The 121,896-nt window shown below is 40.5% G+C and overlaps 1 protein-coding gene and 2 long non-coding RNA genes across 10 annotated transcripts; 1 reads left to right on the plus strand and 2 right to left on the minus strand.

The window, feature by feature from the left end:
- Positions 1 to 2,101: 2,101 nt before the first annotated feature.
- Positions 2,102 to 98,393, minus strand: meis2a (Meis homeobox 2a). Of its 8 annotated transcripts, none has more exons than XM_055038816.1 (14): positions 98,217 to 98,393; positions 93,551 to 94,466; positions 92,787 to 93,013; positions 91,192 to 91,333; positions 90,900 to 90,950; positions 90,544 to 90,594; positions 89,881 to 90,030; positions 80,954 to 81,068; positions 57,142 to 57,287; positions 33,279 to 33,355; positions 11,953 to 12,011; positions 10,266 to 10,355; positions 8,948 to 9,039; positions 3,876 to 3,990 (listed from the first exon to the last, which is right to left on the minus strand). In XM_055038816.1, the coding sequence occupies exons 2-13, from the start codon at positions 93,560 to 93,562 to the stop codon at positions 8,981 to 8,983; spliced, it is 1,179 nt and encodes a 392-aa protein (XP_054894791.1). In that variant the 5' UTR covers positions 93,563 to 94,466; positions 98,217 to 98,393; the 3' UTR covers positions 3,876 to 3,990; positions 8,948 to 8,980. The 8 variants fall into 8 exon arrangements, with proteins under 8 accessions (XP_054894785.1, XP_054894787.1, XP_054894784.1 ...); XM_055038814.1 differs by having other exon boundaries at positions 10,266 to 10,376; XM_055038810.1 differs by lacking the exon at positions 8,948 to 9,039 and having other exon boundaries at positions 2,102 to 3,990; positions 10,266 to 10,376; positions 57,142 to 57,284; positions 98,217 to 98,391.
- On the plus strand, positions 95,961 to 100,844 carry LOC129365551 (uncharacterized). The gene is made up of 2 exons (XR_008606531.1): positions 95,961 to 96,645; positions 100,519 to 100,844. It is a non-coding gene; the product is annotated as an uncharacterized LOC129365551 (long non-coding RNA).
- An 11,659-nt stretch (positions 100,845 to 112,503) lies between these two features.
- On the minus strand, positions 112,504 to 115,082 carry LOC129365550 (uncharacterized). The gene is made up of 4 exons (XR_008606530.1): positions 114,925 to 115,082; positions 113,883 to 113,974; positions 113,219 to 113,309; positions 112,504 to 113,056 (listed from the first exon to the last, which is right to left on the minus strand). It is a non-coding gene; the product is annotated as an uncharacterized LOC129365550 (long non-coding RNA).
- Between the last annotated feature and the right edge of the window lie 6,814 nt (positions 115,083 to 121,896).

The raw sequence follows: 121,896 nt of genomic DNA on the forward strand, positions 1-121,896 counted from the left end.
TTAGCTCGGCTGGATCATCCATCATCCCTGTCACACCGAATCGGCAAAAGGAAAGCAGCAGAGGCAATCTACCTTCTGTCTCTTCGGGGAGGAGGCGGCGGGGATGGAGGGGAGGAAGAGAGGGAAGAGAAAGGAGAGGGAAGAAACTATTAATATTAAAATCCTCTCCATCTATAGAAACACTCACGTTAAAAAAAGAAAGAAAAAAAACACACACACACAAAAAAACCCTGATAATCTCCGCACAAATCAGTGGCATTTCCTTTCCTTTCCGCTTAAACCTCCAGAATAAAGAGAAACACAAATACTGAATAGGTTATAAATTATTGAAAGAAGAAGAAGAAGAAAAAAAACACATGTCTGTTAACTCAACTACTGCGTAAACCCTATATATATATATATATAATTTAATTGCATGGCGGAGGCCCAATATGTTCGCACAGGAATTAAAATAAAAAGTAAAGGCCAGATTTATAGGTGTAGTTGCAGAAACGTGCAGTTTTTTGTTTGTTTGTTTGTTTGTTTGTTTGTTTGTGGAACTGAAGTTCTGTAACCTATGGGAAGCATATAAAACAAATTACGTTATAACAGCGCAAAGGGCCACACGATAAATTTGCAAATAATTATAAATCATCCTGTTAAACATGTCCTTTTCCGTCTTTCTTCTTTTTTTTCTTTTTGTTTTTGAAATTGTTTTTGTAATAAGATTTCTAGCGAAAGTGCACGTTTTTATAAGACTAGACATTTTAAGATTCAAAATTGAAATATATTAAAATGTTTAATTAAAAACGCATCGAACTTAACCTAGAAAAAGCATTTTAATGAAAGTGCATATTTGTACATTATATTTACATTTTTGAAGAAGATCTAAATAAAATTAAACAACATGTAAATAAAATATTGAATGACTATTATTATTATTATTATTATTATTATTATTATTATTATTATTATTATTATTATTATTATTATTATTTGTACCAAAACTGCTTGTGCCAGTAGCATTGTGTGCTTTATAAATAAAAACATAGTTGGTAGAAAATAAAATTACCGCAAAAGTTAAAACAAAAATCCTCCTTTGTGTGTTTGAAGCCTTGAACCCCACATTGCAGAAGCTTAAACTTTTTCGTAGAGGACAAAAAAAAAAAGAAAGAAAGAAAACGTGGAAAAAAAATCTGACAGAGAAATGCCGTCATTTGTGGTTTTAGGCTATGACTTGGATGGCCGCAGGCAAACACAGGCAGCGAGACGGGGGGAAAAGGGAGAAGAGATAGCCTATCACAGCCCTGGGTTGTACTTGTAGACGACAATGACAGATTCGGCCGACAGGCGGCGCTGCAAAACGGTAGAATCTCTGTATAGCACGCACGGTGCGGGCCAGCCATGCTTCTGGCTGCATGGAGGCAATTATTCTCGAAGCAAAGTCTTACTGTGTTTTTTTTTTTTCTTTTCTATATTAATAATTCTGGAAAACAAAAAAATATTCGACATCTATAGCAGGGAGGAGTAGCCACAAAATAATTTAATCCTCATTCCCTCCCCCCTCTTTTTTTAATTTAGAAATTATAAAACAAATATGAACCTCCTGAAAATATGAATCTATTTCTCTCTCTTTTCCTTCAAGTTCACCATCACCTGGAAGTGGCAGTCAATCACTTTTATTTACCTTCATGTCACAATTTATTTATTTATTTATTTTTAATCATTTGATTTCCAACTAAAGTGGCTTGGTGGCAAGTTTGCTGTGCAATTTGCTCCCTTCATTTGCATTTGAAAGTTATTTATCATTTGAAGGGAACATTTGTGTGCCTGAATAAATTGCCTTGGCAAGATGGGCCTCCGCCACAATTTGTTTTTGTCATTTTAAGAGGGGCCATTCAGCAGTGGAGGAATCTATTGCAAGAAGAGCGCAGGAACAAAGTGAGAAAGTGATGTATTTTTATAACCATGTGCAAAAATAAATTTAACATGCAACAGTATACCCCAACAATAATTAACCAACCAAGTTGAGCTCTGTTAAAATGTAGGAGTGTGAGAGGGGGACGGTCAATTACGACTTTGTATGCAACACAGTTAATAACACAAGAAAATCTAACAAAAATCCAAAAAATGAAATATTTATTACAGCATTTGTGACTGAACACCTTTTAAACATTACGTCACAGTCCTCATACAAGTATTTAATGTATTTCTGACAAAGCTTAAGGGAGACGGCATCTTATCATCTAGTGAGGAACACGTGCTGAAAAAGGAAGGAATTCATGGACATACAATATCAATGCCACAGCAGATCTGAAACTAGCAAAAACATTCTTTTTCAATTGAGGTAAACACATAGAATATCTAACATGAAACAATTAATAGACTGAACTCTGTACGAAGTTTGTTACAATATTCTCTCCGCTTTTTTTTTCCTCCCAAAAGCATTGAGTTCATAATTTAAGTGTTGTTGTTTTTTTTTTTTTTTTTTTTTTTTTTTTTCTCTTTTTCCGCTTATGTTTTTTTGGTGCATCAACCATCAAATGCTTCTCCAGTGCCACAGAATCAACATCTGTGTCAGTTATTGTCCTTATGGCAAAATTGTGTCAATCCGGCACGTGAAGAAACGATGCTGAGTGTTGCTCTCAAGCTTCCTTCCAAAGGCTCTTAACCGATGAGAGTCCACGGTACAAAAAAAAAAAATGTTGAAATAATAATAAAAAAAAAATGTACAAAACCAACACAATCCAGTGCTTGGGCAAGTCAAACAACAAACCTTTTTCTCCTTTAAAACCTACAGGGCAAACATTCATCCATGAACCAAAAAGAAAAAAAAAAAAAGACAGAGAGAGGGGCATGACAAATGTTCAAACTGAATCCTTTAGCAGCCTTTTCCCATCATGCCCTGTTCTGAGGGGAAGAGGGGCAGGAACTGATTGCCCCTCTGTGGTTTGAAGCTTTGTTGAGATGTTCCATCTTCTTATTGTTTTTTTTTCCTCTTTTTTCCATGTTTAGTGTTGTGCTGCGAGAGAGTTTCTTCTCTAGGAAGGAGCACACACAGTGTGAGAGAGAGAAAAAGGTTAACCTTTAATTCTAAAACTAGCGCAACATAAAACATGTGATCAACAAAACGAAACAAAAAAAAATGCACAAGTTTTAACTTATTTATCTATACTTTTTATACTACAGTAGTTATAACTCTTGGAGTCTTTCTGCTTCTTTCTCTTTTTTGTTTTTATTCAACTTCTGTGGGGTGATATTCTCATTTTGAAAGAGCGTGTCACATGAAAATATGTGTCATGGCATGTGCCAAAAAGAGTGTGTGTGTGTGTGTTTTCCATCACGCGCGTCTGTCCGTTCATAGCACGTTTTTTTTTTTTTCTTTTTTCTTTTTTATATGTCAAAACATTTCGCGTTGATCTTTACCAAAAGCCCAAGACTTTACAAAGTGTTCTTGTCAGCTTGGTCCTCCATATTTTTTTAATTTTTTTTTTGGATGAAAGTAACAAAATTGACAATATTTTTTTTAAAAAAGAATCACAGCTCGTCTGGAATTCTGCTTCTTTAGTGTCAAATTCTGGTCAAAAGGGTTCGCTTTTATTCTTAAAAATAGTCTCAAAATAGGATTTATAGTGGGCTGCTTTCTTCTTTTTCTCTCCTTTTTTACTTATTTTTGGAAGTGTTTCTTGTCGTAGCTGCTGTTTTCGTCCCTTTACTATTGGGCGTGGATGTCCAGGCCATATCCTCCAGTACTGGGGTCAATGGGTGAGAGCAAAGGGGGTCTCTGTGCAGACATGGTCATTCCTGGGTGCAACGAGGGTCCTCCGTGCATCAGCATGGTGTGTGGAGCGTGGGGATGATCGGTAAGGTACGCATGGCGAGGTGGTGGTCCGGGTCTGAGTTGCGACGGGTGAGAAGGCATCTGATGAGAGTTGGAGTAGGTGGGTGGGCCCATGCTCATGCCCATAGGACTGCTCTGAGGTACGTACTCCCCTGGCATGACTGGCAGACCTGAGGGAAACACAGAGGGAGAGAAATGTATTCATGGAGTCAATAAAACTGCAGCTTTGACACGCTCCTTCTCCATTAACAGGCCTTAATTCAATTTAACCTCAACTTTGCCAACAGAGAGCTTAGCAGACTTTATGACATTGCGTGTGTGACTACAGAGCTTTTAGCCTCTGCATGTAAAGAGAGACATTATTGCGCCGGGCTATTTTAGTCCATGGTGAGTGGTTTACAATGCCCAATAGCGTTGTGGTCTGGTCTCAGGTTGGAAAGCGATCCACAGACAGCGGCGGTCCTGGAGGATGTGAGGAAAGCCGAGCAGGGGTATTGATGTGGAGAAGTGCTAATACTTTTTACTAGTGGAACAGTCAATTCCCCGGCTGAATTTAGTAGCAATTTCCCCCAGGGACATGTCTCTGCGAGTACATATTTACTCTAAAATCCCTTAAAGAAGACGCTAAATAATTCAGGGCTCAGAAAGTTGTATCAGCGAAACCGTGAACATCAGGCCTCATTTTGTCTGTGGAAACAGAGAATTTTTAGGCTCACAATCCCTTTGGAGAAGAAAAGCTTTACCGCTTAAACCTTTTTTTTTAAATTGATATATTTATTCTGATTGTTTGCCTGAGGCCCATGGTGGTGGATGTGGAATTAAAATGACAGTTTGCACTTTCCCTATGATGTAAAATTGCAGTGGCAGCATCATGGTGTGGGGAAGCTGTCAATAGAAAAAGAGTTAGAGAAAAACCTGTTAGAGACTGTAAAAGACTCAAGATTTTTTGTGTTCTTTCAACACCTCCCCTCTATCTTGGGAAGTTTTTTGGTTTGAGAGATTTTTGGATCCTCTTAACAGACGTCTGTTAAGACGCAGCTTCTTCACAGCAGCTTGTTTTGGTCATTTTTAATCGCACTTCAGTTTTTGTCATGTAATCCTCTAATGTTATCAAACAAACCTCTAAATATGTTTACAGAAAAGTTGTATTTATCTCGACATTAAATGATGGATTTTATTTAAGAGTATCCAAATAAATGAGCTTTAACACAAATGTGATGCCACAATTTTCATGATGAAAAAAAAATGAAGAAAATCATATGCTCCTCCGTCGCTTCACAGCTGTGCGCCGCTTTGAGTTGGCATAAGTTCAAGAAGACTAAAAAAACATATGGAAGTGTGTGGGTGTAATACAAAAAGAGATTTAATGGGAGTGAATACTTTTGCAACGTGCTGTAGAGGTGTGGAGTGCGGGCTTGGAAGAACAGCAAGAGCAGGAAGCCGCAGCGAGACAAAGTAACAAAGATAAAAGGAAGCAGGCTGAGAATGAAAGGGAAAAGGAGGTGGATATGGTGATGTCCCTTAAGATGGTCTCCACTTCATATGTGTGGAGACCTCAGCATGCTGGCATCTCTCTCACTGTGACAGCACCCAGGACACAGAGCTGGCTCAGCAGTGCCGCTGTTTGGCTTTTCATCTGACTGTTTGTTGTAATCAGAAAGAAAAGAGGAAGATGTGCTGGAGGGGGGAAGGTTGCACCTCCTGGAGTCTGGGACTAGAGTGTGAGAGCGCTGATGGTCTGGGGGACCAGAACCTGCGGGGAGAGGCGGGCGAGCGGGAGGCCTCTGTGAAGCCAGGGGGCCTTTTTGGGGTGGGACTGGGTCTGGGCTGGCCCTGCTTTGTAATGTGAACCCCAGGGGGAATGAAGCCGTAACAGGAGAGGAGAGGTCACTGTAAGGTCACCGGGCATGCTCGCTCTCTGCATTCCTCCACCTTAGTACACCACAATTAAGAAGTGACACTGGAAGGCCCCAGAGGAGGCAAGAAGAGGAGAGGGCCCCGGCTGATAACCGGTCTCATTGGTTGAAACCTGTGCCATCTACCGTTTTAAAATCTCACTACTTGGGTCATAAAATAAATAAAATATTCAGGATGGGAGGGCATGATGGGGGCCCCCGGCCTCCACATAACCCAGAGCAGCTCCTGTTAAAAGGCCCAGCAGATGTTTTTTGACACTGTAAACTGGTAATCTCTTCTCTTGTAAGCTGCTGTCATTCCATTAAGTAGATCCGAAACCCCCTCCACTCCCCTGGTTTATTAACAAGAGTGGTAAAACCATCTGAAGACAACAACTGAGGAACAGCCTGGGCCCCTGTCCTGCCATCTCTGCATGCCTGCCTCCTGAATAGGTTTTGCATTTCTGTTATGGCACAGTAGTCCTGCTCAATGGCTGGCCATAATTAAGTACCAAATATACCATATTGTGAGGCTGTGTAATCAAATCAAGAGAGGGTAATATTCCTCTGTATTAAGCTATTAATGTAATTGTTCATGAAGCATAAAATATGTTACGCAATTAAATCGTCTCAAAATTATATAGATGTATATTAAGAATTAGTCAACCTGAGCAAATGTTGTCTCTGTGTGACTGTTTTAGGGAACATTGCTTCCTGATTTTTTTTTTTTTTTCAGGCACCATTAGCGGAGACAGGAGAGGATGAGACCAAACGTCGTTCTGAAGACAGAAAGAAAGGCAGCACTGGAGGGGTGAAATGATCTCTGTCGGAAGAATTGCTGCCGTGACCCTTTGGAAAATCCAGTCTGCATTTACATATAAAGGATTCTTTTAATCAAGGTAAGTGTTATTATATTGTGCCCCATTGAGCAAGGGAGTTTGGGTGTTAAATAAAATCTGCTCCGCCGTGCTTCCTTTAGGATGTGATAAGTCTTGATTTTTCAAATGCCAGCACTGCAGCAGTATGGCATTTATGGTTGGGGGGGAAAAAGTATTAAATACGTTAAGGTTATCTGTAATGGGGATGGGTAAACGCAAGTTATCCCAAGGCAATTTAAAATCAAAACAAAAGCTGTATGTATTAAAATGTAAAGACAAAAAAATTTGAACAAATGAAGGGAAAAAAATAGCAAAACTTTAACAAAAGCCAAGAAGTCATCTGAAATTGTCAATATTTAGAAATCAGTTATTCCTATTGATGCTATTTGATACAAAATTCATTACTGCTACCATAAGAGGGTCTCTTATTACTGAAATATCATATAAGAAGTATATCCTGATGAGTAAAAACAAAGAACTCTTTCAAGACCTTTCAAGCTTTATTGCTTTTATTTACATAGTTAACAAAATGTTTTCTAAACTTTGTAATGTTCCAGTGAACATTATTTTAGCCAGAATCGATAAAAGGAAAGAATATTTTTAAATAAACAAGTCTTGGCCAGATTCTCTCCGTAAGATTTCCATCAGAAAACCATCATAGCCTCAATACATGCTCACAGCGTCTGACTCCACTGGTGAAGAAAAAGCGTGTTTGAAACTCAGTAGAAGTTTGTTGTAGAAAATTTGGACAAACTAGTGAAGTACTGGGAAGATACAGTCTGGTCAGATGATGTCGACATAGATCTCTTATGATGTCATTGTCAGTCCCAAGTTTGGAGGAATTGTATTGTATATTATCTCAAAAATATGGTGTAAGATTGTCTTTTGGCAGATCGGCCTGACAGATAGGAATCTGAAGATGAAATAAAAGTGGATCTTTCAACAAGACTATAATCCCAAACATGCAGCCAAGAAAACTCTCAAGTGGTTTTAGAGAAAGAAAAAGAAGCTCCTAAAATCACCCAGCAGTTTGTTTGATTTGAATCTGATTGGAAGAACTATAGAACCAGAGCGCACGGCAGAATCTCCAAGACTGAGCGAAAGAATGGGTCAGCATCACATCTGAGTAACGCATGCAGCTAGTTCCTGCATACAGAAAACTTGCTGTTGCGAATTTGACATGCCCAACAAAGGCCTTTCTTTCTGTACTTAATGAATTTTAGTAAGCATGTTCTATACTTTCCCTTGTGCCATTCCGCTTTATAACACACCCTTTATAGACTGTTTTGTTTTGTTTCCTTTTATGTGTGGATTAATTGGGTTGTAACTGACATCTGGTTTGAATTAAAGCTCTATAGACTCACTAGAAAAAAAAAACATTTACTGAGAAAAACATTGGCATGTTCAATACTAATTTTCCCTACTGTAGCTGTGTCGGATGTGTGCAGCCACTCACACAGACAGCCTGTGTCTGTATATGTGCGCTAGAGATCTCCTTTCTTTTGGATACAGAATGGATTCTTCTATGAATAACCATTTAAATTTATCTCTGTGTCTTCTGTCTTAGAGTCCCAGGTCAGGCTTGTCACTGCTGGCCCCTACAGTGCCCCCTGAAATTGTCTCCCTCCAGTAAAAAATAATCAAAACACACAGCTCCCCCCCTCCCACTCACCCACTTTCACTCCCCTCACATGCTCATTCCTACCAATACGCATCTCAAAGCAAATCCCCATTGAAGGATCGACCGTGTCACCCACAGCCCGTATATCTAGCTCAGGGACCATAATGTACTGCCGTGTTCCCGTCTTTGCATATAAGATAATTTGGGCATCAATCCTTCCCCAGACAGATTTATGTCACTCGGAGGACAGTTTCACTTCTCCTTCTTTATCGCTTCACTGGAGCCTGCTTAATTTCCCCCTGTCAGCCCCTTCCCCAGGAGATGTTATTTTTTCCCTAAATGTCCAACATTTGCATTGGCTGTCCACGACGAGGAGAGCGATGGCGCTATTGTGATAAATAAATTTGTGGATGCCATGCAAGGTTGTTTTCCCCCCGCCTCTCTTTTCTTTGTCCTGTTGTCGTCCCATGTTGTCTGGCGTCTACAAGTCGGGTTCCTCGCCATCCCGGCACAACTCCCACTTTTTTCACAAGTTCATCTTCAGCCCTCCCACTTCGACACTTAAAGCATGTTGCTAAAACATTTAGCCGAGTACTGTTGCTGGGGATGAAAACTTGCCGTAAAAAAGACAACATGCTGGTCAGCTGGAAAGGAATTCTGAGGAAAATCTGAGCCTGACTCGCCCCCCAGACACAACAGTAAAACACGTAACAAAGGAATTCCCAGTACTTACTTCCCCCTTTTTCTTTGCGTTACAAGATGGAGGTTACATGTAGTGCCATTGCCCATCCATGCCCATATTCATCCCCATTCCACTCATAGGCCCTAGAGAGAGGAGATAAATGCCAGAAACAAAAGGATCAGCAGGAGTTTGAATCACAGAAAGACTGAAGAAGACCCATTGATAGACAGGATGAAGTTGGTTAGCTTAAGATGGAAATGATGTAGCAGAGGTGGAAGAGTGCGAGAGCATAGACAGTGCCTTGAAAAAGAATTCATTCTACATTTATTTTCACATTGCTATTATAAACCTGGATGTATTTTCGGGGTATTTTAAACCATAGACCAACACAAAGTAGTGTGTAATAAAAACTTGAAGGAACGCTGTTTTTAAATTCCTTTACAAATAAATATCTAACATGTGCTTTAAACTATTGTATTTGTTCATCTTTTGACACAATTACAGCTTCAAGCCTTATAGGAAATGTCTTTGAATACTTTGTATATCTAAAGACTGAAATGTCTGCTTGTCTTTGACAAATAGTCCCATCCATCTTCAAATCAACACATTTTCCTGTTTCTACTAAAGAAAAACATTTTCTTCATAACAGTTTTACCACTTGAGTCGTGGATCTTTATAACTCCTAAAAGCAACTCCATCATGCTAACTGTTAATTAATACCGTATGATTTATTTGATTTATTTGATTTGATTTATTTATTTATCCACCACCATCTTTACAATGGTAGTGGTGTGTTTATGGTGATGTACAGTGTTCATTTCTATTCAAAAGGTTAAGGAAATTCTGAAGGTAACGGTGTCAATAGGTTTTAGTTAGTGGAATCAGAGTGACTGCGAGACACACCGCACCTTTCAGATTTAATTTGTATAAAATGTCGAAAATTACATATTGGTTTCCCACCGCATCACACTTATGCACTATTCTGTGTTGATCACATAAAACTTGAATGAAATACGTAAAAAATGTGACATATCAATGTAAAAACCCATTTATTCTTTGGATGATGATACTTTTTAAAGGCACAGTGCATATTGCTTTGCATCATAGATTTAACTGTGGTTACTTTCAAGGATTTTTTTTTTTTTCTTATGCAGGGAAGTTGACTTGTAAGAAGAATAAACATTGTCATTGTGGTTCATGTGGTTAGTTGTGAGGACTTTTCCTAGACTGGATTCATTACATCTCGGTGAGTCACATCAGTGAGGCTCAGCTTCGCAAAACAGCCAAGAGTGAAACTAATGGACGGTAAAGCAAGGGTGCTGGAAGGAGAGATAAAAAAAAAAAGAAAGATATATGATGATGCATTTACCAGCTGGTCGGATCCCCATGTGTTGCTGACCATCCAGCACGAAGCTGCCCATTGGCTGGCCCTCTGGACTGTACGCTGCTCCTTGACTCACTGAAGGATCAAGAAGAAAACCTGATTGTAGTCAAAACGTGGACATGAAAAAGGGAGTGGGGGGGTGGGAGAAGAAAAGAGAACACACCAGACAATCAGCAATTGTCTCAGCTCCAGCCCAAACATACTGTAAGACATTGTGCTCGTGTTTGTGGACTGCAATGACTGACGCGTGGCATGCAAACACGCATACAGTGGGTCCTTATGCATGCAAGCACTCACACACTTGTGCGTACATGCTGTCGGTGTCATTGAAAACCATGCTCAAGGAAGATACATTGTTCTCAAAGCAAGAGAAGAGGACGTGCAGTTTGACAGGATGAGAGGAGTTGTTGCTGTGAGGGACAAAATAAGCCATGTGCTTTTTATAGCATGTGCTTCTTTTCAAACACACAAGAGATGCAATTCCACTGAACTTGTTTGACCTATAGGATGTGTCATCATCCACTGGTGTGACTGATTTATCCGATCACACAGAGCTCAGCAGTAATCATCAGTCAGCTCAGTTGTATCTGGTTTTGGTTATGATTTTGCTGAAACTTCTAAGTCCCTTGGTGAAAGTATTCAGACCTCTTCAACTTGTTTCCTATTCTGTCTCATTACAACAACAAACATCCATTTATTTTATTGGAAATTTTAAGTGATAGACCAACACAAAGCAGCACATAATTTTTGAAGTCAAAGAAAAATAATACATTGTTTTCAAAACATCTAGATTTTATTTCATCCCCCAAAGGCAGTATTTTGTTTAGCCACCATTCATTGCTGTCAATTCAAGACGCAAGTTTTTAAAGATGCATCACGACCAGATTTGCTAGTTTACTGAGTGAATTTTTTCAACCAACTTCTCTTTCCAAAATAGCTCAAACTGAGTCAAATTGGCCTTTGACTGGGCCATTCTTACACAACTAGCTCTTGCTGCTTGTTTTCCAGTCTTAAATATTTGTTGAATTTTCAGGTATTGTATATGGTTTTGTGGCATTAAGATGTAAAGAAATGTAACAACGCATCTGTGTAGATGTCACATTTTAACTCAAGCTCTTCTTTCTCCTAGCAAAATTTTACGCTATCCCAGTTAAGAGGATTTCTTAATACTTAAATATATAATTCAGAAGAGTGATTGCAGAGGAAGTGGTACATAAAACTAGTGCAGAAAGTGAGAGTATGTAAACCTGCTTAACCTCAGGCAAAATAAATAAAAAAAACAAACCTAAATCAAATCAAAACAGACTAAAGAAGGAGATAACTCATAAGCTGCTGCTAGCGTCTCTGGCACTCCTCTTGTGTCCAATTAGTAATGCACAGAGAATGCTAACACAAAACCTCTCTACACTAAGTCTGGGAAATGTCCAATTAGAGTAGATCAGCAAATGACTTGCAACATTTTAGAGCATCACATTGAAAAGAGGGGAAAAGAGAATGAACAGAGTGAACAGAAATGTTTTATTTTTAAGAGTTAATAGGTGAAGGGGTGTAATGTTGAAAAATCTGGGTTCAATGCAAGATTTTTTTTATGTGTTCATGTTGGTGAAACGAGGGTTAAGGACACTTTCGTGCACGTTGGCTGGATCGTTCTGCTTTTTTATTTTTTCTTTACCTGCTCGATTTGACTGGTCGATCATGGGTTGTACTATTCTTCTTCTGGCGTTAATAAACCTGACAGAAAGAGAGAGAAGGGGGGGGGGAAACAAAGAGAAGACATAAACATTAAATCAACCCCTCTTTCACACTCAGGAAGATTCATCACAGGCCTCCACAATGACAAACAGTTTTGCATGACTTAATGGCAACATTAGCCACAAAGTCCTTGAGAGAGAGGCACACACAACAAAACAGAAACAAACAAAAGGGCAATTGTGTGCTGACTTGGGAACCCAGTGAGGGATACTTTTAATGTTCCATATGATCTATTCCCCACTCTTTTAATAAAGCTTTTGATTACGTTTGGTTGCTATGGGCACTGGGGAGACATTCCTTAAGTATTAAGTGCAGCTTGGGCACAGAGGCTTGGGCACATCCCTTTCTCCCTCTTCCTGTCTCAATCACACCTTCAGCCAGCTCTATGCAGCAAATACCAACTTTACACATGCAGAGCATACAGAATTGTATATTCTGGTCTCTCCAAATGCTAGTTTGCTGTGCATTGGCTTCTTTGTGAGCAAATTGCAGGACACAAATGGTTCCTTTCATTGCATCCCACCATTTTACCCCCACCGCAACAGTTCCCCTTGGTGGGACCCCCTCTCTGACTGCATTGTAGGGGGTTCTGCTCCCCTTCCAGCTGTCTAGAAATAAGGACCAGGCATGGGCCACTTCGTGCTTTCACGAGGTATTGTTATGTCAGTGAGCCCATCAATTAGGCTGTCTGAAGTTTTATCACCACCACAGCAGCGAATAAGTGCAGCTCCACAAAGCCTTCCCGGCCGGCCTTGCTCCTGTGGCTTTGCCAGCGTGGAGCCAGAGGTCATCGGGAGGTAAGTGCCAGCCAGGGGCAACCTTTTTAACTTCGAACGACGTGCCTTGGGCTCTGTCAAGACCAGGTTGCATGGTCACAAAAACCAAGCCCCAGCTCTCGACATTCCCTGAAACGTTGACCCCTTTCCGATGCCGTTTTTCTTTTCACGTATGCTTTCAAAAAACCTAAAAGAAAAAAGAAAAAAAACTTGGCTATAGCCTCGCAGATAACGCCATGTGTTTGACAAACAACAGTTTTAGATCACGTTGGAGCTGTCCAGCATGCTGGTTCAAAAAAACACGCAGGAGAGTGGGAGAATGAGGGGGGCGGGGGGGATTCAAGTCCGTCCTCTCACATACAGGCCCACGGCACCATCAATATGGCTAAAGAACTGGTCATTAGAAGGAAGGGAGAGCTGGAACCAATTTGGGCTCCTAATCCCCCATGAAGCCCTGATACCTGCCCTTACCTTCTCCAATGAACTTAAACGGCTGTAATCTGCCCGGCTCAAAGTGACATGGTTAAATGTACAAAATGCACGGCTGGGAAAAGAGAGACGCGGCACTCATTTGCCAGGGGGCATCCAGAGTGCAGCTACACAGGGGTGCTGTGGGCCCCCAAGAGAAAAAAGATGAAACACATCCATATGAGGATCAGGAGAAAAAAACATGAAGGAGGTGAATCGTAGTTAGACTGGGAATCATTTGATTCCTTTGCATTATTGGGGACTTAAATTAGGCTGGAGGAGGTTTTTCAACAGAACAACAGATAAATCATAAGTAAGCTCTGCTGTCAGAAACATTTGAAGAAATTAAAACCAGACAGTGTTCATATAGTAGGAGGCATCTTTCTTAATTTAAAGTCTTCTCCAGAAACTTATGTTTGGAAGCTAAAAGTTATTTTCTGTTCCCAGAAAATATACTTACAGAAGCAGGAAGGAGACGATTGGAAGTAGATGATTACAAAAATTTCGGTTTGCAAAAAAAATTCCCAACATACTTTTTTTTAACAAAGGTTGGGAAGAGAATTACGTTCAGTTTGATGAGTTTCAAATACATAAGAAATTATTTAAATACTGTGGCTTCGCAGACGTACATAAATGCCATGTCCCAAAAATAAAACTGTATGAAAAACTACAATGCAAAAAAAAAATATTTGAGAAATGAGCTTTAGAAAATTAAATTAAAAAGCCAGATGCATATTTTAAAGAGGCATTTTTACTCATCCAGAGCAGCTCATTCTTTACCATCAATAGTATAAATGAATAGTATTCACTCATTTAGCCATACTTTTTTCCAACACAAATCATGTGACTCAATGTTTTAACCTTGTTTTGCACCACCAGCCAGACAGAAACTACAAATGGTAATAAGCCTAAATGGTGAACTCTGGCACATTTACACGGACTGTTAAATAATTTGCATTGTCCCCTTTACACAAATAAAGTAAAACTAAGAAGAAAAACTAGCTTTGAAAAGCAAGCAATAATTCTTAACCTCACCGTTCCTGCTTTAAGCGCTGAGCACGGTGCGTGCCAAAATATATGCCCTGCCTTCTCCTTTTCTACGTTCACCAAGGGGCTGAAAATCACAACCATGTGCATTCATACCCACTCTGGGTCATAACCATAAACACGTAATATTAGGAACGTTCTACCCAGGTGCTGAATTTGACCGTATGATTTCCAGTGAGGACTTTCTCCGGAGAGAGTGGAGCTGTAGGATCAAAGTGCTGTTTTCAATTTTCCTTATATATTCTGAAGAGGGGGAGGGGGGGAGTGTTGTTCATGTTGTGTTTATCCAACTTCATACAGGAAATGTTGTACCTAAAGAACACAGGAAATAAGGTTTCAATGTTTGCTCTCATTGAAATGGCCATTTTTAATATGAAAACACTTCACCGCTGTGAAGACAAACAGATATCCAAATACTTCCCACAAAGTCAGCTTCTCATATGGGTCTCATTTTTGTCAGTATTCCCAGCTCTAACTAATACCATATCACGCCACGAAGACTTGAATTTAGGGTTGCCACAGTAACCAGCAGGCAATGAGGTACACTAAAGGCAGTGATGGGACGGGGGGTGACCGTGGCCCCCCTCTCGTGGCCTTAAAGCACCTTTTATCAGTCTGAGTAAAGCCAATTGAGATTATCAGACTCCGGCTTGATAACAATGTTTTCCCTCAACCCGTGAGCCGCTAATGGAGTGTGCTTAGAACAACACAGAATCCTCTGGAGATGATGGCAAGTCAGCTTGGATGGACACTCAGATGGATGAGCCTGGAGCCCCGAGAGACTCACAGAGGTTGACCACAGGGAGCGAGAATTCCTAAACCGCTCGCTAAAACATACGTACGCGCTGGAAATCGACACATAGCCACCACGGACACGACCGCAGCCACCGCCGGCGTGTCCGAAGGCTAACCAGAACACAGGAGACTCTCAGGGGGGAAACACTGGCTTTCAAACCTCCAGCCTGAAGCTCGTGTTTTATTATCTACATCTGGTGGTCCGGCTTATTATGGCCTGCCTCTGCTCAGTGTTAGTGCGCAGGAGCGGCAGCGCACACATGCACACAGAGGGTACACAGAGCACCTCTCAGCATGGGAACTCCATGCTGTCTTCAAACAAATAATTAAAGCCAGGGTTAGGGGGTCATAAGGAGGTCATTCATCGGGATACAGCTCAGAATGTGTACAACACCGCAGGAGGGGCCAGCAGCAGCTCCACTGCTGTTTAATGTAAGGAGCTAATGTCGTCCAGCCAATAAGCCTTGAACACATTTTCATGTTGCACATCAAAAAAAACCTGGAGAAGCGTGCACGTGAACGCGCATGCACGTGAACCCGAGCTGGCGTGTGTATTGCACATGTCAGCACATTCTTTGCAGCATATTGCCAACTGGCTCACAGTAGCTCTTCCAGCTGACGTGCCCCCGAAACAGTGCAAGACATGCGTGCGCACAAACACACACACGCACGCATCTCCACTTGACGACGGAGGACCGAGTTCCTCCATTATAAGAAGTGGTAGGCTCGCTTTGGGCCCTGACTGTTGTGTCTTTGTGAGTCACAGAGGAAAATAACAGACAGATATGAATGATGGAGCCAGGGCAGCGGGAGTCCACTTGGCACAGGGTCTCCACAAGGCTGGATCAACACTGCATGCTTGGTTAATAATATCTGTTCTCACACGAGGAGGTGGAGGGCTTCACAGAAAGCTCTTTATCTGCTAACTACCTTGTCCAGCTTTGTATGTTGTGCGTATTTTGACATGGGAGAATTAAAGACTTCCAGTTTTACAATGTCTTGCAAAAAGTATTTGTACCCTTTGACCTTTCTCACATTTCGTCGTGTTATAACGACAAACTTCTGCTTCTATTCGGACAGGACCAACACAAAGTTGTAGATGGCCACTAAGTAGAAGGGATATATAGTTTTCAAATATTTTAGCTTTTTTTTTTAAAAAAAAAAAAAGAAAGAACTGAAAAGTGTGTAATGTATTTGTGCTTGTGCCTTTGGTTCAATACTTTGTGGCTTGCCTGACAGGTTTGCTCATATAGAAACTAAAACTTGTAATCTATATTTCTTATAATTCAAAACAGCCGAAGTTCAATCAAACATGACAGAGAACATGGGCAAACACAAATTTTCAAGTCACACAAGATAATCTTGATTATTTATGATTTATAGTGATGTACATTGCTAGTTTCCTGCCTGCTACCTGGCGACTTCTACTGGTTGCACTGGATTTTTCTAAGGGACATGAGAGTAAACCAAACTGAATAGAAATGCACATTTTTCAAGTCAACAATCATTTTTCACATTGGGAAATGTGAAGCATGACATTGTCCTGGTTTGTCACATAAACTTTTAATTAAAAACAATTATGTTTGTTGTCTTACCTGGACAAAATGTGTAAAAGTTAGGGAGCTGAGTACTTTTTTTGCATGGTACTGATTTAGATTTTTATTCTATGCAGAAAGAAACTCCAGAAGATGACAAAGACTGACACATTCTGTGGAAGGTTACTGGAAGTTTAAAGATGTAATCAGTGCAAACCTGTCTGTCTGACTCGGGGCTTGCCCTTTTCTTTCTTATTTCCTCATCTCAGTCAGTCAGAGAGGGCTTGTTTCTGCTTAACTGACTTGCAGCCACACCTGGTAACTCTGTCGTCTTGTCAGCATTCCTGCGCTGTAAAATTGTCATGCCAAACCACCTTAGCCTGGAGCACAGCCAAGAGATCGAGAGCACGAGGGAGGGAGACGAAACCCCACCAATCAAGAGCGGGGTCACTCGTTTGACGAGTTTGTGATGAAAGAAGGAAAGCGAGCCACAGCTAGTGCTGGATGAGGCAGAGAAACACTGAACGCGCCTACGCGGAACTTCCAAAAGATTGTGGCTTGGAAATTTCAACACAAAGATGTTGACAGTTTATTGCCTGTATGGCTGACCAGAACATGCCCATTTTTCTAAACTCAAAAACCAAGGAAGAGAGTTGAAGTTTCCATTCGTCAGTCAGTCTCCAAGGCCCCTTTCTGTCTCCCTTGTAGGAAGATTACATGCAACACAATCTGTACAAGAATGTGCTGAGCTCAATCCATGATCACTGCTCGCAAACACGACTGTCCTCTGGTTCCTATTAAGCCTCATTGCTTCCATACTTCCGCTTCAGCCCAAAACAAAGATCCCGAACTGCCTGCAACTGAGTTACAGCTCACTGGAAACAGAAGAGGGAAGGATTCAGTTTGATCTCCTCTTTTATTAAAACGGCCAATCACTCTGTGTCCTTTGACCAGGAAGCGCATGCAAATTAACCCCATGAAGAGGGTGTGTTTGGTGTAAGCAAACACTAATTATGGTCTGGTCAGATACTGGGGCTACTGCATCTTCTACGCTGATCTACCGTAGTGTCAACACCAGTGATACAATCAGCTCTTAAGGTCCAGCAAAATCTCCATAACAGCTTACATATACAGTAAGATTTCCACCACAGTGGAATGGCAGGATCTCCAAATTTATCATAACAATCAAAAGGAAGCTTTTTGCAGGCTTCACTTCTACAATTTGGACCAGATTCATGGTTCGCAAGCTGAGGTATATGTACCCCTAGAGGCTCTTGGCCTGCCTGTAGTGAGAGTCAGAGGTAATGTTGTCCTCAATGGAATCCATTGTTTGAGGTGGAAAAGAGGAGTGAATTAACTGGGATGTTGAGCAACAGTAGTGGGAAAATATCAAGGTTTCATTCACATTTATCTTTGTTTCACTTTATCTCAAAGAGAAAGGCGATGGAAAAGATTTCTTGAAAAACCAGTATGAAGTAAAGTAATGTCATCCAGGAACTATGTACTGCCAGTGTGTGTGAAAGATTTAATGAGCTGGTGTGCTCATTTAATCAAGCTGAAGTTATTTGCATGTCTGAAAAAAACAACAACAAAAAAATATTTTATAAAAAACACAAAACTTTTTTCTAATTTTTTTGTTTACCTGATCAAAAATAACTTAATGGTGCAATGGTAGAAAACAAAAGAAAAAACAAAAATAATTTTCTCACTTTTTTGGGGTATAGCAAATTTTTTTGTTTGCTCTCAGCAACAAGTACAGGATGTGAGTCATTATTGCTTTCACAACTTTATGAAGGGGTGCGAAAAAAGTCTGCTTTCGAGTAAATGTTACAGGTTGTTTGTGCTCTGATTTACTTTGAAATTTTGATGGAAGCAACATAAAATGCGGTTAATAAAATATTAATGCTTTAACATTTTCCACTTTAAGGAGGCTTAAATTTGTCAGTTAAAATCTACATCAACTGCCTGGACCGATGGGCCAAATATGTAAAAACTTTGAATAGCAGAGCCACAAAATCTTTCTGGGGCCATAAATGGTCTGTGGGCCACACTTTGAACACAGTTTAATGAGATGAACAGTGCAGACAAAACGTTTTTTTTTTCTTCCTTTTTTTAATGTTCTACAAGTTTCATAATCATGGCAGTCATACAGCAATGACTGCCATGCTTGGAGGGAAAAAAGAGACGCCTCTGCTGTCCCCCCTTTTGAATTCTAACTTAAATGGATCTTTGTGGACTGAAGAGATCCAGGTCCAATTGTATGACTGCATTAAAATCTTTGAGCACGGTGGCATTTAAAAAATGAAAAAAAGTCAGACTTTTCCGAGGTGGTACCGGTCATAAAAAGATCGAGAAGTGCTGGAACAGAAAAAGGAAGCTTCTTCAAACTCATCGTATCCTCTTTTTTTTAATTTTTTTTTCTTTCTGACTCTCTGCTTTAGCTACAGCAGGAGTCATTGTTGGATGTATGTCGGGTGAACATTACCTCACTCCCATGTTTGATTTAGTGCAGATGTGAAGCAGAATGAGGCAGGGGCAGTTTTTTTTTTTTTTGTGGAAACGTCAGAGAGGGCTTAATTTTGGGGCAACCGCTGTGTTTACATAGTTTTACCTCCGTCTATCTTTCCCTCTTTCTCCCATCCACAGCGCCCCAGCGCAACCCCACACACAATCTTTTGTCTCCGTCTGAAAGGGGGACTGTTTCACCTCTGTTCCATGGACTTTCACTGACCTGTTTTTCTTTTCCTTTTTATTACTCCATTCATCGCCCATTTGCGGCATCCCTCCTCCCCCAACGCCACCCTCAGCCCTATATGACTAACATTTGCATTGCTCCGTCAGTCGAGCTGCACAAGTCATTTCTCTCAGAAACCCGGGGAGTACGAGTCATTAAGACTCCAGTGGAAAATCAGACAAAGAATTATATATTTGTGTTGGAAACTGACAAGATTTAACGAGGAGCTAATTAAAATAAATCAATAGCACTGCGGCACGCTTGTGCTCCTTCTCCCTTTTCCAGCTCTGATCCTCTGCATCACAGAGCTGGAGCGCTGCAGTGTGAATTGAGCTGCTTGGCTACTGATGGTTTAAATCTAAAACGAGGCTAGCACCGACGAATGAGTTAAAGAGAAATCCCTAAACTGTCTCTGTCTTTTAAAGCAGAAGGAAAGACAACAAAACGAGATAAACATAGACATCCCTGCTCCTGTTTGCCCTCCCCATCTCGCACCGTCTCCCCTCTTCCCCTTGTCCAATGAGGGCATGTCAGCTCTGGGCCCTGCAGTCCAGCGGCCTGACCCCTACAGGGCGGGCTGTGCGGCCCCAGCTGCTGACTGCCCGTCAAACACCTCCAGAGAAGTGTCGGGCCAGGAAGACCATGCTTGTTGCCCCTTTGATCCGGCAAGCAGCAGCTGCTGCTCCACACAGCAACACTTTGTTCCTCTGTCTCCTCACCACATTCTGTCCAACGGCACAAAAACTCTCAATCTAGTACAGGAGTGGAGGGTGAGAAAGCAGAGGAGGAAAAAAAAAACGTGGGGGTTACGATGGAGAGGGGGTTTAGAAAAAAAAAGAGAAAAAAAACATTTTTTTTTCCTCACCACAGCACCAACAAGCTCTGACAATGTCAGCGGGGGTTTTTCTTGGCCTCGACACAGCTCTTAGGCGTCTCCTGCTTGACGCTATACCCTCCTTTTTCCTTTAAGAGATATGATAGTTATTGTTTAAATCAGCCGAGGTGAATAGAATGGACTGGGGCCAAGTCTGCCCCAGGCGTCAACACACCTGTATGAAAGAGGTCTTATTGTAGCAACCCAGCGTGGCTAACCTGCCCTAGCTCTCCCAGTTTTTCTGATGTAAGAAAGAAGTATAGCCTCACATCTTTTTTTCTCTTTCTACCAGTCCGACCTTTGGTTTGTTTCTCATATTAACCTCCTTTTCTTCAGAGGTTGTTACCTCTGGCAGAGAGTATTTCTGCACGTTAATACTGTGGCTCCCAAAAGTATTCAAACCCTCTCATGTTTTTTTTTTCTTTTTTTTTTTAAATCATTACACCACAAACCCCAGTGTATTTATTTTGTTAATCTGGAGTTTATTTGGAACTGAAAGTTACAGTAGCTCCTCTTATCTTGTCATCAACCTCTGTATGAATGGTTTCTCATTCCTTCACCTGAAACATTAACTGATCCATGTTGCTTTTCTATCATTGCATATAGGCCAAAACAAGTAACAGTGATGTCATCAGACCACAGCGCTTCATAATTGGTGTCATCCTCATACAACATACCAAGCAGCAAGTGGGACTGGTTATGACATGATAAAATGGAAAAAGGACAAATGGGAGTGGAGTGTTGACAAGTCACTGTAGATAAGAAAGTTACAATAAAAGTTGACCTCCATCTTACTTGTTGGGAGAGTACGTTCATAGAACACCCACTCTGTTAAAGCAACATCCCAATAATATTTTCCGCCTGACTTGAATCTACGATACAAACAGTGTAGTATTTTGTTGTTGTTTTCTGAGCGTGGCTAAGTCAATATTAGCCCCTGTAATAGGCTGCAGCACATGGAGTATGACAGAGGCTGTCAGCGCTGGGAGGTAAGGTTCACTCCTCAGGAGCCAGTTTCTCACCTCATGAGTGGATGAGGGCTTCCTGCCTTCATGCAGCTCCAGAAAAGGCTTACTCACAAACCGTCTCTCTCTCTCACACACACACACACACACCCCCACACACACACACACACACACACACACACACTGGAGTAGAGAGACTATCATTACACCAGCCTATCCATCAGCGTTCTTCAGATAAGTGGGTGTTTTTACAAGAACACCTCACTTTCTCAGTTGTGAAGTGTGCCACTCCACTTGCCCACATTTTCCACCCTTCCGTCCCCGTACCCCACACAATGCCACCTCTGTACGTCTGTGTGAGGAGGGCAGTTACAATCTCCATTTTCAGGCACTTTCCCCCCTGCTATCATACAAATACTTGGCTTTTTTAAGCCTCTCCATCTCTCTTGCATTATCTTTCCATCTCTTATTTCATTCACTCCATTCTTTGTCTCATACTCTGTCATCTTATGCTCCCTTTTCTTCTCAACCTCTTTTTCCTCCCTGTGCCTGGTAATCGAGTGAGAGATTCAGTGACTCTGTGACTCCCCCTTATTGTCAGATATCAAACAGGGGGGCTTTGTGGATTACCAGGGGAGGCTGATAATGACATGATAGAGGTGTGATATTTCAAACAAAATTGAGTGTCAATTGCCTGCATCATCTAGGCAACACAAGTGTCTGCATTTCAGCAGCCAGGCAGGAAATAAGGCCAATCTATTTCTTTTGGTACACATCAAACATCTCTATCTTTCTCTCTCTTTCTCCATTATGACTACAATGGATTCAGTTTAAAGAGAAGAAAGGTCCCGCCAACAGCAACGCTGCCGGATGGGTCGCTAGGTCTTTTGCTCGTTTTGTGTTTGCTACATTAGCTTGAGGAGCAAAGCAGCTTGATGAATATGAATATGAACATCATCAGCACCACAAATCCTTTTGCAGAATTAAATGCGCTGTTTGAATTTGTAACTGTGTGTATTCCTGAATTTAAAAGTGAATTAGCTAGTAGTAGAGAACCAAACTGGCTACAGATAAAGATGCTCCTTATTTTTTATATATATTTTTTTAGTTTGAATGCAGACTCTGATCATACACACATGCACATGTTTCCAAAAAGAATCTCCACCGTTTTACTTTCCTCCCAGGACGCAAGGGGTTTCCATAATGCACATTTCAAAGATGTCTGAGTTTCCAAATTCACCTATTTGTGACCACGAGAGTCATCAGTTAAATGCAGGCAGCTTGCCTCTGACTTCCCATACTGAATAATTAATCGGCGTTTCGGTTGCACATAACTGCTTTGACATACATACGCCTCAGCACACACACAGACACGTGCGCGCACACACACAGAAGAGATGAGACGATCAGAAGCAGAGTTTAGGGCTAAAAAGCCAAGCAGCAGGCTAGAGATATAAATAGCTGTTGTTTATGGAGGGGACTGCTGGCAGATTCGCCGATGACACTGTGGAGCAGACCACAGGGACTGTGATGTGCCTGGTGGCCTGAAGCGAGCCCTCTGCCTCTCAGATCAGCTCCACCACAGGCTGTGTGCAGCTTTGACCGGCCCGCTTCACAAGTGACAGCCTTAAACAAATACAACAAAGGCTCAGTCAGTTCAGCCTTCACTGCGGTGTATGGCTCTTGAATTTGAGTCTCTGAACTGTCATGTGCGATTCTCCAGTAACAACCTCAAAATACATAAGACTTCAAGCTGAAACAAGCGGTGAAAGAAATAAGAAATAAAAATCAGCATTTCACATTGTTTTTGACAACTTTTTTTTTTCTTAAATCTCTTTTTATTCCACCCATGAGTATACTGAGGGGAGCCTTGTAGTCTCTCTTTTGGGAGCAGGAGCTAAAAGCTGAGAACCTCTGAGCGCACAAGAGCACAAAAGGCATTCCCAGCACCAGATACATTGAAGCTTCATCACTTATGATGGGGGGAAATAAATATTCATCCAGACTGGGAGGAGATACAGAATCAGGTAATTTGAATCCCTTATTCTGTGACTCTCTACATTTTGTAACCCATGTTCTAATTTTGGCTAATGCTCGCAGCCACTGCCAGCAACACACCACAAGCATGAACTGAAAACATGCATGTGTTCCAGGCTCAGAGTCCAGAGAGATGTGCAGAAATTTAGGCCCCCTTTCTGTTGACAGTGCCTTGTAATAATCTTTGTCAAATTTTGTAAAATTTCAGTCTCAAGGTTTTCTCCCAGGGTTAATCTGTGTTTAATTCTGTTGATCTTCACATTGACTCTCACCAAATCCCCAGTCCACACTAAAACAAAGACACACCACAGCATGACGCGATCACCACCATTTTGCACTGTGTGCATGGTGTATTCAGGGTGGTAGGTCACATATAACCCAATAAGATGCATTTTTCTTTCTATTATGCAGAAGCAAACCCCCAAAAATGTAACTCTATTTAAACAACTTCCAAATGCAACTGGTCTCACTGGCGTTTATTTAGGGGTGTCAGTGTAGTGTTCCCACAACTATTTATTGTTATTTGTTTCCTCCTCAGCTTTTTAATGTTGTTCTAAAAGGCTTAAGCTTTTGCCATTGTTCCCCATTAGCAGACAATAGTCATTCCCAGAATAACTGATACCTCATCTATAACAGGCCTGAACTGAGATAGAGCAGCTTGAACTGACAAAGGACTATATTGATTTATAGAGTCTTCTATGATAGTCTTATTGGACTACACTTCAAAGCCACAGAGGGCACTGGAGCCATGAATCACAGCTTTGGAAAACATTCTCACACACACAAACACATTATACACACACTCACACACACCAGGTAATAATGATACACCGTTGTGTTGTTAAGGATGTGATTACAACTCTCTCCCATTTTATATCCCAAAACACTCACTTTTACTGAAAGGAGTAGGAGCAAGGTCGCTGGAGGTTCTTTGAATGTGACAGCTCGTAAACAAAGCAAAGATAAAACATGGTGCTGCTGAATCAACTAGAGTGAAAAAGGAAGGTGACGTGCTCTAGGAGAAGGTAAAGAAAAACGGAAGAGTGAAAGAATGAGCATGCCTGGACAGAGAGAAAATACCTCATCAAGGTTCACAGAGTTTAAGGAGCTCAGTCAGAAGAAGAGCTCCTGTCCTTTTCTGTTCCAACACACATAAACATCCACACAGAACCCTGAGGCTGTTCTGTTATACCTGGTCAACTTTGTCCTTCTTAGTGTCTCTGACCCCGCCCTCCTCCCAAACACATACCCAGCATCCTGGCATCACATCGCTGCAGAGGCGCGGCAGCCTGGGGATAACACGCAGATCCTCCGGCTATCTCTCCCGGCAGATAAAACTAATTATTCCAAATCTACTCTGTCAGGTTGTCTGATCCTCTGGGGCCTCGGTTTAATTCTCTATCACTCTCCGTCGCAGGTCCTCCCTCGGTCGTAAAACACAAAATGACCAGGAGCCCATTCAGACTCACCTCAAGAGTAAAACGGAGTGAGGAGCCATAAAGGGACATTCACAGCAGCTAAAATGCATGGATTTCTTTGTAAAAGCAGACCCTTACTAATAAGTGCCCTGATCATTGCCTAAAATTAGAGATGATGATATTTTTCTGATCTGTGAAAGAAACATAAACGAGATCTATCAGATTGCATTCTTCAGTGTAGAAGCTGTCACTGTGGGGAAAGGACTCAACACTAGCTGTTTCAAGTATCAGTGAAATTTAAAAAAAAAGAGTTGGAAGAGAACCTGTTGGAGTCATTGTCATTTGAGTCCTTTGCCATTTCTTAGCTCTGCAGTTTGATTATTTCATACCCGATTTTATTAGGTACAGAAAGAAAAGTGATCTGGGAATCCCCACCACTCACACATCCCCTCTGCTCCTGATCAAAATAATGGCAGTAGATCCATCACTGATGCAGATGAGGTGCTCAATTTATTTAATAAAGTAACTTAAAACAATTTAATTGTTTAAGTATTTCCTCTGCCCATTAGTAATCAGAGCCAGTCCAGAAAAAAAATATATCTGATTTTGATCTCTGACCAACCGATCGGTGTAGCGCTAAAATTCTAAAAAGAAACATTGTTGACAGCTGGTAATAGTAGTTTAAAGACTAAAACTAGTCAATGAAAAACTGATTGATTCATCTCTACTCAAAATGACATATTACTTCACCAACTTCACCTAAAAAAAAAAGCCCTCGTCAAACCTTTACAGTAAATAACTGTGAAGAATAACAAAAAGTCCCTGATCGACATTTGCTTTGTATTTTTGGGTGTCTCATTAAGACTCATGTAAAGTTTAAGGCCTAAATAATAAGTAATTCTAAGGGGTTTTCAAACCAAACCATCCATACGAATGAGCTCTAAAGACAAATGGAAGCTCATAAACAAGGATTCAACTGTGTAGACTTTGCATTTTATCTTTTGGCAGTGTCCCCCTTTATGAGGCAAGGACCTCTACAGTGGAGAGTATATGGAGAGGAAGGGGTGGACGGGAGAGAGCTGGTGAGGATGACAGAAAGGATGTTAAGGAGGAAGAATAAGAATGAGGCACAGGTTGAGGGAATGAGATAGAGCAGTGCCTGGGTCACAAATCTTGCTGCTATTCCAGTACGTGACATCTTCGCTCGTTTGCGGCTGCTCATTAACAAACAATACTGCTGTGAAATTGGTTTAATGACAAAGTAATAAAATTGCTATTCTGCTCACAGATGGCCTGAGGCACAGGGAGATTCTAGCAGGCTTACTGTGGCTGCCCGTGCACATTAAGCTTCTTGTTCATGAAAATAGAATCCCAACACTTGACTTCTCAGAACCACTAACTTTTTTTTTTTTTTCGTTTTAAGTTTTTTTTTTTCACGCGTTACAAATGAAATAAATTAACCTACTTTCCTTCCTTGTATTCTCTTTGAATCCTCCCTCTCTCACACTCTCACCCTCTCGCTCCCTTCGCTCTCTCTAGTGTATTCTCTCTATCTTTCTCCGGTTCTCACCCCTGGTTCGAAAAAAAAAATTTACCGTCCTAAAATGAAAAATAAATAAATAAATAATTTTTAAAAAATCAAAAAGAGGAGGCCTGCCCACGCAAACGCAGCCCGACTTCTTTTCAAATGTGGAGCCCTTGTTATTAAACGACCCACCAATAAAACCAAGCCATTGAGGAATAAAAGAGCCAAAAGGAGCAGAGAAGTACAAAGACCTCCCTCCTCCCATCTCTCTCCATCTCCCTCTCTCTCTAATGCTTTCTCTGTAATGTCTCTTATAGCGCTCTGCCTCTCTGTCTTGCCTCGTCTGGCTTCGTTCTGCTTGCATGCCGTCTTAGCTGGGAGAATTCCACAGCCTTGGAGAGTCTATGTAATGGGAAAACAAGTAAAAAGGCATTCATTTTTTCTTTCACTTCTTTGTGCATGATCGCCCGACATTGCCAGCGTTATTAAATCCACCACCTGTTTTTCATAATCATACACACACAGAGAGGTGGGCACCGGGCTCACCGTGCAACCTCGGTGGGTGTCCAAGCCACGCTCTGACCCAATGTGCCCCCGGTGCCCGATAAAGGGGAGTGGGCCCTGTTAATTACACTGAAAATTTTCAACAGGGCTCCCGCACTCACACGCAACACATGCTGTACACACTCGGAGCAGACATAAACACGGTGGCACACATTAGCATCAGCTGTTTAATGCTCCCATGGCTTACCCTGTGAGTAAAGCATGTGTCTGGATTCTGCTGCGAGCAGCTATTTGGACCTGTGACAACCCCAGAACAGAGTGGAAATCAAAATGAAACCCACTACGACGGGGAGTCTGTGCCGTACCGCCGGTGCCAATAATGAGAATATGTTTTTCCAAACGAGTTTCTTCATCCAAAACTGATAAAATGGGATTATTATTATGGCATCAAGGAGGCAGCCAGATCAAATGAACTTAGTGAGCTGAGGGTGTTAGTAGGGGGGCTTGCACTTGGGATCTGACAACAGAGTCAATTCTGCTAATTAAGTGCCAATTAGTGGTCCCTAAATGAGAGGGATCATGATGCCTATGTTGGCAGCGTCCTGATAGTCTCTCCTTTGAGTTAGATGCACATATACACTCACTGTAGCACCACAGTGCAGTGCACACACACGCACACACACGCAGAGCTGCAACCTCTCCACACTCCGACTGTATATTTAGAAAGTCTGGGGTATGAGATGGCTGCTTTTGAGAGCCCCTGATTGCTGCCAAAAAAAGGCATGACATTTTCATCTGGGTCAAAGTTAGATAGATAACCAGCAACTTCCTCCAACTGGCCACTGCCACTGTGGCAGAAAAAAAAAAGAAATGATGGAAATCTAAGACAGACATGAAGAGAGCGAAGAGGGGGTGGAGGACCTCAAAAGCCTGTGAGTGTGTGATTCATAAGACTTAAATACTTATAAAGAATGTGGAAAAAGGCAGCCAGGCCAGTTTCACAACTCTGTTACATTTGGAAAATATTAGTTATTGTTATTTTGCATTTCATAGTGCATTTTTCTGCCAAACCAGAGAATCATAAAAAAACATAAAAAAATCATAAAAGCAAGTGTTTTTAAGTGTCTCGTTGGGCATTAAATGGGAGTGGAAAATACTTTTCCCTTGGAGGAACGTGCTTTCTTTTTCTATGTTGTTCTCACATACTCCTAACAAATGTGTTTTATCATTAAAAGTTTTGCTCGTGAACCTTAACAAAGCTATGAACTCCTGGAAATATAAATCAAAAACTCTTAGAAGGTCCTCGGTTGTTCAAGCGGGAAGGAAAGATCTGAATAGCGATGGAGGAAACGAAAGAGTGTAAGGAAAACGAAAGAGTTCAGATATGTTAGAGCAGTTTGTGTGTGCACAATGTGAGAAAAATGAAGATTTGACATTAATAGGTTAATGTCTGAAAGCAAAATGATTGGGCTACAATGTAATAATAAATTGTGGGGGTTTTTTTTAGGAATGTCCCAAATTCACCCAACCAGCTACTCAGCTGAATCATGCAGCCATGCTGGGCACTGATAGCTTTTAATATTCACACCCTATTTTGGTGATTTGAAAAGGTCTTTTATAGGCTAATCTAATACATCTAGATTTTGACTCACAATCTTTTTGTTTTTCACCCTTGACAGTAACATTCATCCACATTGAAAAAGAGATTGCATTGGGTGCTGCAGCTTCATACCCATGTGTTGTGCTCAGATATTCCCAGATAGCTGCTCTGCATAAATGAGCCAAGAGCAGCTGAAACACTGGTCTATAAAGTTTGCAATTTAATAAAAAAAAAAAAGAGCATAAAATATTCTCTACATATTCCCCGCAAATAATTACCTGACCAAGTGTAAATAAACTGAGACAATTGATCAAAACAGAGAAAATAGGGTAACATTACCCCAGCATATCACTTTAGCAAACTGCTCCACAGAAAAGAATTGTATGTTTTAAATGTATTCACAACATTACAGCTTTCCAAACCAAGTTAACCCTTTGTTGGAGAAGTATACTGAGGCGCCCTGCAGGTACTTAAAACTACCAAGTTTTCAAGCAACTCAATGACAGAATTGACAGTGTAAATAGTATGCACAATGTATTGCTTTTCTATATTTGCAAGTAAGTTTTTATATATATATATATTTTTTTTTTTACATTCACAGCAATAAAGGCTTTACCATTTTCATTTTTGCTCTAAATAAAAGAATCTCAAGCGCCTACACTTGTTGATATCCACTAAAGTATTTGAGGACATCCCTCTTGATTTCCACTCCATATTTATGTCATGGTTTTCGTATTTTCTCTTATCACCTTGCTGACTGTAGTTTTCTTTCTTTCATTGAAGAAAACAATCAGTGCACCCTGCCTTGCCCTGAATGGCTGCAAAGATTTAGCCTATTTCATCTTCTCAATGGGCACAGGCTGCTTGGCGCCGTCGTCTGGCGGATATCCTTCCCTTATCATGTGACCTGTGCTCTGACAAGGGCCAAAGGTTGGCTGCGATCCGCCCCTATGTCTTAATAACTCACTCATTGTATTGCTTTCTGCCGCTAATTAGAGCCTCTCCCCAGTGCACGTACGGACCAGTGTGTGTGTTTCTGTCTGTGCATGTAGCCTGCCCCTTGGCTGTGGAGAGGAGGCAGAGAAGTAAAAATAGTGTGTGGCTTACTGCCCTCTTTATTGTTATTAGTGCTCCAGTGGCACAGCAGTCAGTCATCACAGATGCCAAGAAGTGACATATTCGTTCTCTGCCTTGCTCTGCCTCTCCCTTTGCCACAGAAATGACTGCATGTGAGATGAGGGAATAAGGAAAGGATGATTTCCTTCCCTTTTTTTAAGATGTTGTTTCTCTCAGTCATCTGTCATCACCGTCATTTCCCACACTCATGAAACACCCCCCCTTTTACTCTCCCTACATTGTGTGTGCTGCCGCGCATTGGCATCGCTGCAGAGGTAAATAATGGCAGGATAGTCAGCCGTGTGGGTTTATGGAAGTGAGTGAGGGCCCATCTTCCTCGGTCTGACACTGTGACATGAAAGGATTCAGTCAGGCTCCATTTAGCACAGACTGATAGCGGGACACCAGGAGCTGCTGAGACAGGCAATACACGGCTAGATACTGTAAGCGGTAAATGTTTCAGCAACCAGACGCCAATGCAGTGGGAGACATGGCTCTCACCTTTTCCAGACCACGCCCCCAATCTGTCTTGGGTGCAAACGGCAAGAAAAAAAAAACATACAAAAAAAAAAACTACTTTATGGTTAACTAATGGGGTACAGACAAATGTGCATGTGCATGTGAAAATGCTTCCTGTTGTAACGTGCATGGCCTGCACAAACACAAACACACTTTTGGAACTATTAGCAGAACAACTGAGCCCTCCTCCTCATCTGCTCAGCACCAGCGAGGCACAATTGTGGACTTTAACCTCTTCCTTTGCTCTTTATTAATGTTGAACAGCTAATGGGGTGTGGGCTACAAGCAGGTGAGGCTGTTAGCTAATGATATGCACTAGATACTGAAGCAGGTGGAGCGTGTCGGCGGCGCCAACACAAAAGACTTCAAACCATCTGGGTTTTGTTTTCCGTGTGTACAGGTGAGCGGCAGGTTAACGCACGGGGAGGGAGGGTACGGGTGCGGGGAGGTTTGACGAGGCAAAAGTGGGGAAAAGAGTGAGATGCACTGTCCATTGACTATCATACAGAGCGCCGTTGTGCCCTCACCGGGCTGCGATTGTGCCGGAGGACAAAGCCCTGATTCAGCACATCCTTTCCCCAAGGGAAAGCTCTGGTAACCGAAGACGGCGGCCGTCCCCTCCCATCCACCGCCCCCACTCATCCTCTCCTTCTATCTCTCCCTTCGTCTGTCTCTGTCTCCCTCGGCCCCTCTTTGGCCGGGTAACGTCGCAGCAGCCATGCATCAAAGGGAACTACAGAACAATGTGAGGGCCAGCCAGGAATTTGGAAAGCTGCTCTTTTTTTTCTTTTTATCTTCTCTTTTTATAACACAGAAATGCTTCAAGTGATCCCCATATGGGCCGTATAAGGGCCGAGTAGAACCAGAAATAAATCAGCGCAGAACAATGTAAATTTCTGGCACTGGAAAGTGAGATATGGAAAATGTCATCCACTTGCCTCTTCTTCCCGCACCCCTTAATGTGGAAGCATCCTGTGCTGACAAAACTCAGAGTAAAGCGCTGATGGCCTTGCAGTACAAGATTCTTCCCGTCTTTAGTGTCGTATTTATATTAGCTAGAAAAATGTTAGTCCATGTGAATTATTATTGTGTCATTTGTCAACTCCATGACCATGTGTAGATAATTTTACATTGATACATATGCACATAAACTTACAACAAAACCTTCCATACCCTTGAAACTTTTTGTCATGTTATAACCACAAACTTCCTTCTGTTTTACCAGGATTTTATGTCATTGATCAAAAGTAATTGATCAAAAGTAAGTAGTGCATTGGAAGTGGACAGAAAAATAATAGCATGACCTTAAGTTTTTGTGGGGGTTTTATGAATAAAATTGTGACACTGAGGCGAAAAGGCTTTTGCATTTTAGCAGGGCAAAATCCCAGACATACAGTAAGAGCTACAGCAGAATGGTTAAGATCAACGCATCCTCACCTGGCAGACTGACCACGTCACAGTTCAGACTATAATCCACATTATGTGTTAACAGAAGCTCTCCACACAGTCTGACTGAGTTTCAGATATTTTGCTAAAAAGAAAATACTCTACTTGAAAGACACATACAACTGTTATTGTAACAAAAACAACACTAAATTTTGAGAGTTTTACCTACAGATCATTTTATAGGTTCCTTTCACTTGTATGTCAGAAAACCCCAATAGAATTTATATTCTTCTTCATCAGATCAACCTAACGGTCTTGTTTAAAAGCTTGTGGACAAAATATGACAAATTAGAGGAAAATATAAAAGCACAAATACTTTTGCAAGGCTTCAAAAAATTGTGCTTGGGTAAAATGAATCTGATGCTTAAATTTCACGACTAAAGATAAGTCAGGGACTCAATCTATATCTGTCTATGCCTCTATCTGTTACTCTGTCTCTCTCCTCCCAGTTTAGCTGAGCATTTCTACATTAATCACCATGACATAGGCAAGGCAACTCAATTTTCTGCTCCTGTAGGTAAGGTGCACAACCTGGCATGAGGCATGAAACAGGCAAGCGGGGTCTAATCTTTGGTTACTGGTGTAATTGAAATGCTATCCACACTGTAGGGTGCATTAAAGTCTGATAACAGCGGTTCCTGTGGCCAATTTAAGTAGCTTGACTTCCCCTGGCTACAAGGGAATAAAGCAAAAAGGGTGTGTGAAAGAGACAGAGCCATTTTAGGTTGGCGGTTTGAGGGGGGGGGGTAAGAGGAAGGGAGGCTTTGGGGGATGTGAGAGGGGGGGCTGATAGATAAGGCTGACAAACCCGGCTAATTCTGCAGGCATGTTTCTCATTGTGATCCGGTAAAAATGAGGGGAAAAAATGAATCACAGAACCAAAAAATCAATTGACCCTCGGGTGGCTTGTCAGGCTGCGAGGCTGATAAACCTAAAAGCTTCGTTAATGTCGGCCTGCCTGTATCCAACAGATAGAGCACTTTGTAAATGAACCCGCTTTGATAAATATATTAAGGAAAGCTGTGAATAAAAGGCGCAGACTTGTCATTTGTAAATAGAACCCCCACTACATGGAATTAGAATGATAAAATGGGGTTCCATATAATTAAGTTTGTGTAAGACCTGAAATCCGTGCAAATACCTTCCTGGAATTTTGAAAGGAGGCTGTCAGTTCAATTAATCTGAACATCAGCCTGAGAATGTACTGAACCAAATTAAGCCGCAGATAAAACCTGGGCTAGTATTTTGATAAGTAATTCCTGTATCATTTCTTTGCTTCTGTGATCATTTTATTTAATCCACCACCCCCAGTTATGTGCTAAGCCATCTACAAAGACCCTGCTGGCCAGGCCACCAAAACCTTAATCCACCGTATAGCTCATATAAAACTGGGAGGGGGTGGAAGGCAGTTTTTCTTGTTGTGGGGCATTTGTGGCAGTGCTTGGAATATATATATATTTTTTGTTTGTTTGTTTGTTTTGTTGTTGTTTTGTGGATAAAGGGTGCAGTAGACATGAGAACTGTAGGGACAGCTTATGATCTCTGTCTGGTTCTTTCAATATATCCAACTAAAATAATGTATATATATATATATATATATATACACACACATCAAATCCGCAATGATCACAGACTCAGCTGCAGAACACTGTACCGATAACACTGGTACATCCCAGTAGCTCAAACATAATAATGCTACAAAGGTTGTCACTGTTTGTGACTGTGTGTGTCTATGGATGACGGGGAGGGATGTACATAAATGGTTTTGACACTTTAGGAGCATTAGCCGTCATGGCTGGTGGGTAGACGTGGAAGCAAAGGATTTTGAGAATGAAAGGCAGAGCGATGCTGGTGGCGCAGATAGGGAAGGCAGAAATCTTAACTCACCAGTTGTTTACTTGTAAGATGGTGAGGCCTGTGTCTTGGGCTAGCTGCTTCTTCTGCTCTTCAGAGGGGTATGGATGCTGTAGGAGGAAACAGACAGAGACAAACACAAACAAACATGAGCCGCTTTGACATAAAGATTAACAGGACCATGGACATTTATAGGAAATTAACACATGAACATACTTGTTTTCAAAGTATTCAGCCACAAACCTGAATGTATTATCACTTTTATGTCAGAAACCAAATTGAAGAGGAGCATAAACAGTTAAGTAAAATGAAAATGGGAGGATTTGGCAGACATGTAAGACTAAGAAGTCTTCATTTTCCACCTAAATTAATCAGCCTAACGAGACACCGTATGGGTAGTGAAGCATGATGGTGCAAGCATCATGCTGCAGGGGTGAGTTCCTTGTAGATGTTTGTGTGACTTTAGTTCCATACAAACTCTAAAGCCTTTGAGGCAGCGTGGATGTTTTCCTTCCAGTAGGACAACTACCATAAACACACAGTTCAGGCTACAAAAGATTGTTAGGATCATTGCATATGCATGTGCTAGAATGGCTCAGTCAAAGTCCTGAGCTAAATTCAACAAATAATCCATGGTAAAATTTAAAGATTGATATTCAGAGACGTATCTCATCTAAAGTGAGTGAACTTAAAATGGTTTACAGAGAAGAATGGGTCAGATGGTTAAAAAAAAGGTTTGTTTTTGTACTTCCAAACCATGATGCTGTCAATACCATCTAATGCATGCAATACTTTATGTTGATTCATTGCATATAAGCCGCAATCAAAAGCATGGGGTTTGTGTTTATGACATGGCAAAATCTGGAAGAGTTAAAAGGCCTGTGTGAGTCATGTTGCATGCTGATGCACATTGTTGTATGGATGCAATATGCTCCTGCGCTTGTTGCATTGTGTAATCTAAGACTGCACCTACTTGTGACCTCCACCCGACTCTGTCACTCCCTTACACGGTATGGACATTCAGGATGCTTGCTTTCACCCCCTCTCGCACACAATCACGATCAAAATTCTGTGTCAAACCAGTCAGAGCTGCTCAAACAAGTTTGTCAAAACTGTCAGTTATGATAACCCCGTTTTAAATTTCCAGGCTGCCCACACAGACAAAAGAAAAAACAACAAAAAACTTCAGCATATGTCGTGTGCATACTAAACATATGTGTTGCGTGTAGAGCTAAAGAAGACTCTTACAGACATACGCAGGCTGACAAGACTTTGCAGCTGGCCCAACGCAGATATTGTAGTGTCTGAGAATCCTTTCATAATTCCAGGCAACAAAATGAGTGGGAGCAGATTTGCAGCAAACACATTTATCTTTCCTTGAATGTCTGACATGTATCCTGGTGGTGGCTTTTTCACAGAGAGCAGCTGAATAGAGGCTATTGCCAAAGGAACTGAATACTGTGAAATCTCCTCTACAGCTCTGCCAGGATTTTTACCTGAAAATGGAAATCTCTGACAAGGGCTGCAATGAAACTATTTGTGTCAGGTCCAATCTAAAAAACATTGGTTGATATAAATGGCAGACCTTGGGCTGCCTCGCTCCCTCTGGGCCTGCTATGAAGCATGACAAAACAACAGTGATCGCTGGTGACAGATGTCTTTAAGGGCCAGATTAAGAGTCGGGGCGCACGCAAACGAAACAAATGAGACACTATGTGTTTCATTCAGGCCGTGTGCATGCACACAGAGAGCGTGTGCAAACAGAAATACACACAGGCATATAAAAACCTTCACAGGCATGACACCTGCAAATCAAAAGAAAGAAAAATTCTTTTTGAAAAGGTGACGTTTAAATCCCTCTATTTTCAGATGGTTTCAGGCATCACTGACACACATTCCTCTTTTTTCTAGCAAAAGAAAGAAAAAAAAACACAACCTCCGATCATTAAAACTTTGGCCTCGTCGTTCCAGCTCTCAAGCTCATCAAGAGAGCAAACTCTACAGCTGGTAATGCTCGACTGGCTTGTGCTAATTGAATCCAATTTTAACACGACGTGATAACAGTTGCTCAAGAAGCATTTTCTCATTTACTGTGGAAATAATTGATGTAAGTGTGAATTCATATCGGTGTGGAGGAGGATTTCATTTTTCAGGTGGTCCTGCCTGTTTCAATGTTTTAATTAAAGGATAGATTAAAAATATGGTTCAAGGAATGTGCACAGTTAATACCAAACAAGACTCAGATTGGACAAATAATGAGTCTCCGCCGCAGAGGAGGATTAATCTGATTTGTACTTGTGTACACAGACCCTGTTAATATGCTAAAATCATTAACTAAGGGACAATGATAATGCTTGCATAGAAATGCAATTTTTGATTGCCAGGTGCTGACATTTCCTTGGCTAGCAATGACAGAGTTATTGTGCGTAAGCCTGTGTGTGTGTGTGTGTGTGTGTGTGTGTGGGGGGGGGGGGGGGGGGGGGGGGTGTATGCACAAATGAAAGTGCATATAAAGAGAAGACGCATTGGTGTAGAGAGAAAATAGACCTCTATGCATCCGCATGTTTGCCTTATTTGTGCACATCCTCTCGACAGCAACGTGATTCAGGAGTGCAGCCCGTTTTCCCACACCCCTAAAACTTCTATGCTTCCATTGTGTTCGTCTAAATTATCTTGCATATGCAACAGAGCAACCACAGACATATACACATGTGCACAGAAACCGCAGGCAGATTCTTAGGTAAAGATACCTTGGCAGGGATGGGGTTCAGGTTTAGCCTAGATTGGAAATGGGAGTGGGTCATTTACATTGTATTAAGGCTTCCTCAGCCTCTCAGGCCCAGACTTGGTCATCAATCGCCTACTGTCTGCCAAAGCGCGCTCTAGCCTGGTGATAAATACACCGGCCAGCGGCACAGCTCGTCCAGCAGCCTCCACGTAATGAATGGTTTGAACAAACAAGAAAGATGTCTCATCAAGGAGAGTGGGGACGTTAAAGCCCCCTTGCACACAAAACCCCTGAGTAAGGAGATTTACTCTGACCGCATAGACATGACAGTAAAAGAAAAAAATCCTATTTTGTCCAGCTCATGCCTCTTCCAGCTTTAGCCCATTCCTTCTGCAGCTCTCTGTGATCTTCCTTCCTGTCCTTGCAATCCTGCAAGATGTTCAGATGCACTTCCAAACTTGAGCACAAGGCACAGTGTCTTGTAAAAGCATTCACACCCCTTAAACCTTTGCAACAGGTTTACACCTTACAACCACAATCTTCTAGACAAACCCAAGAAATGCATAATTGTGAAGTGGAAGATACTTCAACTTGAGAACAATATCCCAAATGTGAAAAATTATGAACATCTCATTCCCTCAGTGAAACATGGTGGTGGCCACATTTTGATGGAGGTGGGGTGCTTTTCAACAGCAGGGATAAAATCTAATATGAGTTGATGAGGAGATGAATGGTCAAAACCCAGAGGAATCCTGTGAAAATAAAGCTGCTAGAGGCTTCTGAATAGTCAAGACTGGATTGGAGGTTCTCCTTCTGGCAGGCCAATGACCCTGAACATATCGTCAGATCTAAAGTGAAATGGTTTATATATTGAAAGCACATACATGTATACAACACGTATAACTGTTGAAACTTAAAAATTAATGAAAAATGAATCTCTAATCTTTCTGTGTGATCCTGAGTTGTTTTGCAAAGATGAATTGGCCAAATGTTTCAGGGTGTAGATGTATAAAAATGATAAAGACAATTTGTTGCTGTAATTACAGCCAAGGATAGTTTTACAAAGTTTTGATGGAGTTTAATAAATACAAGAGAATAAATGTATTTATTCATTTATTTTCAGGTCACTAAGCTAGATTGCTCAAACTAATATGTTAATGGTATTCGTAAGTAAATCTGGTAATTGGTAATCGGCCAATAAGCCCACAAAAAATCTTCTGAGACTTGAAAAAGAAAGTAGTCACCCCTAATATGTTCTATTTAATGACCGAAACACAAACACACTGGAAGAACAGGAAGAGTATTGATAACCTCCCAAACAGCTTCAGATCCATTCGATATGTTCCTTTAAAAACACCAAAGCCAATATCCTTGCAAGGTTTTACTGCAAGACGTAAAAACAGTCTGCAAATAATTTCAGTCAATTTCAATTTGTCTTGGTGCAAGTGTTAAGCTGAAACCACTCTGTTAATTATATAGAAATGCATTTCAAACAAAAAGACATGCAATGCGATCCATTTTAAGACACATAGCCTCGCTCTGACAGTCTGCACAGGCAGATCACACTCTGCCATTCATCAAAGCATCGAGTTATGTCTGCATATTTGTATGTGTGACTGACTACTGGCTAAATTGCAGGGTCTGATGTGTTCCCTGCTCTCTGATAAGCCTGGAAGTAATAGCCCCATTGGTTCCTGAACATTACAAGCAGTGGTAGCTCTATCATCTGCTGGGTACGGTCCTTAAACCCCCCCTGAGCCCAGCTTGGCATTTTAACACACACCACACATAATAACCACATGTACTGCTGGACCACTCTTACTTCACAGCACACCTTTCGCCCATGCTGACTCCTATCTACTCATTCAGCACCCAGTTTGCTATATATCACTTTTGTACTCTCCTGACACCTATTTGCAGCCGTCATCAAATCCCACAGCCCGATCATTATCCCAACTGCTCCGTGCAACCCCCACCACTTTCCCAGCTCTGATGCTTCCACTCCACCCACTGATCATGCAGCCCCCCTTCATAGGAGCCGCCGGTGGACCTCCATTGATTAATTACATCATCAGTGTGTGACATGAGTTATGGAGCCAGGTCAAAAGGTTGCAGTGGCTTGCAAACCTATTCCATGCTAATGACTCCCAGGAAATCACAGGCCATTGGCTGTTTACCCCCAGTGCCATGGCAACACAAAGGATTTGCTCAGGATGACTTCTGTGATTAGATCCCAGTTATGCTGTCTGTCTGCTTTTATCTTCTACTTAGTTGAATTGTTTGTTTATTTTGGAAAATAAACATGCAAAATAATATTTTACCAGATTATTTTCCTTGAGTTGTAATCACTGAGCAGTTCTATTATGACTTATTGTGTCAAGTTCTGGAGAAATATTGCATTCAAACTTTGATTGGAATCATATTTGTTTTTAATCAAAGTGACTTGAGGATGATAATAATATTCACTGTCAGGAACAAATGAAGGAATGACATTTTAATATGGATTCTGCATGGAGCAGGGCTAAGATTGGCATATTTTAAATATGAAGTTGTCATAGTTAATAATATTAGGTTGGGATTCTTTGACAAATGACAATGAGATTGAATGCATATCAGCATTAATGAAAGACCAAACAGATATGTCAAATAAATTTAGAGTAAGTTTTCAAATGAAAAAAAAATCATAGCACTGTGCAGATCATTTACCCTGCACTCAGCCCACTGTACACCTGTTATTATAGGAGGACACGGTGTTGTGTGGCCTATTTTCTCTGCAAAATAGTGAGGAAATTACTGGCCATTGGTTCTCCAGGACGATTGAGAAGATCTGTAGACATCAATTTTTAAGTCCTGGCAGAGGCTCTCACATAAAAATAACACTGGCTGTATGTTTTGCAAGACTTTGTATTCTCAAGTTTCTTATAGCTTGTAACAGAACGTTACTCTGTCAATGTTCCTGTCATCTCTGATTAGTTGCCCTGTCCCTGATGAAGAAAAGTATCCCACCAGCATGATGCTGCCACCACCATGTTTCACTGTGGGGATGGTGTCTTCAGATCGATACAGGTGACTTCTAAAGGCTGGTGAGGTTGTTGGATTTTGTTAAAGGGAGTCAGAGTAATAACAGGGGCATTATTTTATGATTATTAAAATGAAAAAAACTAAAAACAATGTACTATATAGCTTTCCTTCCACTTCACAATTCTCAAACATAGAAACCCCTCCTAGAAGAATCTGAGGAAATGTAAAGATGTTAAAATGGCATTGATACTTTTGCAGGTCACTGTATGACAGTATATGAAAAAAAGTATTAAAACATGTCTTTTTAGTGTCATATACATTTTGTATCATACTGTATTTGCTTTCTTCCCCTTCTGTTGCAGATTTTTGTAGGTAGAGGTGGGATGAATCACAGGGTGTTTGTTTTATTTCTCTAGGAACTACATTGCTTCCTGACAACAGTCAGAAGTGGGGCATGCCGCATGATTCAATGACTCAACCTTGCCTGCCCTCTTGATTACACAATACACACAAACAAGCACCGGCACATGTGCACACACACTCTAAGAGATCCAGACTACTTATAAACAGAACTCACATGATGCCAAACAACAAACCGCACGCACTGCATGCCAACCTCAGATAACAGCAAATGAAACTACGTTTACATCTGCACCTCATACAATCTGCATTCAGAACATACCACTATGCTTCTGTCTCTAAACTCCGAAGCGTCCACACTCAATAAGCACTCTCTGTAGACTACCTTCGACAGTAAAACAGTGATGATTGCAAATAGAATGCGAATAAGTGGGGCTTACAGCATCTAATACAGAGGGAAAAGGCCCCCAGTCTGTCTGTCTACCTCTCTGGCTGGCTGGCTGGTAGGCTACTTGGCAGTGCATCAGTACTACTCCCACTGTTGCTACCACAGCTCCCCCCACAACAATCGCTGGCTGGGCTCCTAAAGCCAGCTCCTGGATCTCAGCCAGCAGCCTGTTTGCTCTACACCATTAATTTATGTTCACTGGAGACAGTGCAAGGTTGTAGAGAGGCTCTATGCCATAACTGGCCTGCTCGCTTGCCAAGCTACAGCAAAAGTAAAGTGAGTGAAGAGGAGAGAGATGGAGGGAGGGTTGAATAGAGAGAGGGTGAGGAAGAAGCCCCGGAGGGTGTAAAGATATAGGCATCTGATTGTACCAATCTCCATGAGGCTAAATAGCAATCACTCCCACAAAATCCCAATGCACCTCCAGATATAGTAATTGAGCAACAAACAAGAAGACGTTTTAGGGGGATCTTGTCAAGCAATATCATGTATAATAGAGTAGGAAAACATCCCTTAGATCAATGAAAAAATAAGACTGTTAAAATCTGGTTCATTATATGGATTGAAGTCTGAAAATTCACAAATACAAACTGAAGTTCCCAATATATCTGTCATACTTGTATTTGTAAGCTGTGCATATCCTGTGAAGATGTTGTAGGACTTTAGACTTACAGGTCAATGTCATCTTTTCTACTTTCATGAAAAGCAACAGTTCATCAACACAATCTAGAGCAGATCCTTCAGGATCTCTTATCCATCCTCTAAGCACAACTTAGTTGGTGTCAAAACCCTCTTCTTTCGTTTCGTGCTTTCTCCACATCATATTTTTTCACCTCCGCTCAGCTCATCTCATTCACATATTTCAAAGTTTTCACTCAACCTTTAAGCCAGGTCCTAGAGGGCAGGAATTTGGCCTGCTTTTTCAGACCCGTCTGCAGTCTTTGTTGTGGTAACTGCCTGCTCAGGGGCACCCAGCTCTGTTCTGCTCTTTCCTCTCCAGCTTGTCTGATGTGAACACACAGCCCCACTCACTATTTTTAAGTTGTTGGCACTTTTCTCTAATTCTTTAAAATCACTCCCCCGTTCTTTGGTCCTCTGTGATGTTGCTTGTTGCAAGTGTGAAGTAATTGGTATCCCGCCTTTGTGAGGTACTTTTAAGAGCTATAAGCAGATCATTAGTGTCCTGGTGGGCCTGTCAGAGTGGAGGACCCACCCCCATTTTTCCCATATGGAACAATGTCCATAACACTTGTTATTGTTGCCACTCATAAACCCAAAAATTAAACTTTAATTAGTGTCTGATTCAAGATTTTTCCTTTGGACAAGAAGTAAAAAAGAGAGGAGTCTATGCAGTCAAACCAAAGTATTCAAGCAATATTGGGAAAGCACAAAGCTACCAACGAGATGATAAGCACTTGCAACCTAAAACTTTCTGATGGAGTGGGTCAGAAAAAGTGTCTATCAAACATTGTCCATTGTACCTCATTCATTCTGGGGGATCCCTCAGTGTTCCCTGGCCAGAAAAGTAATATAGTCCATCCTGTAAGCTCTGGGTATTTCTCTACTGGGACATGCCTGAAAACCCTTCATAGATCAGGTGATATCCTGATATAATGTCCAAACTACCCAAACTGTCTCCTTTCAATGCAGAGGGGAAAAACTGGTTTAATTAAAACTCCCTTACATTATGGAGCTCCTCGATCTATCACAGAATTTAATCCCAATCACTCTACAAAGTCAGCTAACGTCATATGCTTGTTTCTGTGATCTTATTCTTTTGATCAAGATCTACGTCTCATAATTAGGGTCAGGGTTTGAACATTAACAGACCGGTGTCCTTTTTTGGCTCGTCTCTTTCTTTACCCTGAGAGACCAGAACAGACAAAGCCCCAACCCGCCCATCTATCGCGCATCATTGCTCGATCATTACCACCACTAGTGAACAAGAAGCCAAGATATTTAAATTCTTCTGCTCAAAGTAAGGATTGATCCCCCGATCCAAAAAAAATCCATCTGCCTTTTATCCTGTTGAGAAGGGCCTCCAAACAAGAGGAGCTGAGAGACTCATCAAACCCACTTCTCTCTCAGTGGTGAACAGCTACAGTGCACACAGAAGATTACTACTTGACAATATCAATAGAACCACATCATATGCAAACACCAAAGATGAAACCATAAGATGAACCACTCTGCACTTCTTAGCAACCACAACCTTTCTCACTTAATCTTCTTCCCTTGCTGTGTTTTTCAGATTATGTTTAAATTCACCATTCAAAGTGAAGTGGTGCTGATCTTTGATTTGAATAGAAAAATTGGGGGGCTTCAACATCTCTTTCCACTTGATGCTTCAGCTCCTCAGTGTTATCCATCTTCATAAGGTTTTCGGTATGCAGCCAGCACCTCTTTTAGCTGTCTCCCTCTCTTTTCCTAGTCTATACCCCTGTCTCTTTAAGACTTCACATTCTCCAGAAAAAGGCCTGTACGTTCTAATCGTGCGCCTCGGGATACAACAACAAGAGCACAACCACTTACAGAAGACAAACAAGAAACCCCCGGGGGCAAGCTTGGAATGTCAAGCCAATTTGGGAGATATCATAGGACATTTGTAATGTCAATTTCTGTTTTAAGGTCAGAAATCAAAGCCAAACATGGGGGGTAACATTTGTCCATTACTTTGCAGTCAGGAACACCCCCCCTTCCTTGCCAAAAAACAGCTGCAGGGGACACTTCCTGTTTGCTAATGATGCTAAATGTGTTGAAGTCAACCATGTCAAATTTTCTCCCCGTCTGAATGGACAGCTGGGGCGGAAGGCTTTTTTTTTTCCCCTCTCCACCAATGCCTGAATTTTTCTATTTCAGATGCATATAAGAGAAGTTCCTATAGGCCTGCTATAGACAGACACTTCAAATTGTGTCCCTTACAATAAGACTGACTTATATAACTGCTGCAAATCAGAGGTGCATTCAGTGACATAAAGCCAACCGAGCCCTAATCATTCTTTACTCGGTGCCAACTTGTTGTGTCTGCTCTTTGTCATTGAACACAGTTTTTCTCCTGTTAGAAATACACGTCTTTGGTGCCGTCCTTTCATCTATGTGCGTTTGAGTCAAAGAGATTTCTTCTGTCATTGCTCGATACCCAGGGGCATCTGGCTGCATGAAACTGTGTGGACTGACAAATGCCCTCAGGATCATTCCCTTTCTTAATGTTCCTCAACATGTCAAAGGAGTTAAAATGCCTTTATGAAACACTGCAAAGACATAAGCAGAATAGAGAAGAGAAGGCTTTTGCTGCTTTTAGACTGAATCTTTAAGTGCATTCTTCCATCCTCTCTTTCCCTCGGCTTGTAGTGGTTTAAGGCTCAATCCTGCCCGGGGGCCGAGGTGACCTTTTTGACCTGGCTGGCCTGCCTGGCTACAGCCCTCTCGTTTGTTAGGCGCTTTATCCACTGACAAAGCAGGCAGGAAGTTGGCAGCAACCCAGCAGCCCCATGGGAGGATGACCATCAGCTAGCTCAGCTTACCGCTTATTACAGGATGGTGGGGAGCATGTGTATTTTGAGTGTCTGATTGTGTGATGGTGTGTGTGTGTGCACAAAGCTTGTTTTCACACATTCATGTTTATAAATAAAAATACATATTTTGCATGTGGCTGATCAAAAACAATAAAATGTGATTGACCCTGTTTTGTGCTAGGTCAATGTTTTACATTGTTAGCTAATGACACGCAGAGAACAAGCCCGGAAGACACAAACCTTCTCTCGAAGCAAACCAGATCAGCCACGCATGTTAGCAACAGTCAGGCAAGCTTCCAGCCGCTGGACTCCTGGGACTCCAGCACACTTCAGTCTTTCTCTCTTTGCTCGCTCCGCTCCGTCCTCCTCTTTTCCTCCTCTCTCCATCCTGCTCATCAGAGCGCTCAGAACAGCTCACTAAAGCATTATATCATAAGATTCTCCGGTTTCACTCGCGCCACTCTATAAAAGTCAGGTAATTCATACTTCATTTATATACCTTCCCATTAATAAAGCTGATGAACTTTTCACTCCTTAAATCTAATGGGCCATTTTAACAGGACTTTGAGTGCCTGCCGTTTTCTCTCCATCTTCCTTCTATTGCTTTTAAAAAGGATAATCCTCAGATTCCCAACTGCTACTTGCAGTATATAGACAAGAAGGCTTCTCAGAATTTTAAGACTTTTGGCTGACCCCTTATATGGAGACGAGCTGTGACTTGTAACTTATGGTTTGATTTTTTCGTTTTGTTCTGTTTTTTTCTTTCCTCCTTAAATCTTTCTGTCTAGATGCAACAGAAGGTCATTGACCTACAGGCCTAACGCAAGGCTTGATGGCTCCCTGGCTCAGAGGCTGTTGACAAGCGTCTGTGTTCTTTTCAACAACTCGTTGAACCACCACCCCTCAACCTTCCCTTCTCAGGAATGTAACACAACCGCTTACTGAGGTAACCTAAGCCCCTCCCCTCTCCCCATCCTTCATTTACAGCAAGCGAGAGAGACAGAGACCAACTGGGGGTGTTAGACAGCTGTCCTCCATCTCATCATCTAACTCTTGCTCCCGCTCTATTTCTCCTCCTCTCTTTAGATTTGCTTCTAGCCCACTGCCTGTGGAATAATTAATGATGCAATTGAGCTGAAGAGAGGACTCTGATCAGCAGGGGCCATTCGTGAATGGCTGTGTAACCATTTTATGCGGGAATGGAAAATAGAATCTGAGAAAGGTATGATGAGACAGATAGGCAAGAGAAGGAGGAGGACATAACACAGTTGGACGATGAAAGGGGTAGATTGTTAATAGTCAGTTCACCCTAAAATCTGCCATGGTTCACTCAAGTTTAATCCTCCATCCCCATCCCCCTTCTCCTCTTGTCCGTCCTCATGGCAGAATTGGGGGGCCTGACCTGTCTGGTGATTGATGGTAATGTCTCAGGAAGTCATTTTCCCCGACAGCACCCCGCCGCCTTTCACCAGGCCTGGTGCAGAGGTGAGCCCATCACACGGACGCTTTTAACTCTTTGCTCACTCCTTCTCGCAGGTTTGATGCACCCACAGATCACATGAAGCTCTTAAGCGCGCAACGCCGTCCCCCCTCAAAACAGCAATGCCAAAGACATAACTTGGCTCAGCTGCTTTTAAGTATCAACAATGAAATAATTTCCGGTTTCAATTATTGCCCGTGATGAAATTTCAAACAGTTAATATTTCCTTTTAAAGTACATTTTCCTTCAATATCATATTTGTTGATTTGAATAAAACTTATTAAACATTGAAGCAAGAATCAGTGAAAGTGTCTGGGCTGTAGAACTGTGGGATGGATTTTTAAAGACATTTTTCTATTCATTACAACAACATGCATATTAAAATGGCTCAAGCAGTCCTCTCTCTCTTCCAGCTGCTTCTAGCAGTCCAGCGACTAATCTTAAGTTAGCTAACTGTTCGCTGGATGTTTACTGTCTTCAAAATGTTTTGCTTTGATATTTTAACTTAGTAGATTGTCACATTTATTAAACTACCTAAAAATAATGATCTGTTCGTACTCAACAAAACTGTCAGTTAAGAAACTTCGTCTCAAACAGTTAAACAAATGTATATTTTGGTCAAAACTAATTAATAGAGCAGATGAATTTAGTCACAGCTTCCTGTAAACCTTCAAAATAAAAGCATTGATTAAAATAAATTGAGCTCTGAGTTTTAAGTGACTGACTTTAAAGCTAATTAAAATAGCTTACAGTATCGTAGAAACATCACAGTCTGAATGCAGGATGTGTTCAGGCTATAGATTAGGATGTATTTGACACCGTTTGGTAAAGACCGGTTATATTTTTTTTTTTTGATCGTCGCTTGTCAAAACACTACAAAAGGTCTTATTGCTGGGTGCACTATGCTTAATAAGAGATGGATTGATTCATATTTGTTCATTTAATTGCCAGGGGTTTTTGGACAAATTGCAAGGTTTTCAACTGTTAAAATATCACTTTTTTGCATAAATCTCTACAAACTATCTTGTATCACATCTACTGAGCAAAGTCCTGATTCAGGTTGCTGGAGATATATCCCTTCAGCTCTATTACTGTTTGCACTTACAACCTCCCTTATAGCAATTAGGACATGATTCGAACACTAGGAATGTTGCGCAATTGCTAACATCTGCCACATCTCCGCTCCATGTGTCAAAGCAGAGTTGTCGTTTCTTAAGCACACATCTTTTTTTACAGTCGAGCTCTTTTTTTTCCCCTTAAAGCCGCTCTTTGCATTTATTTTCTTAATTCGACTCAAACTGTGCCTTAAAGACATCCCTCTCTGTTTGAGCTCAAATAGCCTAAAATGATCCGTGAAGAGACTCGTGGTTCCCATTTTCAATAGGCTTCATTAGTTTTTAATATCTAGCCAAGGAAAAAAGGGGGAAAATGGCATGAAGATAATCAATGAAAAGGGGCCGGTAGCCTATTAATCTCCCCCAAAGGATTGTGGGTTAATACACGCTCTTGCATAGGCAAACATGGCTGTGTGGTGAACACATCTGTCTGCCTGGATGGGCTACTTAATGAAACAGCCAGCGTTTGGCAGCAGAGATGGATGTCGTTCTTCCAGTGAAAAATGATTTCCCTCTCCCTCTGTGCTGAGGATGACACACACATGATAGGGCTCCATTCAATCCGCTAGAGACCTGACTGTGCCCCCTGTGTGAGAGCGGCTTAAACAATAAAGGTGCCGAGCTGGACAGGCAACGCATGGGCACCGGAGCAAATCTTCATGGAGATCATATCAGGCAATCCTAATGTGAACAAGACTCAGACTGACCCGGGAACGGGAGAAGATACTGAAAGACGAAACTTGAAGTGGTACAGTAGTCCTCTAAAGAAGAACAAGGAAAGGGAGACGAAGAATGAGCCAGCTGCCATAGATAAGCAGGCTCAATATGCTTTGGCGCTGTGCGTATGCATGTGCCAGTCAGGCGAGACGTGTGTGCATGTTTCTGTGTATACTGACAGTGTCGCAGCTGACCTCTGGTCAAGGAGTCCTGTAACAGGAGCTCACCTCCGGTTTTGTGAGCTCTCCTCTCAGTGTGCTAAACAGCCACCTGAAGACAGGATTAGCCAGTGCGACCTTGCCCCTGAGGTAACTGAGATACACATCCGGGGGGACAGACATGAAACACACCTGTGTCACGTGTTGCCGAGACACAGCCAGACGGGGAGGGACAGACACAGGGGAAGATGGAGGCGGATGGTTTAAAACAAAAGCTGAAGAATCAAGACAGGAGATAACAGGTGGTGGCAGGGATTGTAAGAGCAAACAGGACACTTATAAGAGGATGTATCCACAGGTACAGTATAATGTGGAGCAAGCTAAGGTGAAGGTGTTAGTGGTGTTTGCTGTTGTCAGAAGAAAACAAAGCATTGGACCATAAGAGGATTGAGCCGCCTAACTTGCTCCCTTGGGGTTGCCAAGATTTGTGCCTGTATGGAAATTGATGCCTGTCAGCTTTTCTATGACTCAACTCTGACAACATGCATGCATCTGTGTTGCTGTTCACATGCTGTGCTATGACAAATGAGTAGCGCTTAATTTGTGAATGATTATGCAGGCTGCGGGTGCCCTAAACCCCTTTGAACTTGTAATTGCCCCTGGTTTCAGTAATGAACATTAAGGAAGATTCAAAAATGTGTAGCTAATTAAACACTTGCTCCCACCCACATTTTTTCTTCTTTCCTGCATTTTTCCATCTTCATGCTGCATGAGAGAGTAGAAGAGGAGGAGCAGGAGTTGGAGGAGGATGAGAAAGAAGGAGGAGGTTCTGCATTGGGAGGCATGCACTGCTGTTGTCGCTCTCTTTATCTAAATAATTGTACAAGCTGGTTTATGGGCTTTAGAGAGGTGCTTTGTGTGTCAGCTCCTGCAGCCTAGGGGACATTGGGGATCTAGCTTTCCCCACAATCAATATTCAGAGATTCACATCTGGAGCCAAGACCTGCTTTGCTCAGATTTGAATTTATATATTTATTTTCCATCTTTATTTGATTCTTGATTGGTTGTCCTCTTCCTTTATCCATCTCTGTGTTATTATCAGTGAATAGAAAACCTGTTTTTTTCTTTAGAGGCTTACTGGTCTATCAAGCTTGCTCTTTTATATGGCTTCGAATGGTGCAAGGCAGAATGTGGTTTGACAGAAACCAACAAGGCGCTAACATTTCTAATTGTAATAAGACACTAAAACACATGGTTATGGTTTTTCTTTTTCATTTTGTCACTTTACATTCAGAAACTACATTGTATATTTAATGATTACTATGTGGTGAACAGTCACAAGGCACAGTGCAATAATGAAGTGGAAAGACAATGGCTTTCCACCTCTCACTTTTTCACAGATCAAAAACAAAAAGCAAAATAAAAAATCTTTAGAAAAAAAAAGTGCATTGGGCATATAGAAAAGTATATCTCGATGGATCATTCTCTGAAAAATAAGTTAGAATTAGTCATGTTGAATTTCAAGCGTATGTAAACATCAGTTTTCAAAAATTGCCAAATTACCAAAGTTCCAGATGCATAACTGGACTTTGACTATGGCATCCTAGCACATTCCTATTCTGTTTACAAATTAGGTGGCCTATGAATGCCTTTGATTTGCATTTGATTTTATTTAAGAATATCAGAGTAAAGGCAAATTATTGTAAATATTCCCATAGTTTTAAGATTTTTATTTATAAACCATTTTGAAAATCATGAATGAGTTTCCTCCCATTTAATGACTCTGTGCTACTTTGTGTAAATATATTATATATGTATCAATACCCCCTAAAGAAGTGGTTCCAAGGTTGCAAAATGAAGCAATTTTCAAGAAATGCAGAATTAATATTTTTCCAAAGCACTGCTTGTATTTCTGACAAAAATGCTCAAGTATTCTGGATAAATGTCTGTTTTTCAGTGAGAGTCCTGGTAGAGGGCAAGAGGCAGCTAAAGGAGCAACAAATTGGCCTGCTCAGCCTCAGTGTTTGATCTGGACTGGTCTCTTACCTTAAAAAAAACAGTCCATATGTTCAAAAGGAGAAAGAGAGAAAATATATCAATGGGGAAAATTGGAAGGTGAGGAAGTGTTGGGGAGAGGGGGCGAGAACAAGAGACATGGCTCCCATTTATAAGGATCCCACTGTGCAGGAATCCCACTGCCTGCCTATGGACTGAGTGCTGAGTGAAACAAAAGCATGCATTTGAGAAAAATCAGGAAAAAAAGGGGGGGAGAGAAAATTGCACAAAATAGCAGAAGAGGGATTTGGTGGAGCTATAAGGTCCCATGACAAACCAGACAGTGAAACACATAGGCTGTTTTTGATTTTGTCTCTGCGCCTCCATCCTTCAACCTTTTGTCTCTCTTTGCCTCCCTCCCCAGTTTAGCCTGGTTTGCTGTTTCCATGTCGGCTGCTCCTTTTCCCTTTTGCATTTTCCTTCTCTTGGTGTGAGATGAATATCAAAGTGGTGCTGAGGCTGCTTGGAAGCCTGCAGCAGAATCTCATTGGCCTCCATTGTGCCCTGCAAAAAGCAGCAGCAACAGCAACAGCCACCGCTGGAACAACTCCTGCCACTGCCCCACAATCTATCATGGGAGCAATGAGACTAGTCCTTAGGGCAGAAACCTAGAATAGGTTTGAGGTAATTTAAGGGAACTGACTCTAAGATGTGAAACCCAAATCCTCTTCTATGTTTTGTTATGAGTAAGTCAACCCACAAAAGTTTAAAAGGGGAAAGCAACACAGAATCAAAAACCACCATACGATACATGCATACTATTTCATCAAAGAATAGCATGTGAGGCCCCTTACTACAGTCACATTCCATCTTTTTTCTCATCGAATCAGCTCAGATATGACAGACAGGCCTGAAATATAAATATAAACAGCCTTCGAACTTTTTCATAGATCCAAATTGAACCTTTTGGCATGCAAAAATAACATTGACAAATGAACATTGCACATAACCCTGAAAATGCAACCACCTTTATGACACATGAAACAATGCTGAATATTGACTAAGTGACATTTTTGAGATTTTTGAGATACATTTTTCAAAAATGGAAAATTGTATATGATCTTTTCTTTCACTACCAATGATCTAATCATTGGTAGTGAAATGACTCATCCCTCAACAAATACCTTTAAAAGCATTTTTGTAAGGTAAAATGTACCAAAGTTCCAGGAATATAAACACTTGTGCAAGGCGGTATAGATGTTAGGTTGTAGTGTTTTGACTAAAGGATGAACTAACAGCACTAACGGCAGGCAAATGATCCCAAAGTGGGGTTTGGAGCAGAGTACGTCTTTAAAAAAAAAAAAAAAAGACTTGTTAGCTTAACACATGTGTGTTCTTAAGAGTCTCTGTTCTGAGCAGTGAGTTTATAAATCTGACTGCCTTCAGCAGGCCATGCTCCGTTTGTTGTCTGCTGTGGTCAGGGCATGTGCAGTCACCTCTGCAGGGGTAAGTCAAACTCATGCTGTGCTCCTGCTCTTCAATGAGGTCAATCCCACTCCAACCACATCATTTAAAGGCATGCATATTGCATCACATTTCAGGAAGCACTTTGAGTAATATCCTGATTTTCTGCATTGTTGTCATACTAGACTATTGCATATGGGTATTTTATTTTCCTTTTTGCAAACACTGTGGTTTTCCACATGGGTTAATCACCTCCTTGCAGTGGGAATATGTCGTAAACAGTCCCTGAATGAAAACACTCATCTCTGCTACTTCATTAAACAACCTGCATTAAGATGCAAACAGCAGGAATGAAAATTAACAGGCAGGGGTGGAAATGAGAGGAAACATGAGAAGTAGCAGGGATGGGCATGTGCCCCTGCATTTACACACACAAAACAGTAAGGTGCTAATTTTCCATAAGCAAACCTAAGAGAATAAAAATAAACAAAAAAAAAGGAAAAAAAAATACTAAAAGGGAGCGTGTAAGCACTTTCTCACACTAATTGTGTGCAGAATGCAGTGTTAATGCGGTGTGCTTTACATGCGAGTGGATTCCATGTGGGGTGAGTTGGCTTTGAAGTGGAGCTGTGACAGATCTGGATTAGGGGGCAAAGTGTAAAGGTCTGATGTCAAAGCAAGAAACGAATTAGAGTTTATTGCGTTCAAATACAGCATTAAATCTTTGAAAAAACAGCAATAGATGCCAAAAGCACACTGTAAATGGTAAGAGAACGACAATGCACTAAAGGGCTCCAGGTGTATTTGTCTGTCTAATACAAATCCACATTTGTATTAGTACAAATGTGGATTTGTACACGTTGCTTTCTTTTCGTTTCCTGCTTTCATTTTGTGACCGTAAATAATCCAATTTGTATCTATAAATTTAAACTTTAGTGTATGACTGTCTTCCTGTGTAATTTCACTAAATTGTATTGTATCTAAAAACATTTTTATATTTTCATAAAATTCTATATTATCAAAAAACTCTGCATTAAACTCTATTTAATTAAGTCCAAGTCTAACCCCAGTTTTATAAAATATGCCAAACTAGAACTCCCAAACAAAGCATAATTACTCTTAGCATTCATTAAAGCACCACAGCAACTTTCCTTTACAACAGCTCATAAGTAAAACTTTAAAAATAAATATATTTGTTTCTTACCAAATGTGCCCTTTACAGATGTACATTGTCATTGTCGAAAAGACAGAAACAAAGTTACCAAAATTGCAATGAAGCAAAACAGCAAAGGGGCAGAATGAGTAGTCGATTTGCAGCAGCAACAAACTTGATTCAGCTCATATCATGTGTGCCTTGGAAAGACAAAACGATCAAACATCTGTAGACAGAGAAGAAGTTCTCATCTAAAATCAAGAGTTTTTCCACTGTTGTGTTTACAGTTGAGATGCTTTGTCTTTGTGGGTCTATCACTGTTATGCTAGCTTGACAGGAGACGAACAGATGGCAGATAGAGGTGGCTTGTATCTCTGTTTTCAGGATTGCTGAGCAGCCCAACATGAGAACAGTGACCAGACAATAGCTGCGCACCAAACCCGAACTTCCTCAATGGTCTCCTCCACTCTCATTAGCAGTGACTTTCAATGACTTCAGAGCTAAACATCACCAAGCAATGTCAAATTGTCTCTAACATATGTTTTGCAAACACTCACAAAGCACCCACAAAAGGCATGTGATGACTCTTTTTCCCTACATCTTCCACTGTTAGTCACACATTTGGATAGCGGCGGTGAACCAAACAGTCGCTTGGGTTGCTACGGGTGATTGGAGAACTGACTTTTGGGCTCCTGAGGCAAACAAGCACATGACAGATTAGTGTGTGGGCCTCCTCCAGGCTTCCACCTCTCTGACCCTCAGGAGCCCCCTCTTTACCCCCTCCCCATGCTTGCTCTTATCCCTAAACCCACTCCCTGCCTCTCCTTTGTCTCCAAACTCTCTTCATCCAAACTCAAAACAACCTAAGGAGGTGGAAAAGCAAACTGAATCTCAATCACAGACGTAAAAGCTAGAGTAAGTTCTTTTCTAAGCTGATGGCTTTAAAGAATAATGTCATTTCAAGAAAATATACAAATAAATACAATTACACAAGATTAGAAGAAAAAATAGAAATGTATTTACATAAAAAATTGAATGTTCCATCATGTGTATTCAAAAGAAGAACAAATATAAAACAAACAGCTTTTGGCAGTTGAAGAAAAATAGAGTTGGGTACTTCAAACTATTTGCAGATGTGTGTCTCCACCAGTTACGGACTGCTCGTACTGGAACAACCCACAAGGATTAGCAGGACTAGAGGAGCTTAAACGAAAAAAAAAAAAAAGTGGGGACACAACAGGACTGAATGTTTAGTCTGCAAAAACAACATACGCTCTCATTTTTTTAGGGGATGGACTTGCACCCTTGCTTATCATATGGAGCAAACATCCGTTGCCAGGGTTCGGCCTTGCCTGTGCCCATGTCTTGTGAATGACCCTTGCCGACTCTTTTATGTGTGCCTATAAAGGGTGGCAGTGAGAGCAGCTCCCACAGGAGGGCTCGACCTGACGATGACACCCTGTTGTCATGGAGACTAATGCTATGTTGGGCTTGGGTTGTTGGTGTGTATGTGAGAGGGAGGGGGGCACTGTCAGTAGTGTATCTAATGATGTTTGCAGCACAATGAACTCAACTCCCCAAAGGTCCTCACTTTTGTGATCAAATGTATTTGATTAAGGTAAGGGTTTGAGATTTGCATTGTTGCACTGGCATTTGGAGCTCTGCAGAGTTTGCAACTTGATCGTGGCTACTTTTATTTCATAAGCTCAGTAAAAACACAGTTCAAGAGGCAGTCCCCTTCAAATAGTCACACTTAAGACATACAAAGAAGTACACTAAATTGTACTGAATCCCACCTTAAATGTTATCATCTGTGCATTTAGTTCTACTTCGCAGCCCAAAGACACTCTGAGTTACCAAAGGATATATCACTTCCCTTTCAAGGAGCCCAAGGGACCAATACACCTGGCTTAGCAGCTTAACAGCAATTCCCCAAACACCCGGGCCAAAGGGTGGCTCGGCACAGAATCTGAGACGCTTGATGTTTGAGAAGACTGCAAACTTACTCATCTGACTGACCACTCTTCCTCTGTTGCACAGTCCTTCCCAACTTCACTACACTGCAGGGAAACTTTCAAGGGGTTTTAACTTCTCTTGTACCCCTACAGTTTCATACATCTTTGAGGGTTTCCATGAGTCAAAAAGACTGGAGTAGAGCTCAAATTGGCTTCTTTGTGTCAGAGTGCTTCCTGTTTTCATTGCGGGTCCGACCTTTGTCTTTACTGGGGTGAGTAAAGGCTAGAAGAGGGTTAGTGGGAAGGAAAGGCCAAGGGCGCCATGGGGCTAATTGTAAATTTTGGAGTTTACTTTAGACTAAGCATCACTTTCTTAAATCTCTTACTCTTTCATCCTTTTTTCCAACTTACATTCCAACTGTACACCCATCCAGTGCCCTCTTGGCCCATGCTCTTGCAGTGGAGTAAAACATTTTACCCCTAACAGTGAAGTTTACCTTACTGATAACATAATCTCCCTGTAGTATTGAAAAGCTTATTCCAACAGTCTGGGATTTCCCTTCCCCTAATGTGGCTGGAAGACATCCAGAAACTCATGGAGGGAGAAAGGGAGAAGGGGGGTGTGGCATTAGAGAGGCTGAGCAAGAGGCAGAATACAAGAAGGAAGAAGAGAGATGGTCTTACCCTCTTCTACCAGTCAAAGCCCACCGATCTGGCCAACCGTTGGCCAATTACATGTGGAGCTTTTAAGGTTGCCAGCTATCTTGCTCCCGAAAGCATGTCCATGTGGCCCCAATATAAAAGAGGTCAGGGATACCATAGCCTCTCTATAGAGTCTGTTCATGTTTTGAGAAATCAATATGGTGTGAAAACTGTATTTCCTTACAGCTGGAATGCTGGCACTGTAAGACTGATGGTAAACATGAGCTGCAATGTGTTTGTCTCTCGAATTTGACTGTCATGACCAAAACAATCTTGTGATCTCTCCCGAGAGAGAGCGAGAGTGTGAGGTCAGAGCAAAGCTTTGGATGGAGAGTAGGAGGGCAGAGGGAGAGGGCAATTTTGTTATACTGAATCTAAAAGCCAACAGTTGTTACTATTGGCCCGTGTTGTTTTTTCGTGTGTTAAGGGGGGTCCTGTCCTTTTGAGCCTTTCAGAAGATGTGACAATGGCTGGATGTTGAGAACATATGTAGGGAGACCCCTGTGGCTCATGGAAGAGGAGCTTCATGCTGGCCCCCTCAGTTTGAGAAATACAAGGCCGCTCCTTTCACTCCTCACCCCTCAGTTAATGAATGCGTGAATGGCAGAATGCCGCTATAGGCCATTCAGGGGCCAAAGTCCCCCAGAATTCACCCTTGGACAAACGCATCCAGCTATTGCAAATACATTTGCTTAACAAATTAAAAGAAAGGAGAATGGTTAATGAGTGTGTGTGCGTGTAGGTGTGTGTGAGTAAGAGTTTATGGGTGGGAGAAATGGATGGTTATGGTGAGAAGAGAAGGGGGATAATTCAATTAGTCCTCTTCCTTGGCATAGAAATGAAAGCAGGTTAAAAGGAGGGGATTATTATTTGTACAAGACTAGCTCAGGCTTTGCACAAAAGAAACAAATAAAGATTGGAGAACATCCACAAGCAAGGAGATGTTAGAATGGGGCGAGCAGCAGCAAAAGAGGGTCTTGAAAGCTTTGCTTGGTCTGAATTAAACAGGTCTCTGAAAGATGTTTCTTTCTCTGTGCTTTGCCCCAACCAATCCTAACCACCTTTTCTTATTTCAAACACAATTCACAGAAATCTGTTGGTTGTTCTTCACAAGCGTTCTTTTGTAAATGGAAACTGTAAAAGAAAATCAGAGTCTTTCAGATGTTTTCATGCATTTTGTGCATCCATAAAGCATTTGTCTCCGATCATGAAGTTAAAAATAAATACCAACAGCAGAAAGAGTCGCTCTCAAAAAAACAGCACATTTAGCCTCAGTCCTGCCTTCAGTGTGTGAATGAAGCCTGATCAGTGCAGCGCGGTGAGAAGCTCTCCCGTCAGGGAGCAACGGCGCTGTGAACAGCTGTGAAGTCATTTTGATAATGATGAGAATAATAAGCGTGCAGACTGGCGTGGTGGAGCCGCTAAGGCCTGCAAGGCTCAGGGCTTTGCTGTTGCAGCTTCACTGCTCCTGAATAGATAAAAGTGATTAAAGCACTCCTGATTATCCCTGACCAATATGTAATGGATTTACAGCCCTTTCAATTAGGCTGTATTTGCTGGCCGCTTATTACTTGGGCTTTTGGTTAGGTAATCAGGGTAGAGGGGGCTTTCAGCTGGGAGTGGGCACTTTGGTAAAGGGGTAGGGGGCTGTACACTTTGTACAGGGGGCACCTGACCCTCTTTATTGCATGGGTGATATGTGAGACCCCCAGCTTTTTACTAAGACTTCCTTACTTTTCCCATCCCCCTTTTCCTCCCCACGACTGATCTACATTGTCACTCCTACTTTCTGCAGCCAAGAGTTACAAGCTAAGGCAGCTTTTGTATCTCACCACAGCCCCCTCCCTCTGAAATCTGACCCGTGTAGCAAAATCAATACAGCCTGATGTTCTGATAATGTCCTGACATTAGCAAGGGTGAGAGGACATGTCGACCACCCCTTTTAATAAGGCACACACAGATAAGCAGAAATGTAGTCAGTGCTAGACTATCTGTTTTATCAAATTATATTTGAAGTTTGAAACTATAAATCCAGATAGAGCAAAACTGGTTTCTTTAATAAGGTGAGCACTTTTAAATTATTTAAATGGAATAAATTAATTAGAATTGGACCAATTCAATCAGATAAAAAAAATTTCCAACTCAACTGAATTTTAGTTTTCTTTAATCACTGAGACGTTGCCGTTGAAATAACTCAGTTTCTACAGAAACACCACCTACATTCTTCTGCCAAGATCTTCCAGACAAACAGCGCAAACAGTGGATTCCTGTATCCATGCTTTCATGAAAGTTCACACAGCATCTTAGCTGAAAGGAGAGCCACCAAATGCCTCTGTGACCCATTTGCTTCAATGGTTGGCGTGTGTCCATTCAAAGATGGTATTCTCAGTAAATATCTCCTCTTTTTAAAGCCATTCCCAAAAAATGTATGTGTGAAAATCTCTTCTGACCAGCCCATATCACAACAGCAACCCTGTAATGTTCAAAATCCCTAAACTCACATTTCTTCCTTTAAGCTAATGTTTAATTTGAACTTTAGTAAATTGTCTAAAGTTTCCTACAAAATGTCCAGATTCATTCTCACATAAAGCTTGCTGAGTGGCTATTTGTATTAACTAGCAACAGATGAGGAGTAGCCATTTATGTGCTTTCGCTGAGTGTACATATGAATTTAGTTTTGAAGCCAAATGTATTGTTTGCTTTTTCTTTTCTCTTTTTGGTTTATTGTTTGTAGTAGTAAACTATAACATTTATAATGTTAGGTTCAAAAATCTATAACATCAGGGCGGTATTACTGGAGCTGTGGTTCCTGATAGTAGATGGAAGTTGCCCAAATGAAACTCTGTTCAGGGCCGCATACAAACTTGGCTGGCTCTGAAATCAGGCATTGCAGAGCTGAGCTAAGTAAACAGTCCAGAGTGATGAGATTGACCTGGTCAGTGTGGCCCTCTGACAGGAAGCTGAAATCAACCTTTCACTTGCTCAAACAGAAGCTACCGATGACCAATATGTGCATGTGATATTTCCTAGGACATGTTTCTGCAGAGGTTGTTATGAGACAAATGTAGCTCTAAGAAAGGCTTACCGTAAGGTGCTGGAACAGCCACGCCCTCATGATGTTTGTGGCCACCTTGGGGAAAATGCCACGCTTTTTCTGCCTCTTCTTATCCTTGTCTGGATCATCATCGTCTCCTGTGCCAGGCGATGCAACGCTGTTGTCTAAGCCATCTCCTGGGCAGAAACCAAACCGGGGGTTAAATAACGTCTCAAACCACATCACAGGATGAAACACTGAAAAAATACAGTCAAAGCTGAGTTTAAGGTTTATGATGGATGGATAAACAGACAAATACCACAGATTGGAATTCAAAACTGATGCACTTAGGCTGAAAGATTTGGTGCAAGCAAAGCTGGTGTTGTGTTGTGAAGGTAAGGCGGTAGGGGGATTAGGATGGCCTTAGATGAAGGCCTGCGTGGAGGCTGCAGGGTTTACACAGAGCTGCTTCATACCCCAGAGCACGAGAAAGGGGAATAAGGGTTAATGGCTCAAATGTTATGGTTGGGCACTGAAACGTTGTGTTCTTCATCCCACTTCTCTACTCGGAAGGGGAAATAAAAAGAAATGAACAAGGAGCTTTCAAATACAGTGGAGACTAGGACTCATGTCATTAATTCAATTAAATTTGCATGCTTGACTTAACACAGAGCATTTTTCCCATCCTTTGAAGAGAGCCAAAGGGGACAGAATAGAGTTATGCAGATATGTACAGTAAAAAAAAAAAAAATAGAAAAGGATTCATGAATTTACAACATCCAGTTGATCTGCGTGAGCACTGATTTGTGATTTGAAGGGGTTCATTGTTGCAGTTCGATGCACATAATGGACTCGTCCTTCCCACCCCCAAAACTCCTCCTAAATCTAGCCATAAGATTAGCATGACAGGCCAGTGCCAGCTATGCCTGCATTAATGTCCATCAGCGTTTGATTTCTTGGCAAAAACATGGACACACGCCTCCTTCAAACTGAAGTTTCCATCTTTGTCCCTTGCTTTTTTCTTGTTCCTCTACCCTGGCATTAATTGTGCATTAGCAAAAATGATTTACTTTTAACAGTCATGGTTATTTTTTCTTGCCCCCGGGCACGAATGCCTTGAAAGCCTTCCTTGAGGGCATCTAAATTATGTATCTGAAAAGCTCCTCCACTAAGGAAGCGAAGGACCCTGACATTCTCAAAATTCAGATGCACATGTCCTCCTGTTTTTGGCGAGGCATCAATCACAGCCACCTATACAAGCCTTAATCTCACATAAATATTTCAGCTAATAACATTAAAAAGGGGGAAAGAGAAAGGATCCGACTGGTGGTGTAATCAAATGCAAAATAAATGAAGAACACAAGGCCAGCAGGGGCCTGCACTTCTTCAAAACTTTTTTGTCTTTCTTCATGTTTTTCCAAACTTCTTCTACTTCTCGGCCAGTGCTGTGTTTTTCTTTGCACATCATTGGCTTGGAGCCACAAGGAACAGATAAACAAAGAAGTGCCGACGACAAGCTAAAGAAGCAACCACCCTCCTGAAGGACATATGGGAATGGGACACAGACGAGGGGTGTTGTAATTGTAGAATGGGCATTCATTAGCAGCAAATGCCATAAATCCCAGGCTAAGTACGAATCCTTGTTCAGGAAAGCCTAAAACAATAAACGTTGGTCCCTACCCTGACTGTGAGGGGCTTCCTGAGAAATGCGACCCAGACGGAAGCTGAGTCCAACTCCCCCAGTTTGCTCAGAAACTTACAATAAAAACACAACCAGTGAGCTGTGAATTTTAACCACCCTGCCTTTGTTTCTTTGCTTTTGAGCTTCGCTGAATAATGTTTATGCTCCGTTGTGTGTTTGTTTGTATGGCACCAGGTTTTGTGTTGATTTTTGAGCTACTCTCCAAATCCCTCTCCTGCTGTGAGCAGTCAGGCTCATCCAATAGAGCCGCACAGTGGCCAAAAGGCTGGCAGATTAATTTTATTGACGTTTCCATTTTCACTGCAATGTGATAGCCTTCCCTCTGGTCAGGGCCGGTGCGATCCGTGCGTATTTACAGACTGACCTGTCACTTCATTACCCAGCATGCTTGCTGCCTCCTGCTCTAGTCCACGAGGATGTAACCAGACTCCCCCTGCGTTTTTGCCCCTCTCTGTCTTACACTGATACTGGCGTGTGTCTACAGATCCGACTTCTACAGCAGCAAGTCTGTGTACAACTTCAATGGCTGTCTTTGAATCTGTTTATGCCCCAACATTATACTTCTTCGCAAGAATAAAGAAGAACAAAGTGTGGACAGAAAATAAAAAAAGAGAAAGAAACAAAGGAAAAAGAAAAAAGGAGAAGCAGGAAGGATAAAGGAGGAGTAGAAATAGAATAAAGAAGATCCAACTTGCTCAACCTCATTACATCTGAAGGAGAGCTGGTGCTTTGCATCCACCCCCACTCCTTTCTTATGAGCGAGAGAAGGAACGCTGCAGGGCAAATTGTCCCAAACGCTAATGGCTTCTGACTGTTCCCTGGCAACTCTGCCATTCTAACCTGTGGATGTGCACTCTGAGAAAAAAAAAAAAATTGGGTAAGGGAAAAAAAAGTACAGGGCAGAGCAGAGGGAAGCGTCCCATCATCTGGCCATGTGACACAGATGGGGGTTGGCTATTAGGAGGCAGTCGAAAGGCCTAAGGGAGCCGAGGTGCTGGAGTGTAGCCCCAGGCACTTTTGGAAAAGCAGCGCCCTTGGAGACAAAAAAAAAAAAAAAAGATAGCAGCACACCCCCACCCACCCACGTTCCCCTCTTTTCTTTCTTCCCTTCAACCTTTTCTCCTTCCTCCTTCTCCCTCACTCCATCAAGATCTTGACTTAAAGTGTTTGCAATGAAAGTTTCTTTGCATATTTTCATACGCTCAGGGACTGCGAAAGTGTAATCAGGCAAACACGGAAGACAATGACCGGACGCAATGAGGGTAAGAGAGAATGAATAAGCACGCTGGCAAACAAACAAGCCCAAGTCCAAGAGCACATTATACGCTCACATACATTCCCTCTCTCATCACCAGTGGGCGGTTATTAAAAATGCATTCAGATATATCTCCTTGTGAGTAAATTGGTCTCAGGGCTGAGCTCATTATCAGGCTGAGAAAGGACTGTAAACACATAGCATCTCTGCTTATCTAATGTTGGTACGTTCGAGGTCCCTTTAGGAAATGTTATGCAAAAAACAAATGAGCAGAGTACAAAGTGTCCCATGGTCTCTGCTGAGACTATACGGGGAGACTTCAGGGAGGCTTTAATGACAAGAGAGCCAATGTTTCATGTTCAGGAGGTAACGTCCCACTGGGGAAGCCACCATGGTTAGGTTAACCATAGAAATATTGCACATATGACCGCAAGTAAGAAATATTCCCACCCATGAAAACCACACTTAAACTTAGCTATGGTTAGCAATGAAGAAATTGGAGGTCCATTGGGAAGCTGGCTGGTGAATTTACAATTTTCTCCCTGTCAATGAACAAGTCATCTGCTCACAAACAATTTTGGGTGCAGAAGTTGGTAATGAGGGAAGAAAACAAAAAGTTAGCCATTTCAGTATCAGTAAGGTCTTCTGAACATGAAGTCAGAGGGAGCAAAGAATCGACAATAAGTTCTGTCTTCAATAGGGAGTACATCGAACATCAAACTTTTTAGCAAAGTTGATGAACGTCATCCTTCTGGAGTCCAACTCTATCTGACATAGAACGTCTGCAGGGTTTTGCAAATCTCACTTAAAATAAAACTATTTTCTCCACAGGAACACCTGTTTAGCTGCAGAGCTGGATAATACTGGCTCCTCTCTCACACAGATTGTGAGCCCAGTGTACAGAATTACTGATTGTTATGATAGAAAAGCTTCCTAAGAGTCATTATTAATTAGAATAAATAATGAAAAATTTAACAATCTATCACAACAGTAAATAAATGTTATTTATTGTGGAGATTTTGTTAGAAAAATCTGTTGATAGCAGTGAACAACTTTATATTGCATAGTGGAAAAAAAGGCTAAATCAGTGAGGAATTGTGTGTCTCATAAGGCAGTCAATGACTTGCACTGTTTTTTTTTTTAATTTGGTTGTGTTTGTACAGATTCCTCTGTCACATAATCTGTAGGATTTTACTGTATTTATAGACTTTAGTGCTGCTTAAAGGGACAGTCCCCCTTCTTGTGAGAAATAATTGTTTTATTTAATTTTTATGAAAGCTAAATTTTTGAATTATCCAGAAAGCATACGATTGCATCTTGTTCAATCACAGATTGGAGCTTTACAAAGTTGGTAGTTTGAAGTTGCTCGATAGATATTGTTTATGTTTTTTTTTGTTATACTTAAAAAGCTCATTGCTTCAATGTAGTGAAGCAAAAGTGTAGAGCTTACTAAAGCTGCTGCTAAAGTTACTAATTACAACACCTCTTCAACCATGACTGCCGCCAGACCAGACTAGTCAGGCATGTTCAGCCAATCAAGAAGAGAAAATTCACAAAGATAGTTAGAGTAAAGCACGAGTAGATGGAGAACTACAGGCTATAAGAGCTATTTTGAATTCTCTACCTTAGCAGAGTATTCTGACCCGTCCCTCCACCCTCCTATTACACCACCTCCATCCCTGCAGGCTTGGCCATGGAGAATGAGGAGAAAAGAAGAAGGGGGATTTAGAGCCTCCCTTTTCCCTCTTTTTCTCTTCAACTTTTCAGCCAACATAAGCGGCGTTTAGCACATTCAGTCCCCCCAAATGGCAACGAATGAGGGAAGCAGTGGGGGCTCCTCTTTTGTCCGTCTGGTTACCCCTTTTATTTACTCTGGATTTACGGAGGGGTCTTTGCCGACTCTGGGACCACATGCTTTTGACACATGCACAATCTCCTTCCCCTACACACACGCACAAATGCGAAGAGGCTTTTTTCACCCTGGTGGAACAGCTAGCCCTCTGTTGCTCCATGGTCACTGAGGATTACCATCCTTCTTGCTACAACCACATGCTAGCAATATGCTTCATGCTCATCCAAAAAGACCCTAATCCCTTTACTGATAAAACATACTTGATCATCTGTTGTTTTTTTTTTTGTTTTGTTTTGTTTTGTTTTTTTGTTTTATTTAAGTAAGCCATCAGGACATTTTTGTTTCTCTGTGTGAATGCACCATATGGTGAGCAGCCCTCGCTCAGATCCATACAGTAGATGAGGGCTCTAGACGAAACAGTCTTAGTGTGCACGGCACCGCTGCAGCCTGCGTTTTACGCTGATTATTTCCTGATCTGTGCTTAAACAAGCAGCAGCCCCCTTTGCACTGGACCATAAAACAACAGCTTAGTAAACAGCAAGCATGCTGACAAATTGGTGGCGCTCAGGCCGGAGTCATTAACAGCCTTAAAACCTGTCAGAGCAATTACAACAAACTCTCTCCTTCAGCAAGTCCGCCCGCCAAACTCAGATGTTGCTGCCCGCCTCTCGTCTGCCACCCCCCTTTACCACCGGGACACATGGCTGAAGGTGAAAGAGAAACACAATCATCCTCTCTACATTTTTTTTCTATATCTCCAAAAGCATCCCTGAGAAATAAAGACAAGCGTATATGTGAAACACAGCTGTACCTGAATCCCGAGGACCGAAACTCAGAGATTCATCAAGCATGAGAGGTAATGTCGGGTTGTCTCCCCCATCCCCTCCCAAAAAAAAAGTACATCATTAAGTGTACCCTTAAATGAAGTGGAATAAGAGCTTTTAATTAGATGTTGTTTTCTGTGTGTGGGGAAGTGAGGCAGTCAAGCAGTAAGAAAGGCGTGGAGAGAAGGACAAAGTGAAATGTGTGTGTTCGCGCGTGCGTGCGTGTTTGTGTAGGGGTGCTCATCAGCTCTTGTACAGTACCTCCCTTCTCTGCCCCTTTCTCTAAGCCTTCTAAACCTGCCATCGGCCAGATATCTCTATGTCATCCCTGGAATGTCAGAGATAACTATCGCCTCTTCACCAAAACGAGGCCTCTCTCTTCTCACAGGCGCAGCGCTGACCCCACTGTGCACATCCCTGCCGTGGAGGGTGAGGTAGAAGAATTGCAGGCAAGGGAGGTGGGGGGGGACAGAGGGTAGGATGAAGGGTGTAGAGTTGGAGGGAAAACATGTTTTTAACAACCAGTTAGGCTATTTTACCTTATAACCCAAAATATGGGCTGGAGTGAAGCCACCCTCCTCTTTCAGCTTCTCCCCTGGAGCCAAAGAGGAGTATTGGGTCCAGAAGTAAGAGGGAGGCAGGGGGGAAGTTTAGGATTTTTCTTTTACCAGGGTCATTGACTGTGCCTCCCTTAATCTTTTTTATATGCTCCAACTCTGCCAAGAGCCTAAAATATCCCTCCAATTAACCTACAATAACAACATCAGAATTGTCTAGCTTTGGTTGTGTATCTGTGGATCCATATTTTCTACAACTTTCCTGCAGTTCTTTGAATATGTGAAACACATTAGATCATCTCTACCACCTTTGCACATTGTCAAATTTAAGTCTTTTGCCAAATTATCTTTGTAGAACAAAACAAGCTCAATATGTTTGGATAAAGAGCACTGATTATTGAAAAGTCTTCCCAAAGATTCCCATTTAGATTTAGGGCTAGACTTTGACACATAGTAGGTCTTCTAGATGGTATTTGCAGACTAATATTCTCTAAACCAATACAAAACAGCAGCATCAACTCTGATACTAAATTGCACAAAGTGTCGTGACTAATTAGGTGACTTTTGGTTTTTATTTTTGGGTATTAGAGTAAAGGGGTGTGACTACAAAATCAACTCCACACTTTTGCTTTTTATTTCTATAAACTTTATTGCACAAATGTGGATATGTATTATGATAACATATCTCGGAAGGGGACTTGCCACCCATTAGGAGATTTATTTGAGAAGCAAAATAGTTGGAAGGGGAAGAGCTGGAATAAAGATGTATAAAAGAAAAGAGGGAGGCTGTCGCAGATGTCAGGACCCAATTTGCATGAATGGCAAAGGGCTAAATTGCAGGGGTTGGGGGAGCTCCTATCCAACCCCTAACTCTGCTTCTTTTTTGGGAGGGGGACTAAAAGGGAGTTTTGATGCCCATGACTGCCCCTCACTCAGAAGACAAGGATCAGTGGCTAATGAAGGGCTTTGGGTCTCCACCAGACATTTCACACTTTCTGCCTCCCTGACAACTCCACCCTTCTGTCTAATCTCTAAACACAGCAGCAGAAGCTGCTGCTGCTCCATCCTTACATTTGAAATCAAATTGAGCTCTTTTTTTTTTTCTTTTTTAATTTGCAAACCTGCACGTATAGAATAGGAAACCAAGACTTTCTGTGTCTTTTTACAATAGCACAATAAAGACTTTTCACAGTGGGGTAACCAGCATTTCGGCTCGACTTACTCTATAATTTATAATTGTTACAACAGAAAAAAAATAAAAACAGAGTTTGGAATAACAAAAGAAGTATATATAAGTCAGAGGGTTGATGCTACGTTAAATATCAAAGAACAGGTATTTCCCTAAAGTAATTTGGTCTCTGTTGATTTGAAACAAGTGTGATTATTAGTAAAACAAGCTGTTTCCAAACTTGTGTTTTTTTACTAACTCGCTCTAGCTCCAAGAAAATCGACAAGCTGCTCAGCTTTGGAATGATAATGTTCTGAAAAATGAGAATCAAGAAATGAAACGGCGCATAAGAAATCAAAGAAATTTGCCGAGGCGCCATATAGATCTGTCTGTAAGTGAAGAATGCTCTGAGATGTCAACTGTAGTGATACTTATGACAAAGTATATAATAGACAAGGCACTGAGTTAAAATGAGACCAAAAATAAGTTTTATGCAAAAGTCTGGGACAGGGACAATAAATATGATCAATGGAGTAATACACAATGTCATCCTGCAAGAAAAAGCTAGTAGCTCTGATTTTGTAATCAAGAAAAGCAACTACTGTTTATGGTGTTGTATGATCTGAAAAGTCTTGATTTTCTGACTTCAGTGGCAATTAAAGGACAAGACATACACGTTTCTTTTATAAAGAGAGCAAAACCAAATTGAGTCTTCTGATAGACTTCTGATAGACTTGTGACAGACAGTACCATTAAAAACAAAATTAGCAGGTATGCGGGACGTCTACACATAAAACTTTGTGGTCGAAAGAGTAAATGAAATAAAAGGTTTATAAATCAACAAGTCAACCATCAGATTGTAGCCTCTGCTCAGCAGCCCTCTCATCAGCCAAATGCCATAGGTTTTTTTTTTTTTTTTCCTCCCTGCTCTTTTTTTTCCACACAAATGTCCTGGAGGCAGGGAACAAAGCGAGCAGAACTGATTACTGCACTGTTGCTCCGCTCCGCCAGTCTAAACTCTGTTTGGCTTCCTAATGAGCTCACTAAAAACCCAATTCATCACCCATAACCCCTTCTCAACCTGCCTTGAAATCCTCCATTATGGAAAGTCAAGGACAGTCAGTTTACAGGCTTTGGGCTGGGGTCAGGGGCTGCGAAGGGCGCATGGCAGTGGCTGTGACAACAGTTCAGCCAAGGTTACTTTGACACAAGGCATACTCATGTGCCATGTGAAGAAACGTGCTTATTCATTCAGTCTACTTTTGTCCTAAAACTTTATTGATGCTGGTAGACTCTTGCAAAGTATTCACACCCCTTTAGCATTCTATGTCATGATGTCATGCAGATACTTCATGACATTTTCCAGACTCATCCTTTGAGTCTTTGATTAGGCGTCATCCAGCTTCATTTATTAAACTTTCAGTTGCTTTAAAAAGTTTGAATTGTTGCTCTTGCTGAAAGTTTAGACAAGTTTTGGTTCTTGTAGTCATTTATTGTAAGAAAAATAGTCCCACATCATCACAGATATCCAGCCCTACTTAAGAGTGGAGTTTTCCTCATGCTCATATTTTCATTTCATGCAAATCCCACCAGGAGTGTTTGTCAGTCTGAGACTTTAAAAAATGTTAAAGTCCCAGTAAATTTTTGTGTTTGTGATGACGGCACAGAAAACCATTTTTTTCTGGCGCCGTTCTCAAACAACCCATTGTTTGAAACCCATTGTAGAAAGCAATATATATATATATATATATATATATATATATATAACCACAACATGCAAAGTATTTTGTGGGGATTTATGTAATAAAACACAAAGTCGACCATAAATGTTAAATTTATGGTCGACTTTATCGTTTGTATTAATTGTTTGGATATCTAGAGACTTAAATTATTTTATTTAAGTCTCTATTTTATTTTGAGAAATAAAATAAACATGCATGGACTTTTGCTTAGGGTTTCTGCGAGGCAAAATGTAAACCTACCTAGTCTCAAATCTTGTGCAAGCTCTTCACAATTCTCTCATTAATACCCTCTTTCCATAATCTCATCAACCATAACAAGACTTCCAGATCCTATTAAATAAAGCACCTCATAGGATGATGCCACCACTGAGTTTCACCATGGCGTCACAGCAGTGTTGGTCATTTGTCCCTGTGTTTTGCATGCAGGCTGAATAGTTAAACTCAACAGAGCACCTTACTCTTGTTTGCTGATCCCCTACCTGGCTTGTGGCAAACTGTTATGGACATTTTTTAAATTTTTTTATGGTGATATACTTTTTCAATTTTCTGCATGGCATCAATATTCTTGTGTTCTTCACTAAAGAATGCTGAGTTGATCAGAAAGAGTTAGCTTAAGTTCCCCTATCCTTCATGTCCTTGCCTCATTTTGCAAAACCAGCAGTGTCCCAGTCTGAGCGGAGGAATGTTCGGTTTGATGATTGCAGCAGCGGGAATGTCCCCGATCAAGTCAGCCTTCGCACCAGAGATTTCAGGTTTAATACCCTTTCGTCCCTTTCCTGCAAAGACAGGAATGTGGAGGGAATGTAGGAGGGTGGTGAGAAATCCTTCAGAGAAAGAAAAAAAGAGATGCGTAATGCAGGCAGAGCATCGAAGGTGTATCGTCAACAGTAAAGAAGGTGGAAAAAGAGCTCAGAATCCAAAGTCTGATGGTTGGAGGGAGGGGTCAGAAACCGAGAGAAGAAGGAGGAGGACAACATAGGGTTGGAGTAAACTCCCACTGTTCCTCATTACATGAAGCTGAAATGATCCTCCTGACACCTGGGCTGTAACCAAGAGATTACAGAATTGATGAATCCTTGGTTTAAAATGCAGCTGTTTTATTCTGCTTTAGTAATTAATTCTTTTTCCAATAATGTATTGATTAAGCGTAGCCCCTGATAAAGTTCAAACTGAGAGAGATCCCTCCAGGGGCTTTGGGTTGGCCCGCTCCAGAGAGTCAATGAAAACTTCCTCCCTTCACCTGCATCTATCTCTCTCTGTCAGTGCAGTTTACCCTCATAAATTAGTCAGATCAGTGAGGAGCTGATACTGTCTGCACTCTTGCTGATATATTTCCCTGTTATTTTGAAGCAATCATGTCCACACAAATGCAGATGTGCTTTCTGACAAGTCCATCACACACACAACTCAGGGAAAACATAAAAAGAACGAGCCAAAAGGAAGAGTTCAAATGCATTCATTTACCTAAACAGTTTTTCCTTTGCGCTCCTTCTTATTCTTATCCTGAGCCTAGGAGGGAATTACGGCATGCAGAACGAGAGCATCTCATTTCACAAAACTACTCTTTCATTCTTTTTATCACTGTATTTTTCCTAACAGTTGTGAATAACAGCCTGATCAACAGAGGGTAGAGTACATATCTCCTGGGAGCCAACTAGCAGAGAAATCAGATCCAGCTTTATATGAGAGTCTGCTGCTCACGTCTTGTCAAGACCCCTCACCTACAGGCTTCTTTACAAGTCTATAACCGGGGACCACTGTCCTCCACAGGGCCTTGACATAAATTCACTCATTCTTATAGGAAGCAGAAGCATTTGATTCAGCTCCATGATGCAACATCCGTATGGAAACAACCATGCAAGGAAATATAGTTCCATTTTCTAACAACGGTAGCAAATGGGATTTTCTCTCAATATAAAATAAAATGGACTACTCTGACACATCATTAATAGGTAGTGACAAATAACCGGTGACCCAATGAAGAGGAAGGAGTCAGTTAAAAGCCATTTTCAATATTAAAACCTAATGAAAAAGTGAATGAATTATGAAGGTAGAAGGGAAAAAATATAATTAGAAGGTGGAAGTAGAGCTTAATACGTTTACCCGGGACTATTTCCTTTCGTTAATGGGACAGCAGCAAGCAAAGAGGCAGTTTTCACCAGGCCAGTATTGACTGTCTGCCCCACTCCATAAGGTAAATCCAGCAGGTCATTTCATTAAGGCCCAATTCCATGGCACTAATTTTGATCTGAGGCGCTCGACAGCTGCTGGCATGTAGAAATTGCAATCAGTGGGATCGGAAGAGTAGGAGCCAATTGCTCCCACAAAAAGCACTAGATGTCAGATATATAACTACAGATGTGCACATTTTTTGACAACCCTGATTAAAGGTATAAAAAATATTCTTTTATATTTATTTTTATGTTGGTCAGACTTTATAATGACTTCTAATTAATAATTTAGAAGATTACCTGATCTATAGTGATATGATATAGTGTAAAGAAAATTGTTTTGCCACTTGGCTGTACAAAGATCCATGTTTATCTTTCTCAGTGTGTCACCTCAGTGTCACCAACTCTTCTTAACAATCAATTTATTGCTTTCTACAATGGGTTTCAAACAATGGGTTGTTTGAGAACGGCGCCAGAAAAAAATGGTTTTCTGTGCCGTCATCACAAACACAAAAATTTACTGGGACTTTAACATTTTGTTAAAGTCTCAGACTGACAAACACTCCTGGTGGGATTTGCATGAAATGAAAATATGAGCATGAGGAAAACTCCACTCTTAAGTAGGGCTGGATATCTGTGATGAGGTGGGACTATTTTTCTTACAATAAATGACTACAAGAACCAAAACTTGTCTAAACTTTCAGCAAGAGCAACAATTCAACTTTTAAAGCAACTGAAAGTTTAATAAATGAAGCTGGATGACGCCTAATCAAAGACTCAAAGGATGAGTCTGGAAAATGTCATGAAGTATCTGCATGACATCATGAGCTCTACCAGGAGAGCTACCAGGTAAAAATCTGTTGGAGTTTACCAGCTAACTGGAAATGACTCATCATAGGGTGGTTCAGGATAACAAGGATCCAAAACATGCAGCCAGATCAACACAGAAATTAATCTCTGGACTCAAAACCAACCATTTTCCAAGACTCAGTGTCCAGAACCAAAATTCTGCAGAAAATCTGTCAGGTAAGTTTCAGATGAGAAAGAACCAGAGAAGCAAGTACTATGGAGATGATTTGTGAAATTAGATTTTTCTTTCTTTACCTTTTTTTATGTCAGCTTTTTGAAACATGATTGTGGAAGAAAATGTGCGTTCAGTTGAAAGAATTGGTTCTACAGCATAGTAACAGCTGTGTTACCTATAAAAACCTATTGTTAGTGTGATTTTAATTGAGAGGACAAACAAAAAGATCATCATTAAATGTAGTAAACTGTAAGGATTTTCTGCATTAAAATGCATATTCTAGCAATTTAGTGCAACTTATTGTTTGCCTTTCATTGAGAACCTTCCTCCTCCTCCCAGCCACTTTTTTTCTTCATTCCTTTTATTTCAAATTTTTTTCAAAACAGCCTTTGCTATCGACTTTTCAATTTTCCCCCTCTCATTCACCCCTCCTGGACCAGTATCAGTGCCGACAATCCTGCATTGGTACCCAGCTCCACAATACCCCCAAGCCCACTCTCCGAGACGCTCGCTGGGGAGCCCTGAGAGCTGGGCCTGCCCTAGAGCTCCCCACAGCCCACCGCTTACTCCCAACGAGACCAAAATCAAAGAGAGAGGGCCTTAAACTCTAACCACGGGTATAATGAGGGTGCTCCAAAGAACAATAAGCATATACTCCAAAGGAAAATGAAGAGTAGGACTACAAAAGAAGGGGAAAGATAAGTATAGGAATTTTGGCCCGACAGTGTTTTTCAGAAGGGAACAACAACAGAGAGCAGAAAAAATAATTAATAAGCTGGCGGGTGCATTGCTATGCAAGTGAGGGCAAAGGGCCACAGCCAGTGGCGATGGTAGCCGGGGCCACGTATCTCCTCAGCCACATATCTGAATGCAGAACAACGAGGGGATCTGCCACATGCCCCCGGAGCTGAAGGGAGCCAAAAGGAGCACGACTAATTTCTGCACAACAATGGGCCTGGATGAGCGCCCACACAATGGCAGGTGCTTTGAATAGCAGCAGGGCCCTTGCAGCGGGGATCTTCTCCTCTCTTCACTCCGAGGTGCTCGGGTCTGGCTTGCGTAACCTCTCATTTTCAACCAGGCTTCCTTTTTGACTCATAAAGGATGAAAACGATCTCATGGGAGACTGGAGGAGAGCGAGGCAGCCAAGCCTGCAAGGCAAAACTCACAGCAAGTCCAGCTATGATGTTGCCTACATGTTATTTACTTCCAATTTTTCCCCATCACCCATAAAGCTGAACACCTTGCCTTAATATTACTTCACATTTTCGATCCTTTTTTACGTATTTTCCATCTACTCACTCGGTGGAGTGCTTGTGTTTGTTGTGCAGCTGCTCGGACTGTCCTGTAAGCTGCAATGTAGTGGTAAAGACTGTTTTCCCCCACCTTAAGAACATTCTTTCAGGGGTCAGGAGGTCAGGCTTCACAGATGTCTCCTGCAGACACTCGGTTGTCTAAGGACTGCATCCCTGGGAGTAAGTATTTGTACTTTAGAAAATGTAAAAAAAAAATTTCCTTTATTTTTGTCTCGGTTTTTCTTTGCTCATTGTTTTATTCCTGAATGAAGCAACAGAGTGAGTGCAGATTTTCCAAGGTGGAGATTTGTGCACAGAGATAATGAAAGAAAGCACTGGTTATCACAAGATAGTAGTGTGTTTTTCTGTCTGCTCTCATTTCTTTAAGCACTAGCTGTCTCCATAAGTTTCCTCCAATTGTTTAAATGGGGCCTTAGTCATCAGGCAGAGAGAAAGATGCTTTTAAAGGTCTTTCTCTTATTTAGTGTGCGCTGTTGCCAAGAGAGAAAAATGAACGCATGTAGTAACGGTCCCGTCAAATAAAAAAAAAAAAGAACCTTTGAGTAAGCAAGATCGAAGCCAAACAGAGTGACCCTGCATGAACGGAGGGGAAATATTTGAACTGGAGTCAAGGCTCTCAAAGGATGGTACAGCTACAGCTAGTGGTACTTGGGATGCCTTTTGTGGTACACAGAGAAAAACCTGACATCAACCAAATTTACAAGGTGAAAAGATAAAATATGGAGGTAATATGTCCAAAATCTAATTATTTGTAACACATTGATCTCTGCTTCTTCCTACCTGAAAAACATATTTATATATTTATTATTGCTGAGAGAATGAAATATCAAAAGAGTTATAACTTATCATAACAATAAACTACGATGCTTGCAAAGCCCCAAAAATACGGTATCATTGATTTTATTTTTAGATTACTGATACAGAAGACCATCTATGAATGTCAGTGTGTTTCAAAATATGGTAGATTGTAATTGTTGGATACTAAAGTGTTCTGTAATGATGATGATGTGTATGTGCTATTGTTGGGCACAACTTTGCCATGTTGTAGCTGCAACTCAGGAAGTCGGAAAGAGCTGCTGATTCTTGAACTGAATGACCAGACTACACCGCTTTCAACACAAGCTAGTAAAGATGAATATGTCTGCATTTAATGGATTCAATCAATATAGTTAGATATTTATAAATGGTGCTCACATATGCAGTCAGAAGTTTTAAAAATTTAATCAGATACAAGCTGCAAGTTAACTATTGATTATTGCAGCCATATTGAATTTTTAAGTCAGGGTTAATAAAAAATGTCAATCTTTCCCCACTTTAATTCTGATTCCAGTTTTTTAACCCCGAATTAGGAGATCTTTACTTCAAGCATGCAAATAAATATTTTACCTCCTTTCTTGCTTTATGAAAATCTTAAACTTCTATTTTACTGTTTTAAAGCATCTTGTCTGGTTATAGAAGTTTGAAAAACAGCTGGTGTAGAGCCTCAATGTCAAGAAAAAAAAATGGGGAAGAAATAAATTCCTGAGCCAAACTGTCTCAGTAAAAGCAAGTCATCATTTGCTCTGTTTAGGTTTGGAGCATAACATTGATAAAGATTGCACAATTTAATATGCAAGTTCTGCCTGAAAACATGGAAAACAGCATAATTGGACCAGCCTTTAAAAAACCCTGGCAAGGAGCTTTCCTTGAATATCTTTCTCCTTTTCATCTCGCTTTTTTCCCCCTCTTTCTTTCTTTTCGTTTGATATGGTGTTTTCTTTTCCTTCCTTCTTCCCCCTCCAAACATCTCTCTGTATTCTACAAATTGATATCGCTCTAAATGAATTATGGTAAATGCATAATGAAGGTTTTCTCAGCTTCCGCCCCGCAGCCAGCCAGGATGGAGCATCTCGTTTGGCGTGTTTGATTCGTTTTGTTGCACATTTAGCCCCAGCGTTCCTCCGGAGTGCGCTCTGCTCGAGGGATGCAAATAAGAAATTATCCTTGCTGACTAACATGGCTAATACCTCCTCTGGGGTAATCAAAAATTATTAGTCGCTTGCTTCCAATAAACATTAGAGCTTGTGGCGATAAACACTATCAAATTGCTCACTTCTGCCTGCTCCCGAATAGCCATAAAATGGGTGAACAAAAGTGATCAGGTGTGGAAAAAGAACCCTGGCTACACGGAAACGGAGAGACCGCGGGATTCCTATTATTCCTAAAAAAAAAAAAAAAAAAAAAAGCAGCCCTTTGGCTTTAAGAGTCATTAAAGCATGTACTAGAGTGGGAATCAGACTAGAAAATGAGCTTATCTTGCATAATGCCCTCATAAGCTTTGCATAAACGTAAAAGATGAGCGCGTGAAAATCAGCAGCAGAGAGAGAAGAACCAGGATTGTAACACACTTCCTTTATCATCCTCCCACTCTTTTGGACTGTGGCAGCATGTTGAAGCGGTACCTGTAGGGTACAGCGGCTCCGCTGCAGCTTCCCGTTTGCTCCGGAGTGCAAACTTTGGTTTGCACAAGAGGAAGGGAAAAAAACCACACAGCCAGTGAACAAGCTGCAGCTAGCCTCGCTAAGCCACTCTGCTAAAAACCGCGTGCTGTTTTTTTGGAGGGACCTTTGCCATGATGCAGGGTTTTAGACATTAGGGGGAGGAGAACCAGGAGGGTGGGGGTGGAGAGGAGATTAAAGAGCCAAAGGAGGCTGAAGAAAGAAAGGAGAGTAAAAGAGCACAAGGCCCATTGGTCAAACACAAAGGTGAAGATGGGGAAAGGACATTTGAAGTCAGGGCTATACTCCAACTAAGTACACCTTAAACAACCCAGTGTAAGCCGGCAGTCAGGGGTTTTTGGAGTTTCCCTGCAGGTGTGCCTTTCACAGACTTGGCTTCTATGACCTCTCTCCAATCAGCAGTGGGGCCCACATTTGGACACAGAAATCAGCGGCATCTCACAGTCTCTGCCTCTCATTCTATCTCTGTCTACATACACTCACAGAGAGGCTGCCAAACAAGAGGAAAACAAATCTGATGAGTGCTAGAGAAATTGGATTATCACCTCTCAAAGGTGACTTCTTGGCTGAACCCCCCCTTTGGGCAAAGCCCTTCGAGACGAGACTAAAAAAAATTTCCTGGGAAAACACTCCGGGCCTTTAAAATAAAAACAGAAGTCCTGTCATCCTTGTGAAAATACAACGACGGCAGCATTAATGGATGTGGAGATGCCCTCTGGGACACGTGCTGAAATCCCTTTTAGCCATATTACATCAGACCCCAGTGCACTCCACATCACCACCACATACAATGGCGTAATCAGCAGGAGAACATGGGCGTGTAAACCCACGCCATAATGAACTGATACAACATGCCCTCACTCTGTTGTTTTTGTTGATCAAAGCCTCTGAGTAAAGGAGGGGAGGGGGGAGTCACTGCTGGTAATTTCTGATTACATGCCGACAATTGTGTTTCCTCTGAGCTTTTAAACGGCGCTGAAGCCACTCTCAGATTTCTCAGTTTTCATCTACTGTGCCTTGCAAAAGTATTCACACCCCTTCTCCCACTTAGCCAGGTTGCAACCACACACTTTAATGTGTTAATGTAATTATTGGGATTCTGTGGAATAAATAAATAAAAAGAAGTGCAAATTTACAAAGTTAATGTAAATGGTTTTTAAAAAAAAAAAAAATCTGAGGAGTGTGGGCATTTGTATTCACCCCCTTTTACTCTGACACCCATAAATATAATGGCGATAAACAAATAAAAAGCATCATGAAAACAAAGGAAGATAATAGATAGGTCAGGGATAAATGTGTGAAAAAGTTTAAAACAAGGAAAGCATCTTATAGCAGTCTATGAAAGGAAAGATAACCACACATGACCCTCCAGAAAATATATAAAAGAAGCTGCTACAGGATTTCAAGTGAGTGTTGGTCTTCACTCAAATCTGAGCACACCATTCCAATGTCAAAACATAGTGTGTGCAGCGTCATGCCGTGGGGAAGCTGTGCTTCAGTTGCAAAGGAAAGCTGAAGCACTAAGTGAACAGATGTCAGTTTTGGCTCGCCATCCAGTTTGCAGCAAAGATCAGGCAAATACTTCCATCTCCACATGCACAAACTTTACAAGAGAGGGTACAAATCCACAACATACCTTTCAAAATTTGTATTTGTGGTTGTAATGCGACAAAAATCAAAAGTTAAAGAAGTGTGAATTCTTATGTGAGGCATTACACCACTCAGAGGGAAACCATATAGGCATGTTCTAGAGTAGGAATCAGGGTAGAAAATGAGCTTATGGGAGGAAGGAAAAAAAACATCTCCCCAAAGCTTTTGCCTTAATGGTGCAAAGCAGACATTCTCGTCAGCTGCTGTCAGAATAATCTGGGTAATTTTTTCCCTATGTTCTCCAAACATTAGTTTGCACATTAGGCTGACCCAGTTAATGTGCCTTTCCTGCTATGCTGAAACCCAGTTTCAGGCAGAGCTAGGCCGGGTTAGCCAGGTCGCGCCAAGGGCCTGTTCATGATTATGGACCAGAGGGACGAGGCCTCATATAGCACTCCGGCAAAGACGAAAGGCAAAAGGAGAAGATGTGAAAAGGGAAAGCTAGATTGAAGGGCAAGGGGTGATGCTGATGTGGTGGGAAGGCTGTACCGTACTGGCAGTGCTGTTACAGTCCACATTCTTTCATTGTTTTCAAGCCATAACAACAGGTCAAGAAGAAAGACAGAGACAGAAAGAAAGGAAGAGAGAGCGGAAGAGAGGAAGGAAAGAGGGATCTGAGGGAGCCGAACATTCTCTTTAATCACATTTTGGATGAGTGCCAGGTAGTCTGCAGCACTGAAGGCGAGACGGAGAGGGGCGAAAGAAGAGAGAAGTGTGAGGGAAGGGGAGAACGCGGGAAAGTGATGGAGGAACAAATGGAAAAAAAGAGTAGGAGAGAAGATGGAGAGAAGAAGAACAGAGCAGAACCCCTAGAAACAACTTGAGGAGCACTGATGTTTTAGCAAGTGTGCACATTCGCCCATATGTGAGTGTGTGTGTGTGTGTGTGTGAGAGCATGCATGGCGGCCGTTCCCGTAAATGCCCACGAATGCTGAATCTAGCAAGAATCTGGTGCTGGGGAAGAGCCAGGCAGAGATCCATTTTAAAACTATGTGCATTAAGTATAGTTTTCCCCATAGGTTAAGCACTCCACATGAATAATTTAGCCTCTTTTATGCTAATGGGATCATGAACATATCCCCTCTGTACCGTGTTTTCTGCCCCCTTCCCTTCTTCGCAGCAACTCCTCTCAGCTTTCAGTAGTTGCCCTGCCCCTTCCCAACAAACAATCAGACAGACATACTGCACCCGTCAGAGAAGCAGCAGACACCTGACCAACATTCAGGCTTGCATGCAGAGAGAGGGCTAAAATTGCACAAAATGTATGGAGAAGCACTGAAGCATTGTTATCCTCATTAGCAGAGTTTATCTTCGGCTTGTTTCCTGCTCACTCGCTGCTGCTGAGTGAGATGTGACGGTTTATAAGTTTTGATGCACATCATGGCTGCACTCTGTTAAATGTTTATGTGATCTCTGCTGCTGCTGCTGAGTTTTTACATGACTTCTTCTCTTACACTCACTGATTTCTTGTCTTAGCTTCTGCGATTTCCTCTCCTAATGGAAGCTTATATAAACCATGTGTTTACCGTACTGTGAATAAGTATTTACCCCCTCGCAGATTCCGTCTGTTTTCTCACTTAAAATGATTCAGATCATCAAATTTAATAAAGAAAACCTGATCACACATAAAGGTTATTCATTAATAAGCTTACCTCCTCCACAATAAAATCATCATTTAAAAACTGATTTTTTTTTTTTTATTTGTGTGAAAATAAATTTGCTTTATGATCTGAAACATTTAAGTGTTTTTTTTTTTTTTTGGTGTTCAGACTGTTCCACACATTCAGAGCACATACACACCCTTGACGCTTCAGCGTTGTATTGTGGGGAGATTGGGCTGTGCAAAAATTATCAGTGCTTCAACAGCTGGGAGAGAGAACCATGAAACAGCAGGCCGTGGGTCTGCTTTATTGTTTATCTGTTGTTTATGGGCTAGTGTTCAGCTTTAATTACTACACTAAATTAAACTCTAACAGGCACTTAAAGGGAGCCAACTAACACATGCACGTGTGTGCTTCTACACACAGACACACACACACACACACACACACACGGATGCAAACAGACTCAAACCCTATATTTTATATACACAGTCACGCCTCACAGATCCTTCTAGAGCCGGAGTAAATGCCACTAAAATTCAACAAGACTTCTATCTTGTGTTTTGCAGAGATTTTGAATGAATAATTGAGTCTTTTTTTTCTTCCTCTACCAGCATTGCTTGAACATTTTAAGTACCAGGCAGAGCTGCTAAAAGCAAAGTTAAAGCCAAAGGTCCTGAAAATGCAGTATTCAACAAACCGTGCTCACGCTGGGACACCAGGAGTCGTGTCCCCGCCAGCAATGACCCCTTCTAGTGAGCTAAACCACAAAGACCTCGCTGAGTGGGGCCCCTAGCCGGGGCTAAGGGGGTTCACCGCACTCCCCACATATACACACACGCAAATGTACCACAACACCATCAAGCGGAGCGCGCTCCCTTGGAGCCGAACACTCAAGCTTCTCCCTCCCATTTCTCTCCATCTCCGCCTCTCTTGGTCTCTCTGGGGAGCCTGTCTATCTGCACAGCGTGGGGATTGTTCAATTGCTGAGAAAATGTACAAAATGCTTTCTCCTCTCTTCTGTTGAGCCATTTCCATTTACAGTAGATTCTGGGAATGGTGCAGAAATCCCCTTTGCCAAGCACTCAAGATGTCATTGTGCATTTGGTATTCATGCATAACTAATAATTACAAGTGGGGACGGAAGCAGAGGCATGCAAACTCTTGGACTTAATCGTATGCACATGCAGGAACCAAGGTGGAAGCAATGCCTACCATGCTGAATTGGTGCTGTGGAGAATATATTGAGAGAGATTTGGACAAATTTCTTTGCATCCTATAATTTAAAATAAGATCAGAAAAACCTTTATTTGAATCTACTCAATCATTAGGAAAATCCCCAGAGTATTAGACAGTTGCTTTTATTGAAAGCAGAAATAACTTGTTATGGAAACATTTATTTATTTATTTTAAGAGATCATAGTTTCTCAGAACTTTTATAATCCATGACTTTGCTTCTATAGGGATGTGGGACAGACACCCATTTCTTATTGCCACTGGGGAACAGGCTTGACGAGGACCCAAGTTTGTGATCTGGATGGTAAAGAAGAGACAATGTCTTCATAACAATCAATAAATGCAATTAACATGCCAACTAGTTTTTTTTTTTTTTTTAGGCATGTTAGGAAAAAAAGCCTTTTCTGTCCAACTATTGTGAATGTAATAATTTTGAGTTGTCTCACTGGAACCGTGTATGTTACTCTGATTCACTAAAGACGTGTGAAACACAGGATGAATATGTGGGAAAGCTCCTTAAGCCTACTGTTCAGCATGATAGAGGATGTATGATCCTGTGGGCCTGCGAACAAATGGGATCAAGAACTCTTTGAAATACCCTCTCATTTAAGGCAGGAATCTGGTTGCCTTAACCAATAAACTCAATACTGCTGCTCACTAACTGATAGAAATATTAATTCATGCTTAGAAGCAAGTATTATCTTAAGGTGCTCACATTCATCAAGTTCATTCAAGTCTTTGATGCGTCCAAATAAGATTGGAAGGGCACCAAAGAGCCGTTAATTAAGGTGCATCTGGAGCCAGAGGCGTTTTGTGCGTTGCCTCCTGAAACATCTCCTCGGATTCAATTGTTCATCCAAAAAATCTGAAAGTGAAAGGTCACAATAAGTCCCTGGGATTGTTGTTCGTGGCAGGAAAACTTTACGTTTTATTTTATTTTATTTTTTTTACTCTTTCCTCTTCCTTCAGCGTAGCACATCCACTCTTTCTTCAACCAACTGATCCACACTGTCACCCCTTTTAAGAGAGGCCAAGCTGTTAAAGACCCCATTACCGAAGTGAAGCGCACATTTCGTGATTTCTTGGTTGGACTCAAAAGTGCGGAATACAAATTTAATGCTGAGATGTATTGAGATTGGTGGCGAGTTCATGCGTGGAGTGGAGCAGAGTGAGGAGCGGGAGAGGAGGGAAAGGTGGAGAGGTTGGTGTGGGAAGGCTCTGTCAGAATGGAAGGGCCAGAGTCGAGAGTCAGCGAGCGCTTCAAGCGTTAACGTAATTGCAAGAATGTGAAAAATGAGGCGGCGGGGATCCGAGCGAAGCAAAAGGTCAGAGCATGCCTCACACAAAACAACTGGCTAGAGGACGGCCTCATTAGACCATTAAATCAGTTGCCCTTGGTCCCATTCTGTTTTTCTCTGTCTTTTATTTGCTGTGCCTACTTTCTCACCTTTTTTTACTCTTTAACTTCTGTTGTGAATTTTTCTGAATCTTTCACTCAACTCTTAGCTGCATATGTAGGTTTTTATCAAGAAACATCCCAAGGTAGTGGATGCTGCATTTAGCAAGATCTAGCCTTGATCTGTGTACAGTCCCAGCACATGGGGCTGTACCGTAACTGTCTTTGGCCGGCATTGATCTGCTGTTACTGGATACGGTGGGGAAAGGAGTCGATAAGTGCTCTGTGGATTACAGGTCACTTGTACTTATGCGTGTAAGATAATCAATAGGCAGTGCATTTCTTTCTCAGAGTCCCTCCCACCCTCCTCCCCTTTTGGCTGTTCTTCCTCTAGAAAGCCACTTGCTCTTGCAAGGAGGCATCCAAAAACTTACTTTGTTTTTGTATTATGATCACCTTTTGTTCTCTGATTTTTATCTATAATTGTGCGCCCACGTTACACAGTATTCCTACCTATTTCACCAAGATGAAGCCACAAATTTAAATGGACTTATAAATGTACTGCATGATTTACAAGTAGGGACAGAATGCATTATTCAAAATATATAGAGGGAAGTAATAGAGATTTTACATATCTCTATTCTTTTATTAAGGCTTTACCCATCACAGGCTTACTCATTTCCAACTAGAGTCTGAGATAAGAATTAGATCCAACTACTATTGACACATCCAACCACAGAGGCCATCTGTCCCCCAAGTATGTGGTCAGCAATGGTTCAAAAGCTGCAACAACAACTGTTTTGGCCTGATGACATATACAGCTCATAGAACAGAATAGGTCTATCAATGTGTGTGATTGTTTATTGATGGCACTAATCCAACAGCTTTCCCTTGATGAAGGAGCTTGAAGAGATAAACTGGAAGGTTTTTGCAGGTAAAATCACGAAACATCAGTTGGTTTGATGAAAGCGTTGACTTGCAGAGAAAGAATGTGAGAGAAAGCGAGAGAGAGAGAAATCCATAATAGCTTACACACTCTAAAAAAAGAAAAAAAGAGGGCACATTCCAAGCAGCATGTCAGTGTAGTTGGTCTCGCCTCTAAACTTACCAAAAAGCCTATTGGTTTTCCAGTTTACATGTCAAAACTGGTCCACACCGTGACAAAAATACCAACAGGGGGACAGCTGTGGCACATGCTATGTAATTAATTCAAATAGTCTTGTTTTGAAATGCATTATTAGTGTTTGGCATGTCAAGTGGGAGATAACACTGAACACAAGACACTATGAGACATGATTATGAGCTTTTGTGTGGGCAAAGTTAATATGGTTCACATTCAAGCGGGAACTGGCAGAAATATACTATTAATCACCGGCTTTTATTTAGCTCTTTTAATACCAAGATTTTGAAAAGCCTGTTCTTAGGTTGGTGCATTAAAGCGACTGTTGCTCAGGTTCGTGCCTGAGCGGAACAGTGGATGAACATGTTTGCTTTCTGGTTTGACTGTGCTCAGATGAACAGAGGTGAAAAAAATGCAAAGTGTGACAGGAAGCTCTGGGGCTTTTGGAACAAAATGTCCATTTGGTGCATGAGGCTTATTTATATCCTTTGTTGATACGCAATGCCTCACAAATGTAAAAACACCCCTTGTAACTTGAAGGCAGAAGCTGGTCAAAGATGATGAGAAGGTGATTTTATTTAGTGGTATCAGAGTAAATGTAAACTGTAATTTAAAGGTGTTTAAATTCTTGCAAAGTCACCGCATGTGTGTTTATGTATAAAAAAATAAAATAAAATGTAAAAGCTGTGGTAAATATGGTCACCCTTGTCTGTGTGACTGCATTTTCATGCGCATTTCTGTGCTGGCTCACCTTGCTCACTGCTGTTGTCACCGCTCTGTGAAGCGTGTCCCCCGCTGGAGGGCCCCGGTGTGCCAGCTGAGTGTGTGGAGGTGGCGTCATCGTGGTCTCTCCAGGAAGCTGGGTTCTAAAGGGTTTAAAAAGAGAGAGAACGTAAGCGTGGGACCCGCGCATCCATTCGTGCATCCAACGGCATTCCCGATCCAAGCCACGAACCACACGGCGAGAGAGATGGATGGGAAAAGTGGGAAGGGAAAAAAAGATAGAAATGAATTTTCTGAACATATAAAAAGGGACGTCTCTAAGGCGCGGTGAGGGTTCTTAGCATATTATTATTATCTTGGCAAGGTAAAGAGTCTCTATGGTTAGTTCAAAGCCAGCAGAAAATCAAAGAAGCTGCCATAATCACAGATAAATAGAAAGAAAATGATGTTCTAATGCAGCTGGCTATAAGTCAAAGCACTGTAATCAAAGTGTTTCATTAAGGCGTGAGAGCAAAATGCAGACTGCTAATGTGGCAGCTGACATTGAGAGCTGCAAGTAGAGCGCTTGTGAATAATCATGTAAACACATATGGCAGAGCCCAGTGGAGTTCATTTATACCATAACCAATTGAGACTTCCGTGTCAAGAGAGAAATATAGAGGTAAAAAGTCCAAACACACCACAGCTGCCATTAATCATTACTACTGTCAGAAATGAAAATAAGATATGACAGTGATTCTCCTGCTAATCTGCCAAAAATGTGTTCACGCCCACACTGACATACACAAACGCCCACAGCGACTTGCAGAAATACACTTAAGCTCACATGATAATGACATAATAAAACCCGGAGTACGAACACGAATACGTGCACAATCACTTTTAGGTGTACAGGGACTTCAAAGACGTGTCCGTAAACAAATATTCTTCCCTAATGCCCTTCCTCCTGCCTTTTTTATTTTCTCCCCCTTCTCTTCCTCTCTCTCCCTGGTCTTTCCCACTGGCCTGTCAGTGCACACAGGGAAACAGGATTTTCTATTGTACAGGAAGGGCTTTATCAGTGCCACACGAAGGCAGGCTAGAGGTGGAATTTCCTCTGCCATTCAGGCAACCGCAGGACAGACTGTCGCGTCACACACAAGCCAGATGAAGCGCCGACCAGCTGATACAGCCTGGCTACTCATGCAACCCTCGCTTGTCGTTCCCGATTTAATATGTCACCGGAGCACAATGACAACATGTTGGCTCTGACATTATTGGTGGGGGGTGTGGAGTAGGTTGCTGGGGGCCAGGGAGGGTGAGAGAAGCGGACCCTTGAGCAAAACCCAAGCCAAACAAACACAGGCCTGCACCCAGGCTTCCCACAAACCTCAACCCACTTCTCAGATCCTGCTATGGGCTTTTTCTTCTTCAAATACACAGACATTTACACAAAACCTAAGGGAAAATGAATATGCAGAAGAGCATTCCAGGAGAGTTTTACCATTTTGTCCAACTTGGGTCTTTGAGGGTCTTTAAATTCCTTTTCTCTCTTGTCCTACCACAGAGTTGTCCCCCTGTTCGCCTGCCTGCCCGCCAAATGTGCAGGAGTCAGAGTGAGTCGTACTGGAGCAGGACAGACAGGACAGGGCCAGGAGACTAACAGAGGTTTGAAAAGCTGAGCTCCCCTGGGAACAGAGTCCTGATGTGCTGCTGCTTGTTCTGCCGCAGAGGCGAGTCCAACCGCCGTTGCCTGTGAACGGGGCCCTTTTATCTGCTAAGTTTTTAGAGGGAAGGCGGGCTGTTTTCTCAAACAGCTTGGAGCTGAAAACAGCAGACAGAAACACACAAGACCCTTCAGACTCAGGGCTCCACTCGAGGCCTACTCAGCGTCAGCTGTTTGCCGGATGGCAATCAAATGAAGAGCTTGGAGGATTACTCAGAAGAGGGGTGAGAAGACAGGGCGAACAATAAACCATGCGTCGGTTTTAACCCTGAGGAGTGAGCCCAGAGTGTCCCCGTCTTTGCTCTGATTGTGATGCGTTCGCTCCCGGGGCCACTGATCAACACATGGCAGCCGGAACGGTTGTTGGAAGTATTTTTTTGTTGTTGTTGTTGTTGTTACTCTCAACACTGTGTATGCTAAATAAAATCACTAATGTGGGAAAAGCCCATCAATCCCCTTGTCTTTGTCAAATGCAACCCGAAAGCAAGGAAGAAAGAGTGGTGAAAATCCCTGGCTCCCTGAGTGCATTATGTATTTAAGAGGAGTTCGGCTCCTTGCTCTCAGGAAGAGCTGTTGTTGTGTTAATAGGAGAAAATGACTGGGTTGTACTTCCTCACAGTGATGGTGAGACAGAGGACAGAGTTGAAAATCTACGCTGGCTTACTTATTCCATCTGAGCCTCTCCAGCCTCAGCATGGTTTTAATGCAACAGCCGAATCGATAGGACTTAATTTAGCTATCATTGCAGAGTAATGTGTCATTTTTAATGGTGCTGGCACTAAATTAAATTCAAAGACACCTCAGCTAATGGCATAAAAGGGAATGATATTTTGCTGTGATTTGCTACCCCCTGGATTTAATGTGCCTGTATGCTGAGATATAGGTGGAGATTTGTTAGCTTCCCTCTTAAAGACTAAAATGAGGACTACAGCACTTTCAGACCTAGTAATATTAATACAGAGGATACTTTGGACTAGATTACACACACCTTTTTTTTATTTCAAGGGGTAAGTTGTCATTTTAAATTGAGTTAAATTAAGCATGTAGTTTAGAGTCGTCCTGGTGGCTAAAGCTAATGGCTAACAGGTAAAGGCCAAGGCTCACAAGAATTTCAACTGCCTCAGACAACACCAATCTCAAAAACATTATAAGCAGTGTATGCAAACTCTGTTTTATGGCCCTTTAAATGTAATTTATTTATCAGCAGAAGGTTATTTATTGTTTGTTTTGATCAGGGGTCATAATCTTACAAGAGTCGACTGGTTTAAACGGGAATCACAACCACAATCAAGGTGTAACATATAATCTTCAGAAAATAACATACAATTAAACTAAATTATGAATGCCATAAAGGATTTTATTGCTCATTATTCAAATAATTAATTTAAGTACTTAATTACAAAAAAACAGGTATGCTGAAGTTTAAATGCATTACTAAGTGGTTTATTTGTGATTATGAAATTATGAAGCGATAAAATGACAATCACTACAAATGGAATGTGGGTACAAATTGCAAGGAAGTGAAATCTGCTGGACCTAGTTTCAAATCATTGTAGACTTTACATTGAGTGATTTATGTCTTTTTTACTAAGGACAGAAAGGTGGCAGGCAGTGAATTTCCAAAATGTTTCCTCTCTCAAACCCGTACAGGTAAAACAAGTTTTCCAGCTCAGAGTAATTGTTTCACATAAAAGTAGAGCAGTGTAAAAATCCAACAATTACCATTGTTAAATTAGTGATAATTAAGTGATATTTTTTATTGCTCTCCTTTCATATTGGATTGTTACTCTGCCTGAAAACACTTTCAATGCTTAATTCCCCAGACTTTGACATTTTACACCAGAGGTTAGTATCCATATATTTATTTATATCCACAATACGTACTACTGAGTATGGTTTGTTTATGGGCACCAAATGATGGTATAAAGGGATAAAATGGCAACATGTGGGCATGAATAGACTTGGAGCCTCCATCGCATGTCGGATTACTGTGCCTGCTGTGAGGAAAGCGATCTATCCCAGAGCAGTGGATGTGAAAGCCAGGTGGATTTTGGTGTGGGTTGGATATTGCCCGCTCTTTACCTTTTACCAGTACTGAACTATCCCTTCAATACCTGTAATTCAACGTCTGCCCATGATCTTGTGAGCAAAACAAGACCACAAATATCAAAACAAGCATGTTTTAACTTTCCACGTTACATGAGGAAACAAAAGCAACAGCCTCTCCTCCCCATGAATAATTTAGAGGGCCTCCGCGAGCTGCAGCGGGTGCATCATCAGACGGCACACAACACAAACACACACAACCATTTTGTCACAAGCCCCGTGGGTCTGGTAAAGTTCAAACAAGTTGCAAGGAGAAAAAAAAATAGATTGTGTCACCCAAATAATCTTCAACCTACACCAAAAAACAGAGGAAGCAGCAAATGCTTCCAGCCCATGTGACTATTCCCTGAAGCTGGGCATAATTAGGAGTCAAACATGGTTCACTCTATGCTCTTCACTAATTGTGTTAAAGAGCAGTGTTACTGGGAGGAGGAGGTGAGAGAAGGGGAAGAGGAGGAGGAGAATCCTGGCTGGCAAGTACAGATACACGCACAGGCTAGTACACACACACAAAATATACACAACAGGACTAGATAGAGAGTAAGATACAAAAGAAGCTCGGTCTCTGGAGACAAGCTTTTGCTGGTCTTTGCAACTGGCGGCTGATAATACAAGTTGTAATTAATATAAAACCGGGAGACAATATGGGAAGAGAGGCTGGCAGTGCAGCGGGGCCACAGGAGAGCAGGGAGAAGCTTGCTGCTGTCCCATGTTTCTCATTTACAAACACCTGCCTGGCACAATTTTACTGTCCCCCACTGCACTCTGCCTACATCCCTAGGAATTTCAAATAAAATTGATTTGGCAGCATCATTGAATTTCACTTAAATTCCCTGGAAACCCGGAGAGGAGAGAGCAAAATATCTTTGTGCTGTGTAGTTGGCGTGTGAATGCTGAAAATGACAGCCACTGAGTGTGCTCTGCAGCTACATGGGTGTACATGCACAGAACAGCTAGCACACAGGGATGTAAATCATACAGAGGCTTGACATCTCAAGATGCACATTATCATGAACAGAGAAAGAAACAAAATTGGCTTTCACATTTTTTATTACTTCTTTTTGTTGGGTTAGGTTCATCATTATGTGCAGCTACTTTACAAAAGTATGAAGTCCCTCTACAGGGTGCTTAACAGAACCCTGGTTGTTGAGGAATATAAGGAGCCCTTAATTTAGCAGCTAATAAATCACAATTATTTGTTATAAGCATACAGGAGGAATGAATTTATACCTGACAACTTTCTTTTAACCAGAATGCAGGAGTCACAATGTACAGGCATATTTTTCTTTAGAAAAAAAAATAGCTTTTCAAGCATGACTCATAAACTGGCATGAACATAAATGTAATTTCCAAATAAGAATAGACTTATAAATGTCAAAATGAAACTGACATTTCCATTTCATTGCTTTTTTTTTTATTAGTTCCAGCAAATAAGTCTTAAACATGGATTTTTAACACTGTCATTAGCCGCATATTAAATGGAATATCATGTCATTTGATACAAGCTGATTCCAGAAGTATGATGATATTAAAAAGCAGGCTGTAAAATGGTTTATTGCATTCATTTTCGCTGCAGAGAATAAGTGGAGTGTGGGAGATGCAACAGGTGATAATGATTAGATATGGCTTACAACAAGCATCTGCATCTGAACCGTGACTAAAAATGAAATTTAAGGCCACGAAATTAAGAAATCACTACACAAGGGGTTTTAGTAAACAACGCAGTGAGCTTCGGGGCGCCACAATGTGCGGAAATAGACCAGACCGAAGCACCTATCTCCACTGAAAGGGCTCAAAATGAACTATTGCATTTGCTTTCTAACTTTACAGGTCAGCACCCCGAACCTGCACCGGCGAATCCAAACAGAAACGATTTGTTTTCCTTTCTCCCATGCCTGCCATGCACTGCTGAGATAAGCTGCACTATAACTATGGGAACAAGTAAAACTCCCCGAGGAAAGCTCTACAAAACAAAACGCCGGGGCCGGCAAATCACGCAGAATTTTTATGAAGCAAATTTTAAACCGTGTGGAAACTCATTCATTTCAGGCTACAGTGTGCAAGAAAAAAAGGGGAAAAGAGAACTGCATGCTAATACGAAGACACAATGGCACAAGAAGACATAAAGACTAATTCATTAGAGCAGATAATACTCAGAGACTGTTAATTGTATTTGTCACCCTAATTGGATGTAGCACACAGAAAGAAAAAAAAAGATATTTTGTTCATTAATTATACAGACATGAAAGTGCACACACTGGCCATATACAGAACCTACACTGCTCTGTTTTTCTTTTTTTTCTTCTTATCAGTCTTTGTGTGTAATCCGGCATCTTTTTTTCTTTCCCTAAATGGGATGGAGTGGATATGAGGAGGGGCAATGAGTTGGGAAGCCCTGGGTGGGCTTACATATCTGAGATAGCCACAGCCGGGCGAGTAAGGGAAATCAACAGTGTCAGCAAGACCTCATCCTGTTCTCACTATACTATAATCCAATCATCTGCAAGACAGTGCTGCATTCAAGTGTAAATAAAAGTGTGCTTATTATTCTCCACCGTCAGGTATAGGGAGGGGAGGCAGAAAGCGGGGAAGGAGACACACGGCAAAGAGCTTCTCTCATCATCTAGAGAAAAACCAACTTTCTTTTCCAAATGAGACGTAGCCCGGGGCTGTATATTAAAAATGCATATCAAAGCAAAGAGAGAGGGAAAAATGGACGTGAGAGATTCTAACTAAATAAATTAGCATATCTAACTATCAAACCAGCTTCCTCTCCTCAGTGAGACAAGAACAGAAATTAATAATAAATCAGAGTGAGAGTGAATAAATAGAATGGGGGGGCGGAGGGGGAATCATGGGTTGTGGATGAGGCTTTATTTTATGAAATGGCCACTACTATGCTCATTCATACATTCAATTATGCAATATTTATCTCTAAAACAATAACTTATATAACCTAATAAAATCAACACTGTTTCAACTCAGGAAAGAGACTATTGCAAAACTATCAGTTTCTTTGAAATCACAATATGTAGGTGAATATTTGCATTTTATTATATAAACTATTGATAACTTTTTATACCAATTTTCTTATTTCTAGTTTTCCAATAGAAACATTGTCACTTGAGCATTTGCTTGCAGACAATGACAAAGTTGCAGCTTATAAAACTAAAAAAAAAAAAAGAAAATTCCTAGTTCATTTTTATTTTAAACAACACAATACTATTATTTGACTTAGGAAGAATTGGAAGTTAATATTTGATGGAATAACCATGAGTTTTAATTAAAGCATGTCTTGAAACGCTGGCAAATATATATATATATATATATATATATATATATATATATATATATATATATATATATATATATATATATATATATATATATATATATATATATATATATTGTGATCTCTGCAGCAATGGAGGCAAACAAGGGAAACACACACACACTCACCACCTCTCTTCTGCTTTGGTGAAATTCAGCCCAGCAGTTAAGGTGCAATAAAAAGTTCAGTGGTGCCACAGAAGTGAAATAAATCCCTCAAACCTTAAATGCCTAATGAGGTGGTCAGTCCAAACGACTCCCAGATAAATAGCCTGTCATGCAGCCTGCTTTGTTTATTGCTGCTCTTTATTTGCTTTATTGACACATTTCATTTTCTAATTATCAAAAATATTCATCACGCGTGGAGCCATGCAGTGCTGGTGTCTGAGGATCCATCGGAAATTGGCTTGAGTATCCAACCATCTGCCATGAAACTAAACAGGCCAGTTTATCTAATCTCTGCAATATAAACAACAGCATGCCTCATTTCTGCACTCGTGTTTGAGGATCACAGTGTTGTAGGATTTTTTTTCTTCTTCTTCCTTTTCTTTCCTTTTCAGATTTTCCTCTGGGTTCTCAGCCCTAAATAAAGCTCACCTGGTTGCATACTTGCAGCGGCGCTACATAAGCGACGGGACAATTGCTATTAGGCCTATAGCCAGACTCAACAGATGCAGCGCACAGACTTTGCATAACACTTAAATCTGCTTTAATTCCTAATAGGCTTGGCCTTGCGCAGCACAGATATTTAACCAGCCACTTTGTTACTCAAGCAGATCATTTTTACTCCCACGAAAAAAGAAAAAAAAGAAAAGAAAAGAAGAAAATAAAACATTAGGTTTTGTCACAGGCGAGCACAGATATCAGCTCAATCCTTCAGTGTCAGCCCAGTCCATACTGCGCAGGGAGAGTGGAAGCGGACAGTGTGTGTTTATTACACCGAAAATGCGCGATTTAAACTGGAGGATCGATCTTCAGATTTAAAGCTACTGTACTTCAGGTGCATATAATTGAATTCAGCCTTATGCAGCCTGCGGCCATAAAGCAGCAGCAGAAGCAGAGGAGAAAGCAACAGCAGAGCAAAAGAGAGAAGGAAAAAAAAACGCACGGCAAATCAATACGAAACAATTAAACACATTAACATCAACAGCAATAGGAGGATCCTCCAGACGGATCATCATACGCCTTGTGAACTTGACATTGATGGTAAGCCTTTAGCTCTGAGATGTCTCTCAGTAGGTTCCCACTTTCTCCACCTCTGCTCCAAAAATCCACAGATTTGCGCGCACAGCCCCCCAAATATAAAGCTCTTCTTTCTTTTTTAAATATTGACCTAAAGCTGAAGCTTACAGCGCTGATACCCTGCTTTAGCTTTAAACCTGCGCAACTAATAATTGCCCTCTTCTCCCCCTCCTTTTCTTTCTGCGTGCGTTACTCCACAAATGCGCGTTTTTCTACGCACCCACTCAAACCTTCAGCAACACAAGCGCACAGGGACGCATCATGCACACATGACTGCTCCTAATCAAAAGACTAAAACAATAACTCAGTCTATTGTATCACATGTAGCTTTTGACCTCCCAACATCGATTTCCCCCCCTCTCTCTCTTTTACTTGCAGAACAGAGCGCGCTTTATTTACAGAGAGGGGTCACACAACTGCAGCGCCAAAGAGGCTGCCTTTATGAACCATATCAATCAAGGTTTTTTTTATTTTTAGCAAAAACTAATAATTTGCCATAATCCATTCAGAGTGATACTCTCAGTCAACAGCAGAGACGTCACATAAGACGCAGAAAAAGTTGGATTACTTACGTGATCTGCGAGATTAGTTGACGATCCCGAAAGTTCTTCGTGATCTGACTTCGAGCTGCCATCCCGCTCATCAATCACTAGATCTATTGGCATTTTTCCTTTCAAACAGCTGATGTACCGGTGGCAAAAATTGTCGCACAACTCATGCACCTATAGGGTAATAAAAGCAAAATATAAGAAAGGGAGGAGGGGGAGTGCAGGGGAACCAACACAACACGATTCAGGATGGGGATGGATGGGGATGGAAAAGCAGTCAGTCCAACAATAACTCCAATTAAGGTGCATTATCGGCGGCGAGGAAACAATAGTCAAATTGTTGCCGCGGTTATTATAATTCTCCCGAGACCCGAGCAACAAGTTGAACGGACAAAAGAAAGAAATAAAATAAATAAACAGTGCGCCTGCAACGAGGAGCTGAAACTGAATCTGCGGATCAATAGCAGTGCTCAACGTGGGCAAAGAGCCACTGACATTTTTCATCAATAGTTCCTCCAGCTGCGTCAATAATTGGTTAAATAAAACATCTTATGGTGTAAAAAAAAACAATGATAATCCTAAAACTCTCGCTGTCTTTGCTTTCGGTTTCTGTTTTATCTTGAACAATTTAAACATTGCATGAGCATTTTTTGCAGATCTGATCATAAGGTCATTGATATAAGGTACCTTTTCTAGCTCCAAGAGGTGAAACCGTAATACTTGTATGGCTTGTATCATCTGGAACAGAAAGCAAAACAGGCACGATTAGAACGAGGACTGATCTCAATTATATATATTTTCTTGTCATCAGGGCATTGTGTAAAGAGAAAAATAAATAAATAGACGCATTTTCTGCAGTGGAAAAGAGAAAACAAGTTGCTTCTCAAACGTGATCACTTACTGGTCAGATGAGTTCGGTATAGGAATATAATGCGGAGCTGGTATCTGCGCGCAACTTCAAATAATGCGCACATCCTTTTCTTTTTTTATTATTTACTTATTTTTCATTGTTTTTTATTTTTAATTCAGAAAGGCACACTTACCAAATTATCCAACTCTGGATTTGATGAAAATAAAGGCTTTTCTGCTCGGACCTAAAAAAAAAAAAAAAAGCAAAGATCAAAATATAGATATATATATATATATATATATATATATATATATATATATATATATATATTAATTTCTGATTCTGACCTTTGTCAGAAATCAAACTTGTGAGCCGCAAATAATAAGCATGGGTACACCTGAAACATGGTGCGTCAGAACCCGGCCAATGTTGTGTTTTATTTTTAGTTTATTGTATTTTTTTTTTTTTCAAGATGAAGAATGGACCTGTTTGGCAAAGACTGCGATGTCCTCGTTGAAGGAGTCTGAGGAGCAGACGTCGCCTCCCGCAACGCCGGGCTCCCTCGGAGTACACGTCGCCAACTCGCACTTCTCGAAAACCAGTGCGAGCAGTGGGAATAAAGGGTGACTGCAGAGAGGAGGGGGGAGAAAATACAAGCAGCCTGAGTGTATACGAGCAGCACTGCAGCGGCTGCACGGAGCCCCGCTGCAAAAAATGTCCCAAAAATGAACCTGCGTGATTCTACAATCCTCACATTTCAAAACGCAGCTAAAGTAGAAAGAAAGAAAAAAAACAGCTCACCCAACATACGCGAAAACCTCTCTTGTTTTTTTTCTTTTTTTCATTATTATTATTATTATTATTATTATTATTATTATTATTATTATTATTATTATTATTATTATTTTAATCATTTAATTTCTAACATTGTTAAATGTACTCCTCATTAACCAAGCGGCTGTGTGTTCAGGACAAGTCAGCTTACCCGTGGCGTCTGCTTTAATATCATTTTCTGCGTTTAGAAATGAAAGGAACTGTACCGAATTTGATTTTCTTCTTCTTCTTCTTCTGAATTCAATGTAATAATCGACTGATTGACAGTAACATTTCTTGCAGCGTGAAGCCACAAAACTCCAAACTCACAGAGTGATAGATGTCTTTGGGATTAATATATATATTATACATATATGTCCACGTTGCTGATACGATTCTGCAGTTAGCCTCGCTATAAACTGAGTCTTGTAATTTCTTTCCGAGGAGGCCTGCAGCGATGATTCACACAAATAATAACAGAGTCCATAAAAATAAGCATGTTTGTAAATCTAAATTATAATTTCAGAAAAAAAGAATATTACTGTTTTAACAATTGATATGGAGGTATAAAAAAACTGACTTAGTGCCCAAGTTTTTCATTTGCAGCAAAGTAAAAGTGGGTGTAAACTGTTCCTGCGCATTGAATAACCGTGAGAATAAAAGAGATTAGGTCCGTGGATTATAACACTGGCTGTGTAAGTATCAGTGATCAGTGGCTGTAATCATATTTTTCTCTTTAATTGTTTGAAAATAATCTTAGAAAAGTAGCCTCCGGAGAGGACACACGGCGCGTTTTAACGCAGCCTGAGTGTGTGAGTGAGTGAGTGAGTGTGTGTGTGTGACAGCAAAACTGTTTCATTTTATTTTATTTTAAATGCCAGCTAAACGAAAGCGTTAAAAATGCAGATTATCATTTTGCATTTGATATACGATTGTTGGCAGTAATAATAAAGCAACAACGTAATCAGCTTAAAATAGTTTTTATGTATTCCTTGTGCCACATCTGAGAGCTTCCATATTAATTTACAAGCTCAGGGCTGATACTCTTGCTTGCTTCAGGCTTTTACAATGAGTGTAAAATTACACACCAACAAAACGCCCTTAAAACCGACAACGCAGCTCCAAATTAAGCTCCAACCTGCACAAAGCTTCACTAAAACCAAGCGATGGGAAATAAACTCTAAAACCCACCCAGAGCTGTTAACTTTTTCAAAGGGAGAAAGAGAGAGAAGTATTTAGTTGCATGTCTGAATCATGCAAAGCTTACCCGTAAATTTGATCTTTGTCCCTCTTTAAAACGTCGTTGACAGCGGAGCCCATGCTGGTGGGCATAACGTTAGGGTGGGGAGCGTGGGCTCCGTAGTGCTGGCTGGCGTGGAGCGGCGGTCCGTGGTTCAGGTGGTGGACCTGGGGAAGCGGCCGGGGCGCATGCGGGTCCCCGTACATGGACGCCGGGACTCCGTCCATCCCACCATAATGGGCCAGCTCATCGTACTGGGAATGAAATTGAAGTAAAAAAAAAAAAGAAATTAAAAGCGAGCGCATACTTGTATTCTATAATGTATTTTAAAAAGAAAGAAAGAAGCAAAGAAAGGAAGAAAGACAACATATACGAAAAGAATTTCTTTAAATGAACCATGTTTGTCTAATTCTGGTTTTAAACAATCGCAGTGAAGAGACTGAAAGCACGCTGCAGCCAGCGCAAAGCTGTCGAATATTAAGGAGCCGCAACTCAATTTTATCATTACCAGAAACATTATAAAGTTAGGTTGCTCCCTCTGCGCAAAAAAACCCCCAAAACAAAACAAAAAAGAAACAGCGAAACAGCTCGGAGTCTCCCGTGAAACTGCTTCGTGGAGCCTCGTCGGGAAAAGTGGAGGCTGTCACTTCGCGTGGAGAGTGAAAGCGCAGCAGAAAATGTCAAATAGAGCCGCTTTGATAAGAAAAACTTTGTGAAATTGCCAGCGCCCTCGACTAAGAAAAGGGGGTTGCGATCTGAGCAGGTAAAGCGGAGTGAGATTTAAAACCTACCCTTTGCGCCATCAGGCTGCGCTCCAATAAACTCCCGAATCTGTCCGTATATGTTTAATATCCCAGATCGGAAAGTGATTTAGTGGCAAGATTCCCCTCTTTCAACCAACTTTTTTGTGCGAATTCTCCTATTCGCCAGTGTGGTTCAGTTCAAACCGTCGCATCGGGAAGTTTTTTTGCAGCAATTTTTTTTTGTCTTGTTTTCCTTCTTTCCTCAAAAAAAAGAAAAAGAAAAGGAAAAAAATGCGCCAAAGTGAAGGTTACAATCGGCCCATCAACAACCTGCATGTAACTAAACTGTCGTGTCTCATGGCTTTTTGCCACTCCAGCTGTCAATCAAAGCCAGAGGTTGTCAAGGTAATGAATGAATGACGGTTGGTGATGATGTTCAAGAGCAGGACGAATCTTTTTTAGTCCGTTTTCATCCCGCAAGTCCGCGTCTCCTTTAATGCCTCCAGATCGCTATCTTGTTTTATTATCACCGCACAAAAAAAAAAAAAAAAAAAAAAAAAAAAAAAGAAGAAGAAGAAGAAGAGGGGAAAAAAAGGTGTAGAAATTAAGAGAGTGCGATTCGGATCTCTCCTTTTCTTTTCCCCCGTAGGTATTTCGTCTATCTTGGCGAGACTGAGATGAGTGAGTGTCAGCGAGTGTTGGCAGGTTGGCTGCTGGCTTGCTTATAGAAACAGAGTCAGTTCGCAGCGCTGAGCGGTGGGCGAATGAAATGACGGATCCCGGAAGTAGCGGTGGCCATAGCCAGTCCTGCAGCAGCTCCGCACAAGAGAGAGGAGAGGAGAGACCAAATCCTGTGATATGCAGAGTGTCTATGCGAGGCGCGGGGACGGCTTCAACTCCACACTGGGGGTAGAAAAAAGCTCGAAACTCCCACCCCAATCCCTGTGTCTCACCGAGGAGCGACCTGAAGAGAAAGCAGGAGAGGACTCAGTGTGAGGGCGGATATATGCTCCTCCGAGTTCCACAAAAAAAAACACACAACACTGCCTGCAACTTATCGGCATGAATATTCATTTGGAATAAGGCGACGCGAAATCGTAATTGAAAAGGCGAAATTACGCACAGTGTATCCAAATACACGCGCTGGGAATGAAACCTTATCAGTGGTAGAAAACAAACAATTGTTGATAATCTGCGGGGAGAATTAACTATTTATTGTGTTAATACCGTGTTCAGTGCGTGGCGCTCATTTGTTTCATGTTTTCGGGTTTACAAACTGATGTACGGACTTAATATCTCCGTAATTCCTTCTAATCTCCTCCTAATTATTGCTATGCAGTGGCGCCACCAAGGGGGGGGGGGGCAATGGGGGCAATGACCAGCCCTATAGATCAGTCTCATTGTAATTACCATCATGTTTCTTGTATGGATATGAATTATGTTGTGTTTTTTCTCTATACTGACGCAACTCTAGATATCCAACAACAATCCAGTTAAAAATCTACAATGGATTTCAGGTTTTGAGGAGCCAATCCTGGATTTTCAGTGCCTCCATTTTGTCACTGCTTCAGTTTTTTTTCTTAATGGTCCCCCTGTTGATAACATATCATAAAATACTTGTTACGTGGTTTTTGTCATCATGAGTATTTCTATAATATATTTTAATTTGGTTGCTAATTGTTGCTGTGCATAAATATCACATAGATATCACATAGATATTTTTTTTTGTTGTGTTTGTCTTTTATCAGTTCATATGACTATGGACTGAAGGGAAGACGGGACAAAGTTTGAACAGTACACAATATGTATTTATTTTTTTAATTTATTGTCTTTTACATTTCTTAGTTATTTTATTCATCTTGAAGTAAAAGTTAGACACCATCTCTACATTTCTCCACCGGATCACAGCTATCATTGGGTCATCTTTCCTCAGCAACATCTTCTGCGCTGAAGAGTGTTGCTGCTAGCAGGACTTGAGACTTTCTGAATTATTATTTATGGCAAACTCTCCTTGCAGGACATTTCCGGTTTTGAAGTGTCACCCAAGGTTATGAATCAACTCCCATAACCCCCAAACCCTACTCCACCACCACATTTGGTCCTTTAAAAACATTCTGAAGGCGACCAGGTCTTTCACTATTTTGGGGGAAATTAAACACCCCTATCGGTCCACAATGAACTTATCCAAGATGTAAAAAGAAAAAAAAAGGGGGTGAAAAGCTCTGGTGGGTGCGGGGGGACTAATTTTGCATGTTCCTTCCGCCCAATCCCCACTCATGATAGGAGCTTACCTCAGAATAGTCAATTATCAAAGCTCCCCCAAGATCATCAATCATGTGAGAAGATTGAAGTTTAGAGGAGGAGCAACGCTCCAGCCATCGATTCCAATGAAGACCCCCCTTCTTTTTTCTTCTTTTTTTCTCTTTTTTTCTTTCTTTCTTTTTTTTTTTTTTTTTTTTTTTTTTTTTTTTACTTTTAGCCACAAAACAGAAGCAGGCCATCTATCCCTTTTAATATTTAGCTCCATCAGTGCTACTATGCCTTCGTGGCTGTATAGATAGGTCCAACGCATAAAAGGCTCCATTTGGAGCTCGGTGACATTTTTTGATGGTGAAAATTAATTATTCACAGGTTAGGATTAAGCGCTCAGGGAGATGGGCTGTGGCTACTGTTGGAGGGTCAACAACTCTCCCAGCAAACAAAAATACCCAGCCAGTGCTGCATATGGAGGGCCGATGATACAGACAGCGGAGTTGAGCAACAAAGGAAAATCATTTAATAAATGAAACCGTGACAACAGTTATGTTTGTTGGCATAAAGTGAGGAGGGGTAAGGGAGGAAGGTGGGGTGTGCAGGACTGCAGGCTTTGACAAACGGCTGTATGTGTGGACATTTCGACGCGCAATACCCCGGGAAGGAGCTGAAGAGTTGCGCGCAGAGAGAGCCAGGGCGCTCACCGTCTCCAGGTCTCTGTGTGCGCTCTGTAAACACAGCCGGTCCGGCGCGCCGTGCCGCCTGAAGACTCCGATTCTCATAACCCAAATACTGCGGGTCTCGTTGATTTCTGTGCTAACGATTGCATCTCTTGTTTTTTTTTATTTTATTTTATTTTTGTCAACCACTGTCCCTTTGGATGACCCATGGTAAGTAGCAAACGCTTCACACTCACACACTTTTATCACGACCACGCGTTCTCTTCTCGTCCTTGGCACAGCAAAATTGGAAAGTTTTTTTCTTTTTCTTTTTTTTCTTTTTCTCCTTCTACTTCTTACCCAGAACTGGATTGTTTTACAATCCAACCGAGAAGTAGTGACCTCTTTGGTGGATTTGTAAAAAGAGAAATCTCGGCTGATGTTTTAAGTTTGCAGGCTTTTACGTCTCACGTGCGATTTCATGTGGAAAAGTGTGATTTGCCCCGAAGAAACACAGAAAGATCGCGCGTTAGTATGAACTGCTCCAAAGGCACACTGTTAAACTTCAAAGTTTTTGATAAGTTTAGTAGTTCTAAAAAATGAGCTACATCTTACAATTGTTGTAGAATTAAACGTAATTGGATTGTAAATAGATTAAATATGCTTAACCCCGTCTTTTTTTTTCAGTGTTTGTAAAACAGAGCACACGTTGCTCTTTAATCTCTTAATTTTACACAAATCATCTCTGGATACAATACGTAATTCCGTCCAATTAAACTCTCAATTTGCAATCGGAACAATTCTACATCTCCCTTTTAAAACAATAATAATTTGTGAGAAAATAAAAACAACAACAACAAAAATTCATATCAACTCTTGCGCGCAAGAAACAAATCAGAAGATGGCATTACCAGGCGGTAAAATTTCATCTGGTGGTGTCAAATTGAGGTCAGTTTAGGGTTAAAGCGCTCGGTGTCCATGTGGGGACATGGCCAGCTGCGTTTGGATTCATTAAAGGGGAGGGCGGTGGGGTGGGGAAGGATCCATTTCAAGGAAAACACTGCTGGGACAGTCGCCGGGGCTAAAGATCCCCCTGCATGTCACATCCTAAAGGTACAGCGGGACCGACGCTCCACAGCGCTGAACTTCTACTCATTTCTGATTACTCTTCTGCAGGATTCCCCCTCCCGTACACACACACACACACACACACACACACACACACACACACACACACACACACGCACAACTATGGAGAAAAAAACGCATTGTTGATTTTAATACCCCTCCGAAAAAGATCACTGATATCAAACGAGCTCCAAATCCTCTTAGTGACCTTAAACACTCCTGGAGAAACAATCGGCGCTCAGCTCGGAGGAACAAATAAATTCGCCCTAATCTTGTTTGTAACTTTGTTCTTCCTTTGGCCCTCTGCGGTGTTTGAGATTATGCAAATGAGCGAGGCTAATGTACAGGGAGGCTGAGATCAGGCGGGATCGCAGGAGGACTGCAGGAAAGACGCGGACAGTAAAGCCCTCAAACGGTTTGATCCATTTTATTGATCCTGCGACTTAAATAAATAAATAAATACAAAAAAATTAATAGATAAATTCAGAGGTTGATGCGTAAATTTGCTCAAATGCGTATTTTCGCGCAAAGTAAAACTAATGTGAACGCAACGATTTAACCAAACTAGTAATTAAAACACATGTAAGAGCTTTCTTAATTACAAAATCTCCTATATTTGTTTAACACCAAATATTAGTTTTTATTTTGTTTTCTTCTTTCTTATGAAGCATTACCTCAATCATCTGCATGTGAACTCCTTCTGACCCCCGGACTGAAATGTGACTATAAGCTCTCAAACAAAAAAAAAACAAAAAAAAGGCACCGAGCAGCTCAAATACTTGTAAAAGTTTCGCGACTAACTGTAAATTCTTCAGCTCCAAAGCCTCATTTTCCCCTCCACCGATTCTCAGACTCTGGTGTCAGAGGGTCTGCAAAAGGAGGAGGAAGAGGAGGAGGAGGAGGAGAAAGAGAGGGGAGGCCAACACGAAATGTAACTGTGGCTTTTCCTTCTCCCCTCTCCCCCACCTCTCTCTGCCTCTCTCTCTCTTTCTCTCTTTCATTCTCTCTCCGAAGAGAGGCGAGAACAGCGAAATGTACGGCGTTCTAGCGACACCTGGCGGCCGCAGCTAATGCGAAAGACGCGGGTGCAGGATTCCGTGGTGGGAAAAAAAAATACGAGGAGGCCTAAATGAAAAAAGAAAAGAAAAAAATGGGAAAAACTCTAATTACAGATTTTACACGACTGGTTGTTTTGCTCAAAGATTCGTGCTTAATTGTCTAAATAACATCACCAGGCACCGACTCATTTATCGCGAATAACAATGGCTAATAATTAAAATTCAACTATAAGATCAAAAAAAAAATCAGATCTACTAAAAACTCCCTCAAAAATGTTAGTTGTTAGTTTCTCATTTTATTATTATTTTTTTTTTTAAATTTCTGCCAGGGTTTGTCATTTTTCCCTCTTTTACGAGTTGTTAAATATAAACATTGAAATATATATACTCAGTTTTGGTGATTTATGTTCATTTCAGGCTTTGTTTTAGGTTCCACTTATGGCTGAGTCCTCAGTAAAAATCATTTTAAAAACGTACCTGAAACTGAATAACAATGCAAAATTGAATCAATTTCAGTGCTTTACTATGCCTCAAAGCCTCAGACAAGGATTTGGTATTATTATTATATTATTATTATTATTATTATTATTATTATTATTATTATTATTATATTATATAATATTATAATATTAATATTATAATAATAATAATAATAATAATAATAATAATAATAATAATAATAATAATAATAATAATAATAATGCAATCCAGTATTAAATATGAGCTATGAATTTTCACATTCTTCTTATTGGAAAGGGCTCTCGTGTTTTTGCTGCAGGTCTCGGTGTTTTTGCTCCGCTCTGCAGCCAGCCTCGCAGAGCCTTGGAGCTCGGCTGTGACACAGTTCACGCAGGTCACCGCCGAGATTAGAGCCCGTCGTTAACGCCTGCTCCGATACACCAAATGCTGATTTAATGAGCTTGCATTGGCTGTTTGTCCCAGAATACCTGGTGAGCATGTGTTAGGAACGCCACCAGCCATAATCCTTGTGTTTCCTTTTGACACACGGCTTTGAGGGGGGAGACAGCCTGCAGACTCGACTCCGATTTCTTCTTCTTCGTTTTATTATTTCGAGTGTTATTAGAGTTAAGACTGAAGACATTAATTCCTATATAGATGTGTATTTACAGGTGGCCCGTTTGCAGCCATATCACCAGCTGTAATTGAGAGAAGTTTAAGTGGAGGCCGGGAAACCGAGGAGTTAATAGCGCTGACCCTCTTGCTGTGCCACTGTCGCTCATCATTTATCAGGCTTAAGGGGCTTAAACACGCAGCGCAGGCCCACCTTTTATTACATATCAAACTCTCTCTCTCTCTCTCTGTCTCTCTCTCTCCCTCTCTCTCTCTTATCTACATTATAAGAAATGCACGCATCGTTGGCTGTTATGCGGATTTGGAAACAGAAACATGTCCAATAAAGTCGCCCTCCTCCGCTGATCAGAGGAAATATGTCTTTAGGCGCTGCGCGCTTTAAGCCCCTCATTAAATTCCCTCTCTATACCTCTGCCTCCTCTTTGAGAGGAATTTTGGAAACGCTCTGTTGTCTGGCCACCAAGTTTAGAGATCTTTAAAAGTCTTCGTGCTCTCATAGCCAAGTGATTGAAATGAGCTGTTTTAGAAATGCAAACGGGGTTAAAACTCCACCTTCAGAGCAAAAATAAAAATAAAACAAAAACAAAAAACGTGCATAAAGAAATAAAAATTAATGCTGCGTGTGAAATTTGCTAAAAGTGGGGGGAAGAGACAATTAACTTTTAATATCTTTATAACTATATGTATATGGTCTGATTTGTAGCAGTAGTAGTATTTTTAAAACGTTTGAAATTGCCATTTTTATTGAGCGATTTTTTTAATTATTATTATTTCTCTCTCTCTTTTTTTTCTTGTTTTTTGTTTTTGTATTTATGTGAAACTGCAGGTCCTTCCACGCTTGCATTGTCGGCTGGTTTCCTCCAAGGAGATCGCCGGGAAGTCAGCCTGAACGCAGCTGCATTCACGTGGAGCGACGCGTTTTGATATTCAGGTCACACAGAGGAGCAAACACTGCTCTCCTGCTCAATAAACATCATTGATAAGGCTCCACATCCGGCCATTTACAAATACTGACCAGCTAATATTTCTGAATGCTCAGATATGTCATTTTCAGATTTATTGAATTAGTTTATTTAGAGTAAAATTTCAAAATTATTTTAGCTTTGGAGGTGTCCTTTATGTTGTGTCCACATTAAAGTCACAGAAAGTTGACTTTTGAGTTGTTCCTCTGTTTATTTCTACACACTGGCTCATTAGTAACATGCGAACGACTCCCCTCTCTCTCTCACACACACACACACACACACACCCGGGGACTCTCCCACCCAACCACAAACAAACACAAACACACACACACCCACACACGCACGTGTGCGCACGCACACACACATGCACATGTAATCAAATGACCCAGCCTAAGAGACAAAACCTATTAATTTGGATTATGTGCACCATGTCCTCCCTTCCACATTCATCTGTGTAACTTTCCCTGTGTGACCTCATGTTTGCTCTGCTTCACAGCATGACACAGAAAAACCACTGAGGAATTCTCTGCTAACACACTCGACTTGCTAAGCAAAACCTCTTACTCACCATACCTGCAGAATTCAACGCATGTAAACAAATGCATATAAGTTTTGTTTGTTTTTGTACCCCTGTTTTTTTTTTTGTCCTGCTTATGTTATCCATGTTCCATCTGATATCCAGATAGCTCTTCCTTCCTCCCTCCCTCCCACACACAAGCTCCTTCATTCACTCCCTGCTTTCTGGTTCTGCAGGAGTTCACACGTCCGAGCGAGGCTTCCCAGGTAATTACCTGGCATTGTCAAATAAAGCGGCCACTGATTCAAATTAGGAGTGAAATATCAAAGAGCAGCGTTGCCTCTGCAGCCAGCACTTATCCACACAGGAGACACGAGAGGAGATCTGAGAGCTCTGGGGACCTGCAGGGAGACGGCAACAAAAACACTCAGCCTTCTCCCTCCTAGATAAATATCACCAATGAGAGCAACAGAACCCAACATGCCCAGGTTCACCAGGAACAGCGTTATTTGTTTGTGTTACGTATCCCACTTATCCATTATTAGCTTTTAAAGTGAAGAGGGATTTTGTTCTATTCCTCAACATTCCTCATGTGTGTCCCTCAAAGGTCAAAGGCTGATATATGTGGATATGATCACACTCCAGCAGGGGGGTCAGGGCACGTTCTCATTCTTCCGTTACAGCATTTCTTCCGTGTTTCTGGATCAGATTCAAAGAGAAAACTAAAGAGAAGTCAACCACCGGGATTAGAAGTGAGTAGCGCATTAAGGTTTGGCAGCAGAAATGAGCTGCACAACCACACACTCATTCATAACGTGCAATGTTTGTCTTTGATTTTCCTCCTACTTAAATCTACAATCAGCTTCCCAAACTAGCCCGAATCCTCCCTTTTTTTTCCCCCTCCTGCTGTGGCGTACGGCATAATCTAATACCGTGTGTAATTTCTTCATCTTGATTTCGGCGCGCACCGACAACAGGACCTTTGACACTTTGACACAGTAAGTGGAGGGTGATTTCAATGAACAATGTCATTGCACTTGGAAGAGGGGAAAACAAAGGAAAAGATTATTTCTGATCCCCCTTCATGTTCAAACTAGACAAGGTGCGTCCAGGGATTTCATTTCAGCACAAAATAAGGGGGACGTGTAATTTGACTTGCCACATCTCGATAGAACCTGAACGGGTTACATTCTGCAACAACAAGTAAAATGCTTTCCATGCTTTAGTACGTGTTCCTCGTGGTTGGAGGCGAAACGGGTTTGCAGACAATTTTTGAGTGTTTAATGCTGTAAACATACAGTTTTCCCTCCCTCTGGCATATAGATGGCTCCCAGGGACACTTTACATGTAAATATTCATAGAGAGATGGGATGGGCTATTAATTATTAAGCACAGAAAAAAAAAAAAGTGTGATACTTCAATATTACACACATATGAACCCTATTTTTTTATTTGCTGCATATGTTGAGCTGAGAGGAGTCATATTTTGTAAAAAGGATTTTTTTTATGGTCAAGATTTAAAAAATATGAGGAAGAACTCACAGTTGACTTCTAAGAAATAACGAGTATTAAATATGAAAGAGAGCAAGGGCAGTATTTATGAATTTATATGAATCACATATGATCTATACATTAAAAAAGTTAGTGTTTTTCCTCAAGTAAAACTCATAATCTGGTGTGTCTTCTTTGAGTCTTCCAGGAGGAAGTTTGAGCTCTCACAGTTTGACTTTTCAGGTGAAATAGACGAGCACATTCCTCCAGATTCATTTTTTCCCCCTATTTTTGCCTTGCGGCCCGTGGCTTTCGACAGATTGTCACACTGTGATGGAGTTAGAGCTGTGAAGGGGATAGAAGTCCTCGCCTGAGTTTCACACTGCAGATATCTGACAACCGAGGAAGTAGGGACAGGATATAATTCGCCCAAGAACTGAGGGGTGTGCGGGAAGAACTCTTGGACTTGAATGTTGATTATTATTTTTCTTTAGTTTTTAATTGCCTGCTGAGAAGCAGTAACCTTTTCTTCTTTTTTTTATACAGAAGTCAGGAAATGGTTCTGCAGGTTCTTGGACCAATTTTATTAAGAGTTACAAAATGTGGCACACAAGTAGCACTCTGCAAGGCAGACAACAAAACGTCTTAGAGATACCGTACACCCTAAGCCCACCAGGAAGCAGTCATTTGGGATCACAGTTGTGTTTTAATGAACTCCTCAAAAGTTTTGACTTGTTGTCATTTTATTAAATTCACTCTCATTAACTTGCACTTCAAAAAATAATCTGTGTACCAGTTCAGTTGTAAGCAAGATGCTTAAATAATACCTCACTTATGCGTGTAGGTAAATCATTGTTACAATGACAACAAAGTATTGAATACTGAACACTGATCATCGCAATGGCTGAGAAAATATAGTTTTACAAGCTGCACAGCAAAGATACGTTGATTTAGATGCATGAGGCAATATTCAGTTTATCTCAGTATGATGGCTCTCTTTCTGTTGCAGATATGACCTGAATTGCTTTTCACTAATGAGCACCAGAACGAAACAACCTCGATACAATCGGTTCAGATCCTATTGTGCAAGTGACAGAAATTAACTTGAGATTCCCATTACTTGCGGTGACATGAATAATAATCTAAAAGGACGTTCTCTGAGATCCCTGCCATTCAGTTCATGTTCCCCCCCCTTCCCCCACTCACCTCATCAACTCCCCCTAAAAAAAAAAATATATAAAAAAAAAACAACTCCTCTGACTTATCTGAGTGGAATTGAATTAACAATTTCCCTTGCTGATTTGCTCTTTAAAGCCCCTCATTACACAAAAAACATTGTATAAATTATCAAATCCCTTAGAAGAATATTGGAGGAATGCTCCGAGATGATCCCATCATCACCAAGATGTAATATTATAATCAATTAGCATGGATGAACTAATTGTCCAATCTCTCACTTGCTAATTAACTCTGGAAATAAAGTGGGACAAACTAATGCAGCATTTTCATTTTTATTTTTTTTTCGAGAGGTTGCACAAATTGAGTTTGTGCTCTGGTGAACGCGAGGCTGATGTTCCTTCTGCAGGGTTCGGTTTCTTAATATGTATGAGCCACATCAAAGAGGAAGCGACAGAAGTGGGGCCTGTGTGAAAGCGGGGCACGTTTCAGATCCCAGTGATGCAAATGCATTGGTTCTTGTTGAACGCTGGTGTTTGCATAACATCAGTTGACACAGTCTGTGAGAGCTTTTCTGTGCCACTTGTGTACAGAGTACAAAACACACTGTCCTCTGGGAGGTTTTATTTTAAAAGGCACACTCAAAGCTGAATGCAGATGAGTGCAAAAAATTGTCCATATTTTCGATTCACAGCAGTCTAAATGTGTCTGAAATGTTACCGTTTTATGGTAAGCAGGCTCAGAGTTTATTGCATAGTGATCACCACACGGATTGCCATGTTATGTGTGTTATGTGTGTTTTTCATGGTGCAGTTTTGTATTTTGCCCAGACATAAGGCTGTCACCACTGCCAGTGCTGCGTTCATTATTACGGAGCGCAGGTTCACAGCGACTACAAGCAACAATCAAATCTGGTGGAGAGAGTCCAGGGAAGCTTAAACAACTGTACCACCATGTTGCTAAGAAGCTGCCATCACCATGGCATAAAAAAATAAACCCAGGAAATTGTAGTTCTTTCCCGTATTCTAACGTTAAATGTTGGTCAATTAACGTCTCTGCATTTTTAGAATATTGTCCAAAGTTAATCTATTTTATTGATTAAATAACCAAAAATGCAAAAATTCACATTTGTGAATTTTAACCCATGTCTTCAATACATCTCTATGTGGTGGTTGTTGAACACCAGTTGCAATCCTGGTTTTGTGAATCTTCTTGAAACCAGCCAATGGACTTTATGTATCCAGTCAAGGTAACATTTATAATTTTGTACTTTTTTATATCCTATGTTCTTTCTTGCACTGAGCTTTCCATTATACTTGGATAAACCACTCCAGGAACAGAAAGTCTTTTGTCTTTGTCAGAGACTGTCTGCTGGAGAACTGTCAAGGCAAAAACTTTCAACATGATTGTGTAAGTCCTAACATAACAGTCCTGTATTAAAAATCCATTTTTATCGACCTTATGTAATACTTTAGTTTTTGTAAGTTGTACGCCTATAAAGCAACAAAAATCAACACTTTGAATGTATCACGTTTTGAACTGAATTACTGAGATAAATACATATTTCAATAAAATTCTTATTTACTAAGATGTGTCTTTATTTTGAGCCATATTTGGTGGTATTAATTATTTTTATCTTTAATGAAACACAAGTTCACTGTCAAATACAAAAAAAAATATATCCAACTCTTACATGACTGTTTTTTGTTTGTTTACTTAAAGTAAAATTGGCCCAAAAATGTCAGATAACATTTCAGTTTTCATTTTCTCGTCCTTTGTTCTGCACAGTTGTCAAATTTGAAATTTAATACTGTTTTTACCTGACTCCTTCTGCAGAAAAGATATCCCACATTCTCCTTTAATATTCACTAGTGGTTAATTATTAAAGGTATGTATTTGAATTATAAATATACTAGTTATACAGAAGTAGGCAAAGCAGGCATATAGCCTGAGGCTAAATTCTTCCATTACCCATTATTTTCCAGGCTGCCGTCTCCATATGCCTGCCTCCTATTCCGATGTCATCTCCAAAAAACACCAAGGCATTCCTTTGTACTTACCCACCCCTCCCTACTTTGGCCACCCCCAAAAAAATCCCCCCGCCCCCTTCCCCACCACACATAAGTGTGCTGCTTCCTTGAAGTAGGATGTCACACTTGTCTTAAATATAATGAATCGCTATCTTCAAGGCATCTCTGGATCCCAAACACTCCCCACCGAAAAAAACCTGCCGAGTCCTCCCCCATTTCGAGGCTTCCTGCATGTCACAAATCATCCGATGTGGAGGACTCTCTTCTAAATCATTAGCATTGTCAGAAATGACTGGGCCAGGAGTGGGAAGGGCCCAAAGATGCAGCAGAGGCATACGTGTGAGAGTGAGATGGGAATATGGAATGATAAACAAAGACGCAGCCTTACACCCTGTCTTCTCCTTTCCCTGCCATCCCCCCTTTTGCCTTATTTTTTTCTTCTTCTCTCTTCCATGGGATTTCTGAACAAAAAAAAAGGAAGTACAGTATGAGGAAAAAGTAAATAAACTGTCAAAGAAGTAGAACTCATGAGAAATCCTGACTTTCTACACTGTTATCTAAGTTTTCCCAGGAGTTATTTCTTAAAGCTCTTCCTTGTAAATATTGTAAAGAAATGCAATGAAACATATGAGTTAGCATCTCCAGATAATTTTAAGAGCAGTTATAGAGAAACAAGGATGTTAATAGAGGTGAAACCATCCTGAGGCAAGTCTTCTCAATATGATTTAAGTACACTTCCACATTTATATAAAATCTAAGAAATCGGTTTTACAAAGGCCCACCGAAAGACCCAATTGAATCTGATAGAGCATGAAGCCAGCTAAACTTTAAACTTCAAAGTCTCGGAAAGAAAAGTTGTCAAAAAAGTTGTCTCTTGGAGATTTGTTTTGACCTAGAAGGTCCTAGTAAAGGTACTAAAGGTCTCCTTGATCATAAGTGCCCCATGAGCAAATTGGATCATAGTGCAATTATGTTCTTTTCACTTTTAGATTAAGATAAAAATGGTACTCTCTGGAATATTTGGAAATTTGGTTATGCCTTTTAAACCAATGCAAATGAAATTTTGTTGGGATTGTTTTGTAAAAAGAAAGATGCTTAATTTGCTTCACAAAATGCTTCTTTTGCAATATCTTAAAAATCAGAAACACTGTTACAATCCTCCAGCAAAGGACTAAACTACATCATATTAAGTGTCACTCATAGACTTTGGGATGATTTCCAAATTCTGACAGATTTTATTTTTTTTTTTTTTTACTGCTTCTCATCCTTTTGTGTAGTTTTTACCTCTGTCACTCCACTTCATTGTTGTTTTTAGTGAGCAACACAAGTCAAAATAATGATGAATCGTGTCTTCCTGGGTACATGATCTTTTTCATGAAACAATATTCCCATTTAAAGTTGGAAAAAAACATGTTGACTAATACAGCTTTAAGGCTCGGACATTTTAAATGTTTCTTATATATTCAAACTTTTATAGGGAACTTTTAAAAATATATCAAAAGCTTGGTAATGCACTCTCCTTGTGACAAAGCATTGTGCATAATTAGTTTCTCTTGTCCTACTTCTTTATAATCTCCTCTCAAACAGATAAACTTTCTTGTTATCTCTCAGGTGGATTTTGTGACACATTGTTTAATACTTGTAACATTATTTGAAATTTCATTGGGAATTTTTACCGGGGTTTTGAAGAGTTATCCTACATGGCCTGGTCTGCAGTAAAACTGGCCTGGAAGATCCTTGGTTTGGGAGCCGATAGCTGGGAGAAATAAAAGTGAGTGATTATCCTTTACTGTTACCTAAACTGTGGCATTATTCTGTAATACAGTATCAGAGCCTGAGCCATCTAAACAGCATATCCTAAAACACAAGCTGTCTTCCATTTCATTCTATAACACTAATCTAATGTACACTCTGTCCTTTGCTGCCATCCATCAGGAAGATTGCTAATTTTTCTTCAATTTCCGTAGCTCTCTCAAGAATCTAAAGGATGATTGATAACAGCTGAAGGAAAAGCACAGTGGTACTGTTTTTAACCTTGCTCAAGTCATTAATCTGCTTTATACCCATGAAGGTAGTAAAGGAGACAATGAATTAGTCATTAAAACACAGGTCAGTTTATTAGGATTCCTGATTGAACTGTAAAATGACTTCTCTCCAGATGCCGGGGCAGGAGATGGAATCTGCAAATCCAGGGAGGGAAGAAAAGGAGCTGAGGGAAGCAAGAAGAGGAGTTACTGCATGAGTGCATTTCTTCATGAGGAGAATGACAGCGGGGTAGGCGAGCTGCCATCACTGACCTGATAAAACAAGAGCTCGTTAACGAAGAGAGTTTATCTTTCCATATATGCAGAAGAATATTTTTTTTCTGTTTTTGGCAAAGATTAATTAGTAAGGATCAATGATGTCTAATCAACTGGCTGAAATGTCTTCCTGCCTCATTTATAATGTGAAATAGTCAATGTGAATGGAATAGCATAATGAATATAACAATATGCAAAACATCACAAAATAACTATTATTCAGCAGAAACAAGTGAACAGCTAAACCAAGTCCAAAAAGAGAAGAGTATAACCTTTAAAATCAAACGCAGTCACACTGACTCATTCTTATTGGAGGATCTCAAAATAGGTAAAAACAAATAAAAATATCAGTAAAACAAAACAAAAAAATCTGTGCAAAGGGTTTGCTTTGAAGTTGCACTGTTCTCTAAGAGCGCAGTTCCAGCTGAACGGGCCAATAATGACTAAAAGCAAATTAAGACTAAAGGAAATGAGAGTAAGAGTGATACCTTTTAGTTTCAACTAGTGCTTTATGTGATACATTTGTGTATTTATAAGTGGTTCTTTTAAATGTGAGAATCTCACCAACACAGCTATTAAATACAGTTTCTTGTTAGGCAACAAATATCACTGTCTCTTTCCAACATAGATAGATTTTTTTTTCTTGTTTGACTTATTTAAACTGCTGCAGTTCTTTGTATTTTGGTTTTGATCAGCTGTCCCTTCTTTGTTTCCTTATTACAAAGAGATATTAATGGTAATAATAATAATAATAATCATTATTATCTTAATAATAAGTGAGGAGTAGTTTTAATATGTTCATATTACTATTAATAATAATCACAAAAGCAACAGAAAGCATGTTTTAGACTTGTAATTTTTAATGATTCCAATACTTTAGTGGTTATAATTAAAATAATCCTTAGTCATATTTATTGTGTAATAGAACAATTAATACCATTTCCAGAATATTTATTAAACTTCATAATATCAAACTGATTCATAGCTAATTTTTTTCTGTTTTTCCATGGAGCTGTTGTAACTTTGTGAGCTGTCACGTTTAATCGCTTCCTTCCACATAGTTATAAAAGGCCATAATGTGACAATTGAGGTATGCACTCTCAGGCATGTAAACATCTTACTCCATTAAACGGTGATTTCTGTGCCTGTGTGAACCCTGTTTCCATGGCAGCAAACATAAAATTGTTTATTTATGTAAACAAGCGTGTTTGTGAATGGGACATGAAGATCAAAATAAACAGGACTGTCCCTAATGAACAGAGCAGGGTCGTGCCGTTGTGAAATATTCTGTTATCACCATCCATCTCCTGCAGCATGTTGGGTGGGGTTTTAAATTTCATAAACAATGTTTGCTTTGTGCCCCACTTTAACTGTAAGCCCCATTCAATTGTTTTGAAACCAATCACTGCTTCTGAAGGCATTCAGGCATGCTAACCAGGACGGCCATTTATTACAGAAAAGGAGCTGGAAACACAATGGAGATCTCCACCTAATATTGTGTCGGTGACAAAACAACTGGACTGCGTTGGTTTAAGAAATGCTTGTTATAACCCCACGAGGTTTTTCAGGCATAAGGGCCCACAGTCCTGACTTTCACAGTGCTGATTTCTTGTTTACAGTCATGTCCACAGATTGTCATCCCAGTCCGTCTTACTCCCAAACTTAATGGAACTTTCATTTCCTGGTTTGTAAATGAGCTTCTCCTCCAGCTTTTGTTTGATATTTATTTATTCAGTTTATGTGACAGGAGCAATACACATTAATCAACATCTCAGCTTACACATCACTATAAAACGTGTCAGGCCCTCTCCTTCCCTCCCACTCCCTCCTCCTCTCAGTCATGCTCCTCTCTCTTTTGCTCTCAGAGTTGTAGCCTCAGAGTTACTCCAATCAGCAAGTCTGCGCTGTGACTCTAACGAGCAAAATTGCTTATGAGGGAAATCTGTTTTCAACGTTGGACTGTGTGATGAATGTGCACTGACAACATGTCTGTCCTCCAGGAACCTTGCAAGACTGTGGGAGACGGGTGACGCTACGTCCATGATGATGGCCAGCTCCTCCTCCGAAAGGCTGACATGCCAGAGTAAGAAGGATAAACAAAAGATGATGCAGCAGATTTGCTTAAGGAATCATGTAAGCTCAAAAGTTCAGGATCATCCACCAGAGAAGTCCAAATCCATAGCAAAGTGTAGAGTGCTTCATGGAAGCATTCACACCTCTTAAATCTCTTAAAGTGCTTTTCAACCACTTTTCAATATATTTTGTCTGAATTTGATGTGACAGAAATTAGGTCTGCTGGATCTTTCTTCCTGTTGAGGGGAGTTTTCGTGCTCTCTCTCTCAACATGCATGCTCAGGATGAGAGATTGCTGCAAAGTCAATCTTCAATTTTCATAGCTCTCTTAGTGACACCCCTTCACATAGTGTCGCTACGTCACACCTTTTAGCACAACAGCAAAATTATTGGGCTTGCTACATAGTACACAAACATGACAAAGTTTAATATCTGATGCATATGAAACCAATACATGGATAATAATTTGGAATGTGAAAAAAGAATGCAATCACAAGCAGGTATAAAAATAAAAATCTAGAATCTACAACATTTATCTTCTGATTTGCTTACCCCAACAGAAAAAAAACGTCCATCCTTCTTTGCCTTTTCACAACTTCACATACACTATCACCCCATCATGTATCAGTCAAGAAGTTAATATTATATATATTCTATTATATTCTGAAAGTCTACATAAATATGCATTTGCCTGTTTTTATCAAGTATTACGAATCAAATCTTTAATCTCGTTCACTTCTTAGTTGGTGTTGAGACGTACGTATGAAAATACAGCCCTGGAAAAACAGTGAAGAGTCCACTGCATTGAACCCCATTGAAATCCTCATTGTTATTCTGCCAAATGTTGATTTCAGAACTCCCCTTGAGTATTGTTGTTTCTAAATGAATATGAACTTGTTTTCTTTGCCTTATTTGAGGTCTGAAAGAACTGCATCATTTTTGTTATTTTGACCATTTCTTATTTTTTAAGAATAAATTTGTTCTTGGAATTCTGGACACATGTTGTCAGTAGTTCATAGAATAAAAGAACAATGTTCATTTTACTCAAACGTATACCTATAAACAGTCAAATCTCAGAAACTGATTTAAGTGGTCTCTTAGTTTTCCAGAGCTGTATTTTACCATGTCATATTTCTGACAGGTTTTGAAACTAAAGTTTTACAATTTATGATCATAGTATTACCAAACACATCTTGCCGCTAAGAGAGATGGATGGTTTAAGTGAATATTTCAGGGCACATATCATCTGCAGCAGGAATCTATAAATGCATATTGGTTATATAGCATGGAACAAATGTAGATTAACAAGAAACGATTCATCTCCACTTCATACCTCTGCACTGAAAAAAATAAGTCATTGGATGAACATAAAAAAATTATGGAAAGGATTTCCACCTGATTACTTTGCTTCATTTCAGCACCATGTACTTGTGTTACTCTTATTTAAAGCAAATGTGTTAGGTCAACCTAATTTATTAAGATTATTCCAATGTAAAGCAAATGTGTTGGCTCAACTTGTTACAATGGTGATTCAATGGGTGATTCTAAATCAAACATGTTGGCTCAACGTAATATATTGTGGTTATTCTTATATAAATTAAATGAGTTGGCAAAACATAATTCATTAAGGTTGTTCTAATTTAAACCAAATATGTTGGCTTAACCAGAATTATGGTAATGCAACGGATGATTGTAAATCAAATGAGTTGGCTCAACTCCATTCATTAAGGTTATTCAAATTCAAATGAAATGTGTTGGCTCAACATATTTTTTAAAGGTTCCTTTAACTCAGTTACTATAGTGTGACCCAGTGTAATGCAATACAGCCAGCCCAACTAATCTGCAATGTTTAGGACCAAATCATTGATGTAACTTCATTAAGATGAATGTAAATCTAGTTGAAACCACCTTATTTTACAGTGGTACCTTCACACTACTTGATTCAGTAGGTCCAACTCACTAAAAGTAAGTTAGCTCAACAAATATGCTTCATGCTAAAAGACAGCTAGTTAATCGTGTGGAAATCCTTTCCATTATTTCATGATGTTAGTTCAAAGACATTTTTTCAAGCGTTAATCAAGCATTTTAAGATAGCACTAGGTGAAAGTGTAGGAAGAACACTCAACAATTAGAAAAGGTACAACACAATTGTATTTGCAGAATTGTTATACATCGTTTTTACACAGCACAAAACACAGCTGAGTTGGACATTGAAAAAAAAAAACAACCACAAAAAGGTTACAGTTTCATTTCCCAGCCAATTCTTTACAACATAAAACATGTCAGTATAGTTGCTCAACTTAGAGAACTGTAACAATATAAATCTTTTCTACTGCAGTCTTTAAACACTGATTTTCCATATGAAACTTAACTCAACTTAGCGGCGAGTTTCATATTGAGAACTTGTGCTTTCTTTGATAAGTTCTTTCCATCCAATTTCATTATTATTTTCTGTATTACTTCAAAGGTATGCTTGAGTTACTGAGCAAGTTGAGTGCTGAACGCACTAAACTTGAGGGTAGCTCAAGTTTAGCTTTGTACACTACATATGGCTCTGCAGACTTTTTTCGCACAGAATGTACCTAACATGGTGCGGCGATAAATGTAAACTTGAGGGTAGCTCAAGTTTAGTGCGTAGATTAGTCCCAGCAGCATCACTATTGCAGAAGATACACTGCCCAAGCTGTTCATAACTTCCACCTCCTCCAAGACAATCCCAACATCCAGATGTGCATCGGCAGCCTCTGCACCCTCTGCTCAAATGACGATTCCGAGGACAGTCTCGGCTTTGGCCATTTCATTCATCAACGTCCTAAGGGAGTTAGGGAAGGGTATTGGGGGGGAGACAATTCACATGTAATTAAATAAATAAATTAGACTGACATTGATTGAGTCACTCATGGACCTTAGTTGGTGAAAGTATTTTAACAACTCTTAGGAGTTCTATTGTCAACACAAAGAGAATTTAACATACCATGTACTCCCTCACCAGCTTCTCTGGATCTTCATTTAGGTACACACAGACATTTGAGGATGCACTCTCGTCTGACCTCAGCAGTGTCTTCCTAAATATGCAGATCAAAAAACAATGAGAACAATCTCAAAACTCCAGCAGTATAGGTTCACACACTTGAAAGCATAGCTGCATTCAAAGGAAGTCACAACAAAAGTGATCAGTGGCTTGCAGTCTGTTTGAAAGATATTTAAAATTGTTAGTATCCCTTCATTATGCCATGACTAAAATGGAGTTTAACATCTTATTTAAACATCTAACTGAAGCTGTTAGAGGTTTAAATAAAGACATGAATATATCACCAAAGAAATATGTGAAAAGTACAGAATGGTCAACACAGTCTATATCCTTCTACTTAAATGAATATGCAAAGCATTCCATGTCTTACAAGTACATGGACAGTCTATGTGTGGGCATGGATAACGTCGCATATGCCGGTGTTTAAGTGTAAAATGTTTTAACAGGTCATATCTACGAGACAGAGAGACTACACTCCTTACATTTCCACATCCCCACGCAAATAAAGACAAATAAAACAGACTGGCCAAATAAATGTTTAGCTGAACTCTAGCTCTATAAGCTCTCTAACACTACATTCAGTCACTTTAGATCTGGCAAAACTTACTATTAGCCACTGAAATCTATAACTTGATAGCCGATGAGCCCCTTGACCAGAACTTAAGCAGGTGGATTACAGACAGGTGATCAGGTGATGTTCTGAAAGAGATCAGATATATTTTCAGCCATTAAAATATGCAATTCATACTGAACTGAGTTGTATCTTTTAGTACAAGTCCCTTGAATGCCTCATGAATATAACCACTGGACACATGCAAGCACATATGTGCAGAACAATGGTGAATTGAACATGGTAGAAAGCAATAGTAACATAGGTCAAAATGAGCACAAACAATCAACACAAAAAAACATCAACATTTAAAAATTAAACCAATGAACTTCAATATTGTTTCTGAGCTACAATTATTTGGGGACAACAAAGAAGAGTCCAAAAAAACCCCAACATCTTTACAGCAGAGAAATATGTATTTTAAAGAAAAAAAATAGAAAGCTCAAGTCTGTAATAATGGATAATCCATTGAGAGTTTTAGCCTGACAAAATATACTAGAAATCCATAACTAACAGGTATTTTAGGAACATTTAACAAAGCTCAGAAAGCAATGCTTTCTGCAGGTTTCACCGACTGAAATGTAGGACTTTTTATTACCATAATTAATTAAGAATCTCGATGATGATAGAAAGGTACCAAAGTGTGTATCTACATTTACCTCCATAGTAACATTACTGAAATAGAATTAAAATAGTTAGAAATAGACTGATGCCAGATCCGTGTGTTAAAAATCCACTAAACCTCCAGGGAGCTCAGGAGGAGCAAAACTGTGACATTTCTGGGGTCCATTTGTGTCTCTGGCAGCAGCTTTGTACACTACATATGGCTCTGCAGACTTTTTTCGCACAGAATGTACCTAACATGGTGCGGCGATAAATGTAAACAAAAAGCTATCTGCCTTAACCTAACCGACTTAATCTACAAAACATAAAATAATGTGACACAAGTATGGAACAATTAGAAAATGGTGCAAATGGTAGAGAAATTTTAAGTTACATATTTTTATATGGATTTGGATGAAAATAGTTTGACTCTTACCTTCTTCAAATTAAGTGGATGCACGCCAGGAATCTCCCCTCTGCCCTTGAAAAAACCCAACAAGGTGCAAGCCAGTTATCTCGCGTGATTTTCCGTAATCTCTTGATGTCGCTGGATCCTCTTCAGCGAGAGATGAGTCTGACACAATAGCGCTTTGGAACTGACGTCACTGTGTTTTTTTTTAATTAGATTAACTTTGACAAATATTGATATTGAATAAAATTATATATATATATATATATATATATATATATATATATATATATATATATATATATATATATATATATATATATATATATATATATATATATATATATATATATATATATATATATACCCTCAAGCTCCCAGGCCTCTGGTAGAGGACCCGAGCTCAGAGGATAAGAACCACCCGCGGTGGGTATATAAATGTTAATTAGATTTATTCAAGTTTAGATAACGTCATTCAATCACGTTAGTCCAGTTGAGAGAAAAAACCGATTGTCTCGCGTGTTCTCGCGTGATATGCCGTGATCTCACTCGTTGTCGTCAGCACAATATCAGTCTGACAATAATGAATCATGTTAGCTCAACATGATTCAATTTTATAAATGTGAAGTCGTGGAATATCTTGTTTATCCAACATGATTTTATCACGTTTTCGCTTCAAACCCAACATTATTGTGTGAAAGGTACATGATATTCTTTTGTTCATGTAATATGCCCCGACGTTCTTTTTTTTTTTGGCGGAAGATCTAGCTGACATAATTGAATCACGTTATCTCACCTTGAATACATTTTATTCCATTTGCGAGAGAAAACCAATTGTCTCGTGTATTCTCGCGTGATATCCCGTGATTTCCCGTAATATTGCGTGAACTTGCATGATATCCCGTGATCTCACTCGTGGTCTTCAGCATAGGATCGGTCTGACTATAATGAATCATGTTAGCTCAACATGATTCAATTTTATAAAAGTTGAAGTTGTGGAATATCTTGTTTATGCAACATGATTGTATCATGTTTTTGGCTCAAACATGGAATTATTTAGTTAACAGTACATGATATTCTTTTGTTAATGTGATAACCCCTGAGGTTCCTTTTTTACAGTGTGGGGAATTTCTTATCTACCGTAACCATTCTGTAAATGATATTACACAGACACTGAAACACTTATCGTTGGTTTGTAGGAGTCTAATGTAACATGCGCCATTATCAAAGAATTTCTCCCTAACGACCTAACTAACCCGAACACTCTCGCCTTCATTTCGAGCACACAGATGAGATGAGACCCCACTGAGCCAATGAGCTTCGACAAAACTGACTTGATTGCCAGGGATTTAGCGTCAATGATCCTAGAATAACAAGGAGCATATTGTACCATCAGCACAGCCGGGTCTGTTCCAGGTTAACAGGCGCTCAGATGCCTGGGCTCAATGATGAAGGTAATGATCTCATGTTATGGCAGTACAGCTGAATAGGTGGCCATATGGAAGGAGAGGAACAGAGATAGAATGAAGCAAAGTGTCTGGAATGACCTGATACGTTCTGAATTTTGGGAATATATAAACGCGTTGCTTGTTTAAAACAAACAAAAAAAAAAACATTTGGAGGAATACATCAATAAATCATCATCTTTCAGCTTTAATATTTCTTAAGGGCGACAAATGCTCTGATGTAAGTGCAGCGCTTAATAAATCACATTGTGACGTCTAGATCAAGTGATTAATGTGAAATATGCATTATTGTCAGTGAGACAGCATCTGCTGAAGGTGTAAACCTGAAAAACTCTGATTGAGTCAAATCAAATTAAAGGTCAGCCTCGGTTTATTTTTCACTTCTTTAAATCAATTTAGTCCAGCAATGTTTAAATCCAACATTTCTCAAAGGAAGGTCCTGTGATTTAATAAGTGAGGATATCTGAATCAACTTTTTAATGATGCAACATCTGTGCTACTTTAGAGAGGTTCAATTCAAATAATTTCAGTTCAAAGATTTATTGATACGCAGGGGAATTTAATACTGTTGTAACACATTATTCAAGGCTCTTCATACAGTTGCAGATGGTTCTGATGGCAGTGGGCAGAAATAGTCTCCTGTAGCAGTCTGTGTTACAACATATCTGGAAAAGCTTCTGATTGAAGACACTCTGAGCATGCCAGTCTTATAAAGAACTGGTTTTCTATAAACCTGAAGTTTAATTCAGGTTTATAGAAAACCTGCATTAAACTTTTTATTTCTCATTGATATCTAATGATGATGGAATATTAAAATTGTAACCGAATGAAATTCATTTAAGGAGTACATGTTAAGAAATTCAATTGTCTCAACAACTGCAAAAAAAAAGAATGAGATTTCTGCTTCAGATGCTGGAAATTGTAAGTATAAAGCACAGAGTCCTTTTAAAACTTCCTGTTAATACATACATGAAAAAATAAATTGTGTGCATTTGAACATTTTTTCATCTCCAGTACAGTTTGCGTAGCTCCATCTATGTGGATTTACCATTTCACAGAAGCAGGGCAACAGTCTCTGTGCTTTACAAATCTGTCTGTCTGTCCTCCGCCACCACCCATGATCTTAGTCGTTGTCGCTAACCGCCTTGGGAGATCAGATAATGTTCCTTGGCGAGTAGAAGACAGGTTGATAGCTGTCAGCGATGGAAGCAAAATGGATGACAGGATTTCGTTGGGGCACCTCTAAGGCGCATTAGGGACCTCAGGATCCCTATCCCCAAACAGGAGATGAAGAATCATTTTGTCACAAAGGCATGGGGTCGCCCATCACTGTCTAATGCATGCCTTGATTAATCGTAGGGATGGATCAACATTATGTCCTATTCAGGGAGATGCTTAATTGCCTCTGCCATCCAACTCATCCATTGCTCTAATGATTGCATGTCTGCTTCTCTGGACACATGCTCAGTCTGGCGGACCGTGGCTTAGCAGGACAGAAGCCCCTTAAACATCATTGCCAGTTGAGAGCTTACAGTGTTCAGGCGCCTCCCTCCACCTTCCCCCACACTGAGAGTATATGGATAAATGAAAGCGGCTTCATCACCCGTAAGCCCTATGTTTATATTCACAGCAGAACGTCTGCGAGTGTTAATGTATGTAGATTTCATTTCTGATGAGTGATTATTTGACTGCTCATTTTGCCTGAGATTTATAGCACCCTCTCTATCTTCTGACTGCAGTGCCACTCTTATCTTTAATAAAAGAGATGAGGACATTAATCAAGTTTTGTTGGCGGCCCTTACTAAGACATTAAATGTATTGTATGGCGTACATAAACACGCTTCACGTCCTCCTCCCCTCACCCCCTTCTCTGCAGCCGAGAGAGAGTGAAGGAAGAAGGGTGAGAGACAGAACGAGGCAAGCAAAGAGGAAAAAAAAAAATCCCTCATTATATTTATCATAATTCCACATCTGCTGTTTTTGAAGCAATGTACCATGGGCCCATAAAGTGTATTACAACTGGGCATAAATTCAACTGATTTGTGGTTGGAGTAGCTAATTCCTTGAGTACAATTTAGAAAAACAAGCACTGAGCCCTGAAATTGCATTTCCATAAAGGCTTTAAATTACTGAGTACAGAATCAAGAACTTGCCTGATGTGCTGAGCATGGTGGCCATGTTATAGGGGAAAGCAGTGTTCCCCTGACAGAGACAATAAAACCTGGAATGAATGAGCTGTACATTTAAACAAAATAAAAGAAGGGAAGATTAACTTGGAACATGACCATCAGCACCCTGTATCTCATTTGCTCCATCCAAATGTGAGAATACACTTTCTTCTCATATGAGAAACAAACAAAAGCGGGAGTTTTCTTTAAACTTTGTAACCTCACTGCAAACCGTCTATTTCTTACTAATGCATCCTGGATAGTATAAAGTACAGCATATTGTTAAGACAAAGTCTTAAATAAAATCTTTCGTAATACTAAAGACAATTCCGATCCTGCTGTGCAACAGTGCTCACATTCATGAAGCTCTTTCACGTTTTCTTGCATTACATAAACAAATGTCGATGCACTTTAATCTTCAATGTGTTTTGAGTTTCCATATATGATGTTCAGACAAACACAAAGGACTGTATACTTGCAATGTGGTGGGGAGAAGTGTAGTTTCCACTTTATACAACAAATCTCTGAAAGAAGAAGAACACTGAATACTAAACCCCCAAAGTAAGACATGGTGGAAAAGGAACAGTTAAATCCTGGCAATTCTGGATTAAAACTTGTTTGAGGCAGCAAAAAAACTTTACCTACAAGCAGGACAATAAATATATAGCCAGAGCATTTATGTTTTAGAATAGCAAAGTCCAGACCAGTCTAAAACTCCTGCAGTAGCATTGCAATTGTAGTGACATTAAGGGTGTCTGATCACATATGCACAACAAACTTTATTGCTTTTGTACAACTTTAGGAAAAACCATGGATCATTTCTCTTTATTAAAACTTTTAACTACTCTTTGTTTCTCTACCACATAAAATCCCAACAAAATACAGTAAAATGTGTGGCTAAATGTAACAAAATGAGAAAAAATTAAGCCAGTTGAATACTTCTCAAATAAAAGGCACTTCATTCAGATAAAAACACATTTTTAAATATCTGCACTGATCTCATTCACTTAACCAACCACTATCAAGGATACTTTATTACTTTAACTGATTCATGAGTTGAAAATAGTTGCCCCACATATCAATAAAAACCCTCCACCTGCAAATCGTTCAAAGTCATTTTCTGTCATCTTTCTGACTCTGTGTTACATCGACTCACTCCCAGTTAATGTTTTATGCTGTTCTTTCCCTCCACACTCCTGTCCCATCACCTCCTCCATCCACCTCTGTCACCTCTTACCTCCCCACATTCTTCCACAGTCATTTGGGATCAGTTGTGAACAAGATTTCCATATCAGGTAAATGAATATCTTTATTACAGAGGCGGGAGTTGGGATGTTCTGGGAGCTTGAGAGAATAATCACACAGATCAAACAGTCTGGAGGGGGGAACAGAGATGTATTCAGTAGTAGTAAGCTCTCTCAGTCTCTCGCACAGCTCTCTGTTTACATCTAAACAGTTTTGCTCAGGATGCTGAGGGATCAATGACTTTGCTCTGCCTTGCTGTGGGCCGAGAATGAGAGCTTGACCAATTAACAGATCAGAAGCTCAATTTCTATTTCTTCTTTTTTCTTTTCCTTTTTCTTTTTTTATAACCAAGACATCCTGACCACATCTGGCTCTGTGCCAGTTTAAAATATACTCCTCTGTAAATATTAGAAATTCTGCCATAAAACAAAACATTTATCTTTTTTTGAATCCCTTTTTTCTTCGATGATGCCATGATGCTGCCATTTCTTTCCAAGCATTATACCTCAACAACTACTGCACCGATTGTAAATTATTTTTATGCAGACAATTCCTGGTTCCCTTGAGGAAGCTAATATCCACCAGTCTGACTCAGAGTTGCCTTGCAAAGGTACTAACAAGCCTGCAAAGTTCTGCCTTCATAAGATGTAAATAAAATATATATAGCTCACTAACATTTCTCCTGACTTGACAGTAATTTGCTTGTAAAAAAGACTAATGTCACAGCGGTAGATGTAAAACTTTGCAAAGTCCTAATAACAAAGAACACTGAACAGCGAGGGAATTTTATTAACTGTCTGTGTTACATTGATAGGTCTTGCTTGGTTTGGTTTATGTGTTAAAAGACTGTTTATAACCACAAACTTTAATACACTTTTTGGGGCTTTTATGTGAGAAACAAACAGAAAGTGCAGCATCAGTGTAACATGGCAAAAAAAAAGTGAATAATCAATGAGAATGACACAAATTTGCAAAGTCCTGAGTTGGCAGGCTTGACAAGGAGGGCATTAATTCAAAGAAGCAGCCGAGAAGCTGCAGAGATCCACATCTCAAATTTGTAACAACAAATTTTACTGGGCAATAAATTGTCAAACAAATGACTGTGGTGATAGAAAATATTTTTGTTATGAAACCATTTTCAAGTCATCTATTCATAATGGCATAATAATGCATGTTCACCCTCTCATAAGCTCATAAACTTTGACTTTGTGCACAACGCTCCACACTGGAACTGGAAGACATTTTAAACATCCAAAATAAAACACAACAACCAAAACCAAATAAAATAGGAAATAAAAACACTTACAAGCTAAAACATAAATAAACCAGATAATCAAGTCTCTGTAAACAAAATTCCTTTTGAAATTTTTTGCAAAATGTAAATTCTTTAATTTAATAAATTCTAACAGCATTTAAGAAAACTCTGAAGCTGAAAGTTAAGCCATTGTGTACCCTGTCATGCAGAGAATTTATAATTTATCAAACATGTTTGCATTTTATTATGCAACACTTAAACATCCTAGATGCAATACAATGGCGTTTATACTAGCATAAAAGTTAGACTACAAATGAAGTGAACGATAGATTTTCCATAATATTCTTTGGTTTGTTTATTTTGTATTCTGTTTTATTTTATTTTTACAAATAAAAACCTTCTAAGTATTGTGTCCATTTGTAAGCAACAAATTTGTTGGGGAAAAAAATCTTGAGTTCACACCGAAACACGGTAGAGGCAGCATTATACTCTGAGGACGTGTTTTTTAATTGCAACAGGGAAGCTGGCTGGAGTAGATGGGAACATGTAAAATACAAAATATAAAATATTGCTAAATACAGGTAAAAAAAAAAAGAAAAAAAGCCTGTTCGAGGCTCCTAAAAACCTCACTGTATATTATTTTCCTTCCACTTCATATTTGTACATACAATAAAATTGGTCATTATTTCAAATCACTGCTTAATTCATACACCTATGCAAAAAACAAACAAACAAAGAAATAAAGCAACATTCTATCTTTTCTAATCTTGAGTGCAGAATAAAAACCAGCCATATCTCTTTATTGCAATGCTGGATAATAGTTGATTTAATGGCTATAAAATGTGTTCATTAGAGGCTTATACTC

Source organism: Poeciliopsis prolifica, unplaced genomic scaffold (assembly GCF_027474105.1).
Source record: "Poeciliopsis prolifica strain line A6 unplaced genomic scaffold, Auburn_PproV2 SCAFFOLD013, whole genome shotgun sequence".
Classification (NCBI taxonomy): Eukaryota; Metazoa; Chordata; class Actinopteri; order Cyprinodontiformes; family Poeciliidae; genus Poeciliopsis; species Poeciliopsis prolifica.

Excerpts from the sequence above, each read along its gene's own strand:
- meis2a (XM_055038809.1), bottom strand. Across the intron at positions 90,595-90,899 it reads ATCCAGAGTTGGATAATTTG|ATGATACAAGCCATACAAGT; the intron begins GTAAGTGTGCCT and ends TTTCTGTTCCAG. Across the intron at positions 81,069-89,880 it reads CAACTAATCTCGCAGATCAC|AACCCAGCTTCCTGGAGAGA; the intron begins GTAAGTAATCCA and ends TAAACCCTTTAG.